General features: G+C 45.1%; 8 protein-coding genes across 10 annotated transcripts in view; 3 read left to right on the forward strand and 5 right to left on the reverse strand.

The window, feature by feature from the left end:
* The window catches only part of rplp0 (ribosomal protein, large, P0), a 4,342-nt gene extending 4,227 nt beyond the window's left edge, over nt 1-115 (forward strand). Inside the window, exon 8 of the mRNA XM_084445368.1 lies at nt 1-115. This exon is cut by the window's left edge and continues 122 nt beyond it. Within this exon, the coding sequence (XP_084301494.1) occupies nt 1-40 (40 nt within the window). The 3' untranslated portion in view covers nt 41-115.
* A 628-nt stretch (nt 116-743) lies between these two features.
* On the reverse strand, nt 744-6,428 carry cenpt (centromere protein T; the record flags this gene model as incomplete). The annotated part of the gene is made up of 13 exons (XM_084445736.1): nt 744-873; nt 1,395-1,499; nt 1,737-1,907; nt 2,064-2,148; nt 2,246-2,359; nt 3,215-3,406; nt 3,520-3,680; nt 3,868-3,931; nt 4,104-4,276; nt 4,427-4,436; nt 5,769-5,910; nt 6,028-6,157; nt 6,343-6,428. 13 exons carry the CDS (start codon nt 6,426-6,428, stop codon nt 744-746), a joined length of 1,563 nt encoding a protein of 520 aa, XP_084301862.1.
* A 764-nt stretch (nt 6,429-7,192) lies between these two features.
* LOC311314887 (golgin subfamily A member 7-like) lies at nt 7,193-10,917 on the forward strand. The gene is made up of 6 exons (XM_084445409.1): nt 7,193-7,297; nt 7,638-7,763; nt 8,575-8,727; nt 9,067-9,168; nt 9,486-9,545; nt 9,687-10,917. The coding sequence occupies exons 1-5, from the start codon at nt 7,289-7,291 to the stop codon at nt 9,531-9,533; spliced, it is 438 nt and encodes a 145-aa protein (XP_084301535.1). The 5' UTR covers nt 7,193-7,288; the 3' UTR covers nt 9,534-9,545; nt 9,687-10,917.
* Nucleotides 10,782-22,047, forward strand: LOC311315135 (R3H and coiled-coil domain-containing protein 1-like; the record flags this gene model as incomplete). The annotated part of the gene is made up of 11 exons (XM_084445737.1): nt 10,782-10,870; nt 14,018-14,146; nt 14,316-14,453; nt 14,621-14,694; nt 15,115-15,242; nt 15,275-15,796; nt 16,424-16,596; nt 17,433-17,503; nt 17,721-17,816; nt 18,596-18,729; nt 21,292-22,047. 10 exons carry the CDS (start codon nt 10,782-10,784, stop codon nt 18,706-18,708), a joined length of 1,533 nt encoding a protein of 510 aa, XP_084301863.1. The 3' UTR covers nt 18,709-18,729; nt 21,292-22,047.
* LOC311315136 (lysyl oxidase homolog 2A-like) lies at nt 19,524-49,151 on the reverse strand (the record flags this gene model as incomplete). Its single annotated transcript, XM_084445738.1, has 13 exons — nt 19,524-20,473; nt 22,309-22,420; nt 22,648-22,784; nt 23,549-23,664; nt 25,258-25,498; nt 26,366-26,531; nt 30,294-30,461; nt 31,223-31,374; nt 32,070-32,253; nt 33,188-33,404; nt 36,452-36,660; nt 45,950-46,125; nt 48,875-49,151. The coding sequence occupies 13 exons, from the start codon at nt 49,149-49,151 to the stop codon at nt 20,403-20,405; spliced, it is 2,226 nt and encodes a 741-aa protein (XP_084301864.1). The 3' UTR covers nt 19,524-20,402.
* An 8,004-nt stretch (nt 49,152-57,155) lies between these two features.
* tacc1 (transforming, acidic coiled-coil containing protein 1) lies at nt 57,156-67,771 on the reverse strand (the record flags this gene model as incomplete). Its single annotated transcript, XM_084445739.1, has 14 exons — nt 57,156-57,275; nt 57,566-57,686; nt 57,967-58,073; nt 58,448-58,632; nt 58,724-58,767; nt 59,174-59,250; nt 60,222-60,356; nt 60,532-60,584; nt 61,251-61,431; nt 62,835-62,895; nt 63,455-63,490; nt 63,907-65,353; nt 66,800-66,903; nt 67,692-67,771. The coding sequence occupies 14 exons, from the start codon at nt 67,769-67,771 to the stop codon at nt 57,207-57,209; spliced, it is 2,700 nt and encodes an 899-aa protein (XP_084301865.1). The 3' UTR covers nt 57,156-57,206.
* An 11,526-nt stretch (nt 67,772-79,297) lies between these two features.
* LOC311315138 (triacylglycerol hydrolase DDHD2-like) lies at nt 79,298-88,089 on the reverse strand (the record flags this gene model as incomplete). The annotated part of the gene is made up of 12 exons (XM_084445740.1): nt 79,298-79,469; nt 79,569-79,758; nt 80,490-80,648; nt 80,894-80,999; nt 81,780-81,935; nt 82,696-82,836; nt 83,276-83,371; nt 83,564-83,725; nt 84,185-84,246; nt 84,825-85,033; nt 85,835-85,964; nt 88,002-88,089. The coding sequence occupies 12 exons, from the start codon at nt 88,087-88,089 to the stop codon at nt 79,385-79,387; spliced, it is 1,584 nt and encodes a 527-aa protein (XP_084301866.1). The 3' UTR covers nt 79,298-79,384.
* A 1,628-nt stretch (nt 88,090-89,717) lies between these two features.
* LOC311315052 (triacylglycerol hydrolase DDHD2-like) lies at nt 89,718-104,835 on the reverse strand. 3 transcript variants are annotated; one of them, XM_084445649.1, is made up of 18 exons: nt 104,747-104,835; nt 104,508-104,580; nt 102,306-102,450; nt 101,944-102,155; nt 101,097-101,186; nt 100,506-100,629; nt 96,422-96,511; nt 96,101-96,230; nt 95,102-95,310; nt 94,461-94,522; nt 93,819-94,061; nt 93,539-93,634; nt 92,968-93,108; nt 92,072-92,227; nt 91,177-91,282; nt 90,781-90,933; nt 89,980-90,169; nt 89,718-89,880 (listed from the first exon to the last, which is right to left on the reverse strand). In XM_084445649.1, exons 3-18 carry the CDS (start codon nt 102,436-102,438, stop codon nt 89,796-89,798), a joined length of 2,220 nt encoding a protein of 739 aa, XP_084301775.1. In that variant the 5' UTR covers nt 102,439-102,450; nt 104,508-104,580; nt 104,747-104,835; the 3' UTR covers nt 89,718-89,795. The 3 variants fall into 3 exon arrangements, with proteins under 3 accessions (XP_084301775.1, XP_084301776.1, XP_084301774.1); XM_084445650.1 differs by lacking the exon at nt 104,747-104,835 and having other exon boundaries at nt 89,980-90,124; nt 104,508-104,620; XM_084445648.1 differs by lacking the exon at nt 104,747-104,835 and having other exon boundaries at nt 104,508-104,620.
* Nucleotides 104,836-112,634: the final 7,799 nt, after the last annotated feature.

A 112,634-nucleotide genomic window follows, 5' to 3' on the forward strand; every position in this document is an offset into this window, starting at 1 on the left:
GGAGTCTGACGACGACATGGGCTTCGGCCTGTTCGACTAAACTGCAGCGAAGAGCCGTGGCTGCTAATGAAATTCTAATAAGATCATTGAATTGAATAAAAACATCTAAAATCAACCATGTCTTGCTGGAAGTGTATTCTTTTGCTACTTAAGACTTTGGCTTTAGCACTAGATTATGCTCAAGTCACTCATTTTGAAAGGGTACACTGACTTCCTACGTTAAATGCAATTGTAAGGCTTTGGATGAGTGTCTGCTAAAGAACTAATGTAATGAATCGGTGAATGAGGACTGTTCTCTGCTCCTGACCCTTCACCTGAGAACTTTGATTCCAAACCAACAACCTGAGATGGGCCAGATGGCTCATAGTACCTTTTCAATATTACAACATGGGGGCCAGGCTTACAATTTGGTCAGAAGATGGTCTTCAAAGCAATTTGCAATGTTTAAGGTAGTGTTGGGCTTTCCAGCACTAGAACGAAGTGTGGATATAGGTCTGTTTTGCTTAACCATAATGCCTCTGGGATGAGCAGCGCTAGCCAGGCTAGGTCTGCATCCCAGGTACATGTATCTTATACATGGTTGTGAGAGACTCTAGTTTTAAAGCATTTTCTGGGTTTATCACCAACTTCATGAATACATGAACCATCCAAACAACTTAGATTTATTTTTTAAAATGCATAAACACTTAAAATTGAAGAAAAAAAACCCATCCAACTTAAGGAGATCAGTTAGGCCACAGCGTCTATCTCCTCTGCTTGGGGAAGACGTTGTTTCCCCCGGTGGCGCAGGGGATGAGGAGCCGGCGGTATTCCATGGGGAGATACTTCTCTATCAGCACGTTGACCGGCATGGCGTCCGTCACAAAGCCTTGCCTGGGGAGGAAACCCACACACAGGGATAAATGGTAGGAGTGATGAGGACACGCGCACACAGTCATTAAGATCCAAAGCCAAATACCAGCTCAGTGGCCTTGTGGTTAGACTGTCCGCCCTGAGATTAGGAGGCTGGATGTTCGATCCCTGGCCGAGTCATACCAACGACTAAAAATGGTACCCGATGCCTCCCTGCTTGGCACTCAGCATCAAGGGTTGGATTGGGGGTAAGACCCTGCAACATACTAGCATCATGTCCAGGGGGTGTACTTGTACATTAAGCTGCCTAAGGAATCAGGAGATAGGCTCCTGTCCCTATAGGCCACTAGGCTCCAGAACCATTGGTTCTCAAGGCTACTTACTTTATCCAAAGCCACTTACAAGAATTGCATTTAACGTAGGAGGTCAGTGTGATACTACTCGCCAGAACTCACAAGTGCACCTCCTTTCCAAACTAGTGACTAAGAGCATAATCTAGTGCTGAAGCCAAATGGCAAACACGCACACACACACGCACACACCTGCGCAGAAGCAGCTCCACGTCCGCCACCTCGATGGTCGTCCTCTTCGCGTGAGCAGCGTACGCCTCCAGGTCATCAGCCAGGCGGTCAAAGTAGCGATTCATTCTGAATCAATGTCACATGACAGTTTATTTAATTTCTCTCCCTCTACTCTATTTAATCAATAGATATGTTACAACTTATTGAATCAATTAACTGAAGAAACATCATCTTGATATCTCTAGTTGATACTCCAACACATCACTGAATGAGCGCTAGCAGTCACTTCATCGATGTACTATAGCTAAAATAAATAACTGCCTGGTAGCCCAATGTCCTCTAGAGGTGTAGTGAATTTCTTACATCTCTTTTAGGACAGGGTAAACATCTGCAGACACCCTGGTCTTGGCGAAGTGTTTGAACGCATTCATGATGTAGCTTTTAGGGAGTTCGGGTTTCTTCTTCTTGGCTGGACCGGCCCGCTTGGGGGGCTTCGCCTTCCCGGGCTTCACCACAGCTGCTCCTGTAGACACCCTGGAGCCCAAAACAGAATAAAACACAGATCAGTCCTGATGTCTTAACTCATAAAACCCCACTGGTCTTGACAATGTTGGTTATGATCAGAGGACAGTGATGAATGTGTATGATCAGTCCCCAGTGATGATAAATGTGACTCAAATGTTGACTTACCTCGCCACGGTGGGTGTGACCAGGGGGTCGATGGGCAGAGCTTGCCTTCTCTCTGTGACCCACGCAGGCATCGTCATGGAGGAGTCTGGAGAAAGGGCACTTAGGCGGTTACTCTACAAGCACACACATACTAACCTGCTTCCATACATGTCTACCAGAGAACAGTTAACTTAGGGTCTAACCTTCACACTCGCTTCCATCCTCCTCCTCCTCCTCCTCCCACTCCTCCAATTGCTGAGATCCAGCTCCCTCTTCTCCTCCTCCTGTCTGATAATCACCTCCCTCTTCTTCTCCTCCTGTCTGAGGTTCTTCTCCCATCTGAGATTCAGCTACCTCTTCTTCTCCTGTCTGAGATTCAGCTCCCTCCTCTTCTATCTGAGATTCAGCTCCCTCCTCTTCTATCTGAGATTCAGCTCCCTCCTCTTCTATCTGAGATTCAGCTCCCTCCTCTTCTATCTGAGATTCAGCTCCCTCCTCTTCTATCTGAGATTCAGCTCCCTCCTCTTCTATCTGAGATTCAGCTCCCTCTTCTTCTTCTCCCATCTGAGATTCAGCAACCTCTTCTTCTTCTCCTGTCTGAGAATCAGCTACCTCTTCTTCTTCTCCTGTCTGAGATTCAGCTCCCTCTTCTTCTTCTCCTGTCTGAGATTCAGCTACCTCTTCTTCTCCTGTCTGAGATTCAGCTACCTCCTCTTCTATCTGAGATTCAGCTCCCTCTTCTTCTCCTGTCTGAGATTCAGCTCCCTCCTCTTCTATCTGAGATTCAGCTCCCTCTTCTTCTCCTGTCTGAGATTCAGCTCCCTCCTCTTCTATCTGAGATTCAGCTCCCTCTTCTTCTTCTCCTGTCTGAGATTCAGTTCCCTCTTCTTCTTCTCCTGTCTGAGATTCAGCTCCCTCTTCTTCTCCTGTCTGAGATTCAGCTCCCTCTTCTTCTCCTGTCTGAGATTCAGCTACCTCTTCTTCTTCTGTCTGAGATTCAGCTCCCTCTTCTTCTCCTGTCTGAGATTCAGCTCCCTCTTCTTCTCCTGTCTGAGATTCAGCTACCTCTTCTTCTTCTGTCTGAGATTCAGCTCCCTCTTCTTCTTCTGTCTGAGATTCTAGAATGTTCTCTTCCTCCATCTGTTTTGATCTCACAGAGCTCTCTCCCTGACCAGCCACTCCTGACAACTCCCCCCCGTTCTCCTCCCCCTTCTTCTTTCCTCCCTCCATCATCGTTGCCGTGACACTGTCTTCGTCCTGTGCGTGGGAGATGGTAACGCTCTTGGCGAAAGACTTTGCGTAGAGGTCTTGGCTGCCGACGATGACGTCGCTGGTGATGTCGTGTTCAGTGATATCACTAGGCTCTGGGAGAGAGAGAGAGAGGTAAGCAAGCAATCACACCAACGTCAATGCCTGGACATGGGGTGGGGGGGGATATGAGGGGGGTGGGGGGGTTGGTTCTAAGGGAATCTCTTACCTGGATGTCCTTCTCCCAGTCTATTCTGCACTGCTGCATAAAAGTCCTCAACTTTTTTCTCAAAGTCCACAATTTCTCGACGATTTGGCACCTTCCTCCGAAGTCCCCTTCTCTCAGTTCGAACATCAACAACGGGTGTTTTCAGACTGAGGTTGACGGAGCTGGTCGAGACAGATGTAAACTGTTACAGCCTCGCCGTTCGCTGCTATATTTCAATATGGGAGCAAAGGGGTTTCTACACACACATCACAATAAGAGCAACGAAGACAGCGGTCATTCAAATAGCACACCTTCACAGGAAGAGCATAAAGGTGTATAAGGTGAAGCAGTGGAATTGAAGCTACTTACTCTAGAGAGTTGGTGGACAGAGACGAGAGGTCATCTAGAGAGTCTCCACCTCCCTTCTCTACATCTGAAAGAGTAAGTGCTCCCATATAATCTCACTATGCATAACAGCGTACAGGAACTCCCATCCTGTTCTAGCCTAGAATTGTCACCGGGTAAAAGAAAAACTGTACTGTACTTTACTGTCCACATTCTCTTGCTGTAACTTTGACAAGCCGAATGCACAACTTGGGCGTTACCGTTGGCCTGTTGAAGACGCCTCTCGACCCCTCTCTGGAAGTCTGTTACGTTGAGGCTCCGCCGCGGACGTTTTCTGCTCAGTCCCTTCACGGTATCGCCCAGGTTTATGGTGCTCATGTTGGGCAGGTCCAGGTCTGACAGGGTAGGCAGCTCCAGGTCTGACATCCCAGTACTACAACGCAACAAAAACACCACCACTTACCATCCCAGTACTACAACACAACAAAAACACCACCACTTACCATCCCAGTACTACAACACAACAAAAACACCACCACTTACCATCCCAGTACTACAACGCAACAAAAAAACCACCACTTACCATCCCAGTACTACAACGCAACAAAAACACCACCACTTACAAAAGTGTCCAAAACTGCTAGAGATACCAGTGTTGCTAATAAATGTGGCGGACCTTTTAAACAGCCAGGACCAGGATATGTATGTATATGTTTGTGTATACTGTGTGTGTGTGTGTGTATATGTATGTATGTATGTATGTATGTATGTCTGTGTGTGTATATATATATATTTTTTTTTTTTTCACACACATCATGTACTGTATATATGGTTTTGCAGGTGGTGGCCATTGACCGATTTTCTCTCCTTATCCTTCCTGACCAATTTTCTGTAGTTTTGTATTTTGCTAGCGCCCTCGTCACTCTACCATTTCCTTTTTGGAGGTTGTCTTGCTGTTGCCTCTCCTGTTCACCTGGTCATTCATTTCATGTCGCTTTCATTTCATTAAACTGATTCACAATTGTTTTCGCTTCCTAACTGGACAGGTCGATACCCCAGAAGTTAAAAGGTATCTGTGTGTGTGTGTGTGTGTGTGAGAATGCGCACACCTCGGGCGGTTCCTGTTGAGGCTGGAGTCTGCTGGGGGTAGCTCTGGCTCCATTCTGACTGTCCGAGCCTGAACCAGTGATGTCTCTGCCTCTGAATAATGCGAGGAAATGATTACTGTAGTTCAGAGGAAATATGCCACTTGGAACAACAGGAAGTGACATACTGTTTGATTTGGTCACGATTGGTCACTGACCGCAGATTTCCACTTGTTAGTAATACTTCACAAGTCCTGCTCTCTAGTGAGCTGTCAGTAGCATATCTGGCACATAAGGTGTGATTTACTTGGACTTTCTTCCACATTGACTCTCACTTCACTGAGGTTTTTATAACACAAACGGCAGTGTTTTACCTAAATGAGTTTTTCATTTAATCCTGACTACGTTCCCGGTGAAATAATGTCCAAATTATTGCAGCCGGATTTGAAAGTTAGGCTAATGCGTTGGCTCCGCCTCTCTGCACATGTTTTGTGGCATTTGACTCCAGACTACCCGTCTGCTAGCCTCGTGAGACTATCCTGATTTCGCGAGCACATTCCGTTTCTCTCACAGATCAGTCTGGATACTCTCCATAGAAATCCGTTTGTGCCAGATCAGAAAACGATCTCGCCAATCAGTGTTGGTTCTGGGGAATTTGAAATACAAACAGCTACGCTGTTAAGCGGGTTTAGGCGTGATGACAGCGAGGAGCGGTTGAAGTTAGCGCATGATAGATGGTGATAGACTGGTGGTTCATCTAATCAAATATTTTTGAAAGTGCCTGCTCCTTTCCCAACAGTTTCCAACGGAGCTGGAGCTCCATCTGGCGCATCAGGTTACCTGTCTGCAGGATGCCCTTAAGCAAGTGCCTTGGCGTGACGTCGTCGTTCAGAAGCGAGTCGGAGGCAGATGTGTCCATCCTCCTAAGTCTGACTAATACAGTCCGCCTCTTACTGGGCGACGGGAACATCCTGGAGGTACTCTGTAAAATAGGAGAGTAACTTGAGAAACAAACAGAAGCATGTCTGTATCATCACAATGAAACCAAAGGTGGGACTGTGTCATCATCAGTGCTGAAGTCATCTTCCTCTTCGCTCACCTCATGAAGCCTCTGCCTCATGCTGCGTCTGAGGGCATCTGTTGGGGTTGGAGCTCCAGCACTAGACCTCCTCAGCCTGCTGCTACGCCTCAAAGCAGAGGGCTGGGCAGAGGGCTGGGCACCGCTGGAACTAAGAGAAGGAGTCCGGACATAATTAACATTCCTCGCAGCACGGGGGAAATCATCTTGAGTTTTCAGTTGAGCATTTAATATTAAAATGTCGCCATGCACTGTGGACCTACATCTGTGTTTGTTTTCTAAGTTGATTGAGTACTGGTGTTGTTGTTGGTTATTAGGTGTGACCCATGAACTTACCTGCGGATGACCGGTGTCCTGGGCGGCTCAGTATGAAGGACATTTCTCAGGAGGATCCGAGCCGACACGTCTTCATCAGAATCCATTTCTCGTCACACTCTGTTAAGGCAATGGCAGTGAGTATCATGAACATCTTTACTGAAGACTAAAGACTTGAGGTTACTAGAAAGACGGGTTTACTAGCTAGCTAGTTACTGTAGCTAACTTTATAATCAAGTTAGCTAGTGCTGACAACTAACCGCCCTACTGCTATTACATTAACAACACGATATAATGTTGTTAGCTAGCTAATGTTTGCTAGCTATGCTACTGACTCATAATAGCTAGTATGCTAGCTCGTCAGTGCTAGCTTACTTACCCCAGTCCTGACCTATCAAGCCGTCAAAGCGATGGCTAGTCAACTATAATTTCTGGTATAGAAATGAAACCGCTATAAATAAATGTTATTAAGCCAGTGTATTGTTTTCTTGCAGCTGTCTTCTTCCTTTTCTGCGTCTGTTTTGACTATTTGACGCCCGTCCCATCAGTGCTCCCGCCTTTGAATTCAAGTGTATTCTCGCGAGAAGCGAGAGTAGAAAATTAGTTTGGAACATAGCTCTGGGAATTGTAGTTTTTGATCAAGTGGTTCATACGGTGGTGCGCAGCGTACATTAAAGTATCTACATCTCATTGTAGTCTCCCCAAACTATACGTGTGTGATTTTGATTTAAAAAATAAAATAAAATAGAATTTAAAAACGTTGACGTGACGTTTCTTACAGGAACTTCGCAGGACGCTGACGCTCTATTTACGGAAGACGTCTCGTTGCAGAATGTTTGGTGCGCATGCGCTAGATGTCTGATAACGTAGCAGTAATCAAGTGCAAACGAAGGTTTCTAATCAAATATCTGCTAAACGAGAAGCCAGTTGCCACAACGGACTGGTAAAGGCAAGGAAAACGCCTACTATGGCCGAGGTGAAGAAAAAGCTCTTATCCAACTCAACCGTTCTTTTTAGATAGCTAATCATTATTCAAAGAACTGTCACTAATTGGGACACTTGATATGGCTAGCTTAGCGAGGTCCCTAGATGTAGCCATTTGCTGAACGTTAGTTAGTTAGTTAGGCTAATCAGCTAACGTTAGCCTTCTGATTGAAACAGCCTGACACTGTTGTAGAAATTGTCGAAATGCTGTGCTAACATTAGCTAGTTATGTATGCTATGTTTGTTGTGCGTTTCGAGTCCCTCCGTTTACCCCATCCCCATCATGTCACCCTATTCCTTCCATCTGATTCATCAGCTCTTTCCTCCAACAGACCCACAGCCTCCAGGACCTCCAGCAGCAAGCTGCCATCTCCTCTAAAGTGTTTGTCCAGAGGGACTATACCTCGGGCATCATCTGCAGGTTCCAGACCAAGTTTCCATCAGAGCTGGAGACGAGGGTAATGATCATTTCATTCCAACTTGTATTTATACTCGTGAAACACTGAGGTTTCCCTCATTTAATAATAATAATAAATTACATTTATATAGAGCCTTCCTAAACACTGCTTTACAGGTGAGACAAAGGCAGACTAGAAGATGGGTAAATGGACTACACTTTTCCACCTTAGTGGCACTCAAAGGGCTTTACAATGGCCTCTGATTCACACATACATTCACACACCAATGGCAGCAGCTGCCATGCAAGGTGCTAGCCTGATCATTGGGAGCAATTTGGGGTTAGGTGTCTTGCTCAACGACACTTCGACATGTGGACAGTCGGAGCTGGAATTCGAACCACTGACCCTTCGATCATTGAACGACCCGCTCTACCAACTGAGCTACAGCTGCCCGTGTTAGCCTGCATTTAACTATTTATTAGCTACTGCTACTACAACCCAGGCCAGAAGATGGAGTCCTGGACATTAATTCACCCCAAATGCTGATTGGCATCAAGTATCCCGGTTTTGAAGGTGTCCACATTCTCCCCATCATTGTAAAATACATATTTCCTGCAGCCGAAAATGCTAATAGCCTTATATCCACAATGGCTATTTGATGATAATTTGACAACCTTTGGGCTGTGAACTGAAGCTGAAGCGCTCATCGTGTGTTGAAGTGGGGAAGTTTGTCATTGAGTGAGGTTTCGCACCTTTGTGCTATTTGTGCAACCCCCCCCCCCCCCCCCCCATGGGGATCCAGTACTACTTCCTTCCCTCTAGTGAACAGGCAGCACCAACACTGAAGGCGGACTCGCATTGTTTTTTTTAGATCGACAAGCAACAGTTTGAGGAGACGATCCAGACGCTGAACAACCTGTACGCGGAGGCAGAGAAGCTGGGGGGCAAGTCGTACCTGGAGGGCTGTCTGGCCTGTCTCACGGCCTACACCATCTTCATCTGCATGGAGACGCATTATGAGAAAGTATGTCCCTCAATATTAGCCATCATTCAATTCAAAGCCATTATGTATTTAATGTTGCGTTGCTGTTTCACTTAGCCAGTCACTGACAGTTACTTTTTGGTTTGATTTTTTAACTGTTTGGAGAGAGGAAGGATCCACACACTGATATCTCCCGGTTCACTTAATTGGAAAAAAGCTTTTTGTCCAATAAAGTGAACCGGGAGATATCAGTGTGCGGATCTCTCCTCTCTCCAAACGTATGTACTCTAAGATCCAGCACCTGGCCTACTAAGGTCGGATGTTTGCACAGCTCTTTTGCCTTTTGATTTATTAACTGACATGTCTTTGTGTCGTTTGAAGGTATTAAAAAAGATCTCCAAGTACATCAAGGAACAGAATGATAAGATCTACGCTCCCCTGGGACTGCTCCTGACCGACCCCATAGAGAGAGGCCTCCGCGTCGTATCCTCTACAGTCATGATCAGCCCTCTCTCTCACACCTCACACACCTTACCTTGCTCATCTGTTTCTGGTGTTCCATGAAAGATAATAATAATAATAATAATAATCGTTGTCGTCGTCATCATCATAATAATTCATTTTATTTATAAAGCACTTTTCATTGAGAGAAAATCTCAATGCTGAAAGATAAAGAAAGCTGTTTTCTAACTTTTATTTGTCCGTGTGAGTTTTGAAGGCCGATCTAAACAATCCCTATCTAAAGATGATGTGTCATCATTAAAAAAAGTCATGAGTTTCCTTAACCAGCTTCTTCCCAGGTTGAAATCACAGTTTTTGAGGATAGAAGCATTGGTTCAGGAAGATAAACCACACCAAGCGTACGTTGTGGCACACTGCTTACCTATTTTGTATTATTATTGTACTACGTTGAATGACATTATTGTGACATTACGAATATGTATACATCATGGTAAGGTTATTCTCTTACTTATTTGGGTTGTTTTTTTTTCTCCTTGCAGTCTTGCTCTTCTCACCTGACAAGCGTCAGGTGTCTGACAGCCACCTCTATCCAAAATGGACTCCCTCCGTCTGATTGTAGATGCCTTTTTATTCAGTTTATTTTATCCCTTAATTATTTATTCCCACTAAGCTCTCTTATCCCTTTCGTATCCCACAGAGACCAGTTCGCTTTATTCAGGCAGCTGCCATATTGGTGAAGTCTGACGTAATTGGTGGGACGAATAGTGTATTCGGACTGTTATTTTGACTATTTTGGTTCTTGAAGTGGTCTTTTTATGGTGAACTTTTAACATTGGAGTCAACGGGCACTTCCGCATTCGTCCCACCAATTACATCAGACTTGATCAATATGGCAGCTGCCTGAATAAAGCGAATAGCCCCGTCATTTACGTGTTTGTAAAGTTAATTTTGCATATGAATGTTTATAGTGTTATAGTGATGTAAATCATGACCTCCCAATAAGTATAAACGGTGCCATCATTTTTTAAATGTTTTAATTTTATTTCATTTTTGAAAATTATAATTATATTAACTCATTTACACCTCTCCATGTTTATTTTGGATGCAATAGTCAAGCTGCAAACTATTTAATTAGGTTTGTATGTGTTTGTAAATAGGCATATATGTCTTTCTGGGATAGTGTGTTCCACAGTGTAAGCACAAGAGCCCCTTTGCTGGACTTGGTTGGTGCAAACTTTCATATTTTTAGCTGCGACCAGCGGCACTATAGCTCGCTTGCTTGGTGCACAAAAGTGCAATACTGCTGTTGTCCACTGGACCATGTATGGGTGGGAGAAATTGTGCCACCACAGCTGTTACTAATGCACATAAATTCGACGAGGGGAGAAGATTAAGCCAGATTGAAAATGCGTGTAGCCTAATCTATAGTCTCATCTATAGTGTTTTCACGGCCCATCATTCCGAAGTGAACCGTGCGGCCAATCTGGTGCAGGTACATCTCGCTGTCTGGCTTACCTTCCCTGTCTACTGGCAGGTAGAAGTTAATCACCACAGAAACCTGCTCCACATTTTTAAAAGCTGGATTTTATTTTATTTCAAGAGTATATAAATAAAAGATGGCCTCGTTGTCCACCATGACGGAGCAGTCGGAGTGCTCCAGGGTGGTGTGGGTGGTCAGGACGGACAATGACAGCGATGTGCTCACGAGACCTCACTGTTCCGGGTTGGAGTGGAAACCTCGGTCTCTTGCGTATAAAACTCAAATATCCATAATCAGTCCAAAAGGCTCCACAGCTGTGTTTGTGGCTTAGTTTGTCTTTCTGATACAGTCATGGGGGGGGGTTAGGGGGTAAAAGGTGTGGGTGTGTGGCAGCTTCATGCCTCTCTGCAAGTTATTGCCTCTGATGGCGTAGACCAGTGGGGTAGAAGAGCCATCGGGGTAGAACCTTCCCATCTGCTTCAGGGCCAGCACCAACGTGAGCGACACGCACAGGCACTGGGGCCACTTGTTGTTGGCTGAGTGTGACCAGGATGAAGGCCGCGGTCTTCCCTGTGCCTGACTGGGACTGGGCAATCAGGTTCTGCGGTGCTTCCACTATCATGGGCTAAATGTTCTCTTGGATTTTGGAGGACTGGTTGAAGCCCAATGTTGAAGCCCAATGCCGCGAAGCAGCTGAGGTTTGAGTTGCAGCTCCTTGAAAGAGTTGACTTGAGTATAGTGGGGACTATGGGGGTTCCACAAGGATCTGTCCTGGGTCCGCTACTTTTTTCCTTCTACGCTACATTTCTGGGTTTTGTCATTCGCTCACATGGCTTCTCCCATCACTCCTATGCCGATGACATCCAGCTGTTCGTTTCCCCCTTCTGACACACAAGTGGAGGCATACATAGCTGCGTGCTTGACTGACATCTCGGAGTGGATGGTGACACATCACCTCAAGCTCAACCTGGACAAGACTGAGCTGCTGTTCCTTACGGGGAAGGGCTACCCACACCGGGACCTGGCCATCACCATTGAAGACACAGTGGTGACGCCGACTCAGAATGCGAGGAATCTGGGTGTGACCCTGGATGACCAGCTGTCGTTCTCTGCACATATCACATCCGTCACGCTCTTGCAGATTCCTGCTTTACAACATCAGGCGGATTCTCCCGTTCCTCACTGATGAAACGACATAGAGTAGGTGCTCATCCAAGCTCTTGTCATCTACCACCAGGACTACTGCAACTTGCTGGGGCCCCGGCGTCAGCCATTAAACCTCTGGAGCTTGTCCAGAGTTCTCCCACACAACCTCTCTTCTCCATTCTTTACACTGGCTTCCTGTAGCAGCTCACATCCAGTTTAAAACTCTGGTACTAGCCTACAGGGCAGTCAAAAGAACAGCTCTCTCCTACCTCCAGGCCATGGTCAAGCCCTACACCCCCTACCGACCACTACGCTAATCCTATTGTTTCAGAGTTGACTGTATAGTTATAAAGTCTGAAACTATTTTGTACAATGGTGTGACGAAATTAGTCTCCTAGTGCACCAGTATGACCTGTTAGCCTTCTGGGTCCAGTCGGTCATGTTGGAGGTAGATTCAGTAGCCTAATGCCTCCAACATGGCTGAACGTTGATGGGCCAGGAAAAAAAACTCTTGCTAATTTGCGCTTGTTTATCTCTGAATGTGAATAGACATGTATTATCATTGGAGATCACAATATATAAAAGTTGTAACCAGAAGTCTCCGCATGCCTGGATTCCATACTGTATTCACAGATGTATTCCCTAACCCTGTTGTCCTAAAGAAAAGGAGTGGATGGCCTATTTTCCATAAGAAATACTAAGACATGAGTCAAGTATTAAATAATCATTGCATAATAACGCTAATAGCTAACAGCATCACTGTTTTGTTGTAAATCTGTAATTCCAATTCACATCCACTGTTTTGTAAACAGTGCCTGCATTTACAGTGATTGTCTATGCTGGTGCATGAACTGTCTCCAACCCGGACAGTACTGTATACGGGGTCGGGCTTATTTATCTGATCCTTTTTACTTTTTCAAGACCTACCAACTATGAACCACCACAGAAACCTTAAGTGTTCTTTGAATCCCATTTTTAATCAAGATTTGAGATTGCAGTAATTTGTAGTTAAAAGCGATTGTTTTTTTTCTTATACGTGTACTATGTGTACTGTGTAAAACTATGGACATGAAAATAAAATTACGAATATGAAAACGGTCTAATTTCAATGGCTCAAGTGTCAGCTCTTTATCAACCACGGGATCCTGTACAGTTCTAAACTAAAACTCAAATTATGTAGCACTACTAAACTCAATTTATTTCAATTATTTACCATATAGTTTGTGAACAAAATGATAGCAAGGCATTTTCCAATTATTGGCCGAGTACAGTATGGATATTATAGCACAAGCAGACGTTGTTACTGTACTGATCCATTGTTGATGATGAACCCGCGCCAGTCCACTGGGTGGCGCTATTACACCGAGAGAGACGCAATTAGACTAGGCTGGGCTAGCTAGCTATTTTAGCCATTACTACTCTCCACCACAGAAGGTCTGACGGCGAGGACAGCATGTTTAGCTACTAGTAGACCACAAGCTACTAGTATACCACAAGTCAAGACACTTTATGCGGTTTATTTGAAACTCGGTAGCTAGACAACAGAACAGAGACCGGTCACGTCAGAGTAGTGCAGTTAACGGTCGTCTACTCAATAACATTCACGTTAGGCTAGCTGTGTCAGCTAGCTAGTTACACACGTCTCCACACTGGGACTGGTAGACTGTCCTCGTCCCCTAATAAGTCTGTCATTAAAAGTGAATTTAATATCCTATCTAACGTTAGCTAGCTGATAAACATGCCAGGGAAAGATGCGTAGCTAGCCACCTCAGATGTTTTCAAATCCAATTCATTCGTAGCCAAATGCCAAGTCTCTCATCTTCTTTCTTTCTTTCTAGTCAGTCTTGAGTTATCTAGCACGTAACGTTATAACTAACGTTATAACTATTCGTATTCATTCAACTGGACCATACCTGCAAGAACTAGACCACAGAAAACACACTCCCTCCACTGGGCTACACGTCCAATGAGATCAACACTCACTCAAGGTTTGTAGACTTACTCACTTGAAAGAATGGACTAGTCTTCAGTCAAGACTCTCCACATCTATATACCTTTCATTTAGATACAATTCAGACTTTTTTTTAATTATATACTTGCATTAATACCACTAATGTTAATCATCATCATCATCATCATCATGATGATGATGATGATTAACATTAGTGGTGATGATGATGATGTTAATCTTCCACAACAACAGTGTGATTGAAGCATATGAACTCGCTGCTTCCCTGTGAACAGCAGCACACCTGCAGTCACCCTGGCGGTTCCTTGTTTCGATGGTGTTTATCTTCCAAAGCAAGAGAATGCCTTTGTGCACACAGTTCTGGACGAACTGGAAACCTTCCTACAGAGCAATAACCAGAAAAGGTAAACTATGCTGACCTCTAGTTTCATACTGTGTGTATTCCTTTGTGGTAAAATTACAGTAAATGACTAATGTAATATGTAATGTAATATATGGTAATTCCACCGTAATGATGGTAGCTATAATCATGATGATGTTATCAGTCAGCATCTCTTTCGTGTCCCACTCTAGCGTGCTGCTCTTCCCTCCGCTGCCGAGCAGACTGCGCTACCTGATCCACAGAACCATCGAGAACCAGCCCAGCCTGGTCACCTTCTCTGTAGGCGAAGGCTGGTGTCGAAGGGTGGTGGTTTGCTACTCTCATCTGAGGTACTCACTGTTCCGGGACCATCATACCATTATAGTCTCATGAGTTACCTATAAAGCCTACTTTGTCATTGTTCGATAAAATGGTAGTAACACACCACCACTACATCAAGGAGTAATTTACGCCGAGAGGTGTGTAGCCATTGCTGGTTGTCTTTGTCTTTAAGTAGTGCTGAAGCGACTACATTGAATGGTGTTAGTGTTCGTAGAGGGTGGATTTCCTTCTCTGCTTCGAATAGTCAAGGTTAGAGAGTTTTTCCTTTTATACATTTATTTCAGATTTTATCCCATTTTGGTAGCCAATTAGACCCGACCTATTGTCCAGTTGTCCCCTGTCCCCTGTGGAGGGTCACGTCACACAACCCCGCGGTCGGCGGTCCGGAGGAGAGAGCCGGCTACCTGACCCTCTCAAGTCAGTGACCGTGACCCCCACACCAGACAGGCGCGCTTCAGAGCGGTGGGGCATAATTTAGTTAAATTCCCCCTCGCACAAAAAAAGTTATCTAACCACCCTTGGGAGTGGCGGCCCAATATGCCACTCCCCTGTTGGCGGCGACCATATTCGGATCCGGTGAGACTGTGGATAAGTGAACATTATGCCTGTGGAAACCTTGACCTATCCTGTCTGTTGTCTTGTTGTTGTTTGTTGTTTGCTGTGAGGCAGAGCTGAGCAGGACGAGTTCAGCGACACCGAAAGCGACGCCAGTTTGTCCGAGGAGCCCTCCGGTCCCGGACGTGCGATGGCGAGCGAGCGGTCGCCCGGGCCGCCCAGCCCCGCCCCCTCGTCGTCCCTGAGGAGCCGCGTGGCCCGGCGGCCCGACCAGCCCATCTACGTCCCCCGGGGGGCCCGGAGGAGCCAGCAGCTCTCCCCGGCGGTGACCGCGGCGCCGGATCCGTCCGCGCCGGCCCCCGGCCGTGCCGTCGCCGCCACCACCGCCGCCTCCTCCCCCCCCTGCCCCCGCTCCGATGCCCTGGAGCCGGCAACGCCGCCGCCCGTCCCCCACCGGAACGCCGCTGCCGCCGCCTCCTCCCCCCCCTGCCCCCACTCCAACGCCGCGGAGCCGGCAACGCCGCCGCCCGTCCCCCATCTGGACGCCGCCGCGCCCGCCGAATGCTTGCCGGTTGGTCCCGAGCTCCCGGACGAGCAGTGGGGCGAGCCGGTGCTGATCGGCGGCGCGGCGGACCCCCTGTGGCCCCCCGCCTGGGACCAGACGCTGTCCTACTTCATGACCCTGACGGTGGACGACCCAGTTCAGAAGGAGGACCTGGTGGAGGACAGTCTGCTTTTGAAGGCCTCCGAAACGCCGGCGAAAATCTCTGAGGAGGCAAGCGACTTCAGCCAAGAGGTGGGCCCACAGCAGGTCCTTCTGGTGTCTTATCACCCGGTACTTTTCCGGATAAGAGCGCTCGTCTCTCGTTACAGGTTTTCACGACCTAAATCACGCGCTCATTGTTTACCAACTGTAAAAGGCTCTATAAGGTTTTCATGGAGATCGGTTCATTGCCCATGGCCATGGATCAGAATTTCACTCCTCAAAGGTCAGAGTTGGCGATGCGCGCATGTGTGTGTGTGCGCTGTGTGTGTAGCCAGGGGGGGCTAATGAGACTGTCTAGTAGAGTGAGAGGCGGCGGGGGGGGGGGGGGGCGTTCTCTTTGGTTGGGCATGAGGGAAGAGTATGTCCACTCCACACACAGTGTCTGGTCAGCGAGGGTGTCTGGTCAGCGAGGGTGCGCTGTGCTTCTGCTTGGACATGCTGTGCAATGTAAACAACTAGAATGAATGAAGTTAACTCCCCAGGGGAGTAGAAGGGTTTACAGCTTATAGAACTGTAAATTATTATGTCCACAAGTATAGGATTTACTCTTACTAAATGTTCTCCCTCATCTTACACCAGGGCTAACTGTACTCCTCATTTACCACAGTGTAACTGATGGCCAGTGGTAACCGTAGGTTTTGTTGTTCATCTGGTCAGATCACGGCACACTTGAAAGAAGCCGACGTCTCGGTCGAGCACGCCCACAACGACTACTCTGGCTTCGAGAACGTGCTGATAAACCAGGACGAGTTCCCCCACGTGATCGAGATCTACGACTTCCCCGCCATGTTCAAAACCGACGACCTCCTGGACGCTTTCGCGGAATACAGGTGAGCGAGAGCCTGAGGCCCACAGCAAGCCTGCCGTTACACCGCTGTGGCTTTCACAGTCTTTGGGATCAGCTATGTAAATAGTCGTTAAAGTTAGCGACTACTACAACCTGCTAAATAGCGTTTTAGATACTCAGGTTAATAATAAAGAAGGGTCCGCACTCAAAACTATGTTTATGCTCTTTTAATTCATGATGGTGGACAGACCTGACAGACGCGTTTCGGCTCTGCCTTCTTCAGTGTTTAGCCTCAAGAAGGCAGAGCCGAAACGCGTCTGTCAGGTCTGTCCACCATTATGAATTAAAAGAGCATAAACATAGTTTTGAGTGCGGACCCTTCTTTATTATTGATCAAAGTTTTTGTATATTGGTCCTGCACCGGTTTGAGTGCTGTGGCACCGATTATTTTCAGATACTCAGGTTAATAGTCAAAAGGATCTTTCCCAAACAGAGGCTCTTGATGCAGTTGAAGGTTCCTTTAACAAGTCCTGCAGCTGCCAGTCATGGGAGGCGAAAAATACTGACATTGTTGCCATATTTAAAGATCATTCTCTTTTCATTATTTTCTGAAACAAATGAAAGTGAAAGTAAACACACAAGCCCATGCGAAAGACAGACCTACATCATTTCAGATTCATCACGGTGCTATTCCTACTACATCCACCACTCTCTTTCCTACGTTTCAGAGAACTGGGATTCAAACCCCAGCTGTTAGGGGCGTGTCCATGTCTTGTACAGCCTGCATCATTGGTCTGACACTCAGGGGGCGTGTACATACAGTATCATCTTGTACTGCATCATCGGTCTAACACATACTCCTTTCTTCTTTTTGTCCAGCGATGGTGGGATGAAGATCAAGTGGGTGGACAACACTCACGCCCTGGGTGTGTTCTCCAGCGAGTCTGCAGGTAGGACCTCGCACTGGACACTGACACACAGTTAATACAAGAGGACCATTGACTGACTGACTGGACACTGACACACAGTTAATACAAGAGGACCATTGACTGACTGGACACTGACACACAGTTAATACAAGAGGACCATTGACTGACTGGACACTGACGAGAGGAGCAGAATATACCGTGTTGCTTGTTGCTGACCTGTCTCTGTGTTTGTGTGCAGCGCTCCACGCTCTGTCCATCCGCCACCCCCTCCTGAAGACGCGCACACTTTCAGAAGGGAGCAAGAGGGCTAAAGGCAAAGCTGTGAGACGAGCAGGTACCTGTTTAAGGGTGAGGGGTAGAGCAGGTACCTGTTTAAGGGTGAGGGGTAGAGCAGGTACCTGTTTAAGGGTGAGGGGTAGAACACGTACCTGTTTAAGGGTGAGGGGTAGAGCACGTACCTGTTTAAGGGTGAGGGGTAGAGCACGTACCTGTTTAAGGGTGAGGAGTAGAGCAGGTACCTGTTTAAGGGTGAGGGGTAGAGCAGGTACCTGTTTAAGGGTGAGGGGTAGAGCAGGTACCTGTTTAAGGGTGAGGAGTAGAGCAGGTACCTGTTTAAGGGTGAGGGGTAGAGCAGGTACCTGTTTAAGGGTGAGGGGTAGAGCAGGTACCTGTTTAAGGGTGAGGGGTAGAGCACGTACCTATTTAAGGGTGAGGGGTAGAGCAGGTACCTGTTTAAGGGTGAGGGGTAGAGCAGGTACCTGTTTAAGGGTGAGGGGTAGAGCAGGTACCTGTTTAAGGGTGAGGAGTAGAGCACGTACCTGTTTAAGGGTGAGGGGTAGAGCAGGTACCTGTTTAAGGGTGAGGGGTAGAGCACGTACCTGTTTAAGGGTGAGGAGTAGAGCAGGTACCTGTTTAAGGGTGAGGGGTAGAGCAGGTACCTGTTCAAGGGTGAGGAGTAGAGCAGGTACCTGTTTAAGGGTGAGGGGTAGAGCAGGTACCTGTTTAAGGGTGAGGAGTAGAGCAGGTACCTGTTTAAGGGTGAGGAGTAGAGCAGGTACCTGTACAGGTAGCGATGTGACGCTGCCGTGCGTCGGACCTCCTGTTCTCCTCCAGAGTTCATCCAGCCGGTGAAGGAGAGGCCCAGGACCGACTCGGCCGTGGCGCGCAGGATGGTGACCCGAGCCCTGGGGCTGGGCCAAGGCGCGGCCCGGGTACAGCGCTTCTAGACGCCGCCCTCACCACCGCAGGTAACGCCCACCACACACCAAGACCCAAACACTCTGAGAAGACTTTGAGTCTGACACCCTCTCACATCTAAAGACAATGTGTCATGTTTTTAGTCGAGACTAAACGATTTTGCAGATTGGGATTATGCAGGTTCATTTGCATAAAACAAGATTAAAAACCTCAGATAATAACATGTTTGATTTAATCAGAACGTCAAGACGAGGAAAAGACCGACTCGGACTGCCAACCTACAGTACACCAAACGACTCTAAGCATAAACTGAGCAAAACTCGCATGATTTTATTCCCACATCAGAAATCTGTCTCCGACAGTGAAACCGGGTGATGAGTCGGTTGTTGTAAGGCCAGATAGACGGAGCAACATCATCTTGTTTACATCGGAGTCCGGAGAGGCTCTTTGAAGTTCACGATGCTCTGGTAATGACAGGGCCTGCCCGTGCCGTTGGTCCTCACAACCCCCTTCCAAGCGCCATAAGTGTGTTACATGCACACCAAGACGTCTGTTCCCATAGGTCATCCTGGGATCCACGGTTGATGCTTCCTTACTTTTTGGAATCGAAACTAGTTTGAATATTTGAATTAGAAAGAGAAAGGTCACTAGTTCACCACCTATAGGACTGCTGGTGTTTGATGTTGATTCACTTTTCATTGATATGAAGTAATATGAACGGAAGAAAACACGTTCTGCTTCTTTCATTCTTTTAATTACAGAAAATATTGCAAGCACCAAAATGTTTATTCTACATTCAGCCCGCTTTGCACAGAACGGGCCGATCAGCACCACGGGGGTCAAAGGTCAGCGCCGCTGTCCAACGGCGGCGCCATAGTCACTCTCTTTATCACAGACGATAGTACAAAAACAACGCAGAGAGCCACTCTCACAGCCGACTGGCTCTTACACCCAAGACATATTAGATAAGAGTCCCTGATGGTAATAATTTAACAAAATACACGTTGGAAGAGGATGAAGCTGGATGCTGGAATGTTCTGGTGGAGACGGAACGTATGTTTATCTCTGAATGGTGGGATGAGGGAGGAGATCTCACCACGATGGAACCCCAGCGCTATGACCAGCTGTTGATAGCTGTGTGTCAGTGTCTCTGCTAGCTGTGTGGCGGTGTCTATGGTGGCCTTGGACAGGTTTAGAGTTGCATGCAGTGGATTCAGCCCCCGGCTCCTGTGAAGACGTACATTGTGCCGACTGAATAGTGGAAATCAAAAAATACTTTGCATTCAGCTGAATTAGAAAGGTAATTGATTGATAAGTCAAATAAACGTCTTTGATGTACTTTGGCATTATCCATTTTATAGGCGCTTTCCCTGATCTGTTCAATATAATATTTTTCATATCAATAGCAACAGGGGTGAAAAGTCAAAGCTACTGTTCCTTTTTCTTCACGGTGAGTCAGGCAGGTATGGAAGCATTAGGGAGCTCAGCTGTGACGTCGATAGAAGAGTATTGCTTACAGTAACGCAGAGTATTCAAAATGGCTTCTCAAACAAGTTCGCAGGTGGGATGTTCTTGAAGCGACAGTCGAGGTGAGAAGCCGATTCGTCCAGTACTGATGTGGAAGGAACAGACAGCGCTGCTCCCTCTAGTGGTTGGCAGTCTTACTACAGTCTTCGTGTCTTTCTCAACCAAAACCATCCTCCAGTTGTTTTGATAGTCCGTCCTACCTATGTCCCAGCTGGTTGGTCAGGAGCCCTGGGAAGCTCCCTTCAGTCTCCGAGCTCAGTGATCCCCCTGTAGATGACAGACGAGCATGACGTCAGCTTACTGTTCAGCAATAGACAATCTTTAGAGCAAACAGTTTGACAATACATCATTTAAAGGTTTACAGACGCACATTTACCCGGAAATTATTTCATAAAGGATCAATAACTTAATATTTATGGCAAAGTAAGCCTTGTCCTAAATTTTGTCTGGGGGTGCTTGTGAGCTAAAACGTGCGTAGTTACAGGTGGGGTAAACCAGCGGTCTGATTGGTGCGTAGTTACAGGTGGGGTAAACCAACAGTCTGATTGGTGCGTAGTTACAGGTGGGGTAAACCAACAGTCTGATTGGTGCGTAGTTACAGGTGGGGTGAACCAACAGCCTAGTATCTCGATAGCAAGACAACAAAGACGGGGGAATGTGGGAGAGATTGCCACGGTACATAATATACCCTGTAAAATAAAATATGTCACTGACCTTGAATTGCAATTGAATTGATGTCATCCTGTGCTCACCCAACATCTATATTATCTAAACTATAATTAGAGAAACGGGCTGGGTGGGGCCCTAGGGTCGACTGGTACACATGCTCATCCATTGTCAATGGGGAGGGGGGCAACTGGACTTGGGCTCAGGAGCCAAAATGTCCGTTTTACATGGATAGATAGAACGCAGAACAGCCATTACGGCTCCACAGCAACTGTGCACTAGTTAGTTTAAATTGGAATCGTAGTCAATCTAGACTAGGTCATTCTACATAAACTACTAGACTACATAGACTATATACATTATACATCAACACAATTGTCTTAAACGTACAATTTATTGTATTTTTAATCTTCCGACAGGAAAGGCAACCTGAGCTTCAGAGTCGGCCTATTATCTGCAACATCTGAAGAGACACAACTGCTCTCAACAACGGAGGCGTGTCCAGCCGTCACGGTCGCCTGGCGTCCTGGAGACGAGTGTTCAGACTGTAAATAGTTGCTATTATTACAGGCCGTGGGGTCTGTTTCTGTAAAGGGAATGGGAAGGGGTCGTTTTCACTGTCTACAGTTCTTACCAGGCTTTCAAGTGTTTCTTATTGTTTCAAACTGCTTTATCAATTCAATTCACATTGCGAATATTAAATTGAGTAATTACATTTATAATTTGCCAACAGAATAGACTATTGGTCACACACCAGTCAAACACCAATAAGCAGTGTTTACAATAGTATATAACTGAAGCATTGTGCATTACCTTTGGAATACCACGACAGATTGGCATAACAGATACATATGAAATGTTTTTAAGAATGCAAAACACACATTTGCTGTGCACAAATATTACCTGGAATACCAACTTGAGTTAAACTGTTCTCATATTTTGGCTATTTCTGTTTACAAGACAGTATTTCAACTTATCTGAAATGCATTAATTCAGTTGATATAATTTAAGAGATCATTTGAAGTGTTCTGGTATTGTTCTAAGGGTGGGACAGTGTTGCATCTGTATATTGCTGTATATCTCTCCAGTACTATATTTAATTGCCAGCCATGCTCTCGGAGCCATATTTCCTATCCAGTTTTTTTATTTACTGTCTACAGTAGTTGATCATTACCTTCTTAGCCAGTCAACATGGCTTATTTTTATACCATTAACCGTTCTACAACAATCTCCAAAGCATAATTATTTGGAGAGAAATATATTGTGGATATGTTTAGTGGTTTGATAATCGTATTAAAATATTTGTTTGAATTCAGGCATTGCGTCTGCAGTCTCCTTAATCAGTCGATCTCTACTGCAATAGATAACATTGGATAGAACAGTTTGAAAGTGGGACCTTAACTATTAGACACTGTAACATGTACTGTATGTCTCACCTATATGACAGTTGTATGTCCATATACGCTGCCCGTCATATCGACACTTGCACTTCAATACGTTGTTGGTGTAATCTGATTCTGCAACCTCATAGTTGGGATTGATCACAACCTGGAAGAGAAAAACGGCTTGTAAAAAAAACACAAAAAAAACCCCACAAAACTGTCGTATGTAATGTGTCCAGATCATGGTTACCGTCGTATGTGATTGTGAAGCAGGATCAAACGTACATTTCTACTGCCTTGTCGTTCAAGAGAACACGTAACGGTGAAAGTAAGTCACTTCGCAAAGCTCTTTAAAACGGACGTCTAAACTCGTCAGGAAGAGGGGCTACTGACCTGAAAGATGTAGTCTCCTGGCTTCACGTCCGTAACATCGATCCACTGGCAGTCGATGTCGTGTCTGTAGGTATCCCAGCAGCCAACAGTGATGCCCTGTGGTCCAAAGTTGGCACACGCATATCTCTTCTCAATACCTGTCAATGCAGCCAGCAATGGAGAGTTAGAGCCCAGAATCCTGACCAAGAGACGCTCAAGTCAGGACATGACAGGATATGTCAGCATAAGTTATGATGAAATAAATGCACCATTTATATGGTAGACAATACATAACTGCAAGAAAATCTATTGACTATACAAATAAGAGCATTTTTCCCCACAAGCCAAATACAGGTCAGGCAGGCAGTCATGAACATTTACATTCTTCAGATGGCCTCTAGAGGGCGTCGTTGACTAAGAGTCTAGAGTACTCGCCTGTTACCAAACGACTTGATCATGTGGATCTCACAAATTGAGTTAAACTCTACGCTGTCAACTTGAGTCCAAGGGGAGGGTCATACAAATTTGAATCGCTCAGTTATATTGAGGTCGTCAACGACTCCCCCTCCACTGCCATTTCTCTTCTTGCTGGCAAAACTGTTCTCACTCAGATCATTAAAAATTAATCATGAAACCTGATTGGCTGTGCAGTCTGGCTAGAGGCAGTGATGCAAACTACACCAGGGGGATTCTGGGATGAGCTATTTGGATTTCTTGTTTCATCAGTAAAAACTAGACAATTAGTGGTCTTTAGCTAAAACCGAGCTGTCATGGGATGATCTGTAGAGCAGTTTGCCACTAATCAAGAGATCACATTTCGTTCAACTGGTTAAAATGCGTTGTGGGGCTTGTAGAGGATCTGTGCTTTTAGCTTAGGTACCAAAAACGCACTAAAACGAAGAGCTGTGAGGCAGGCGGGTACCTTCGTCACACTGGGTGTCCTCCAGACAGAAGCTGGCCTTGTGGCCCTCCGCCACCTTGGTGCCGTTGAGACTCATCAGGTCGTAGTGCGTGAACACCTCCATGCTGTGGAAGTGCCTGTTGGAACACGACAGGGAAAAACAGTCAATCACACCTATAATAATACTACTACTACTAATAATAATAATCATAATAATGAGCTTTTAGAGGTGGAGTTTCTTTATAGTTTCAATTCAGATGAAGCGTTGATGGGATCTTTACCCAGAATGCACACATTCCACTCCTTTATTGTTTATCCCTGTGCTGTAGATTATTACATTATTACATTCAGGTAATATAGCTCCTACAGTAGACCTAGAGACCTCACCTGTATTACATTCAGGTAATATAACTCCTAGTAGACCTAGAGAGCTCACCTGTATTACATTCAGGTAATATAACTCCTAGTAGACCTAGAGACCTCACCTGTATTACATTCAGGTAATATAGCTCCTAGTAGACCTAGAGACCTCACCTGTATTACATTCAGGTAATATAACTCCTAGTAGACCTAGAGACCTCACCTGTATTACATTCAGGTAATATAGCTCCTAGTAGACCTAGAGACCTCACCTGTATTACATTCAGGTAATATAGCTCCTAGTAGACCTAGAGACCTCACCTGTATTACATTCAGGTAATATAACTCCTAGTAGACCTAGAGACCTCACCTGTATTACATTCAGGTAATGTAGCTCCTACAGTAGACCTAGAGACCTCACCTGTATTACATTCAGGTAATATAACTCCTACAGTAGACCTAGAGAGCTCACCTGTATTACATTCAGGTAATATAACTCCTAGTATACCTAGAGACCTCACCTGTATTACATTCAGGTAATATAACTCCTACAGTAGACCTAGAGAGCTCACCTGTATTACATTCAGGTAATATAGCTCCTAGTAGACCTAGAGACCTCACCTGTATTACATTCAGGTAATATAACTCCTAGTAGACCTAAAGACCTCACCTGTATTACATTCAGGTAATATAGCTCCTACAGTAGACCTAGAGACCTCACCTGTATTACATTCAGGTAATATAGCTCCTACAGTAGACCTAGAGACCTCACCTGTATTACATTCAGGTAATATAACTCCTAGTAGACCTAGAGAGCTCACCTGTATTACATTCAGGTAATATAACTCCTAGTAGACCTAGAGACCTCACCTGTATTACATTCAGGTAATATAGCTCCTAGTAGACCTAGAGACCTCACCTGTATTACATTCAGGTAATATAGCTCCTAGTAGACCTAGAGACCTCACCTGTATTACATTCAGGTAATATAGTTCCTACCAGACCTAGAGAGCTCACCTGTATTACATTCAGGTAATATAACTCCTAGTAGACCTAGAGACCTCACCTGTATTACATTCAGGTAATGTAGCTCCTACAGTAGACCTAGAGACCTCACCTGTATTACATTCAGGTAATATAGCTCCTAGTAGACCTAGAGACCTCACCTGTATTACATTCAGGTAATGTAGCTCCTAGTAGACCTAGAGACCTCACCTGTATTACATTCAGGTAATATAACTCCTAGTAGACCTAGAGACCTCACCTGTATTACATTCAGGTAATATAACTCCTAGTAGACCTAGAGACCTCACCTGTATTACATTCAGGTAATATAGCTCCTAGTAGACCTCCTACAGTAGAGAGCTCACCTGTGGCACTCGTGCCAGACCCAGGACTGGTGTCCCGCCCGGGGCCGGAAGTCGGCGAGGCCGTTGTTGTGGATCTGGGAGGAGAAGCGCAGCAGGCGGCGGTAGGAGGTGGGGTCGATGGTGGCGGCGGTGCTGGACAGACAGTTCTCCTCGTGGGCACACTGCAGCGCGTACATGGGCCGGTCCTCCAGGTAGGTGGTCTGCTCCACCACCTCGGCGTTCAGAACCAGGTCCGGCGCAGCTGGTGGGGGGACACAAGGGGCGCTGTGTTATTAATGTGTTATTAAGGTATGTTCATGTTATTAATGTGTTATTAAGGTATGTTCATGTTATTAATGTGTTATTAAGGTATGTTCATGTTATTAATGTGTTATTTAGGTGTGTTCATGTTAATAATGTGTTATTAAGGTATGTTCATGTTGTTAAGGTATGTTAATGTTATTAATGTGTTATTAAGGTATGTTCATGTTATTAATGTGTTATTAAGGTATGTTCATGTTATTAATGTGTTATTAAGGTATGTTCATGTTATTAATGTGTTATTAAGGTATGTTCATGTTATTAATGTGTTATTAAAGGTGGGATAGGTAGTTTGCTTTTGGCTTTATTTGTTAAAATTGGCATAATATCCTATGTTAATGCACAATATGGCATGGCTTTAACAGAATGTGACACAAACTCAAAAAAGTTCTTGCACTTAAAGGTCTAATTATTAAGCAATGAATTGATCAATTATTTCAACTTTAAACCCTTGGGCTCTATGTCAACCAGTATATTTACAGGACTATCAGTCCATAAAAATGGATGAAAAATTATTGTTTGTCTTTGGGACATGACTTCCACATTGCTCCCAACCCCCAGTCATGTGAATTAATTTGACTTGAATGAATCAATTAGACATGAATCAATTAGACCTCTTAAGATTTGTCTGGTACAAGACAGAATGCATAACCACTCAGGTGCTGGGACATAATACTAGAAATAAGGAAGAATCTGTCTCTACATGATGTAAATCAATAATGCCTTGATGGTCAAGTTGTTGCAAAGACTAATTTTACTGTTGTACCAAATATCCATCAGTATGTATCTAAGGAGAGAACTGGCTCACCCTGAGTGCAGGACACCCCAGCTGCGAAGCGCCCGCCTCCTCGTAGGCACTGGACGTGTTTCCCGTGATGCAGGCACTGCTGAAGGGTCATCTCGGTCCCCGAGCACCGGAACCCGCTCATCACCACGTCCTCTGTGGTTCCGTCCCCCTGCCAGTACCAGGTTTCCTGAGGGAACACGGAACGTACGGAACAGTCCAGCTGCTGGTAAGTCTCAAGGCAAGGCAAGTTTATTTGTAGCACATTTCAGCAACAAGGCAATTCAAAGTGCTTTACATGAGACGTTAAAAGCATCAAGACAAAGTGCAACACATAAAAGGTCATATAAAACAAAATGCAGGGAAAATAAAATACAGGAATAAAAGTTACAGTGCAGTGTATGAGTGCAGTGTAAGTCTCAGACCAAAAACACACAGGTGCTGGTAGCCACATATCAGTCTGATCACAGGAAATTATGTTAATAATAATGTCTCCTTGGAGCACTAATGGTTTCATTCATTCATGCATTATTCATTCATTCATTCCCTCTCTCAAAGTAGGGTTAACGGGCGTCTACAGAGTTCCTGGGGAGGAAAAACGGAATTAAAAATGGCAAAAAAAATCATTTATTTGGTTTCAGTAGGCCGATGCGTATTACACATGACAACCGCAGCTGAAGATGAGTTAGGCCTGCGCTGGAGTTCGCTGTACAAAATATTCAGTGAAAGCGGTGGAATGTAATTCGATTCAGGCCTGCAGCTGCTGTGTCGTCCCTCAACAGGACGTGTCCCCAGGGCGTCTCCTCGACAGGCGTGGAGGACGCTGAGCAGGGACGCGTCGCTGGCCCCGAAGCCCCTCGGAAAAATCCAGGTGAAATCGGGGAATTCACAGTAAAAGAAAAAGATTACCCACTTCTTCCCTCGGTGTTGTTTTATAGATGCTTGATGAGGCTTTAAAAACAGTTAGCGAGTATTTCAAAGTGTGGCGTCTTTCCACTTTTAATGTCAACAGTGTGACAAACCAAGTCTAGTCTGGTCTAGCTGTAAGAACTTATGAGACAGGGGGAGTGTGTGTGTGTGTGTGTGTGTGTGTGTGTGTGTGTGTGTGTGTGTGTGTGTGTGTGTGTGTGAGCGTGTGTGTGTGTGAGCGTGTGTGTGCGTGCGTGCGTGTGTGTGTGCGTGCGTGCGTGTCGGTGTGTGTGTGGGTGGGTGCGTGCGGGTGCGCATGCGTGTGTGTGTGTGTGTGTGTGCTTATGCAGTTCTGAATGTCTGACTCAGCCCCTTTCTATGAACTCCACTAAAGAGGCCCGAATCGAGGGGATACTGCGGTAAGACTCACATTTTCCGGGATGTTCCATGTGAGGGGCGGGGGGGGGGGGGGGGGTGTATGACTACGCACGAGTGTGTGTTTGGGTTTGTTTGGGTCTAGCGGGGAGGGGGGAGAGATAAATGGAGTTAAACTTCGGTGTCATATTTTCCGTCTGGTCTGCTGAAAGCGGAAAGAGGCACCAGAGGGTGAGGGTTAAAGATCTACTGCTTGGCTCTGCTCCACCATCTGGGGATTCCCATGGAGACGAGGTGACTAATCCCTCAGATGGTCCACAGCGCTGACATAATGGAAATCAGGTGGGACACGGAGAGGCTGGGACACTTTGATCAAAGAACTCAGACTTTATGGTCGGCGAGATAAAAAAAAAAGGGTTAAGGTTGAGATAAGAGTGCGCATACTAAACTTTTTACTCGTGTTTTAAGTTTAAGAGGATTAACTGTACATGCAATGGATCTTCCTGGTAGCGAATGGTGCATTGTGGGATAGGGTACTCATCAGGACGCTACTGTTTGACCGCAGGGTCGCGCGTCGCCGCACGTTTTTACACGAGAGTGTAAAACATGGGCATTTTTAAGGAGCCTAAACATATACAATCATACTTAATCACACTTAAGTACCTCGATCAGCTCTGTGCTATTTCCACTCATAAACTCCTGAATGCAAAGTTCCTCCAGGATTATTAAGACATAGTTTCCAGAGCTGTATCACCACCTACGATGTGTTACTGCAAAACAACATCACATAACAACAGAACCGGGTAGGCCAAAGTCAGAAGATAGGCAGACCATCAACAACGCATGTTAACTGACCTCCAGAGAGCTGTGGTATTAGACTTTAAAAAGACAAATCAACAAAAAAACAATAACACTGTTTTAATAACTAATAACAAATTTTGTGTCCACAAAACTGCCTCTTGGGCGCTCAACTTATATAACAGGTTTGAAAAGAAACAACATTCTGTTTGCGTGCTCCGTGTCGTTCTCTTGGTTTTAAGACTGTGACGTCTTAATATCCCCCTCAGGAGACTTTTCCCAGGCCTGCAAGTGACATGTCAAGCTATTTAACGACGTGTTGGTGGTGGCAACCATGATGCTATAAACACAACAGATCTCTGTAAAACATAATCATAGTAATATGTGCTGTAAGAAATCTGGGTGTTCAGATAAAGCTTGTGCTATGTTCCACGTTTCTGCCGTATATGGAGAGATCAGGACAGTTTAGTTTACGTTGATTGAACCCTGATTTTAGCGTTTCTTTTACCTCCAAATAAATGACAGCTGTGTTGCCACGGAGACGTAGCCCAGGGTCAGAATTTGGTTTGGCAGTCCTTAGATTCCCGATCAGATTCAGAACATAATGTTATTTTTTTTAAACAATTTCTTTCTTGCTTGCTTCTGTGTTGTGCCAGAAAGGATGTGACCTCGAGTATCAACTCCGTACTGCAAATGTATGAACAAAACTCCACCTGCTGGAACTGTATTGGAATGTGGGAAGTAGCCTTTAATCATCACTGGTACTAACCAGAGACACTGGGGCTGTTTGTCCATTATGAATATGAATGAACTATACAGGTGCATCTCAGAAAATTAGAATATTGTGAAAAAGTCCATTATATTCCGTAATTTAATTCAAACAGTGAAACCTTCATGTATTATAGATCCATTACACAAAGTGAAATATTTCCTTTTGCACAAATTACTGCATCAAGGAATCAATGAAATATTTCACTACATGTGTCATGAATCTATAACATATGAAAGTTTCACCTTTTTAATTAAATTACAGAAAATAATGAACTTTCGACAATATTCAAATTCTCTGAGATGCACCTGTAATTCAAAGAGAGGAAGCCAGATACTGCTGACCTCTGCAAACTTCAAGTTTCAAGTTTAAGTTCAGGTTCAAGAGAGTTTATTTAAGTACAGCGGATTACTGTAGAACCTGTCATACCTGCCAGCTCATGGGGAAGCCCAACCAGGTTATACCCCCAACTCCTCTAATGCCGACTCCGGTGATGGGGGAGCCCTTTGAGAGAGTACTGTGGGACTGCGTGGGCCCCCTTCCAAAAACTGGTAATTTATCAGTTCCTTTTAACCATCATGTGTGCGGCTACTCGCTACCCAGATAGCAAGCGGATCTGGGCCATATATGGGCCGGAACTAAGCCACAAGTGCCAGATCTGGCCTGTATATGGCCCTGATCGGATTGCTGTCTGGGTACACCGAGGCCATCCCAGTCTGCAAGATCACGGCTAAGGTCGTTGTAGCAGCATTGACTAAGTTCTTTGCTACTTTTGGGTTACCCAAGGTGGTTCAAACAGATCATGGTTCTAACTTTGTACTGTACATTGGAATTCTGCACCCTTTTTGACACCCTTACTTGTCATGAAACGAGTAAAAACAGAGACGAACACGGAGGAGTACCCGATTCTATCTGAATGTGACTTGCCTCCACCACACTGTCCATCCAAGAGGCTTCAACAGTGGAACAGTCAGATGTGTACAAAACATTCAAGATCCAAGAACTCATCGTGCGAGCCGAGCGCGACGACGTGCAACTGCGTCCACCTCAAATGTGTGCGTCGGTATTTAAGACCGTTTACCAAGAATGAACTAGCCGTACCTGGAAGGCCTGGCTGGCGAACCCCATGCCCAGCTGTCTGCACACCACCATGGCCTCCATGATCCCCCAGCTGTCGCTGCACACGGCGCCCCACGCCAACGAGCCGTTCCTCTCCGTCAGCACCTCCACGCGCCCCTCGGACGGGTTGCGCCCGCCACTCAGGCGCAGCTGGAAGAGGAGCAAGGGAAAAGCTGAGCGGGCGGTCGAGCCACGCGTCTCGGTAACGGTTTCATTCCGTTTGTCGACAAGACCGTATATCAGAACAACAAGATCCAGAGTCGACATCGAGAACCGTCGTCGTTATTAGGGCTGGGTATCGATTCGAATTTCAAGAATCGATTCGATTCCGATTCACAAGGTTCAGAATCGATTATCACGATACAATTCGATTCGATTCAATATCGATTCGGTTAGGGTTACTAAAACCTGTTTTTTTAGCTGTAACCTTAATTACAAGTTATGCAACACATCAATACTAGGGCTGGGTATCGATACTGATTTCCAAAAATGAATGAATGAATGAATCATTGAATGAATGAATGAACTATTCATTCCTTCATTTATTCATTCATTCATTAAATAAAAGATCGATTATGGGATTCATGAATCGATTCTGAATCATTTGATTCAGAATCGATGAATCGTTTTTTTTTTTAAACCCAGCCCTAGTCGTTATTGGACGTTATTTAAAAAGGTGGCGCCGCTGTGGTTAGGGTTCGGTTTAGTGTAACCGAGTGAAATTCGGAGCATCTGGTGAAACTCACTCCTCAAAGGAGCGCTAACAGTCCCTCCAAGAGGGTCCATATTGGCGCAACCGCCGGCGCGTCCGCCTCCCGAGCGGGAGACCTAATCTAATCTAATCTAATCTAATCTAATCCCACCCTGGTCATGCCTAAACAGATGTGTTACTGTTAGTCTACTGTACTCACTCGGTTCTGGAAGCCCATGGCAGGAATGTGACACCTGACAGCTGCGTCCTCCTCATGGCTGCAGCCGAGCGCATCCCTGTTGAAGAAGCACTCGGTCAGCGACTTCTCGAACCCGGAGCATTCCACCTCGTTCATATGGACCGGGCCGATCCCTGCAGATAAGAAACACTTCAAAATTATCAAATAAAAGTTTCATTCATTCATTCATTCATTCATTCATTCATTCATTCATTCATTCATTATGTAAGGGTGGGACCTTTGCCCACCTCCCTTGTTCTCTGTAAAGCACATTGTGTTGCCTCTGGGTATGAAATGCGCTATACAAATAAAGCTTTGATTGATTGATTCATTCATTCATTCATTAGCAATGACATTAGATTATTCCCCCCGTTTGACAGAATTGTGTCATGCATTCAAAGAGACAAGTACAGCACAAAATAAATGCAGGACATGAATAAGATGGCTGATCGGGGTGCGTTTAGATTGAAGGCGTTTAGTTGGCTCAACAAGAGAACATTCCTGTTGCTCAGTCATGCAGAGACTACAGTATGCAGCTAGCACTCACTGTTTCAAGTAATACATTCAACTCTTCTTTTTGGCCAAAACAATTCCCATTATTCTGATCGGAATTGCTTCCAAGAAGTCTATGAATCAATTCCAATTTTTGTGTGGCTTTGATTTGGAGCCATTAAAGTGAGAAGAATACTGGATATTAAACAAAGACATAGCAGCATGATGAAGATTCCGAACGCAAAAGGACTATTCTCCTAAGTGTACATTAGTGATTGGACACGCTGGCGCGGTCTTCGTCGTGTGTGTGAGCAGGGAGAGAGCCAGGAGGCCCTACCTTGTCCCAGGCCTGCCCCTGACATGGCCTCCTTGGCGCTGCCGAAGCCCAGCTCTCGACACACCACCGTGGCCGCCTTGACGTTCCAGTTGTCGTCGCAGACGGTTCCCCATTCGCCGTTTTTCAGCACCTCGACTCGCCCCTCCCCTATGTTGGCTCCGCCTCTCAGACGCACCAGAGGTTGCTGCGGAAACAGACGGTGGAGAAACGCTTAGCGGATAGGTTTGTTTACAAACCGCTTGTGTAACCGAGTGAATGGCGAGTCCTCGTAAACCCTCGTGGAGTGAGTGTAGTCCTCCGGTGAAACTCACTCCCCGAATATAAAGGATGTGCTAACAACCGTGCCGATAGCGATAGTTCTTTTGGCATAGTTGTTAGCACATCGGACTTGCGAGCGCAAGGTTGAAGGTTCGCGTCCCACCCAAGACAATCCCTTAACATGGGTCAAAGGAACGAGAAGAGTACTACCTCTACACTCGCACTGTATTGAAAAGGTAAAGTTGGGTGTTTAAAAACGACAATGCGGTTTATCCATTCTGTGTAGATAGTGTACGATATGTAATTATGTGTACACTTGATTCAAACGGAATACAAATACATATTTATCCATCTTTATACCTTCTCTTTCCCTCCTGAACTCTCCACTTAGAAGTGACTAGTGGGGATTAGTATTCCTATTTTGGGTACTACACATTGGTGGATGGATTGAGTTCATCTTGTAACAGGTGGGCACACACATCAAATATCGGTGGAGAAAAAACCGCAACAGGCGGGATAGCGGCTCTCCAAAAAGAATAAAAGCACAAGGCGTCTGCTCCGCTGATAGCAAACTGCCAAAACGGTAATAAAAAAAAGTAAACTGAGCCGTATGTCTTGCACTTTTATTATTTTTGGAGTACTGCTCTAATTTTTTTTCCGTAAGTATTTTCCGAAAGCCGAGCCCTCACAGCCTAAGAAGACAACTACAGGACACGCACCTGTTCTACCTCTCAACATCAATCATCACAATTGGAACAGATTATAAACCAACTACCCTACAATCTAAGAATGTATACCTATTACCTATAAATAGATATCATGCACTGTCATCGTGATGGTCCTATCGTCAGACCTCGTACCTCCATCCTGTAGGCCTTGCTGAAGCCTGCGGAGATGCTAGGGGCGAAGGCTCGTCCCGGGACACAGCTGACCACCACGGGCGTCCCCTTCTCACAGGTGCTGTTCCCCTCCAGCTCCACCCGCTGACCGAGCTTACAGTCCGACAGGTCAGCCTCGCTGCCCGTGCAGTTGACCGAGAAGCCCCAGTAGTTCTTCTTCCGACGCTTCGACAGCAACCTGCGAGAAAGAGACGAGCAACGCCGGCATGTGAGACCGGATAAAGACCAGACGACCATATATATGCGTGCAGAGGGTCTAACTGGTCTTCAGAGAGATATAAGAAGAGACGTGGATCGATGATCTGAAGACGTCGTCATCTCGCGATGCTGGACTTTTAAGATCGCCGGCTCCTAAGGTCTGGAGACATCTCCGTCGAAAATCTTTTGCTAGAACAACGGCGAAAACCGACGCTACCAATCAGAACCACTCCCTACATCTCCAATAGGGTGAAGGACCCGCCTTACCAGAAATTATGTCTTCCAAACAAACTGGAGTGGAGAATCAAAACAAAACATTCACCGCCCCATTAGGAAGGACCGTCCTAGAGGTGTGGGATTGGCTCTGCAATGCAGGTTTTTTGTCTCAAATTGCTTCCATCCGCTTTTAATAACGAAATCTAGATGTACAGTATGTCTTCAATCTCTGGTTGAGAAAGAGACTGACTCATGAGTATAATATCTTCACGACAAATAAGAGCCTGAGCCAGATGTGCAACATTGTGGTAAGTCAATTGTGCACTGATCAGCTTCAAGACAACTGTCTTTGATTGGGGCGAACAATGTTTATTTATTCCACATTTTGCCATTCCTCATATGATTACATTGGCCATTTTCACCAGAATCTGTCTCTCTCTAGGTCATCCTCGGACGAGCCCTCCATCTGTGTTTCCAGTCATCCAAGTCTTCCATACGTCTGGCTAGCTCTCCGGTACTTTCCGCCCCTGCGTCTTTCTTAAGTACGTCCACGTACGTTAGCGTGGGACGCCCTCCTGATCGACGTCCGTGTGTCGGCTCCCAAAGCGCCAGTTTGCTGGCTGGCAGCTCCTGGCGTCTCTGGCAGTGACCAGCCAGCCTCAATCTCCTATTTTCTCACTCACCCTTGGCAATTTACATTTTTTTTCGGAAAACTACTACTCCTACTACTGCATCTCTGCCAGCTGGTGGCCCTCCGGAGCTCTGGAACACAACGGTGGTATTGTTGCCAAAGCGCATGGTGATTCCCATGATCCTCGGTTTCCGGCTGGAGTCACCGTTCGTTGGGAGGTTACTTAGGAGAGCTCAACCCAACTACATCGGGGAGGTTTCCTCTCGGCGTGAAGCAGACCGGTTAATGAAAACAGCGTGTTGTAAACATGTACGAGCTCTGGCTAAGCTAGGAGATCTCCCCCAGATGCACAGCCAACACGTGTGAGTGTGCACAAGCCGTTTCCTTCGAAGCGTGAAATTTCATATGCGTGAACAACAAATTTGAGGTTAGAATCCCCCCCCCCCCCAAAGCGTAAAATTTTATATGCGTGAACAACAAATTTGAGGTTAGAACCCCCCCCCCTCCTCTCTCTCTCTCCAAATAGGATTGATTTACTGTAGTGGCAGGCCCCCTCTCTGAACAGGGCTGATTTGGCGGCACGCCCCCTCTCTGAACAGGGCTGATTTAGTGGCACGCCCCCTCTCTTAACAGGGCTGATTTAGTGGCACGCCCCCTTTCTTAACAGGGCTGATTTAGTGGCACGCCCCCTCTCTGAACAGGGCTGATTTGGTGGCACGCCCCCTTTCTTAACAGGGCTGATTTAGTGGCACGCCCCCTTTCTTAACAGAGCTGATTTAGTGGCAGGCCCCCTCTCTTAACAGGGCTGATTTAGTGGCACGCCCCCTCTCTTAACAGGGCTGATTTGGCGGCACGCCCCCTCTCTTAACAGGGCTGATTTAGTGGCACGCCCCCTCTCTTAACAGGGCTGATTTAGTGGCACGCCCCCTCTCTTAACAGGGCTGATTTAGTGGCACGCCCCCTCTCTTAACAGGGCTGATTTAGTGGCACGCCCCCTCTCTTAACAGGGCTGATTTAGTGGCACGCCCCCTCTAGGGCTGATTTGGCGGCACGCCCCCTTTCTTAACAGGGCTGATTTAGTTGATAAACATTCCACATTCCTAGTGTCCGTGTTGCCCAATCGACATGAGTAGGTGAGTTCAGTCATACAGACAATATTGTTCATTTTCCTGCACCACATTTGGCCCATTGCTCTCTCTCTCTCTCTCTCTCTCACACACACACACACACACACACACACACACACACACACACACACACACAGGGTGCAGATTCAGATCTAGACTGAAATTAGGTCTTGTCTAGAGCTTTATGAAGAATGTTTATTGGGTTTCTTAATTTTTGGGGGTTTATTCATTTCTTCATGTTACGCCTAGCATTTGAGTAGATATTCTGCTTGCAATAGCCTAATCTGTCCAACACTGTTAGCCCTAGTTAGTCTATCCCTGGCCTACACTGTTATCTCAGGCTAAGTGTAACCCATAAGTTTCGGCGTGCCCAGAGTGGGATTCGAACCCCGGTCTCCTGTGGGACAGACACTGTTTAAACCAGCTACGCCCATGAAAAGCTAGCTCTTCTTAGCATGGGTGGACGGTATTTATATTGGAGGAGTGAGTTCCACCAACAATTCGCTGCCCACTCAGCACTCGAGAACTCCGTTTCCCTTGGTTACATTACTTGCTGCATACTTCAACTCCCAGCTGTTTAGCTCAGTCGAGTGAAACATTGCTCTCTGGAGTTGTCTGACAGGCACAGAGATGTGGTAATTCTGTTAAGGTTAGGGTTATAGATGTCATTCCCCCTCCCAGGTCATGACCCCTTGGCTAAAGCCTTTCTACTTTGCGTGTTGGAATACAAACATTGTGATATTGCACTTGATTAATACATGTTGCCATTAGGTTAACAGTTAAAATGCACCCAGATAGCAAGCGGATCTGGGCCATATACAGGCCAGATCTGGCCCTTGTGGCTTAGTTCCGGCCCATATATGGCCCAGAATTATTACACATCCGCTAGCTATCTGGGCATGGCTCTTTATGGCTCAGTTGGTTAGAGACTGCGCATCGATATGTATGTAGTGTAGTGTGAATCTTGAATTTGAATACTTTTAGGTGATATGTTGCATACTTTCACATCACTGATAGAAGGGTGTTCGTACGGATTCCATCCTGATTGATCACCTGTAGGCTCGTGCGTTGTAGCCTTTCTCTCCGGGGAAGCCATACATGCCGCAGATGACCCTGCTGTTCATCTCGGTCCAGTGCTCGTCGCAGATCTGCCTCCACTTGCCGCCGTCCCTGACCTCCAGGTAGCCCTCGGTGATGGGGATGCGTTTACGGTGGGAGTAGGTCGCCCGGAGCCTCACGTCTTCCACCTGGACGTTCATGCTCTGCGGAAAGGCCAAGACGAGGTCGTGAGCATCAATCAACTTTACAATGGCCGACGTCTGTCGAACGGTCGGTGTAAAAAGCGCTTCACGAATGGCACTGACTGACAGTTTTGACCATCAAAACAACTTTACATACGAATACTTCTGTTATATTCCATCAGGCAAGACTGACACATGGTTAAAATCCACAAAAAACTATTATTAAACATATTCAAGACCATCTTCCACCATTTACCTAGCAAAACACATTGTCTATTCAACTGGAAGGTTGGGGCAGGTCAATACATTTCTACAATTCTTTAGATTTTCCTGCATGCGGTTTGAGGTTAAAGGTCAAATGAGGAAAATGGGTCAAAATTCCAGAGAAGGAGTCGAGCCATAGTGTTAAAAGTTTTTTGGGGAAAAAAATACAATTGGAAAATAAAAGACATTTCTAACTTATCTTTTGATGTCACCTACAGACACCCAAGTGCCGCGAATGATCATTCAAGACAACAGCTGAGCCACTATAGGATGTTATGTGAGCCGGCTTACGGGTGGTCCATTCCTCACTATAGTGAGCTAGTAAACAAGCAGGTCAGCAGAGGTCATGGCCCACAGATAGCCTCCTCTGTCCTGAAGACCTTCTAAAGAGGAGAGAGCCTTCGACCTTTCACCCCGGCGGCCAGGAGAAAGCGGCTTCCTTCATTCATCTTCAGAGGATTATCTCTTATTCAAAGAGACTCTTTTAAGAGGATTGTCTGCAGGCTCGGGCTCTTGTATGGAATATAGTGTATTTCTTTAAGGTTTTTTGAGTCAGATCATCCAAGGAAAACTAATAGAGAAGAATAACTTTAACTACCTACTTTAACCAGATGTTCTATTATGCAAGCTTAGCTCAGTCGTATAGAACCAGAATCTGGATGGGAACGATGACTGGTGAGGGCCAACACCATTAAATATGGACACTGACATAAGTCACGTTCATCCCTTTAAATGAGAAAAAAGTGTGTATCCCAATATAGCTTTTTAATAAATAATAATGGCTGCTTTCCTGAAATGGCAACAGCCCAGAGGAATGTTTAGAACCCCTTAAAACGGAAATTCAGCAAGGGAGAAAACACGACCTCGTCGAGGCCGCTTCCTATTGTCTCCTGTCACCCCAGTGAACACGGAGGAGAGGAGGGGGGAGGGGGAGGAGACGGTCGTCATCTATCCAACCCTGCTGGTCACCGTATGACTGGGCGTTTTCCGCAAGCACGGCGCTCTCTGCCAAAGGTCCTAGATCCTAGACAGAGATTTTATTGAAATGTAAATACGTAGAGATCCGGGCACTGGGTTTGAAGTGGAATTCCTAAATCCGTCTCATGGCTGCGGCGTTTGTCTGAGAGGCGTGGGACGAGGAGGCCAGGGGGGTGAGTGTACAGGGTCAGGGCCCACCGCCACGCCCGCCTCGGGGCTGAGCCCACCCGCTTCCAGTCAGACAGACCACCAGACATAACATCAGCACTGAACGGTTTGCTCAAGGCCCACCTAATAAACACCTTTTATCTTTGAACAGCACTTATTTATTTAACAGCGTTAATCCGCTCACGCATATCACAAAAGGACACACCTTGTATATATATAAAAAAAACATTGCACACACACTCTGTACACATACTGTATAATATACACTTATCGCGCACCATTTTGTATATTGTAAATTGCATTTTGCACTTTTCGTTTGCACTGTCCTGTCTTTGCACTGTCCCGTCTTGTCCTTGTCTAATGTTGTCTCCATCAGTGTTATCCCAGATAGCGAGCAGATGTGTAATGATTCTGGGCCATATATGGGCCGGAACTAAGCCACAAAGGCCAGATCTGGGCCTTTGATCCGCTTGCTATCTGGGATGCACCAATTGACCAAAGCAAATTCCTAGTATGTGAAAACTGTGACTACCGTGGAGCTGATTCTGATCCTGAAACTCTTTCAAAACCCCTGTTACTCCAGAATAAAACCAGTTCATTATTCGCTTGTGTCCATTCAGAGATCTAATTGTATTGTATTGAGCTTCCAAGTATTCTATCTCTCTCGCAAAAATAATACTGCAGACCCTGTAGAAGTGACTATCATTCTAATACAGCCGACCCATTTCAACTCTGCTCTGAACAATTCTTTATCTTCCTCCAACCTTAAAGAATGGACCCAAATATTGTTGTTGCCAAACTTCCAAATGCTAGTTAGGGTTCGGGCATTTCCATGTAAGTTGTGACTTTCAGGGAGCATTTCCATGGAACCCATCTGGACCAAGCCAGGCTGTTCTCCCGGCCGGGGTTTCCCACCGATAGGTGGACGTGTGAGGGGGCGTGGCCTCCCCGGCGATGGACTCAGACTACTGTGCATTTCATTCCTCTGATTCACTGCTGTAACCCCCGGGTCACGTTTGGCTTCCACGTGCCTCCCTGCTCTTTCCAAACACGGGGAAAATGAATGTTAATCAAACCGCAGTTTAGAAGCGAAAGAGCAGGGGGCCAGAGAAAAGAAACGAGATGAGTTCCACATCTGCACCCCTTCTCCGTCGCTTCCACGGTCTCCCGGCAGTCGCTCTGACTGAGACGAAGACATGCTGGCTGCAGGCACACGTGTGTGTGTGTGTGTGTGTGTGTGTGTGTGTGTGTGTGTGTGTGTGTGTGTGTGTGTGTGTGTGTGTGTGTGTGTGTGTGTGTGTGTGTGTGGGCGTGTGTTCGGCATCTGGAATATCCATCCTTGTGTAACTATCCCACCGGGATGGAAAGTTAAAGAAAACAGTAGAGACCCTCCCAGTGGCTAGACCAGACCCTCCACCCCCTTCTCCACACGGACAAACCCAGCAGTGGTTAGACCAGACCCTCCACCCCCTTCTAGATCCCCCTTCTCCACATGGACAAACCCAGCAGGTGAGCCCCTTCAGGACGACACAGACTAAACCGCTGCCCTGTGTCTATGGAACAGCGTTACACTTCATTTCAGCCCAATTCCAGTCTAGTACCACTGGCAGCTGTGATTGGTCAGTGGCGCCGGAACGGGTCAGTTACTCCCTTGACCAGTAACATGGGAACTGATGGTAGCCTCTGCTTCAGAATCTAGGAAAGGTACATTTTCTCAAGTAAAAGTTGTGTGCCTGTTGAAAGCAGTCAACTTTAGTTAGCTTTAATTGTGCTTAATAGTTATAAGTGGCATTGAGAATTAATTAATTAATTAATTGATGAAAAAAAAAAGAAAAGAGTATTGTTGATAATATCTAGCCCTTAGTCTCGCGAGCCAGACGAGTCAACTTCTGGCCCAGACTGTCAACTACATCTGGTATTCAGACGCACACATTTTGATGAAGGAAGTTGGGGAAAAACGGGCGGATATCCTGTCAAAATTCCGTAGAGAGTAGTAGACAGTCTGGACCGGAAGTGATGAGTTTTTTTTTAAGAACTTCCTTTTACAAATTCTAAGCTGCTGAAGTCTAGACTCTCTCCTCCGTAGAGAGTCTGGCTCCGAGACTATCTAGCCCTATATCCTGATGACCACTTAGAAAAATGTCTCTAGTACTGTGACTGCTGGCATCACTTGTACTAATAGAAGGAGTTACTGATTATTTTTAATGGATGTTATGTGTTATTGTCTGTCCTTACATCAGGGACCATGTTGGAAACAAGTGTTTGCACTTTTGCATGTTTTCTCTTGGTGTCTGCAATATCCATAAAATCAATCAATCAATCAATCAATCAATCAATCAATTATGACTAGGACTTGTCAGAGGAGAGACTGACATGTAGAGTCAGTTCACTTACTCTAGACTAATGTACTTATTGTAAGCTAATTTGAATAAAAGAGCCTGCTAAATGACTAAAGCGTTAATGTAAATGATCGATGTCATCCACCAGAAATAGCCCACTGGCAGCCAGCATGTAAACCATCATGGATTCAATTAGGCATCAATGTGATCCCATATGTTTTGCATGCGTTCCTGCATGGAATGTGAGGAGCACTCCTCATAATGGCTGTCGTCAGACTATCCAGCCAGCTAACCACAACCCGAACCCTAGACTATTTACTTCCTCTTGTCCTGCTGCATGTTACTGAGATATCACACACTGAGCAGTTTTGTATTTTTTGTCTCTTACTTTACTAGACAAGAAGCCCTTTTAAACTTTTACATTACTTGACATCTGCCTGCTTTCCCTTGATTTGAAAAGTGTCTTTGGAGGCCTTATGTATGTTATTTGTAAGCAGGGCACATCTGTAAAAGAGACCTGGTCTCAGTGTGTTCTTCCCTGTCTGGATAAATCTATCTGTCTATCTATCTTATGATGTGTTCATGCAGTTTATTAATTGTATCTACAATTTTGACACATTTATTGCGTGACTTTATGAAGCCCAGAACACTTCGGAGGAAGTCTAAAGTTACATAATCATTTGCATCCTTATATACTCCAAGCATTCATCATATGCCCATAAAATGTTTGAAGCGGGGGAATGTGCACATTAGATCCACACGTTCTTTCCATCTGAGCATTACTGAACTCGTTCATCCCCATGGCGATTGTTACCACGTGTAGCATACCATTCCCCAGCGCACACAAACATTACACGAGTTTGTTGAATCATTGCATTCACTTAGGATAAACCAAACGCCCTGATACGATCTCAGAGTTTAGCTCAGAAGACATCTCTGTTTCCTGTTTTGTTCTTTGGAGTCTTAGAAGAACAAACTGATGATCATCAACATAAACTTTACAGACAAGACACATCGCACAAATATGTAGTGAGATTGTAAACGGCTCTATTTAACTGCACGCCTGTATTTGTTGTCTTGGCCTGTCCGTCAGGTTTGGCTCTGAACTCGGATCTGGACTCTCATTTAACATGTGGATAGTCGGAGCTGGGATTCGAACCACTGACCCTTCGATCATTGAACGACCCGCTCTACCAACTGAGCTACAGCTGCCCCTGTAGAAGAAGAGGGCCTTCGTGGCAAAGGACCAGGAGGAGGCCAGGTCAGTCCAGAAGGAGCTGAAAAGGCAGTTGAGGAAGGCGAAGAACAGCTATAGAGAGAAGCTAGAGGGCAAACTAGCGCAGAACAGCGTCAAGGAAGTGCGGCGCAGGATTTAAAAAAAAAACTGGAGAAAGTCGATCAGGTTTGACTCAGCTTTTCAACAGGTTTGACTCAGCCAACCCCTCCCATCTCCTACACCCGCCCATTCATCACAACCAGCCCGTTGAGGAGGAAGCTTTCCAGGCTCTGGATCAACGAAGCACGGCTCTGACAACATCAACGCCAGGGTGCTGGAGGAGAGCGCCAGACGGCTTGCTGGAATGTTCCTTTTCCTTTTCAATTCCTCCCTTCTTCTTCTTCTTCTCTGGAAGGCCAGAACTCCTAGCGGCGGTAACATCTCCGGCGAATTCACACCGGAGGAGTTCGCTGCTGCCCTCCAGCATGTAAAGCCAGGGAATTCTCCGGCGCCTGATTTCCATCTGCCCGGAGCTTATACTCCATGCCGCGCCTGCCTTGAAGTCCTGGTTAAGAGCGTTACTCTCTTCCTGCTTGCGCCAACTCGAGATCCCCAAAATCTGGAGAAGAGCCTTAGTTGTCGCGAAGAGCCCAAGAGTTACCGCCCCATCTCTCTGTTATGTATCCCCTTCAAGATCCTCGAGCGTCTCATCTACGCCCGGGTCGAACCAATCATCGACCCGCTGCTCCCACAGGAGCAGGCCGGGTTCCGACGTGGGAGATCGACCATAGATCAAGTCACTTTGATGACTCAAGACATCAAGGAGAGCTTCTCGGCTAAAAAGAAGGCCGGAGCCATCTTTATACTTTTATTATCGTTGTATTGTATGCACTATTTATTATGTATATATTTTTATTCTTGATCTTTTCCATCTCTGTTCTTCTTGCTGCTGTAACGCCCATATTTCCCCCCTGGGGATTATTAAAGTTGATCTTATCCATTCAACGTCTTTTCTACGTATTTTCAATGGTGTTGTGTTCATTGGGAAAGCTCTGGGAAAGCCTCGTTTTTTTTTCTGTCAGGGAACAGATTGAGAAACACAGTCCAACGACTGAGGGCTTCTGGACAACACATCTGGACACAGATGGGGTGATATATTGGGAAGTCAAGCAGGAATTTCAAGTGATAAGGAAGAAATTACCCAGAGCTTGTCCTGGCCCCGCAGTGAGGGAATGAACTGCCCACTGATGTCAGGACAGACGAGTCCATCTTTCACCGCAGGCTCAAAACTCACCTCTTCAAGAATTACTACCAGGATCCTTTTATAACCATAATATATCCTTACTTTTAACAGGGAAATGACGGAGGAAGCGAAAAGCTTCACTTATTGTATAATTAATATCACACTCATTGTGAATTATGCTGTTATGACTTACTTTTGAGAAGTACTGTATACACTTCCTCTCCACTCTACTCACAATCTACTGAATGGTATTTTATCGCTCACTCATGAGAAGAATGCTCTGAGATGTTCTCCAGGCTTGAGTTCCTTATATAAACAGGCACTGGGAACCATTCACTAGAATTTCAACAGAATTTCCTGATAACTCATTAGCCGAATCCCAATCTGAGTGCGCAAACCACCCTTGCGGCCCCTCGCACTTGCGGCCTGAGGCCTGAGCACTTAATTGACATCAGCTGGAAGGGCCAGAGAGTGCAGGGCCGTGAATTAAATGGGACAGCACTTCCAGCGGAGTGCCAACGATTCCCAAGCCAGTTTAGCTCAATGCCCCTCCCACTTCGTTTTCATTGGCTGCCGCGTCCCTCCACGCAGAGGCTGCTCTGATGCACTCCTCAGTTCCGCTCGGCTCTGCAAACTGACGTCTTTTTTAAATTAATAATAATATAAAATTTATGTTGGGTGGGATATGTTTGCAGCATGTGGATTTCAAGATATGTGTTATCGGCAAATGTCATCATTTATGTGTGATTCACTCGGATCATGACTCGGATGCACTCAAGCACTGTGTCACATGAGACGCTGTGGACTGTGGGTATTTTCTGCTCCCAAGTCTGCGAAATTGCGGACTTTCGGTAAGTGCGGTTAAAGTGTGCAAAATGGCGGCAGTGGCGCACTTGTAGACCTAGCAATTCCGTTTTGGGACTACCCTGAGCCGTTGTGGACTTGGTGGGAACGCGCATGTAAGGCCACAAGGCCGCGAGTGCTCTGCACTTTCGCCTAAGTGCGCGATTTGTGATTCAGCTATAATCTTGACTGTTTTTCTTATATTTCAAATGAAACCCCCAGAAACCCAGTCAGATTGTTCCTAGTCAGGTTGTTCCTAGTCAGGTTGGTCCTAGTCAGGCTGTTCCTAGTCAGGCTGCTTCTAGTCAGGTTGGTCCTAGTCAGGTGGTACTAGTCAGGTGGTCCTAGTCAGGTTGGTCCTAGTCAGGCTGTTCCTAGTCAGGCTGCTTCTAGTCAGGTTGTTCCTAGTCAGGCTGCTTCTAGTCAGGTTGGTCCTAGTCAGGCTGCTTCTAGTCAGGTTGGTCCTAGTCAGGTGGTCCTAGTCAGGCTGCTTCTAGTCAGGTTGTTCCTAGTCAGGCTGCTTCTAGTCAGTCTGTTCCTAGTCAGGCTGCTTCTAGTCAGGTTGGTCCTAGTCAGGCTGCTTCTAGTCAGGTTGTTCCTAGTCAGGTTGTTCCTAGTCAGGTGGTCCTAGTCAGGTTGTTCCTAGTCAGGTGGTTCTAGTCAGGTGGTCCTAGTCAGGTTGTTCCTAGTCAGGTTGTTCCTAGTCAGGTGGTCCTAGTCAGGCTGCTTCTAGTCAGGTTGTTCCTAGTCAGGTTGTTCCTAGTCAGGTTGTTCCTAGGCAGGTTGTTCCTAGTCAGGTGGTTCTAGTCAGGTGGTCCTAGTCAGGTTGTTCCTAGTGAAATTGTTCCTAGTCAGGCTGTTCCTAGTCAGGTTGTTCCTAGTCAGATGGTCCTAGTCAGGTTGTTCCTAGTCAGGTTGTTCAGGTGGTCATAGTCAGGTTATTCCTAGTCAGGTTGTTCCTAGTCAGGTGGTCCTAGTCAGGTGGTACTAGTCAGGTTGTTCCTAGTCAGATGGTCCTAGTCAGGTGGTCCTAGCCAGACTTCTCCTTGTTCTTTGTGGCACCCAGGCTCAGGAGGAATTTCCTCCACCTCATCCTCCCTCTCCTCATGTCTACATACCCAAACAGACATTCCATTCAGCAGCACGGACGTGATCTCATCAACGTTCCAGAATGGTACCCCCCTGCGTGTGTGTGTGTGTGTGTGTGTGTGTGTGAGAGAGAGAAAGAGAGAGAGAGTGTGGTTGGGAATATGCCCCTGTCAACATGTCATCATCTCCGACCCAGTCAGCAAGGTCTCGGACTGAATGAATGTGTGTGTGTGTGTGTGTGTGTGTGTGCGTGCGCGGGTGTGTGTGTGCGTGCACGTACAGGAATGCATGAGTGAGTGAGTCTGAGTCACATTGTCAGCATCCCAGACACCAGAAAGTGAGCTGTGGACAGACCCAGTGTGGTAATGTCATTAGTCTGAGTTTTGCTCGTCATAGCTGACCACTGTATTATATATGTTTCCATAGGCTAATATGAGCACTATATGGAAGTATTAAATCCTTCCTTGGTTAGGCCTATTCACTCCAATCCAGCATCTGTCTCACTGTGCTATAAATACTTGGTTTCTCATTTCTCTCGTCTAAAGAGAATTAGAACACAGTGTACAGACGGACGTTCTTGTACGGTCGGGGTTAGGGTTAGACTTTAGGTTAGGCTTAAGCCTGAAGAAGGGATATGAGGTCATGAAAGGCTCTGGTTGGTTTCATCATTACAGGAAGCTAGAGAGCAGAAACCCAGCGGGCTGAGGAAAGCCACGGTTACTCCCCCGAGTGTCTGGATGTAACGTGATATCGTTCCAGCGTGTCTCAGAATCCCCCTCCTTGCGTGCTGCACCCCTGGCCTCCAAAAGTTTGGGGAAAGTGTTTGTTGTTATGGTGATAACAGATGTCAACTTCCAGCTCAACATTTTCGCAGCCTTTTCTCCAAATCGGACAATAGTTGAGCTTAGGCATTCCAAAACCACAAGCAAAGGAACAAGATACCGTCTATGTGTGTGTGTGTGTGTGCACTTCTTGGGTGTTTATACTGTATACAGTGCAATGTATATAAATTGTGCGTGTGTGTGTATGTGAGAGAGAGAGAGTGTATTTACAGTAGATGTGGGTAGGTTGATGTGTGTGTGAGTGTGTTTAGATGTGTGTGGGATGGTACAGTATGTGTGTGTGCGTGTGTGTGTGTGTATGTACATGTATCTGAACCTCGGTGCGTACCTCCACGTTGTTGGTCAGGGCGCTGGTGAACCTGAACCCCGGAATGCGCTTCTGGCTGCAGACCACCCCGACGTCCTCCGTGTGTTTACAATCTGACACTCCGAAGCCGTTCGACTCGCACTGAGCCAGACTCTTCTCTGACCCACTACAATGGACATTGTCCAGCCAGATTCGACCTGGAATGTGAATAGACACAGACGACTCTTATGAGACCATAACTGGGAGATGAAGCTGACTGGTTGAATAAATGGATGGAAAATAACTAAAAAATTACCAAACAGATGAAGGTTTGGATGAATAAATGAGTGCTGCGCTTATTCATCCATCTAGCAAATCATTTTTGGAGATTACTTCCAGGTAACACTTTTATTCTCACACTGTAAATCACTGCTTTAACCATTGCGTACATCAATAAGCTAGCAAGAATACTGTGGTATTTCAAATGAAGTTAGTACAATGTGTACTGAATATCAGTTTTATCACCGTTTTATGCACAATTTAGTCTCTACACTAACACTTTTACCTACAGAGAATAACAGTTCATATAATGTATGTACTGTACTACATGCCTGTGGCCTCATTAGAACACATCCCTTTGCATTGTGGGTATTGCAAACATTACTGTATGTGGACACCAAGAAGCTGAGCCATATACCACATTCTAACAACACTGCAATTGAAATTAGAAAACTCATAAAACAACTTCTCAAGATCAAGTTTAACATTTCATAAAGCACATGACAGTGTTTTATCAGATTTGAATCTTGGAAAAGGAGAGGAAGGTCTGCATTGGGTTGATATTTGATCTGTACTGTATGATGTTTTACAAAGGACCGGATCATTAATCTGTAATCAGCGAGCTGGCTCATCTGCGCTCCAGCTGGGGGATCTGAAGAGAGCAGAGTGAGCCCCACCCGTCACTACAGGCCCGGATCAAAAGATATAAATACCATGTGACTTCAGGTCAGCACTTTATCACTCCCACAGCCGCAGTACGCAGTGACACCCAGCTGAAAGCAGCAAAGCTGATGTTCTTTCCAAGTTGGGAATATTGTGTCAGGCTTCTGAAGTTGGAATGTTGTAGGAATACTCTTAGTTGGTTATTACCAGTTACTATTGTAAACATTTTCTATATATTTGATTGATTGATATATTTTAATAAAGTGTCATGCTTCAAAAAGCCCAGCCCATATGGGCTTACAAGACACTATTCAAAAGACAAAATACATATAACGTATATAGACGAATATGCAAAGACGTATATATTGCATCCTGCATGCTGTACAGTATATATGTTATACATCTTGTTTACATATTGTGCCTTTTGTGAATTATCTTGCTTTCCTGTTGTGTGTAGTGTGTGTATTGCAGCAACAAAGGAATTTTCCCTCAGAGATTAATAAAGTTCATATCCATCCATCCATCCATCCATCTCTAGGAGCTTGGGATTTGGAGATTTTAGGAACATATCCTCTTCTCTACCAAGTAAATGTTGTGTAACATTTATGCGTTCATTTCTAAGGACATGCACAGCCAACCACAGCCAGTGCTCCAAAGGAACGCAGTAGACGCCTGGTAGCCATCTTTTGTAAGCGTACGCGTAGTTAAAAGCAAGTATACCGCGGACTTTACGTGGCCGCCGGTTAATGATAGCTTTCATCTAGTGTTACTGAGACCACACAGAGTTCCATACACTTTTTTTTACCAGCAAGCGTCAGATTTATTGGGTCGGAGAACACGTTTCACTGATGTTACTAATTATACGTGTATAATATGAATATAAAACTGCAAAATGGAAGGTTGTCTGTGTCTGGCTTTTACAGGCTCCAAGCTCGCTCCTCACGTGGGTTTGACTTGAGTGTATTGGTTCCACTTTAATGAGTAAAACACGATTGAAGGAGGACTTATAGAAGCAGACAGCGGAAATTTGCACATAAGTGCTGGGATTTCCATGGAACGTATGAAAGTGCGCAGCTGAGATAAACTACTGTGGCCCGTTTTGATGGTGTGTAGAATTAATTTCCCAGACGACTTTCTTTATGAACCTGATGGATAGTCAGTGTTGAAATGTAGTGTAGGTTTTATACTCTGCAGAGATGGAGGAAGGTAACTGATTATATTTACTCATGTACAGGTAACTGTAGTTGAGTAGGTATTTCATTTGACTTTTTTGAGTAATTTCTAATGACAGTACTTTTACTTTTTAATATTAATTTCACCTATAACCATTATTAGCCTTTTACTGTAGTTGGTTTTCAATGGTATTTCTTGGTCCTGTACATTACATGTGCCATGGGGGAAATGGGGGGAGGGTCTAATTTAAGTATTAAATAACAAATAATTTATTTTTCGTTCCAGTAACACAAGTATTTTACTTGAGCTACTTGGTTACTCTTGAGTTACTTCTCGGACCAGTTGTTCTGTTTCTATTCATGCGGTATCCCTCTTTAGTGGAGGCTATCCCTCTCTGATAGGCCTTAAAGTGTTTGTTTTTAGCAGAGTTCAACTACTGTAGGCGCTCAAGTGAGTGCAGTTTGCACCTAAGTATACAAAGGTATACTTATCTAGTTGCTCCATTGTCATGTTTGAGATTTGCATATTTGATTGATTGGTTGATTGGTTGATTGATTAATTGAGTGATTGAGTGATTGGTTGATTGATTAATTGATTGATTGATTGATTTGTTGATTGATTTGTTGATTGGTTGGTTGACTGATCCATAGCAACTTTATGCCCTGACGAAGACCAGCTGGTCGAAACATGTTGCCATTTTTTCCATATGTAGCCGTGCCACAAAGTTTTTTTTCATACTTTAAATCCTTCTCACGCCTGAGACCTCATCTTTTGTGCGGTTGCTTGTTTTTAGTTATTCTTTTGAAAAAGTGTCCTTCTACTAGTTACAACAGTCCAGTAGACCTGCCTCACCTTCTCCTCTGCCGTACTTGGAGGAGGGCGACCAGGCCTCTGCGTCCAGATAGCCCAGCTCCCTGCACGCCACCCGGGCTGCGTAGATGGAGAAGTCGTCGTCGCAGACCGTCCCCCACTCGCCGTTGTAGTACACCTCCACCCTGCCCTCGTAGTGCTTCCTCTTGTCTCCCGCCAGGCGGAGCTGGATGGCCGGGGCGGGCGCCTGGGCGTGGCACAGCGCCAACACGCCCAGCAGGGCGGCAAGGCCACAGAGGGCGGAGCTCGACGACGGCATGGCGCGGAACGGACCGGAAACTCACCACAACACAGCAGCTCGGTTACTGTAGAAGGGACACACAGGTGAGACCGGGCAGACTGGCAGTTACTGAAGCTGTACAGTGCAGTATAGTACTTCCCTAGTGTAGTATAGTATAGTATAGCTGTATAGTACTTCCCTAGTGTAGTATAGTATAGTATAGCTGTATAGTACTTCCCTAGTGTAGTATAGTATAGTATAGCTGTATAGTACTTCCCTAGTATAGTATAGCTGTATAGTACTTCCCTAGTATAGTATAGTATAGCTGTATAGTACTTCCCTAGTATAGTAAAGTATAGCTGTATAGTACTTCCCTAGTGTAGTATAGTATAGTATAGCTGTATAGTACTTCCCTAGTATAGTATAGTATATCTGTATAGTACTTCCCTAGTATAGTATAGTATAGCTGTATAGTACTTCCCTAGTGTAGTATAGTATAGTATAGCTGTAGAGTACTTCCCTAGTGTAGTATAGTATAGCTGTAGAGTACTTCCCTAGTATAGTATATAGTATAGCTGTAAAGTACTTCCCTAGGGTAGTATAGTATAGTATAGCTGTAGAGTACTTCCCTAGTATAGTATAGTATAGTATAGTATAGCTGTAAAGTACTTCCCTAGTGTAGTATAGTATAGTATAGCTGTAGAGTACTTCCCTAGTGTAGTATAGTATACATTAGTATAGCTGTAGAGTACTTCCCTAGTGTAGTATAGTATAGCAGTATAGTACTTCCCTAGTGTAGTATAGTATATAGTACTTCCCTAGTGTAGTATAGTATACAGTAGTATAGCAGTATAGTACTTCCCTAGTGTAGTATAGTATACAGTAGTATAGCTGTAGAGTACTTCCCTAGTGTAGTATAGTATAGCTGTAGAGTACTTCCCTAGTGTAGTATAGTATAGTATAGCAGTAGAGTACTTCCCTAGTGTAGTATAGTATACAGTAGTATAGCTGTAGAGTACTTCCCTAGTGTAGTATAGTATAGCAGTATAGTACTTCCCTAGTGTAGTATAGTATATAGTACTTCCCTAGTGTAGTATAGTATACAGTAGTATAGCTGTAGAGTACTTCCCTAGTGTAGTATAGTATAGTATAGCTGTAGAGTACTTCCCTAGTGTAGTATAGTATAGTATAGCTGTAGAGTACTTCCCTAGTGTAGTATAGTATAGCAGTATAGTACTTCCCTAGTGTAGTATAGTATATAGTACTTCCCTAGTGTAGTATAGTATACAGTAGTATAGCTGTAGAGTACTTCCCTAGTGTAGTGTACACACATACAGTACAATCCTCTCTATGACTACACATCATTGCTCTATACTTTCCTCTTCTCAGGGATAACATAACATCCTGTGGTTGGCTGGAGCCCCACTCTCAGGCTTAAAGCATAGTTGTATTTCTTCACCTCACAATTATGGTTTTGGGCATCATCCGTGACCGAGTCTTCATTACAGACTTGCTGTTGGACATAGTTAGGAACTTTCCAACCAAGAACCCTTGGCCAAGAGTCTTCCCTTGTATATACAGTACCATCCCACAGTCACAACGTAATGGTGATGTTACTGTAATATGCTTTAGTGGTAGGCCTATGCATTGGGATCTACCTGAAGAATTTCACAGACCAGGGTCTCCACTCTCTAATGTGACGCACGTGTTGAACAGAAGAAGTCTTTTCATCTGGCTTCTCTCTACTGGGTTCCGACTGGCCCTGCAGGCTGTGGCCCCAGATGAAGGCATGTTGACTTTACCTCCGTTTTGCACTCACGCCATGAAAGTGTCAAAAGAGGGCCCTTTGATGGAGGGAGCCCTCCGACTCGTAACCCTAACCCTTCAACTTGTAAGGAAAAGTGTGTGTGGTGGGGGGGACGGGGACGGAGGGGGGACGACTTTTGTTTGTGACATCATAGTGACTGCAAACAAGCTGCTGAGTTGTCACATTTTGGCCTCCATCTGACGCTGCCAAAGATGAGCAATACATGTGTTCTTATAACTCAGAAAAGGTGGGTTGGGCAATACCTACTAAAGTTCTGTCACTTTTCAATTCCTTCATGTGAAATGTAAGAATTTAAAGGGAGGCTAGGATTATTAGGCTGAATATTCATATATCAATACTGTGAAGTATAAGGGGTTATAAACCTGGCTACCTATATCACAGTGGAATTCAAACACAATCATTTTCCAGCATTTCTCAACATATTTGACTACCTCTGAGTTGTTGCCTGACCTAGCTGCAACCTATCTGTCTGTAAAATAAAGAAGCAGGAGCTATACTTGATATTATACATCAAGATAAGCGCCTCAAACACAGAAGAGATCTCCTCCAGCTACAGTACAAAGCCAACATGCTCAAGCGAACTTGTAAGAACCAAATTCCAGATCTAAAATTTATGGCCCTGTCTACTCTAAGTAAAGCAAGGCTCCACAGTCCACAAGGGAGATTCCTTCTCCAACATTTTCAGTTGTTGAAGGCCTAAGTAAATTTTTTTTTTTTTTTTAAAGAGCACAAATTGTACATCCAAGTCCCTCAAGGCAGTTCCAAATTCTGGATATGACTGGAGGAATATTTATGGGTGTGATAGACATCAAAGAAATGGGCCCCACTCTTTGGGTCTGGTCCATTTGGGGACTGTCCTCACTGATGTTTGACTTCTTTAGTTCTTCTGAGTAAATTACTTGGACAGACCCAATGTAAATTAGACCATTGATGTTGAAGATTGAAGCCTCAATAAGACACATAAGCATGTAGGCTACTGTTAGCTTCAAGAAAGATGTGTGAATTAGCAGGAGATTTACAAAATTACAGCATTTCATAAATATATCTGTAGCCTATATGATAGAATCAACAGCACAGCTTTTTCATTTACTCAAAGTTCATTAGTCCAGTAGCCAAACTTTCCTTGAACATAACGAAGTCTTCCCTCACGTTATTTGGCCTAATGACTAAAATAATTTTCTGAAAAATCTGAAAAACTTCAGAAATCAGAAATATTAGTCGAAGTATTTTGCTGTAGGAGTCGCCCTGTCAAATTAGAATGCACTTCATGCTGACGATATTCATTTCAAATACACACCGTGTCAACATCATTATGAGTCAATTGATAAAAGAGAAATCACGCTTACTTTCAGAGATGAGGACACCGTCACCAACTCGCCAGGGCTCGGATGAAGTGGACTAGATGCCGATCGAGTCCAAACACCGCGGTATCTGTTCTCCAAGTCGCTCCACTCATCTATTAGCGGTCTTAATGGCTTGAACATTCCTTTACCTCCCGCCTCTCGGATGGACGGGGCGGTGGGAGGCTACGTGACGTTCAGCACCACGCATGTTCTACAGTGGTGGGTTATGGAAACACTGAACATCCCAGCATATCCGATCATGGGCTCATATGGTGAAATTATGTTACAAGATTGTAAGCTAGGCTCCTAAAATGAAAAATAGGACCAAAAAGCAGTGGTGTAGATAGAAACTAATCAAATCACCACGGTATATATCCACTACTGGAAACTAGCCTAACCTAGCCTACTACACCACTGCCAAAACGACTACAAAAAGCAATCATTTAAGACACTCTGTCTCAGATGGTTCTGGTAAGGCTATCTATAATATGTGTCAGTGAACAGACTCCTTAATAGATCCTAATGTTCACTGACTGAAGTTGCTGAATCTCTACTCTTGCTCTAGTTGGGATTTGTTTGTTAAGCATTGGCTATTTGTTTCCAAGTAGCCTATAAAATATTTTACCCGTGTTGTTTTATGACAAAATGTTTTAAAAGTCTCTTGGCTGGGGTGATGGGTAGAGTTCTTCAATTAGAGTTTAAATTAAACTAACTAAAATTGGCCTAGGTTGAATGATCAATTTAGTGACAGTAAAAAATTCCTTGATATTGAATTTGAAGGGTATTGCAGGGTAAGCACTCCCATTTCAATTCAATACAACATACATTAACATCAATATCTATCCCTGGTTGAGTTTCTACAGCCTAGCACTGTGCTATTGCACCATCTAGTGGCAACCTAGGAGTACAGCAAGTATAAGCCATATCCAACTGTAAACTCGGTACTGTAGATAAGTTATTGATCCCCGGGGGGAAATTCCAGGGAACTTCTAATGTACAACTCTGAGAGCTAGGCTTGATTCATGTACACAATATGCCGGAGAATGGAGTCCTATAGCTAGATTTGTTGTCGGGGCAGGAAATGGCCACTGTGTCTTGTATGTATGAGTGAGAGAGATTGGCTATGGGAGTTCATCTCTAATGAACTCTAATCCCCTTTTGCAGTTGACATTTCTAATCATACAAGCTGGTTCCCACTGACCTTCCAGACCTCCAGACAGAGCTAGAGATGAGTCCCCAGCTCAGCTGAGAGGGAGGGAGATGTAGGACAACATGGAGGCCATGGTCCATGGTTACCACACACATGGCTCATACTGTACAGTATTAACACATTCTTACTTAATACTTTATTTTTTGTGGGTTTTTTTTTTTGGTGGGGGGGCGGGGGGGTCAATCATAGTAATAAACATAAACGTTAAAGATCAATGGAGGTTGCTGTAAAATATCCAGCATGTATTCAGATGCTTCATTCGGATGAAATCAGAATAAAACCTACAGCGAGACATTCTTATAAACAGTTCATGTGATACTGGCATTGGCTGTGTATTCAGAAGCACACTGTACAAAAATGGCAATGTAAAAAAAAAAACACGCTTCCCAGATAGCAAGCGGATCTGGGCCATATACAGGCCAGATCTGGCCCTTGTGGCTTAGTTCCAGCCCATATATGGCCCAGAATCATTACACATCCGCTTGCTATCTGGGTTGGAATGAGTTTAAGAGATGAAGTCATTCTACTGCACTCTCTGTGTATGTTAGTCTGTGTGTGAACAGTGTTTGTGTGTGTTAGTCTGTTCTACAGTGTTTAGGTGTGTCAGTTGGTTCTACAATTTTAATGTATGTTAGTCTGTTCTACACTGTTCTACAATACAATGTTAGTAGAATGACTTGAGGGAGGAAGAGAAAGAAGGAAATGTATGTTGGAAATGGAGAAGTTGGATTTTTGGTTCAAGGTGTATCTAGTGACACAGTAGGCCACTGACAGCTCATGTGGTCCCTTGCTCAGAAAGGATGTTTGAGGCACTGGTGAAAAGCCAGCGAGCGACTATACAGAAAGACATTATACATAAGTGAGTGGAGAGAGAGAAGGTTTCAGTATGTGATAAAGAAAAGTGTCCTTTTTCGCATTTCGTTTTATATGACCTTTTATGTGTTGCACACTGTCTTGATGCTTTTAATGTCTCACGTAAAGCACTTTGAATGGCCTTGTTGCTGAAATGTGCTATACAAATAAACTGGCCTTGCCTTGCCTCTACATTGTTTATGCATGTTAGAGTGCTCTACACTGGCTAGCAGCTCGCATCCTGTTTAAGACTCTGGTACAGCATTAGCCTACAAGGCAATGAAAGGAACAGCTCCCTCCTACTTCCAGGCCATGGTGAAGCCCTACACCCCCTCCTGACCACTACCCTCTGCTACCTGAGGGCGACCGGTTGCCCCGTCACTCCGAGGCCCCTGCGGTCGATCGACGCGGTCACGGCTCTTCTCTGTCCTGGCCCCGCAGTGGGGGAATGAACTGCCCACTGACGTCAGGACAGCAGAGTCACTGCCCATCTTTCACCACAGGCTCAAAACTCACCTCTTCAAGAAGTACTACCAGGAGCCTGCCTCTTAGACCACCTATTGTATTTATATTTTGCTACTCTTAGTCACTTGTTTAGAAAGGAGATGCATTTGTGAGTTCTGGTGAGTAGTAGTAAACTGACTACATAAATGTAATTATTGTAAGTCGCTTTGGACAAAAGCGTCTGCTAAATTACTGTAATGTAATGTAAATGCAATGCTCTGTTTATGTAGTCTGTTAGTCTGCTCTACACTGTTTATGTTAGTCTATTCTACAGCACTGAAATATGTAAACACTGTAACACTCATGAAAAACGGAAAATCTATTTTCATGATAATCATTTTATTCAGGGGAATGCCTTCTGCACAGTATATATCATTAAACGGTGTAGAATACGGGCATCTCTCTTTTCTCCACTTTACAAATATCAACATAAAAATAAAGAATATAATTTTCATAAGGTATAAAATATACACGTACTGCAGCAGTAGAAATACATTTCAAGACGTATTTAAACAGATTTGTAAGTCATACCTTCGCCTAAACCCCTTTTGATTTGATTTGGCACAGTCATAACATGTGGCAGGTGATTGTACTGTTTTGATGTTAAAGAAGAACGAGGAGATGAGTGTTCCCAAACTGTAACCAGTGGGCCTCAGGCCATTCAGTTCAGTATACTGTAGGTGTGTGTGTTGTTAGTTTGGAACTAGTCTCTCATAGCCAGACCTATCTCCACACTTCTGCATAGCCAGACCTATCTCCACACTTCGTTTACGCTGTGTCAGCGCCGGAGACAGGTCTGGCTGGACATATTACCATTCTGCAATAGGGGTGGAAAAAAATGCAGTATTTCTTTAAACCAATCACAGTCATCTTGGGCGGAGCCAGCCCCAGACGCAGCGACGGTGCTCTTGCAAAATAGTCTGGATCGAATCTGATTGGTGCCAAGAGAATCTCTCGGCCCGAATCAGATTAATTTGCGTCGCCAGTCTCGCCACTGATTGGGCAGTGTGACGACGAATGACAAGGTTTATTGCCAAAACCTACATCCATTGAGCCAGACTAGTTTGGAAGTGGTCCACTTTTTAAGCCAGGCAACCAACCAGGTCGAGAGATTAGTCAAGAGATAAAAAAGAAACGGGGAAATTGATCGTTTACTAAACTCCACCCTGGAACCGTGGCATTCTGCCCCATTTGTGACGTCTTCCAACATGTCAACCTAACGTGAGGCGTCCTGATGAATGACCTCTCAATTATCAACCTCCGACCATGATGAATGACCTGTCTAACAATTATCAACGCTACCCCCTGACTGATGAATGACCTGTCTAACAGTTCTCAACTCTATCTCCAACCCTGATGAATGACCTGTCTCATAGAACCTGGAACTCACCTTTAACACGGGTCCTTGTTCTTTTCTACGGAACGTTACACCAAGTTAGCAAAACCCAAACTATAACAATATGTATAGCATTATCTAACAGGGCCTCAACAACCAGCCTACCACTAAATACTTGGTTGTGGCAAAAGAAAGGCAGTAAAATGTCTAGAAATAATATAACATAATAATAAAACACAACAGCACAGGAGGCATTACAGATGGTTATGGTACTCCAACAATCTCTATCCTTTCAAACAAAGTATAGCAGCAGTGTGCTTGTGTAAGCAATTAAAAACAAGCTACAATGTAACCACAATCTGACTGTTGGATTTATTTGTGACGGGTGCCATACTTGCCAGAGATTATCAAATAACCCCCTTTTTGAGCATTGGGGTTCAATAACAAGCAGGGCTGGGAGTGCCAGCAGGTGTGATGTGAAGGCTGTAAGCCTACTGGACACAGGCAGCAGCCACGAGGCCACTGAGAGGAAGAGAAGATCTCTGGTTCTCACTACGTCTCTGCTCGGCGAACGTCTGACCTCACACTGTTGAGTTTACCTTTCCACAATTCTCTTGCCTTCCATTGTTTAAAAGCCTTTCATAAACAATATTGCGTTCCCTGTGAGAGTTTGATACAAGAACACTCCACACTTTGGTGTAGGACTTTCCTGTCTGAGGCTTTCAATGATTCTCCACCTTTCATCATCAGTGTGTATTTGCTCACTGCCCAGCCAGAGTAGAGGCCGTGAACAAGCACACTGGAAGAATCAACCGGCAGTATGGGTTCAAATCCCATTCAGCAGGCATGCAGAAGGTAGGATTTGACCCTATGATGATCGTACTAATACAATAAAGTGTAAAATAATTTACTAGTCAGCTGTTGTGATGATGTGCAAGGCTGCTTTTACAAAAGCTGAGGGAGGATGTTGGTGCAATAGTACGGAGTCGGACAAGTGCTCAGAAAGTTTGGTTCTAGAATTCTAGTCTGTTGTTCCAAGCTTCGCAATCAGCTCATCACAAATCTTGGTGAGCTCCTCGATTTCTTGATTCTACAAAGAATAGAGTAGAGATATTAATAAATACAGCATACACCATACAGTACTGTGCATACTGTAACATTACAGTCACTATACTAATATAAAATAATAAAGCTCTGTTGTTTTCTGTAACAGTTTTTTTTTTGCTTAATATTTAAAATGACCCTGCACAGCTGCCATACTGTAGATACATACTCACTTTCAGCTACCTGGAATTTTGTATCTGCATTCATGAAAGGTGTGAATGTTGGCTACCAGAGCTGTAGTTAATAATACTGTTCTACATTCATGCTCGACGCTACCTTCTGATGCAGCGCCCTCTCCAGGGAGTCCACCTTCATCTGCTCCTTCCTGAGGCTGGCGTTGAGGGCCGTGCCCTCGGCGTTGGCCTTGGAGCGCACCTGCGCTATGTCCTCATTCGCCCTGCGCGACACATTCACGGGAATGAACCTCAACGAAACGCAAAACCTCCAGAGAAAGTGTCGCCTCATCCACTCTGAACACACTATGCATTCTGGCGTTGACGATGATCAGGTTAGTCTCTGATATAAAATCTTTACAAGAGGGACCTGGGATTGAATGACGGATAGATAATTATCACACATCGTTATTGACACGCATTCCTGACTCCTGTAAGACTGCGAAATAACAAAATAAGTCAGACCGCATTCGGAATATGAAGACGAGATGAGGTCCGCCTTACTTGTCAAGTTTTTCCTCTGCGTGGATCTTGAGCGTGTGGTATCTCTGCTCCTCCTGTCTCACTCTGACCAGGTACTCCTGGGCACACTTCTTCAACACCTCTTCATTCTGGACAGACAGACAGACACAGAGACAGACAGACAGACACAGAGACAGACAGACAGAGAGACAGACAGACACACAGACAACCTAAGAACTGTGGAAGACCTGCATATAGTACCTACAGAGCCACATTACAGTTAACAATGTTGGGCCCTCGCAGACGAAAACACACTCACACTGGGAATAAAAAATTCAGAGGAAAATACAGTAGTTTACTGAATGTTGCTGAGAGGAAACGGTTAAATGGAGAAACATGACTGTAGAAAGAGATCACAGGAAATTAATTCAATAAAATGTACTTTCTATTATTTTATTTCTCTTTACAGTATTTTACTGACAAAGACTTGATGCGTAGCCAAAGAAGCAGCGAGTCCACTGACCTTCTTGAAACCCTCCAGGACAGTCTTCATGTTCTCGTATCTCCTGAAGAGGTCGGAGAGCGAGCGTTCCACGGAGTTGAGGTCGGCCAGGGCCTGGTCTCTCTCCAGAGTCAGCTGGTCTCTCTCCATGGTCAGCTGATGGACACTCTTGCCGGAGCCCATGATGTTTTTGTGCTGTTCGTCCTCTGGGGAGGGCCCAGATCAGATACCGTTACGAAAGGCTCCCACAGATCAGGACGGTATATGTTTAGAACCGTTCTACACACTAGAACTTACCGATCATCTGCGCGACCGTTTTCTCATACTCTGACACTATTTTCCTATGAAGAAATGAACACGTCAGTAACCTACATACCTGTAAAGTACAGTACCTACATACCTACCTACCTCTGGTGGAGGACTTCATCTACTGTATCTCTTTATGTTCTCATTTCATTTTTTCCACTTCAAACCTTTATTTATACTCATAAAGCACTGAGGTTTCCCTCATTTACAGTGTTGACGAGTTCACACAGATACAGAGATAACAACAGAACAAATACAATATATAATAATAATAATAATAATATTAATAATAATAATTTTTAAACTCATAATAAAGAATTTAAACTCTGCGACTTAAGTACCTCAAGCTTTAGAGTGTTCTAACTTAAAGTAAGTAAGTAGTCTTAAGTTCAGGTAGCATTTCTAACTACAGCAACCATGAAATACAGTATACTGTAATACCTCATCTCAATGACCTCCATCCGGCTCTCCTCATACTTCCTCTTCCACTCATTGGCTTCTATCTCTTTACAGATGATCTGATTGGAGGAGAACACATATCACGTCGGGGACGACCCTAGTACAGCTGTGCAGTTTGACAAGGGATTTTTATATGCTTGCTGATGTTTGTTATTACCCAAAAGGTTGCAGTTCAGTTTCCTGACACCCAGGGGTGTAGTGGTGACTAAAGAAGTGAGTCTACTGTGACTAAAGAAGTGGGCACTGTATCAGAAATGTTACAGTTTAATTAGTGGTGTTTAAAGTGGGTGTACTGTGGGTATACTGTAGATTGTATACTGTACACTGTGGTATACTGTAGATTTAAAGTGGGTAGCCTCTACTGTGGGTCCATGGATAAAGAAGTGGGTCTACTGTGGGTCCATGGATAAAGAAGTGGATCTACTGTGGGTCCATGGATAAAGAAGTGGGTATACTGTGGGTCCATGGATAAAGAAGTGGGTCTACTGTGGGTCCATGGATAAAGAAGTGGGTCTACTGTGGGTCCATGGATAAAGAAGTGGGTCTACTGTGGGTCCATGGATAAAGAAGTGGGTCTACTGTGGGTCCATGAATAAAGAAGTGGGTTTACTGTGGGTCCATGGATAAAGAAGTGGGTCTATTGTGGGTCCATGGATAAAGAAGTGGGTTTACTGTGGGTCCATGGATAAAGAAGTGGGTCTACTGTGGGTCCATGGATAAAGAAGTGGGTCTACTGTGGGTCCATGAATAAAGAAGTGGGTTTACTGTGGGTCCATGGATCAAGAAGTGGGTTTACTGTGGGTCCATGGATAAAGAAGTGGATCTACTGTGGGTCCATGGATAAAGAAGTGGATATACTGTGGGTCCATGGATAAAGAAGTGGGTCTACTGTGGGTCCATGGATAAAGAAGTGGATCTACTCTGGGTCCATGGATAAAGAAGTGGGTCTACTGTGGGTCCATGGATAAAGAAGTGGGTGTACTCTGTGTACTTCTGTATACCGTCCACTACACCACTGCTGACCCTTTACCTCTTCTCTGATCAGGGTGAGCACCGATGCTTTGTCCATCTCGCTCAGCGGCACGCTGTCCAGACAGGGACTTCCTGTGTCCAGGGCCTCGTTTCCTGCCCCCTCTGACACTTGGGTAATTGACAGTTCTTCATTCTACAGAGACAAGTGTAAATCATAAAAATATATAATATACAGTATGCCACCCCTGTCAAGAAGCACTTTGGGAGCTCTTATGACCGCTATCTTTAACTGACTCAGCAAACACATAAATATAAGTGTAGTTCAAGGTCATTACAGTGTGTTTTGTTGACCTTACGTTAGTACTTACTAGACTGCACGTGTCCTTCTCTTCTGGACAGTCCGTTATCTTAGTCTGAAGCGCTGTGTGAAATAAAATAACTGCATCAAGAACGTGCTGGAAACACCTTAACTTCTGACTAACCTGGACCAACCTCAACATATCTATCAATCTATCTATCTATCTATCTATCTATCTATCTATCTATCTATCTATCTATCTATCTATCTATCTATCTATCTATCTATCTATCTATCTATCTATCTATCTATCTATTAATTCAACTTGATCTATATATGATTTATCTATTCCACTGTACCTTTTCCACTGGTACTGTACCCTTTCCACTGCTGAAACTCCAAATTTCCCCCATGGGGATTATTAAAGTTTCTATCTATCAAATCAGAACATCAACGCTCAACATCCATAACATCAGAACATAGCCCTCAACATAATTGGACAAACAGCATACTTTTACTTCTTCATTGTTCAATTTTAAGAATTTCCCATAGAGTTGACTGAATATCGGTATCCATTTGGTCTCTAGATTATAATGGAACAATGTTTATCTCGGACCGGCCTTCAACTGACACAGATTAACAGATATTTGGTACTGATCTAAAGAATGTCTACAGACAAACATAACATAACATAACATAACATAACATAACATAACATAACATAACATAACATAACATAACATAACATAACATAACATAACATAACATAACATAACATAACAGACATACCTAACATACCGTCATCAGGCTGGGTCTGGGCTGACCCTCTGGAACATTCTAAAACGCGCTCCTCCTCCTCCGTCTCGGCCTGCTGGGCGACGGCGCCCGTGGACGCCAGCTTCTCCTCGTCGGTGGCGTGCCGCACGCGGTGGGTGATGTCTGGGGCGTGGGACGCCGCGGCGTCCTCTTCCTGTCAGCGCAGGAACAAGCTATGAGTTTGTGAAGACCGAAAGCAGCCGCTATAGCCTACTAGAGCAATATCTATAGCCTACTATACTGTAGCTACAGTATACAGTAGCTATCTGGGCCTATGTAAGATCTCTAAGAGGTATACTGTATGTTGATGAAAGGAGTGGTTGTCTTTTGTGTGGGGACCTCTAGGTTTGCACCCTCTCAGCTGTACTGTATGTATGTATGTATGGAAGTACGGTATGATCATTCCTGACATCATCATCCTCTCAATACTGGACTCCAATTCGCCTTATTCACCTCAGCTGCCATATTGGTCAGTCTGACGTAATTAGGGGTGCGGATGCGGAAGTGCCCGTTGCCTTCAAAGTTAAAAGTTCACTGTAAAAACACCACTTCAAGAACCAAAATAGTCAAAATAACAGACTGAATACACTATCGGGGTTACAAACTCATCATTACCAGACTCTGATTGTTTTTCACTGCCGTTGTTTTCGCGTTTGGAAATACATGGGAGTGAATGCAGCTGACTGCTAACTATGGCTCATTCACCTCCATGTATTTCCAAACGCGAAAACAACGGCAGTGAAAAACAATCAGAGTCTGGTAATGATGAGTATATGATGAGAATCTCTCTCATATAGTTCACACACGTTTCCCTGAAGTGTACATTACTACTGTATGTAACTACGTTCTAACAACTGTAGCAACAACAATGCAGTTGCATAGGCACCGCTATTGAGGTTTCACTGAAATGTAAAGTGCACACACAAATAAAAGCTATTATTATTATTATTACGGTTGAGTTTCTAATATAACATATAGCAGTACTAACTTATTTCGTATTTTAATCTGCTAAAACATTTGAAGAAGTTTGATCGTCTGTTCAAGTAATGGGAGGCCGTCATCTTACGACCGACACAGGGTGATGGAACGGTGCCAAAGTGATGAGTCACGTTGTGTCAACAAACTACATCAGCGCCGCAGTGCTGGAACACACTCGTCAGCGCGAGCAGAGCGGACGCGTGTGTGTGTGGAGGTTAGGGAGGGAGGCGGGGCTGCGGGTGGAGGGGGGCGGATTGGGAGGGGGGGGGCAGTTGGGTGGGGCCGGGGTAGAGGAGAGGCAGTGGGCATTGCAGTGTCAATGCAGTAAGATGTAGATCTTCTAGCTGACATTGCACACCTTTGACCACACATGCTGTACGCACTGTGCACTCACTCACTCAGGCACGCACGCACGCACGCACGCACACACACACACACACACACACACACACACACACACACACACACACACACACAGTCCCAGTTGTGAAATCACAGTGCAAGTAAGTTGCCACTTGAGAAAATGACCCAGAGGAACGATTTGAAGAGATTTGGTGAAGGGAGCCAGTTCATTTTTACCTGACTGCAAACATCCAGGACCAAGGATTGGTTCTCATACTTCTTCACTTTACAGGAATTCCTACAGAGGAGCACAGGAGGACAAAATGACGATCCTAAAGCGTTTCTCCCTGCTGTACATTAGACAGGAACCTACTGTAAAGAATCCTGGATACAGACTGGTGGGACCCGTGTGGGCTACTGGCTTCACTGGTTTCATCACCTGACTTCATCAGTATTAGGAAACATCATTCTCAATACTTTGCCATTTAACTTCAAGAAGTTCCTGCCCTTCTACCTTACCAGTAGGTTAGGCTCTTAGATGCTTGTCTAGAAATAAAAGCACTTATGAGCGAGAAGTAGCCGTGTACACTTGACTACCTACGTTGAATGCGCCTATTGTTAAGTCGCTTCGGATAAAAACCGTCTGCTAAACTATTGTAACATAATGCAACTATGTCCAGGAGGATCACATGACGACCCGGATTGAATTGCAAGATGTAGAACGCTTTTCCAGGTGAGGTTCATGCGGCGGCAAGCAGGACACGACGTCACTCTACTCAAAACAGCCCATGCAGCGAAAGAACAGTCAAGTATGGAGATGAAGTGAGACAGCGAGAGTGTGGAGAGAGAGTACTTACAACAGAAAACAGAGAAACTTCACTTGTTCAGTGGTCCTGAGGCAAATATAGATAGGTGAGGGAGGAAATATTTTGGAGATGAGGAGCACGACAGACAAGGTGTTGGAGAAGAGATCGTGACACAGCAGAAGTGGGTAGTTTGGGGATGATGGAGTAGGACGAGAAAGGGAGAATAACTCGAATTCGCAAGTATAGATGTTATGGTTATTGATCTAAGGGTAGGAGAAGCAATGGACTTGAAAGCTCTTTTTGAGGCTTTGGACATGTGAACACCCAGCATAATTGATGCTAGAATCAGTGATTAATGCCTGAAAGCAATTTGGAGTGTTAGGCGATTAGTATACATACAAAGCATTCATTTCCAATTTTACAGGATATACTACACTGAAAAATACTGGGATAGTATGTTTTGAGGTACTTTAGAATCTGATTCGTGAACATTGGTGACTCACGTGATAATCCTGTCCTTGCTTTTCTTTGGAGACTGGCGCGCTTTCATCTCCACCAGGGGGCGCTCTACCTTTTTCCCCCCAGCGGCCTCTGGTGGCCTCTCGGGTGGTGCGGTGGCTTTGGAGGAAACCTCGTTCCCCAAGGTTTTAGACGGCTTAAAAGGGTCTACAGAGTCGTCAAACGTGTCCGGATCAAAGCTGTAGGAGCCTTTGGGCAGCACTGGGGGGCTGTTCATCTTCCCACTGCCTCCGAACGGATTAAAGTCAGGGTCGTCCCACTGGCTGGGGTCAAAGTTATAGTTGGACTTCTGAATAGGTACGTCATCCAAACTCTGAGGTACTTTTGACTCCAAAACTAGCCCGGAACTGGTTTCCGTAACCTGCTCTGACATCGGTGGCGATACTTTTCCCGACTGGCCTTCTGGCGTTGACTTCAAGGCCGGCGCTGTCCCTTTGGGCCGCTGCTTCTTAGCCGGGAGCTTGCTGAGTGGTTTTTTACCCAGCCTCCTCGGCGGCGGTTTACTGACTCCGCCGTCATCCAGCCCGAATTCCATTATTACAGGCTTGGGCTGCTCCGGTGCCAACTCTTTGACCTCCGCCTCGGTTCCGGGAACACAACGCTCCTCGGGATGCGGAGGTGGGGAGCTCCGGAGCAGCTCGAGTTTGGGCAGGGCGCCCGCGGCGCAGGCCGGAGGCGAGTTCTGGATCTTGGAGCCGCCGCTGGTGAACGGGTTGAAGCTGTCGTCGAACTGGTCCGGGTCGAAGTTGTAGCTAACCTTCGGGGCTTCGGGGATCTCCCGGTCTTCCGCTTCCTGCGGAGCTAGCTCCGCCGTCTGCTCGGCAGCGTGCGAAGGTAGCTTTATCTTTAGCGAAGGCAGCTTGACTTTGGCGGGTTTGGTCTTCAGCGTTGGACTGGTCTCTCCGGGGCGTCCATTGCAAAGTGTCTCTGAATCTACGCAAGCTAGTGATCCTTTCTCAGGTAGATCTGCTGCCGTGCTTGGTGTTGCCCTAGAGGCTTGGGCTGGGTCCGCCGTGGGGGAATGACTCTCTAGTGTGGGGGACTGACTCTCTAGTGTGGGGGACTGACTCTCTAGTGTGGGGGACTGACTCTCTAGTGTGGGGGACTGACTCTCTAGTGTGGGGGACTGACTCTCTAGTGTGGGGGACTGACTCTCTAGTGTGGGGGACTCACTCTCTCGTGTGGGGGACTGACTCTCTAGTGGGGGGGACTCACTCTCTAGTGTGGGGGACTGACTCTCTCGTGTGGGGGACTGACTGTCTAGTGTGTCCGTCGCGGGGTCGTTCGTTTCGGTCCCATCTTCTCTGTCCACCGAACTCTCCTGGGGGGCCGCCGGCGGTTCGCTCTGAGCCATGGTCAGGTTCAGAGAGACCCCTCGAGCTCCATCAGCGCTCTCGATCACCAGCTGCTCCTCCTCCTCCCCCCGGTCATCTGCGCAAAAGGAGGGACAAAATGAACCGGACCTAACCCCCGAAGCGCAGAGCTGAAACCCCAGACGACGGGGTTCGTCTACGCTGAGTGAAGGTTTGCGCGCCTCGGTCGTCGGCGCGAAGGAGCACAGCCCCGTATTGTGAGATTGTGAGTGTGATAGCCGCCACTTCCCGCCCTAAAGTTCTGTCGCCATGGTTACGTCTTTTTGTATGTGTGATAATAACATGTATTTGACAAAATATTTTGAATAACGCCGATACACAACTATGTCAGACTGGTAGGCGAGCTGCTGTTGTTGATTTTGCAACACTTCCCTGCGCCGGAGAATAGAAATGTTTCATCATGGCTGTTATGCTACCACTATGTTGCTAGGAGACAAGGGCATGTCAGGTTTATTTATATACAGTGGAGAGGAGTGATTCATATTCAACACTGTGAGCTGTGTAATCTTTCCCATGAAGCGCAATCTTTCCGTTGCATACGCCATGTTTAAATGGCAGGTAGCCTAGTACTAGTGCGTAGGGACCATAATGCAGAGTGTTCTGCTACAGTATCTTTACGATCAAATTTGTAGAAGTCTATAAACTGTAGTAGGCCTATGTCTCTTCTCTTCTTTCACACATGTTCTTAAGGATCTCATCTCTTAATGATATCTTGTTATTATGATGGTGTCCTATACAGTATCAATACAAGGTGGACTGACTACTATAAAGTTAAAGTTCAAAATTATTATGAAATTATTCAAAATTATTAAGATTATATTATGTTTAGTAGATGCTGGAACCACTCTCGGCACATACCACTAACAAAGCTTAATGAAATGGAAATCCATTCCTAGGGCCTCCGACTTCTTCCAATGACAATGGACACGACAGAGGAGTGTGCTTTGACGCGACCTTCTGCATTCCAGGCCACGTCAATTCCCACACTGGCCTGTTGGCTCCTCCCACCGACTACAGATCCAGGAAATGCTGCTAGCACCTGGCATTTGATGAATGCTTGTTTTGATTTCTCACATTTCAAACACAACTCTGTTTATGAAAGCTCTTACATGGCTACTTATTGCTGTTGTTGTGGATGCGAGTTGAAAACACTGCTCTTTGTAGGTGTCATGTTATGTTGGTGTTATTTTGGATGGTTTGATGAAGACAGAACATAGTCTTTCAGTTCTTCATTTAAGCGGATACTGTAGGCTACGCTTGCTAAAACACACACACAAACACACGCACGCATGCGCACACACACACACACACACACACACACACACACACTTGTCCCTCTTGTACAAATACAGAGTCACTGGCTAATTCTCTTCCTTGTGTTGCCATGGAAACGTCAGCGAAGCCAGCTCATGCGTTCTCTCTCCACAGAACAGTGTATGGTTTGCGTGTCTGTGTGTTAGCGTGTGCGTTTGTGAACATGTTGACGTGTGTGTGTGTTCCTCACCTGGCCTGGGCAGCGCCGGGGTCTCGGGGTCTCCTGGCACCGTCAGCCCAGCGTGGACAGGGGTCTCAGACTCAGGGGTCTCAAAATGGCCCTCGGAGTCAGAGCTATAGGAGAGAGAGAGAGAGAGAGAGAGAGAGAGAGAGAGAGAGAGAGATGACAGTAGATCAGCTTGGCAAACATTGTATTTTCTGGGATATTTGTGAGTGACATATTTACAATCTGCAGACTTGGAAGACTCTCAGCACTAATGTTGACGAACTCCACGGCAAAATGTGCTTTCTTTAAAAAAAAAAAAACATTTCCCTAAAATGCTTTTTTTTATGTCAACTGAGGCAATCATGTAAACAAGGACAGGACTGAGGAGCACAGAGAGAGAGCGCACAGCGCAAGGCTTATGTGATTGCATCATTATTTATTATCTGATTTGTACCTGTCTGCAGTCACCACAGAATGAGGAAGTCGCTAAATACTCTCACAGCACAACACTGCTTCATGACGTAAACATTCGAAGAAAGCGGCAACTTCCAGAAACTAAGCCAACAGACAGACAGAGACACTGTCCTACTCATGACCTACTCATGGCTACTGACCTACTCATCTGTTTGCCCAGCCATATAACAACAATGGCTGGCCAGTCCCACAGGTGTCCTCACCCTTCTCACTCTCTCACCCCCTTTGCTTAAACACACACCAACTCTCTTTAGATACTGCGTATGCTGCCCTTATAGACTACACTCTCTTCACATCCTCCTCCTCCTCCTCCTCCCCTCCTCCAACCGCCGTGCGACGTCGATCTCAAGGCCACAACGTTGGCAACACTCGCCTGCAGCCTTGAGACCTGTCCTCCTCCTCCTCCTCCTCCTCCCTCGCTCTTCCTCCCTCCTCCCTCGGCTCCCCCTCCTCATCCTCGCCCGCTCCGCGCACGGCCGTCCACGTCCACTTGGCCCACGACACAGGTGACAACCAGGACATCGTCCCGCGGCTCCGACGGCGTCCCCCTTCAGAGCCGAAACGGCGATTTCCGTTCGAAGGGTACGTTCGGCGAGGTGTAGATTTCCTTCAGACTACTTTCTCTCTTCACATTTTCCAAAAGCGCCTCTCCCAGATCTTCTCTTCTCCTCGTTGGTCACCAGACGCCCGTAGAAGAAGCAGCACCTCCTTCACCGTTGATATTCTTAGACTTGTGACAGTGAAAGAATGTCAAAATCGCCTTCTCTCTCTCCCTCTCTCTCTTCTCTGTCACGTTTCTACTCTCTCTGCCTCTGTGGCAGAATACCTCAGCGGTGATCAGCTGGCTTCTAGAAGTGCTGGCGCTCACTGCCTCCCCCACTGCTTTCACTGAAGGGCTAGTCCATTGTGAAAGAACATAGGGGGGGTGGAGAGAGACAGGAAACTTGTGGCTTCAAAAGAATGCAGAATTGTCTGAGTCAGTTGGCTGCGCAGCCCCTGCGGTGAGCGAATGGTAGGTTCCTAGCGGTGAGGCACCACCGCTCTCACAGAGCAGGGAGGAGGAGGAGGAGGAGAGGGAAGAACAAACAGGCTTGGGAGGAGGGAAGGAGACCGTTGGAGCTCCATGTTTTACTTCGCAGAGAGAGGGTTTTGGAATGCAGGAGCAGAGCTTCACCCCCGCCTGCCCAAGGCACTTCGGTTTAACCGTTAACTGTTTCGGTCCTCTCTCAGTCCGGCAAAGGGAAGCCAAGAAAACACAAAGAGGAAAACCTGTTCTGTCACATGCGCCTCATACCAGAACTAGAACCCCGTGTCCATGAGAGGCATCATTCTGAACGCGAGTCAGCCGCCCTTTAGCCCAGACTACCTTTTAAGGGGGAGTCGTCTCTTATGCAATAAAGATTGATGTAGCTGTTAAGATGATCTACAGGTAGCTGCTCAACCAATCAACAGCTCTCTTGATACAATAAGTACCAACTGGTTTAGGGTTAGGGTTATGTAATTGCAAAATACTACTACTACTACTACTACTACTACCAACACTACTACTATTACTGCTACTGCTACTACTACTACTACTACTACTACTACTACTACCACTACTACTACTACCACTACTACTACTACTGCTACTACTACTACCACTTCTACTACCAACACTACTACTACTACTACTACTACTACTACTACCACTACTACGACTACCACATATACTACTACTACTACAATCACCTCTACTACTACTACTACTACTATTACTACTACTACAACCACCACCACTACTACTACTACTACTACTACAACCACCTCTACTACTACTACTACTACCACCTCTACTACTACTACTACAACCACCTCTACTACTACTACTACTACCACCTCTACTACTACTACTACAACCACCTCTACTACTACTACTACTACTACAACCACCACCACCACTACTACTACTACTACTACTACCACTACTACTACTACTACTACTACTACTACTACTACTACTACTACTACCACCACTACCACCAGTCCTACTACTGACTTGTCCAGTAATACAAAGAACAATCTGTTTTCATTCTCACAGTGAAGAGATGAGACTGGATTATGCATCTATTATTAGCTCATCTAACTTGGTGTGTATGTGTGTGTGTGTGTTGTGTGTGTGTGTTGTGTGTGTGTGAGAAAGAGAGTGAGTGCCATCAGCTGCAGTGCCTCAGAGTGGACTGGTGGAAGGATTGGGGCCCCATGGTGGAAGGATTGGGGCCCCGTGGTGGAAGGATTGGGGCCCCGTGGTGGAAGGATTGTGGCCCCGTGGTGGAAGGATTGGGGCCCCGTAGTAGAAGTATTGGGGCCCCGTGGTAGAAGTATTGGGGCCCCGTGGTAGAAGTATTGGGGCCCCGTGGTAGAAGGATTGGGGCCCCGTAGTGAAAGGATTGGGGCCCCATGGTGGAAGGATTGGGGTCCCGTGGTGGAAGGATTGGGGCCCCGTGGTGGAAGGATTGGGGCCCCGTGGTAGAAGTATTGGGGCCCCGTGGTAGAAGGATTGGGGCCCCGTGGTAGAAGGATTGGGGCCCCGTAGTAGAAGTATTGGGGCCCCGTGGTAGAAGGATTGGGGCCCCGTGGTAGAAGGATTGGGGTCCCGTGGTGGAAGGATTGGGGCCCTGTGGTGGAAGGATTGGGGCCCCGTGGTGGAAGGATTGGGGCCCCGTGGTGGAAGGATTGGGGCCCCGTGATGGAAGGATTGGGGCCCCGTGGTGGAAGGATTGGGGCCCCGTGGTAGAAGTATTGGGGCCCCGTGGTAGAAGGATTGGGGCCCCGTGGTAGAAGGATTGGGGCCCCGTAGTAGAAGTATTGGGGCCCCGTGGTAGAAGGATTGGGGCCCCGTGGTAGAAGGATTGGGGTCCCGTGGTGGAAGGATTGGGGCCCTGTGGTGGAAGGATTGGGGCCCCGTGGTGGAAGGATTGGGGCCCCGTGGTGGAAGGATTGGGGCCCCGTGGTGGAAGGATTGGGGCCCCGTGGTAGAGGTCTTCATGGGTCGGGTAAATCCGAGAGGACCCGAACCGGACCCGAGCCCCGTACGGATCCGGGTTCGCATTTCTACGCTTTTATTATGGTCAATTGGGTTCGGGTGGATCCGATTCTATTACCTCGGGTCCCGGGTCTGTTTATCATTATGCGTAATACCCAAGAGAAACGCATGACGTGAATTCAGTGAGACCGTGGGCGTGACGCGAGCGGAGACACGGCAGCCACAGTAGGCTACCTTGTGAAAAATAAGATGAAAGAAAATGAATATAAAGAGGTCAAACCTAGCGGCAGCTTTGTGTAGCCTTATTTATTTACGGCCGTTTCATTTCCATGCTGCCACATCACAGCCTGACAAAACAGCGATTGATCCTGTCGAGATTGAGGATAAATCGCAATTCCATCCAACTGTGATGCAACAGCATGCAAGCCAACAGCCGTGACAGCCTAAGCGATTAATGCTACTGCTACTTGCTACTACTGCCTGTCGGATCCGTAAAATACCTGATCCGACTCGGGTCTCGGGTCTCTGTCCTACTCCTGCTCTCGGACAAAATCGGGTCCGGTATACATATTTTTTAAAAATGATCGGATTTAGTCGGATCTCGGAACGAATTTCTCAGGTCCATCTCGGTTTCGGGTCCACATTTTAGACCCGAGAAGACCTCTACCCCGTGGTAGAAGGATTGGGGCCCCGGGAGTTGAGGAGGGGAGGGGGGGCGGCCCTCAGTTACACAAACACACTGCAGACAAGCACTAGTCCTTTAAACCGTCGCTCAATGCTATATTGTGTAACTTCAGGGTTGAGTCCGATTTACAGAATATAACTAGACACCTGAAAGTTGACACCTTTTTTATATTGTTTACGATGGATGCTACAGTATATACCCAGGGCAGCAAAGCAAAGGTGTAGTAGTAGCAAAGATGTACACCGAGGGTACAAATTAGCTTACAGCATTCATACCATAAAACTGTGGGACCTTGCTCCAAGTTAGAGACCACAGGATTTTTTTTCCCAGGATGAGTCTGACATGGAATCAAAGAAGAACTCGACAGAGGGTTCATATTTCAAACAGGCGGAGAGGCTCGGGGAGAAATAATTTGGGAAAGTACACTCTTCTGAAGCAAGTACCTTATAGAGGGTGCAGGTGGTCGGGCAGTAGGGGGCAGGGAGAGAGGGAGGTGAAGAGAGGGAGGGAGAGAGAGGGAGAGAAAGAGAGAAGGAGGGAGAGATGGGGAGGGAGAGAGAGGGAGAGAGAGGGAGAGAAAGAGATAGGGACGATGAGAGGGAGGGAGAGAGAGGTAGTGGGGTAGTGGGAGGGAGAGAGAGGAGGGAGAGAGGGAGAGGTAGAGGGGGAGAGGGAGGGTGAGAGAGGTAGAGGGGAGAGGGAGGGAGAGAGAGAGAGGAGGGAGAGGGGGAAAGGGAGAGAGAGAGAGGAGGGAGAGGGGGGAGAGAGAGAGAGGAGGGAGAGGGGGAGAGGGAGAGAGAGAGAGGAGGGAGAGGGGGAGAGGGAGAGAGAGAGAGGAGGGAGAGAGGGAGGGAGAGAGAGAGAGGAGGGAGAGGGGGAGAGGGAGAGAGAGAGAGGAGGGAGCGGGGGAGAGGGAGGGAGAGAGAGAGGAGGGAGAGGGGGAGAGGGAGAGAGAGAGAGGAGGGAGAGAGGGAGGGAGAGAGAGAGAGGAGGGAGAGGGGGAGAGGGAGAGGGAGGGAGAGAGAGGAGGGAGAGGGGGAGAGGAGGGAGCGGGGGAGAGGGAGGGAGAGAGAGAGAGGAGGGAGCGGGGGAGAGGGAGGGAGAGAGAGAGGAGGGAGAGGGGGAGAGGGAGAGAGAGAGAGAGGAGGGAGAGAGGGAGGGAGAGAGAGAGAGGAGGGAGAGGGGGAGAGGGAGGGAGAGAGAGGAGGGAGAAAGAGAAGAGAGGGAGAGAGAGGGAGGAAAGGGGAGGGTTCAGTTCGATTTCAGGGTTCAGTGTCTTGCTCAAGAACACTCCGGAAGCTGGGATCGAACCGGGGACCTTGAAGTCCGCAGCCAGCTGCTCTAACTCCTGAGAGAATCTAAATCAAATGTTACTAAGGCAAAGGAGGTGTTGGTCCAAATGTACAGTGAGAAAGTTGCAAAGATGAATCTTCTACAACATCTGGCAAGAGAATTGGCTGTGGTGTTTCTCTGACTGTCACGTGACTAACCAACCATGTTGTTTGGCCTCGCAATAAAATGTGTAAATACTGCCACCTAGTGGCTACAGGTGTGGAGTTCCTGGCCTGTTGGTTTCAAGGGAGTTATATGGAGCCTTGTCGGTCCATGAATTTCAAATTTAGTGATGCTGAAAATCAGTTGAGTAACACAACTCAACATCACATATGAGAACAAGCTTTCTCGGCTTGGAGAAAGAGGGGTTTGTACTAGCCTGCTGCAAAGTCTACCTTCAAAATCCAGGACATATGTGGAATGCATTAGGGTTTCCTGGCTGATGACTCATGTTTGCAATGCAAATATGCCCTATTCAAATAGATTTTGATGGCGGTGATCACTTGTTTCATGTCACAAAAGCATCACGTGCTGCATTTAAATTTTTTCCCACTTCCGAAAAATTAAATGGCAAAGCCAATCGTCTTCTGTTAAAGTCCATGGATGGCAGTTACAAATAAACCCCACGGCTGAATTTCAACCAGTAAATGGACTGCACTTATATAGCGCTTTTCCACCTTAGCGGCCCTCAAAGTGCTTTACAATGGCTTCTCATTTACCCATTCACACACCAATGGCGGTAGCTTCCATGCAAGGTGCTAACCTGCTCATTGGGAGCAATTTGGGGTTAGGTGTCTTGCTCATGGACACTTCGACATGTGAACAGTCGGAGCTGGGATTTGAACCACTGACCCTTCGATCATTGAACGACCCGCTCTACCAGCTGAGCTACAGTCACCCTCCAGTACTTCTCAGTCAGGATAAGGCTACGTCTTAGTCATTCTTGAGGAAGTCATTGATCATACTGTATGTGAGATCCAATCATGTCAGATCAGTGATTACCTCGAGGGCGCGAGAGTCTCTAAACATGCCGTTGATCTGGGAGGATCCTGTGTTAAAGTAGGCCTATAAACATGGCCTCCATCTGTGTGAACATGCATGACCTTTGGAAGTGAAGACGCTGACGCTACGAGAACTCCCCCGTGGCAGATATGGCTGTGATGGTTTATATTCCTATATCTTGGCTACAGCCCAAAGCCTTCTGAAGCAGACAAAACAAAAAGGCCCAACTTTGCTGAAGATTCAAATAAAAACAAAAGTTAACTGTATTGCTGTGGTTTGGAAATATAATTTGGATCTCCTAAAACATGAACGATTTCCCTGGAGAGGTGGCAAGGTTATGTAAACAATAATGGTATCACTGAACACCTTATTTGAGGTGCCGCTCCCATAGTATGTTTTCCCACAGTATGTTGACAGTATGTTTTTCTTTGCTCTGACCAGCTCAACACCTGCTGCATGTTGAGACTCAGAAGTGCTCAGAGCTCCACCAAAGCTTTCTAACCAGTTGGACCTGATCTTAGTTTCAGCCCGATGTGGGTAGACAGTAGTTAGTTAGTTAGTCATGATTAGCCTACAGTACATGATAAAACACACACAGACATGCAGACTGTTTTACAGTCCGTTTATAGACGAGCAGAGCAGCGCCTGCGTTGCAAAAGTGTGTGAATATTTGCATTAGTGTGCGAGAGAGGCCGTGCTTTTACACGAGAACATGCAACCATGGACAGAAACAGACACTGGTGCTTGGACACTGTTTGGTGTTGATACAGAATAATAATGAACACCACCTCAAGCTGTTTTCCTATAGCCAGCCCTTACAAATAACCCCCATGTTGAGGCCTACTAATACATCACTGTAAGTAGAATTATTCCTCAAAGACAATATCATCCCAAACAACACATTTTCAGTAGCGATCAATTAGTTTAAACCACTCTTTGCAACAAATCATGTCAAAAAGGTGTCACTCTGTACAGTATCTCACCAAGTGCACTGTATTAACAAAATAGATTTCTGCATTCTGCACAACCCCAACAAATACTGTATGAGATGACAAACCAAAGCGCCCCGGCAGGACGTCCAACAGGACGACTGGACACAACAGGACGACGCCTGTGAGCTCATATGAGGTGATCTGCTCTCCGAGAGAGAGAGAGAGAGAGAGAGTTCTAATCACATCCAACACGTTGACCATAACGGCTCACTCACATGCTGCTCGTCTTCTCTCTGGACGAACCGGCTTTCCTGCCGCTCTTCCTGAGGTGACTGGACGAGCCGCCCATGCCAAGGGACCCCCTGTTCCCCTCCGAGGGGACTGCGCCGTCACCTGTCCCGAGTCCAGCGCACACACGCCTCTGTGTGTGTTGTCTTATGACACCCGTCAGGTGCGCCGCCTCTAGGACCGGCTAGCCGGCGTATGGTTCCGTTTCTGTCCCCGTCCACTCGTCAATGACACTGCGGTATTTTGCTGTTTATCAGTGACGCTGCACTATCGGAATGCTACTGTAGACTCTCAGCTGGTTCAAACGTGATGTCCTCTTCTTTGCCCCTCCTCTCTCTCTGTCTCTCTCTCTCTCTCTGTCTCTGTCTCTCTCTCTCTGTCTCTCCCTCTCTCCCAACTTCTTGCCCCTCCTCTCATGTCGTCAAACACACACACCTTCCAGGGAACAGCCTCTGGTAAACATTCAGATGGCACTGCTGCACTGTAGCCTACTGTACTGTAAAGTAGCACAGCTAAGAGAGAGAGACAGATACTTTATTGATCATCCTAGGGGGACAATGGGGGTTCATGATGAAAGGTTAAGTTCCTCTGTAGTAAAATGATGTTGTGTGGATAGTTGGGTTATCAGCTACACAGTGTTTCAGATAAACCAGTATGATGTTCTCCTTCTACAGAGGAAAACTAAGAACATGGTGGTAATCAGAATCACAAGCAGGTATTGCCAGGTAGTTTTTACACATACTGTACTAGGAATTTGTTCTGGTCAGTTGGTGCATAGTCTCTCATAGCCAGACCTATCTCCTCACTTCGTTTACGCTGTGTCAGCGCCGGAGACAGGTCTGGCTGGACATATTACCATTCTGCAATAGGGGGGGGGGGGGAAACGCAGTATTTCTTTAAACCAATCACAGTCGTCTTGGGCGTAGCCAGCCCCGGACGCAGCGACGGTGATCTTGCAAAATAGTCTGGATCGAATCTGTTGGTGCCCGAGAGAATCTCTCGGTCCGAATCAGATTAATTTGCGTCGCCAGTCTCGCCACTGATTGGGCAGTGTGACGACGAATGACAAGGTTTATTGCCAAAACCTACATCTGTTGAGTCAGACTAGTTGGTGCATAACACTGACGGAGACAACATTAGACAGGCTGCAGGGACAGGGCGGGACAGTGCAAATGAGGTTGATGTATACTTCTTGCTGTTTAGATGCTCAGACAGACACAGAGAGAGAGAGAGACTGACAGACAGACAGACAGAGAGAGAGAGAGAGAGAGAGAGACAGAAACACAGAGAGAGACAGAGACACACAGTAGACAGAGAGAGAGAGAGAGAGAGAGAGAGAGAGAGAGAGAGAGATAGAGATAGAGATAGATAGATAAATCTGTCTGTCTGTCTGTCTGCTTGATAAGTTTGGGTACCCCCTCCCAAATAAGTCTGTATAGAAGAACGCCCTGTATTTCTGATTGGATCACAACACACACACATAGATTGAACCAGGTGTGGTCAGGCCTCTATGGGAGGAGCCACCATCAGCTCCGAGCTGCATTCCAACCTGCTCTCTCACCCCCAGCCAGCCTCAGCCTAAATAAAGATTTTAGAAATTGATGCATGTTCTTCACAGAGGAGCTTATTAAAGGAGTATTAAAGGGAAAATAAACTGAGGAGTGATGAACTGAAGGAGTCTGGTGAACTGAAGGAGTGATAAGCTGTAGTCAGATGAACTGGAGTCAGATGAACTGAATGAGTCAGATTAACTGAAGGAGTCAGATGAACTGAATGAGTCAGATTAACTGAAGGAGTCAGGGCTGAGTTTCCCAGAGGCATCGTAGCGCTACGTTCATCGTAAGCTAGGGCGTTCATCATAGCGCTACGATGCCTCTGGGAAACTCAGCCCAGATGAACTGAATTAGTGATGAACTGAAGGAGTCAAAAGAACTGAAGGAGTCAGATAAACTGGAGTGAGTGTTGCAGCCATCTCGTAAATGGACTGCACTTATATAGCACTTTTCCACCTTAGCGGCACTCAAAGCGCTTTACAATGGCCTCTCATTCACCCATTCCCATCAATGGCGGTAGCTGCCATGCAAGGTGCTAACCTGCTCATTGGGAGCAATTTGGGGTAAGGTGTCTTGCTCAAGGACACTTCGACATGTGGACAGTCGGAGCTGGGATTCGAACCACTGACCCTTTGATCATTGAACAACCCGCTCTACCAACTGAGCTACAGCCGCCAATCAGATTTTGTGTCACACATTCACCATGGGCACAATGTTATATAACACTGCAGCAATTAGCATAAAGAGCCAACTTTATCACCTCACAAATCACCAGTCCTTATTACCCTAGATGTAGGGAATGACTGACTTAATCAAGTCAAGCGTATTGCATAATTTGGTCCCGCGCTCCACCCAGAGAAACGCAAGTAAACATAAATATTCCAGCGGTCCCAAACTGAATGGTAACACTGTAGTTCACATTCCAAGGGGCTAAAGCTTTCAGCCACCAGAACCGCCCCTTCCAGCCCCTTTAACCTCTACTTCCTGTTCAGCTGAGCGCGGCCTCAGGGCGTGTCTGAACGTGACCTCATCCTCCTTCCAGACAAGTTCAGAAAGACCACAGGAATACCACAGCGCATGATGCAATCTGCATGCAAGCACCAGCGAAACAGATGATGAACAATAATGTTCATTCATTCAATCTTTTATATAATATTGAGCGTTAAAACCATGAATATTGACTTATTTTCGGTTTGTGCTGTGTACAGCTTTCGGATTATACAGGCTTGGCCTAGCGCAGGGCGTTAAAGCCTTCCGTTCAACGTTGTGTCAACTGTAGGTTTCGTGTTAAACTGTCGTTGAGAAAAATGTCTGAATGCTATGGTTGGTTCTAGCGCTGTCACCGTCATAAGCTCTGTGACCAGGAACTCACACCACTCTGACTGACTGTTACTCACTGGGGCTACTGACTGGTCCTGAACCCAGGTGCAACTCAACACAGTGTGTTGGGACGTGGACAACCAGCTGCACGTTCGCACATTGAAAATGGCCATGAGGATCTCTCCAGGATTAAATGAATGCAAATATTCATCTTGTTCTAGAAACTTTAAGTTGCTCTTACGGTAGGCCTATGTTCCAGTATGTTCCATACTGTGCCTGGTTTCACTAGTGTATCAACTATCCCACTACGCCATCTATCACACTGTCAGACCTGCAAACTCTTGAGTAGTGAAAAAGGTGACAACATACAAAACTAAAACCCTCTTGATTCACTTCAACTACCCTGTTTGACATAACAAAGGTGACTGTAGCCAAAAGGTGACAAGTTTGCAGGTGTGCACTAGTCCCATGTTATTACAATGCAGGTCCTATGTTACTACAATGTTGCATCTGTAAGTAGGCCTATTCCATAATCAACGGTACCGACCCATTACTTGTAACCCTGTTGAGTGTGCAAAACCTACTTGCAGCAAATACACATGAATCCTGCCAAGGGCAAAAACCAAAACAACAGAATTATCTACTTGGCAAACCATACAGCGGGAAGCAAAACACCTCTCATAATGAGTGTGCATTTGAGCATCACATGAGTTTTAGTGCCAGACAGTGTTCTGTGCTGCATGGGGTCGCTGTGTAGTTCACAGCGTCCCCTTCCTTCCTCAAATACCAAAAGGCATTTCCTGTGTTAATAAGCACAGGGATCTGAAAGCCTATATTTAATAAGACCGGAAAACAAAATACCACACAACCATGATAGAAAAACAAAACAGAGAAAAAGTCAAATAGGGAAAAAGACACGGACATTCATTAAGATTACAGCTGGAATGATTCTGTCTTACTGTACCACTCAAGTCATATGACATTTACTTTCCTAACCTAATCTACAGGCTTAAGTGAACCAATGAAGTCTGTCCATTTGCAATGTTCACAGTGATTTACCGGAATGTCATCATAGTAGCCAATAATCTACTACTGAATATAATCAACTGTAATATATGTATGGATTTTGCTGAAAGACAAAGATGTGATCTGTAGTGTATATCTTCCAAAACAAGATGTGATCTGTACTGTAGCTTTCAAAACATGTTTTTATGCGTGTAGTTTTTTTCCAAGTCAAAATGCCAGGAGTCTTTTCCTCTGGAATGTGTAATCTCCTTAAACGCATGAAACATTTTGATGGAAAGCTATACATTTTGTATTTTAAATTTGAAAAATCAGTTAATGTGAAGTACTTGCCAATAATGAGCCAGTTTGAACAAAATCTTTAAAGTTGCCTACCGGTCCCGTTAGTTGGTTTTGACTAACCGGCATTCACATCATAACAGTCCATCTGACTGCTATTACATAAAAGCACATGACTGGACCCGACAACAAATTACAAGCCAACAACCAATGGAGATGAAATATCATACCTCTGATGTGACTTCTCACAACACCGATGTGACGCGTGTAAAGGAATGTAACCCCCGAGGTCCGGGTTGCCAGTTTGTACAGAGGAGAGGATGGTTGCGCTGTTAGCCTACCAGCTACCCACGTGGGTAACAGGAAGGAGCTGCTTGGCACGGTGCCAAGAATGTCTTAAAGACACATAAGTTACTCTGTTGTATGAGCACAATAGTTTAGACCCTATCACTTTATTCGGCATGGTGCACTTACTCACAGTGTGTGAACTACTACGAATACATACAACCATACCACACTGACCGCTGGCACATTTTAATATTCTGAATTTCAAACTTCTTGCAATACTTTACATCACTCTTATAGACACACATCGTGTATATTGCAGGTGGTGCAAGAAACATATGCATTTCTGATGTTCAGCATACAGTACACAAACATTTAAGTCAATAAGTAAACTCTGTATGAGATCTCTATTCAAATCTTCTCCTGGATGTGTTTGGAAAGGATCTTCCCCTCGTAGATTTCCCTCAACACAAGCAAGGCTATGTCTGGAGAATCCCTGAAAAGAACAAAGGATATGTCATGTATTATATACTGTAGTATTACACTGTATATTCTAATGATGAAAGAAAGGCAACCCGCATTCACTGATTCCTACCAGTAGCATAGATGGCTTTGAAGGGCAAACAGATACTCATTGAAGCTCTCGATGGGCTTCTCCTGAAGCACGTAGTCAAATCGACGTCCACCGTTCAACATCCCAACATCCACGTTCCTCCTCTCCGTTGGTTCCGTGGGTGAGACTGGGGAACCAGTTTGTACACTTTCATCAGTTTGAACATTTTCATCTAGAACGGAAATGGTGACACTGGTGAACCTGCATCAGTTTGAACACTTTCAACTAGAATAGAAATTATATCATACTTCTGTAATGTGTATGTATGTAATTTGTATTAATATACAGTAACTGGGCTTCTGTGATTGGTAGTAAACAGCTAGGCATCTGTGATTGGTAGTGAATATTACCGGGCTTCTGTGATTGGTAGTGAATATAACCGGGCTTCTGTGATTGGTAGTGAATATAACCAGGCTTCTGTGATTGGTAGTGAATATAACCAGGCTTCTGTGATTGGTAGTGAATATAACCGGGCTTCTGTGATTGGTAGTGAATATAACCGGGCTTCTGTGATTGGTAGTGAATATAACCGGGCTTCTGTGATTGGTAGTGAATATAACCAGGCTTCTGTGATTGGTAGTGAATATAACCGGGCTTCTGTGATTGGTAGTGAATATAACCGGGCTTCTGTGATTGGTAGTAAACAGCTAGGCCTCTGTGATTAGTAGTGACAGCGACGTTGCTTTTATTTTAAGTAGGAATTCTTGGGACTAAAGTCTTGGAAAACAAATGAATTGTTTAGTGGTCTGAATTGCCAGCTGGTTCTACTTCTACACAGGCTCCAAACATACAAATTTTAATGAAGTGACAATTACCGGTAAGGCTGTATGAACATCATATCCGCAGGATAATGGGGCAAACTCTCGTCAGTGTCACCTACTAAATGACTTGCAGATCCCTCACCTTCAGATGTATGAGGCGGCCTAGAGGCTGTGTCTCCTTCCCTGCCCACCGGGGGCAGTGTGGTACTGGGCACCTGAGTGAAGGTTTGCCACACACTTCGAAGAGCTTCAAAGGACCCAAGCAGATCTGAGCCCACTCGTGTCAAGCTGTCTCTCAACTCTGTGGGCGCGGATATATTAGAGTCACTGACAATGATAACTGAGTGTGAACAAAATTAAATAAATTAGTAAAAAATATATGAGAAACGGCCTCAAACACTCAATAATATAATTCCAAACAAGACAATATAAACAGCAAAGTTTAGGTGTGGCCAAGAAATCTCAAAGAACAGGTTACTGGGATGAGAACTAGTTATTTTCCAGAAAGATGTTGTGGTGATTTAGCAGCACGGCCCCTGGTCTCACCGAGGTGCATCCTCTTCCTGCCCATGTGATGAGGAATCAGCATGGGAGGCAGCTCCGTCCCCGGGGCCGCGACCATGGGCTCCATCCTGTAGGCCACGGGGTCAAACTGCACAGAAACAACAAAACACGGCTCTTCATACAGACTGTGATTCACAAACTCTTGTCTGGATTCACCTCAGTTCCACCAGGAGCAGGACTGCGGTGGGGGTTAGTTTTCGGGTGGTCTCGCGTATTAGCCTGACCTATCTCCGCACTTTGTTTACGCTGCGCCAATGCTGGAGAAAGATCTGACTGGACTTATTATCATTCGGGGATAGGGTGGAAATTTCTTTAAACCAATCACAATCGTCTTGAGCGGAGCGGTCGCTAGGTAGTTGTTTCGCGTAGTCTGGATTGAATCTGACTGGGCCGGGAATCAGATCCGTCGCTACTGATTGGGCAGTAATAAACGAATGGCAAGGCTTATCCCCAAAACCTACATCCGTTGAGTCGAGTGACTAGGTTTAGGGGGTTAAAGCAGTAGTAAAGGGAAAATGCATGTTTAGCCCTGTTTTAAGGTAACTTATGATCATATACAATGGTTCAGATCAAAACGTTGACAAAACTAGCACTTTTGAGAAAGTTGATAATTGCTCTACCACCGTTTAGGTCATACAATGGATGTGGGTGGGCACCTTGAAAAATCTTTCAAAAACATGTAAAACATGTTAAACTCTTGATTTCTCGATCTGAACCATTGTATATGATCATAAGTAACCTTAAAACAGGGCTAAACATTTTCCCTTTACTACTCCTTTAATTGGGCTCACCACTCTGCCTCCTGTTATTAAACCTCTCCTTACACAGTAAGAAGACCTCACGTAACCCCGATATCAAACCGCCGTACCGGGTGGTAGAGGTTGTAGAAGCTCTTGCAGGTGGGGAGGCTGTAGTTGGGGTGGATTTTCCTCAGGCCTCGCACACTCAGGAACATCCCTATCGGCGAGCCCAGGGCGAAGAAGGCCTGCGGCCGGAAGGCCAGCTGGGGGTAGATGATGGACACCTGTGTGTCCAGGGAGGAGTCGGGATCATGGTTAGAATAATATAATAATACACTTTATTTATATAGCAGCTTTCTAAACAAATGTGACAAAAGTGCTTTACAAACAATCAGCAGTACACCAAAACACAGGATACAACACAAACAGTGGAAAATATAAGTAAAAAAGTAATTAAAAATATGAAACTCAGCACAGGGGAGGTTAGGTTAGGAGTTAATACAATCTCTATTTCAACATCTTTATTTCTTTATCTATTTAACTACTGTCATTTTATTTTAGCGTATGCTGTCACTACATTAACATATGAGTACAATAACGTCTCCATCTAGTGGACAAACAAGTCCATGCACCGGTATGGTCTAAAGTCCTATAATTAATGTTGAAATACAGATATATCTAGCTCTACTAAACACCTCAAGCTCTACTCTCTGTGGATGTAGAAAGTACCTGGTTTCCCGAGGAAACTTGTCTGAGACTATACTGAGATACCAAGCATAGTTCTTGATGTAAAAATCGAAATGTACTCGTCAATGGAAAAATGCATTGGAAGGGCGCCCCTTTTGTGGTGGGTTCTGGTACTACGGGGGGACTGATGGACAGACGCGGACTCACTCACTCACTCACTCACTCACTCACTCACTCACTCACTCACTCACTCACTCACTCACTCACATACATGACACCGGCAAACCTTAAGTCCCCCCCCCCCCTTCGGCTGTTGCCGGGTGGGGGACAATTATATAGCATCATAGTTTTTTTTACCTGTCCAATACCAACGTCAAAATATTTGTAATCCACGGCCCCGGTGGAGGGTCCTTCGGACGGGAGCGTTTGGGATTCGGCTCCCCCGTGACTGAAGGACCCGGAGACGGGGGCTGGGAGGGAACTTCCTGTCTTGTACTTCTGCAGGGTGACGGGGAAAATGAGCTTCAGTAACGACCCAAACAATACAACTGTATCAGGCTTTGTAAACAAGAATAACTCTTTACATTAACCTCCTTGTAATAAGCGTTAGTTAATAGGTAATAAGACCCTTGTAAGTCCTTATAAGATGCTTATTAACATTATAATGTGTTAATAAGACTATAAGTGTTAATAATAGCACCATAAACATGTTTATTGTTAGACTATAATACATTTATAAGCACTTATAAGGAACTTGTTAACAGTTTATACAATTGCTAGTTTCAACCCACGCATTGTGATTGGTCAAGAGGCATTCGGAGTGTGCCAATAACCACAATATACCAACGGGTAAATCCAGACCTGTTGCCAGGGCTCAGTCTTGTGTATGTGTGTGTGTGTGTGTGAGTGTGAGAGATGTGTGTGTGTACAAGCATACCTGTGTGATTCGCCATCCCTTAGTCAAGCACATGATCTTCTTGCGAGGACCCAAGGGTATTCCTAACTCCTTTAAGTCAGTCTCCGAACACAGTACCTAATCATAAAGTGCACACACACACACACACACACACACACACACACACACACACACACACACACACACACACACACACACACACACACACACACACACACACACACACACACACAGGGATAGGGTGGTTTTTAAAAAACGTGTAGGAGATTAGCAGGTGACATGTTCAATGTGTTTTCAACAGTGTCTCACCAGGGACTGCATGTCCATCTGCTCCTTCTGAAACAGGTGGACAAACTCCTCCAGTCCCTCATCCCTGAGACGGTCCTCCAGTCCCTCGTCCCTGAGACGGTCCTCCAGGCTCTCAGAGTGGCTCGGCCCGTCTCTATGGGCTCTGCTGACATGGCTGTGATTCTGAGGACATTTGCAACTTATGGGACATTGATATTGAGCTGTGCACAAGTGTCCCACCCTCCAATCCATTTAATATATACAGTATATATACAATACAGTATATACAGTACACATGACATCACATTACATTGTAATACATTACATTACAATGTAGTACATTACATTATACATGATACAGTATAATGTAATGTAATGTAATATACAGTATAACATTTTCTACCCTTCCCATATTGATCGTAGCTGACAGGTAACATTGTTTGATTATTTAGAGGAGTTGGAGCATTGGGATGTCCATTTGCTGACCATGGGGGAGTGGTATTTTAAAAATGTGATATTTGAAGGTTGTGCCCCAGAGGACACACTCGGGGAGTAAACCAGTGTATCGAGAAACACTTTGGGAACACACTGGTAATTACTACACCAATTTGGCGTGTACATTTGCAATCTCATAAGACTTACGGTCTCCTGGTCGGTGTGAGATTCGTTCTGATTGGTCAGCAGGTCAAACAGGATCAGAGAACCTAGAAGAATCAACACAAGGAGTTAAAGCGGAGGTCGTTCTACAGGAAGCTTTTGAGACTCAGGTCTCTCAATAAAAGAGCCCTGTCAATACAACCATGACACCAACAGAAAGGCCCTGAACCAAAACAGGCCCTAAAATCGACCCTTGAGGGACCCCTTTTTTAGTAATATCTAGAAACTGGGATTGTACACCATCTACTGTACGGTCAGGTCATTGTTCATCACTTACAGTACAGGCACTCTGGCTAAACCCACCTGAAATATCTGTTGTTATTTGCTACCTGAGCGTAGTTTCCTGTGGCAAGTCTCAATTCACTTGTGTCTATTCTACCTCGCTCTCACATGTACAGTTTGCATACATGTAGTCTGACTCACCAGATGTAGGTTTCGGGGATAAGCCTCGTCATTCGTTTATTACTGCCCAATCAATGGAGACTTGATGGGAAGACACGATTGGTTGGGAATCCACGATTGGGAAGCCACGAAGCCACGATTGGTTTACTACTGCCCAATCAATGACAGCCTGTTTAACAGTAATCTTTGGTCCAGTCAGTGGACCCGACCCCTGAATACCAACCCAGACTGTGTCCAACGAGTGACACGGCCCCAGTGAAGTGTGGGTGGCGCTGGAGGAAGAGGTGATGGAGCCGGTTGATCTCCGAGGCCACCGTGTCTGAGATGGTCTGGCAGTAGGTGGGGCTGTTGTAGAAGAAGAGGTCCAGGATCGTGCTGTTGCTGAACTGACGGAGACGACTTATGCTGGGCAGAGTGATCCTCTGGATATCCCTGAAGACAGTATGACAGAGACACACAATAATAACAACAACAACAACACTACTAATAATACTACTAACAACAACAACAACAACACCACTACTAATAATACTACTAACAACAACAACAACAACAACAACACTGCTAATAATACTACTAACAACAACAACAACAACAACTAATAATAATACCACTAACAACAACAACACCACTACTAATAATACTAATAATACTACTAACAACAACAACACTACTAATAATACTAATAATACTACTAACAACAACAACAACTACTAATAATACTACTACTAACAACAATAACAACAACAACACTAATAATAATAATAATAATAATATGATAGAGAGAGTGAGTTTACATGTATGCTAGTCTCGTATAGCCAGACCTATCTCCACACTCAGTTTATGCTGTGCCAGCGCTGGAGAAAGGTCTGGCTGGACTCATTTCCATATGGGGATAGAGATGAACGCTGTATTTCTTTAAACCAACCATAATCGTCTTTGGTTGCTAGGTTGTTGTTGTTTCTCGTAGTCTGGATTGAATCTGATTGGGCCGGGTTTCAGATCCGTCGCCATTGATTGGGCAGTAATAAACGAATGACGAGGCTCATCCCCAAAACCTACATCTGGTGAGTCAGACTACATGTATGCAAACTGTACATGTGAGAGCGAGGTAGAATAGACACAAGTGAATTGTGACTTGCCACAGGAAACTACGCTCAGGTAGCAAATAACAACAGGTAGAAAAACATGAAACATTCAGGCAGAAAACCCATGATGCACTCCAGGACTTACTTGTCTACTCCAGTTGCATCATGTAACACCCGATGCCAGTTCACAGGCAAGAACTCCACCCGGCCAATATCTTCAGCATCCTTGAAGTGAGTGCTCAGCAGATTAAGAGAGGCACTTCGGAAGTCATTCACTACAAGAAAGCGAGTGAGAGATTTAAAACATGGACAATAGGAAGAATCTTAACATGAGAAACAGTAGAGATTAGAGCTTGGGCTACATACTCATCTAGTACAGAAGATCTGGAAGTACAGGCAAGTTTGAAGTAAGTACTAGAATGCATAGGCCTACAGTAGGCCAGGAGAGAAGCAGTACTGTACATACCACACTGAACAATCCCACGCATCTGAATGTCACAGGCTGGCCCAATTCCATGCACCATTACCACCAGGTGATCTACTTTGTCAGGTTCACCTGGTTGACAGCAACACATCAATTGGACATGGGTCACTCCTCACTAATTGAACTGTATTAGGGGTCAACAATACCATACATAATACATTTGTAATGTTAGAGCACACATTCTTACTTTTGATGCTTTGCAATAATCAGATGATCAGGTCACGGCTTAGATTACTTAAAAGGAGCAATCAGCTGATGGCTGTGGTGACTGGGAAGCCACGATTGGACCACATGATCCTTATCGCTAGGGCGCAATCCTGCTATGCGCGGTGCCTACCTCTAGAGGGCGCAGTCCTCCTATGCGCGGCGCCTCCGTCTATAGGGCCCATAGCAGCATAGGAATCGCCTGTTCACGTGGTGAGGGTATCTTTGCGTAAATTGACAGTCACTCTGCCATAATGTGCTTGTGAAATAAACCAAAGTTATAATAAATAGATGTATGAACATTACTATATGCTGCTATTAAAATGCTTCACAAGCGCATTAGGGCAGAGTGACTTGTTTTTCAGAGGCAATTTTTTTCGCGAGTGATTTAATATCGCCAATAATGCTTATCTCTATCGAAAACGTGGACAATTAAGCGACTGTAGCGCTGAATGTCATCACTATGGAGACATCGGCTGTTATCCGACCTTTTAAGCGCTCCTATTTGATTCTGGATGTGGGCGTGTATTAAATAGGTAGCTCACTACTGTTGAGTGACAGTTTAATATTGGGGGATACCCTTCCAGCTGAGAGTGGCTGATGTGTCACATATAGGCTACCGTTCTCTTTACGTGTCCTCAATATTTGTGAAACGATCTTCGCGATGTTATCTATTTATTGTAATAGACTAAAAGAAAATAGCGTAAATCTATTACAATCTAGCCCAACATATACTTCAATTAGTTGGCCGCCTGGATCTCCGTCACGTCACTGTCCTATCCGGTCTGTGACATCACGGGTGTTCGTATGACGTACCGCAAGGTATATAAAGCTGTAACAAGTGGACAAGCGTCAGTACGGTTTTTGCGATGAGATTGGCATGTTGCTAAACATGTAGCTTCACCAATATGCTCGTGAGTTCCCATTTTAGAACCCTAATGGGGGTTCTAATTTCAAGCAGCCAAGGTCCTGCTGAGGCGACGCTCCAGAATGAGCCACCTCTGTTAGATTTTGATGTGACACTCCCCTGCTGGGGAGTTTTTATTTGTGTCTCCTTGGTCCTGATCTGCTGGGGAGTTTTGATTGGGCTCTCCTTGGCCCTGATAGTGTCCTGGCTAGGTCAATGGAGAAATAGCCAAGGAAACACTCAGGTTGGTAATCAAAGTTTCATTGTACTTGTAATAATTCAGAAATCAAATGATTACAGAAGTTGCTCTGTCTTTGTGAAGCCTAATGACCTCAATATCCATCTGGTATTTCCTTTATAAATTAGGATGAAATCCGTGAAGACATTGATTGGTAAGTTTATAATTATTTTTTCAGTATCCATAACAGTGTGTGTGAGTGAGAGACAGAGATGTGTGTGTTTATGTGTATAATGTGTGGCATGATGCATTTCGATAATACATATAAGTGTATTGAAGTCATCAAGTCATTTTAGTTTATTTTACTTTATTCTATCTCTTAAGTGCCCAGCTGGACAGCGTCTCCAGACAGAGTCTCCTTGACTGTCGAGGACCAGACGATCCAGATTCTGTCTCCTGGGATCCGGGGGACGATGAAGAAGACCTGGTGTCTAAGACGGGTCGAGGCTCCCCTGTGATGTCTGACAGCGTCCGCAAACCTTTCCCTACACACAAGGGCACAAGGGACCTCCTGGGGACGGCCACTTCCCCCTCAGACTCTCTGGTGAACAGGGCGTCAGTCACCATCTCATCTGACACGGCTCCAGCTACCAAACCACCATTGTTTATTACCAAGACTAGCCTGCCCTCTCTGGTGTCTGCCAGGTCTGGGGTGAGTGGAGCAGACAACCCCACTGCCGTCCTGTCTGGCGCAGTTGCCGAACCCTTCTCTGCACCCAAGGGAGAAGGTTCAAAGGGCAAATCCGAGCGGAACGTTCCGCCCTCAGCCCAGGTCGACTGGGTGCGGGATGCGATGCTGCGTCGCAGTCGGAGGGACTTTCAAAGGAAGTGGGAAGGAGTCTTCCTGGGTACCGCCACGTCCAGCTCAGACTGTTTGGTGAAGAGGGTGCCAGTCACAGCCCCGTCTACCAAACTGCCGTTCTCAACTGTGAGTAGAGGAAACGGCCCCGCCCCCATGGGGTCTACCCAACCATCCTCCCCCGTGGCGTCCAGTGGTGTCGGCGAGACTGTCTCGCCATACAAAGGCGAAAGGTCAAAGGAAGAGACAAAGCTGAACATTAAACCCTCAAAAAAGGGTTGTGCCTTGAGCCTTGAGCCTTGTGTTGCAGACCCGCTTATCAAAGGAAGTCGTGCCTCTAGTGAAGCCTTCAAAAGAAAGCGTGCCGTCTTTGAACATGGGCTGCCAGCGCTAGACCAGGAAAGGCCTCTTGTCCCACATGTTCTCTATGACCAAAAATATCCAACACAGATGAAAAGTTCCCATTCTGCTAACAGCCAGGCCAGCGGTTCTGCCTCCACCATGTCAACATCGTCCTTAGTCCGTCTGTTTAGTGAGCAGACGGCAGATCTTCCTCAGACAATTCTGAAAAAAAAGATTCAAGGAAAGGCCAACTCGTACTGTCTGGTGAAGAGGGCATCTGACAAATGTCCATCTACCAAACCACCCAGCCTGCCATCCCGGGTGTCTGCCAGGTCTGGCAGACAGTTGTGGCCAATAGTTGACCCCATTAAGGAGCCCTTCAGGACATAACAAGTAACCTCACAATGACCGACCGACCAACACCTCCCTTCGCAACTACAGTACCTATCTACCCACCTACCCATCAGTGTGTGCTTGTTTTGTGTTTTCCATTTCATGTGAGAATAAAGTCTCTGAACATTCTTGGCCTGCGAATCTCTATTGTATCCTGATACACGTTAATCAGCTACGTGAACTAAGAGACTTTGTGTTACAACAAAATGTTACAACAAATTTACACTTACTGTTTTAAAATGAATCAATGAACCTTATTTGCATGATGTGACTTCTCACAACACCGATGTGACGCGTGTAAAGGAATGTAACCCCCGAGGTCCGGGTTGCCAGTTTGTACAGAGGAGAGGATGGTTGGGCAGTCACTAGAGAAGGCTAGCCTACCAGCTACCCACGTGGGTAACAGGAAGGAGCTGCTTGGCACGGTGCCAAGAATGTCTTAAAGACACATAAGTTACTCTGTTGTATGAGCACAATAGTTTAGACCCTATCACTTTATTTGGCATGGTGCACTTACTCACAGTGTGTGAACTACTACGAATACATACAACCATACCACACTGACCGCTGGCACATTTTAATATTCTGAATTTCAAACTTCTTGCAATACTTTACATCACTCTTATAGACACACATCGTGTATATTGCAGGTGGTGCGAGAAACATATGCATTTCTGATGTTCAGCATACAGTACACAAACATTTAAGTCAATAAGTAAACTCTGTATGAGATCTCTATTCAAATCTTCTCCTGGATGTGTTTGGAAAGGATCTTCCCCTCGTAGATTTCCCTCAACACAAGCAAGGCTATGTCTGGAGAATCCCTGAAAAGAACAAAGGATATGTCATGTATTATATACTGTAGTATTACACTGTATATTCGAATGATAAAAGAAAGCCAACCCGCATTCACTGATTCCTACCAGTAGCATAGATGGCTTTGAAGGGCAAACAGATACTCATTGAAGCTCTCGATGGGCTTCTCCTGAAGAACGTAGTCAAATCGACGTCCACCGTTCAACATCCCAACATCCACGTTCCTCCTCTCCGTTGGTTCCGTGGGTGAGACTGGGGAACCAGTTTGTACACTTTCATCAGTTTGAACACTTTCATCTAGAACGGAAATGGTGACACTGGTGAACCTGCATCAGTTTGAACACTTTCAACTAGAACAGAAATTATATCATACTTCTGTAATTTGTATGTATGTAATTTGTATTAATATACAGTAACTGGGCATCTGTGATTGGTAGTAAACAGCTAGGCATCTGTGATTGGTCGTGAATATAACCGGGCTTCTGTGATTGGTAGTGAATATAACTGGGCTTCTGTGATTGGTAGTGAATATAACCAGGCTTCTGTGATTGGTAGTGAATATAACCAGGCTTCTGTGATTGGTAGTGAATATAACCGGGCTTCTGTGATTGGTAGTGAATATAACCGGGCTTCTGTGATTGGTAGTAAACAGCTAGGCCTCTGTGATTAGTAGTGACAGCGACGTTGCTTTTATTTTAAGTAGGAATTCTTGGGACTAAAGTCTTGGAAAACAAATTAATTGTTTAGTGGTCTGAATTGCCAGCAGGTTCTACTTCTACACAGGCTCCAAACATACGAATTTTAATGAAGTGAGAATTACCGGTAAGGCTGTATGAACATCATATCCGCAGGATAATGGGGCAAACTCTCGTCAGTGTCACCTACTAAATGACTTGCAGATCCCTCACCTTCAGATGTATGAGGCGGCCTGGTGTCTCCTTCCCTGCCCACCGGGGGCAGTGTGGTACTGGGCACCTGAGTGAAGGTTTGCCACACACTTCGAAGAGCTTCAAAGGACCCAAGCAGATCTGAGCCCACTCGTGTCAAGCTGTCTCTCAACTCTGTGGGCGCGGATACATTAGAGTCACTGACAATGATAACTGAGTGTGAACAAAATTAAATAAATTAGTAACAAATATATGAGAAAAAACCTCAAACACTCAATAATAATTCCAAACAAGACAATATAAACAACAAAATGTAGGTATGGCCAAGAAATCTCAAAGTACAGGTTACTGGGATGAGAACTAGTTATTTTCCAGAAAGATGTTGTGTTGGTTTAGCAGCACGGCCCCTGGTCTCACCGAGGTGCATCCTCTTCCTGCCCATGTGATGAGGAATCAGCATGGGAGGCAGCTCCGTCCCCGGGGCCGCGACCATGGGCTCCATCCTGTAGGCCACGGGGTCAAACTGCACCGAAACAACAAAACACGGCTCTTCATACAGACTGTGATTCACAAACTCTTGTCTGGATTCACCTCAGTTCCACCAGGAGCAGGACTGCGGTGGGGGTTAGTTTTAGGGTGGTCTCGCATATTAGCCAGACCTATCTCTACACTTTGTTTACGCTGCGCCAATGCTGGAGAAAGATCTGACTGGACTTATTATCATTCGGGGATAGGGTGGACATTTCTTTAAACCAATCACAATCGTCTTGAGCGGAGCGGTCGCTAGGTACTGTAGTTGTTTCGCGTAGTCTGGATTGAATCTGACTGGGCCGGGAATCAGATCCGTCGCTACTGATTGGGCAGTAATAAACGAATGGCAAGGCTTATCCCCAAAATCTACATCCGTTGAGTCGAGTGACTAGGTTTAGGGGGTTAAAGGAGTAGTAAAGGGAAAATGCATGTTTAGCCCTGTTTTACTTACTTTACTTATGACCATATACAATGGTTCAGATCAAAAAGTTGACAAAACTAACGCTTTTGAGAAAGTTGATAATTGCTCTACCACCGTTTAGGTCATACAATGGATGTGGGTGGGCACCTTGAAAAATCATTCAAAAACATGTAAAACATGTTAAACTCTCGATTTCTCGATCTGAACCATTGTATATGATCATAAGTAACCTTAAAATGAAACATGCATTTTCCCTCTTTACTACTCCTTTAAATGGGCTCACCACTCTGCCTCCTGTTATTAAACCTCTCCTTACACAGTAAGAAGACCTCACGTAACCCCGATATCAAACCGCCGTACCGGGTGGTAGAGGTTGTAGAAGCTCTTGCAGGTGGGGAGGCTGTAGTTGGGGTGGATTTTCCTCAGGCCTCGCACACTCAGGAACATCCCTATCGGCGAGCCCAGGGCAAAGAAGGCCTGCGGCCGGAAGGCCAGCTGGGGGTAGATGATGGACACCTGTGTGTCCAGGGAGGAGTCGGGATCATGGTTAGAATAATATAATAATACACTTTATTTATATAGCAGCTTTCTAAACAAATGTTACAAAAGTGCTTTACAAACAATCAGCAGTACACCAAAACACAGGATACAACACAAACAGTGGAAAATAAGTAAAAAAGTAATTAAAAATATGAAACTCAGCACAGGGGAGGTTAGGTTAGGAGTTAATACAATCTCTATTTCAACATCTTTATTTCTTTATCTATTTAACTACTGTCATTTTATTTTAGCGTATGCTGTCACTACATTAACATATGAGTACAATAATGTCTCCATCTAGTGGACAAACAAGTCCATGCACCTGTATGGTCTAAAGTCCTATAATGAATGTTGAAATACAGATATATCTAGCTCTACTAAACACCTCAAGCTCTACTCTCTGTGGATGTAGAAAGTACCTGGTTTCCCGAGTAAACTTGTCTGAGACTATACTGAGATACCAAGCATAGTTTTTGATGTAAAAATCAAAATGTACTCGTCAATGGAAAAATGCATTGGAAGGGCGCCCCTTTTGTGGTGGGTTCTGGTACTACGGGGGGACTGATGGACAGACGCGGACTCACTCACTCACTCACTCACTCACTCACTCACTCACTCACTCACTCACATGACACCGGCAAACCTTAAGTCCCCCCCCCCCCCTTCGGCTGTTGCCGGGTGGGGGACAATTATATAGCATCATAGTTTTTTTTTACCTGTCCAATACCAACGTCAAAATATTTGTAATCCACGGCCCCGGTGGAGGGTCCCTCGGACGGGAGCGTTTGGGATTCGGCTCCCCCGTGACTGAAGGACCCGGAGACGGGGGCTGGGAGGGAACTTCCTGTCTTGTACTTCTGCAGGGTGACGGGGAAAATGAGCTTCAGTAACGACCCAAACAATACAACTGTATCAGGCTTTGTAAACAAGAATAACTCTTGTAATAAGCGTTAGTTAATAGGTAATAAGACCCTTGTAGGTCCTTATAAGATGCTTATTAACATTATAATGTGTTAATAAGACTATACGTGTTAATAATAGCGCCATAAACATGTTTATTGTTAGACTATAATACATTTATAAGCACTTATAAGGAACTTGTTAACAGTTTATACAATTGCTAGTTTCAACCCACGCATTGTGATTGGTCAAGAGGCATTCGGAGTGTGCCAATAACCACAATATACCAACGGGTAAATCCAGACCTGTTGCCAGGGCTCAGTCTTGTGTATGTGTATGTGTGTGTGTGTGTGTGAGTGTGAGAGATGTGTGTGTGTACAAGCATACCTGTGTGATTCGCCATCCCTTAGTCAAGCACATGATCTTCTTGCGAGGACCCAAGGGTATTCCTAACTCCTTTAAGTCAGTCTCCGAACACAGTACCTAATCATAAAGCGCACGCACACACACACACACACACACACACACACACACACACACACACACACACACACACACACACACACACACACACACACACACACACACACAGGGATAGGGTGGTTTTTTAAAAACGTGTAGGAGATTAGCAGGTGACATGTTCAATGTGTTTTCAACAGTGTCTCACCAGGGACTGCATGTCCATCTGCTCCTTCTGAAACAGGTGGACAAACTCCTCCAGTCCCTCGTCCCTGAGACGGTCCTCCAGTCCCTCGTCCCTGAGACGGTCCTCCAGTCCCTCGACCCTGAGACGGTCCTCCAGTCCCTCGACCCTGAGACGGTCCTCCAGTCCCTCATCCCTGAGACGGTCCTCCAGGCTCTCAGAGTGGCTCGGCCCGTCTCTATGGGCTCTGCTGACATCGCTCTGATTCTGAGGACATTTGCAACTTATGGGACATTGGTATTGAGCTGTGCACAAGTGTCCCACCCTCCAATCCATTTAATATATACAGTATATATACAATACAGTATATACAGTATACATGACATCACATTGTAATACATTACATATACAGTATAACATTTTCTACCCTTCCCATATTGATCGTAGCTGACAGTTAACATTGTTTGATTATTTAGAGGAGTTGGAGCATTGGGATGTCCATTTGCTGACCATGGGGGAGTGGTATTTTAAAAATGTGATATTTAAAGGTTGTGCCCCAGAGGACACACTCGGGGAGTAAACCCGTGTATCGAGAAATACTTTGGGAACACACTGGTAATTACTACACCAATTTGGCGTGTGCATTTGCAATCTCATAAGACTTACGGTCTCCTGGTCGGTGTGAGATTCGTTCTGATTGGTCAGCAGGTCAAACAGGATCAGAGAACCTAGAAGAATCAACACAAGGAGTTAAAGCGGAGGTCGTTCTACAGGAAGCTTTTGAGACCCAGGTCTCTTAATAAAAGAGCCCTGTCAATACAACCATGACACCAACAGAAAGGCCCTGAACCAAAACAGGCCCTAAAATCGACCCTTGAGGGACCCCTTTTTTTAGTAATATCTAGAAACTGGGATTGTACACCATCTACTGTACAGTCAGGTCATTGTTCATCACTTACAGTACAGGCACTCTGGCTAAACCCACCTGAAATATCTGTTGTTATTTGCTACCTGAGCGTAGTTTCCTGTGGCAAGTCACAATTCACTTGTGTCTATTCTACCTCGCTCTCACATGTACAGTTTGCATACATGTAGTCTGACTCACCAGATGTAGGTTTCGGGGATAAGCCTCGTCATTCGTTTATTACTGCCCAATCAATGGCGACTTGATGGGAAGACACGATTGGTTGGGAATCCACGATTGGGAAGCCACGAAGCCACGATTGGTTTATTACTGCCCAATCAATGACAGCCTGTTTAACAGTAATCTTTGGTCCAGTCAGTGGACCTGACCCCTGAATACCAACCCAGACTGTGTCCAACGAGTGACACGGCCCCAGTGAAGTGTGGGTGGCGCTGGAGGAAGAGGTGATGGAGCCGGTTGATCTCCGAGGCCACCGTGTCTGAGATGGTCTGGCAGTAGGTGGGGCTGTTGTAGAAGAAGAGGTCCAGGATCGTGCTGTTGCTGAACTGACGGAGACGACTTATGCTGGGCAGAGTGATCCTCTGGATATCCCTGAAGACAGTATGACAGAGAGACACAATAATAACAACAACAACAACACTACTACTAATAATACTACTAACAACAACAACAACACCACTACTAATAATACTTATAATACTACTAACAACAACAACACTACTAATAATACTAATAATACTACTAACAACAACAACAACAACACTACTAATAATACTAATAATACTACTAACAACAACAACACTAATAATACTACTAATAATACTACTACTAACAACAACAACAACTACTAATAATACTACTACTAACAACAATAACAACAACACTAATAATAATAATAATAATAATAATAATATGATAGAGAGAGTGAGTTTACATGTATGCTAGTCTCGTATAGCCAGACCTATCTCCACACTCAGTTTATGCTGTGCCAGCGCTGGAGAAAGGTCTGGCTGGACACATTTCCATATGGGGATAGAGATGAACGCTGTATTTCTTTAAACCAACCATAATCATCTTTGGTTGCTAGGTTGTTGTTGTTTCTCGTAGTCTGGATTGAATCTGATTGGGCCGGGTTTCAGATCCGTCGCCATTGATTGGGCAGTAATAAACGAATGACGAGGCTTATCCCCAAAACCTACATCTGGTGAGTCAGACTACATGTATGCAAACTGTACATATGTGAGAGCGAGATAGAATAGACACAAGTGAATTGTGACTTGCCACAGGAAACTACGCTCAGGTAGCAAATAACAACAGATATTTCGGGTAGAAAAACATGAAACATTCAGGCAGAAAACCCATGATGCACTCCAGGCCTTACTTGTCTACTCCAGTTGCATCATGTAACACCCGATGCCAGTTCACAGGCAAGAACTCCACCCGGCCAATATCTTCAGCATCCTTGAAGTGAGTGCTCAGCAGATTAAGAGAGGCACTTCGGAAGTCATTCACTACAAGAAAGCGAGTGAGAGATTTAAAACATGGACAATAGGAAGAATCTTAACATGAGAAACAGTAGAGATTAGAGTGTGTGCTACATACTCATCTAGTACAGAAGATCTGAAAGTACAGGCAAGTTTGAAGTAAGTACTAGAATGCATAGGCCTACAGTAGGCCAGGAGTGAAGCAGTACTGTACATACCACACTGAACAATCCCGCGCATCTGAATGTCACAGGCTGGCCCAATTCCATGCACCATTACCACCAGGTGATCTACTTTGTCAGGTTCACCTGGTTGACAGCAACACATCAATTGGACATGGGTCACTCCTCACTAATTGAACTGTATTAGGGGTCAACAATACCATACATAATACATTTGTAATGTTAGAGCACACATTCTTACTTTTGATGCTTTGCAATAATCAGATGACCAGGTCACGGCTTAGATTACTTAAAAGGAGCAATCAGCTGATGGCTGTGGTGACTGGGAAGCCACGATTGGACCACATGATCCTTATCGCTAGGGCGCAATCCTGCTATGCGCGGTGCCTACCTCTAGAGGGCGCAGTCCTCCTATGCATAGCAGCATAGGAATCGCCTGTTCACGTGGTGAGGGTATCTTTGCGTAAATTGACAGTCACTCTGCCATAATGTGCTTGTGAAATAAACCAAAGTTATAATAAATAGATGTATGAACATTACTATATGCTGCTATTAAAATGCTTCACAAGCGCATTAGGGCAGAGTGACTTGTTTTTCAGAGGCAATTTTTTTCGCGAGTGATTTAATATCGCCAATAATGCTTATCTCTATCGAAAACGTGGACAATTAAGCGACTGTAGCGCTGAATGTCATCACTATGGAGACATCGGCTGTTATCCGACCAACCTTTTAAGCGCTCCTATTTGATTCTGGATGTGGGCGTGTATTAAATAGGTAGCTCATTACTGTTGAGTGACAGTTTAATATTGGGGGATACCCTTCCAGCTGAGAGTGGCTGATGTGTCACATATAGGCTACCGTTCTCTTTACGTGTCCTCAATATTTGTGAAACGATCTTCGCGATGTTATCTATTTATTGTAATAGAGTAAAAGAAAATAGCGTAAATCTATTACAATCTAGCCCAACATATGCTTCATTTAGTTGGCTGCCTGGATCTCCGTCACGTCACTGTCCTATCCGGTCTGTGACATCACGGGTGTTCGTATGACGTGACATTTACACGTAACGGCAAGGTATATCCAGCTGTAAGCGTCAGTGCGGTGTTTGCGATTCCTATCCGGTCTGTGACATCACGGGTGTTCGTATGACGTGACATTTACACGTAACCGCAAGGTATATAAAGCTGTAACAAGTGGACAAGCGTCAGTGCTTTGTTTGCGATGAGATTGGCATGTTGCTAAAGATTTAGCTTTACCAATATGCTCGAGAGTTCTCTTTTTAGAACCCTAATAAGGGTTCTAATTTCAAGCAGCCAAGGTCCTGCTGAGGCGACGCTCCAGAATGAGCCACCTCTGTTAGATTTTGATGTGACACTCCCCTGCTGGGGAGTTTTGATTTGTGGCTCCTTGGTCCTGATCTGCTGGGGAGTTTTGATTGGGCTCTCCTTGGCCCTGATAGTGTCCTGGCTAGGTCAATGGAGAAATAGCCAAGGAAACACTCAGGTTGGTAATCAAAGTTTCATTGTACTTGTAATAATTCAGAAATCAAACGATTACAGAAGTTGCTCTGTCTTTGTGAAGCCTAATGACCTCAATATCCATCTGGTATTTCCTTTATAAATTAGGATGAAATCCGTGAAGACATTGATTGGTAAGTTTATAATTATTTTTTCAGTATCCATAACAGTGTGTGTGAGTGAGAGACAGAGATGTGTGTGTTTATGTGTATAATGTGTGGCATGATGCATTTCGATAATACATATAAGTGTATTGAAGTCATCAAGTCATTTTAGTTTATTTTACTTTATTCTATCTCTTAAGTGCCCAGCTGGACAGCGTCTCCAGACAGAGTCTCCTTGACTGTCGAGGACCAGACGATCCAGATTCTGTCTCCTGGGATCCGGGGGACGATGAAGAAGACCTGGTGTCTAAGACGGGTCGAGGCTCCCCTGTGATGTCTGACAGCGTCCGCAAACCTTTCCCTACACACAAGGGCACAAGGGACCTCCTGGGGACGGCCACTTCCCCCTCAGACTCTCTGGTGAACAGGGCGTCAGTCACCATCTCATCTGACACGGCTCCAGCTACCAAACCACCATTGTTAATGACCAAGACTAGCCTGCCCTCTCTGGTGTCTGCCAGGTCTGGGGTGAGTGGAGCAGACAGCCCCACTGCCGTCCTGTCTGGCGCAGTTGCCGAACCCTTCTCTGCACCCAAGGGAGAAGGTTCAAAGGGCAAATCCGAGCGGAACGTTCCGCCCTCAGCCCAGGTCGACTGGGTGCGGGATGCGATGCTGCGTCGCAGTCGGAGGGACTTTCAAAGGAAGTGGGAAGGAGTCTTCCTGGGTACCGCCACGTCCAGCTCAGACTGTCTGGTGAAGAGGGTGCCAGTCACAGCCCCGTCTACCAAACTGCCGTTCTCAACTGTGAGTAGAGGAAACGGCCCCGCCCCCATGGGGTCTACCCAACCATCCTCCCCCGTGGCGTCCAGTGGTGTCGGCGAGACTGTCTCGCCATACAAAGGCGAAAGGTCAAAGGAAGAGACAAAGCTGAACATTAAACCCTCAAAAAAGGGTTGTGCCTTGAGCCTTGAGCCTTGTGTTGCAGACCCGCTTATCAAAGGAAGTCGTGCCTCTAGTGAAGCCTTCAAAAGAAAGCGTGCCGTCTTTGAACATGGGCTGCCAGCGCTAGACCAGGAAAGGCCTCTTGTCCCACATGTTCTCTATGACCAAAAATATCCAACACAGATGAAAAGTTCCCATTCAGCTAACAGCCAGGCCAGCGGTTCTGCCTCCACCATGTCAACATCATCCTTAGTCCGTCTGTTTAGTGAGCAGACGGCAGATCTTCCTCAGACAATTCTGAAAAAAAAGATTCAAGGAAAGGCCAACTCGTACTGTCTGGTGAAGAGGGCATCTGACAAATGTCCATCTACCAAACCACCCAGCCTGCCATCCCGGGTGTCTGCCAGGTCTGGCAGACAGTTGTGGCCAATAGTTGACCCCATTAAGGAGCCCTTCAGGACATAACAAGTAACCTCACAATGACCGACCGACCAACACCTCCCTTCGCAACTACAGTACCTATCTACCCACCTACCCATCAGTGTGTGCTTGTTTTGTGTTTTCCATTTCATGTGAGAATAAAGTCTCTGAACATTCTTGGCCTGCGAATCTCTATTGTATCCTGATACACGTTAATCAGCTACGTGAACTAAGAGACTTTGTGTTACAACAAAATGTTACAACAAATTTACACTTACTGTTTTAAAATGAATCAATGAACCTTATTTGCATGCATTCAGAACTCTCCCATTAACTGAGCTAACTCACTCATTCTTGAATTGCTATAAACAAATAATAATTTAAACAGATAGGCAAACTAAGTGTCATGGATACCATAACACATGTAAAAGTTGTATTTTTAGTGATGTAAAAAAAGTGTGGGGAAAAAAGCTTGAAACTGTTAAGATAATTAATGTTAAATACGAATACAATAGAAATGACTGTCATGGCTTTAGAAATAATATATATTGTTGTCACAAGCACATTGTAGTTGTGCAATAATGGAGATTACAATAGTAATCCCTGGCAGGAATAGCATTCCAATGCTTATTTCACAAGCACATTGTGGCATTGTGACTGTTCATTTAAGCAAAGCGGGCTCCACTCTCCATGCAAACGGGCGATTTCTTCGCGAGTGGAAGCGCATGACTGGTCGCCCTATAGAGGACATGTCCACTGATAACAATGTCTTACCTGCTGGTATGTCCACTGATAACAATGTCTTACCTGCTGGTATGTCCACTGATAACAATGTCTGAGCTGCTGGTATGTCCACTGATAACAATGTCTGAACTGCTGGTATGTCCACTGATAACAATGTCTGAGCTGCTGGTATGTCCACTGATAACAATGTCTTACCTGCTGGCATGCCCACTGATAACAATGTCTGACCTGCTGGCATGCCCACTGATAACAATGTCTGACCTGCTGGTATGTCCACTGATAACAATGTCTTACCTGCTGGCATGCCCACTGATAACAATGTCTGACCTGCTGGTATGTCCACTGATAACAATGTCTTACCTGCTGGCATGCCCACTGATAACAATGTCTTACCTGCTGGTATGTCCACTGATATGTCCTCCATCCCTCTCTTCACTACGCTGGTTCGGGTTTGATCGAAGGACGAGAGGGGGGGCTGGCCGATCTTTGACAAGCTTGGCGGATAATGTGTCATAAGCTAAGGGAGCAAAACCAGAACGTGGTGCAAAATATGTTTTACTTTATGATACAAACCAGTATTGACTGTTCATAATGTTGTACACTTGGACATACAGTATATAGCGCTTTTATCCAAAGCTCTTTACAATGGCCTCTCATTCACCCATTCACACACACATTCACACACCGATGTTGGCAGCTGCCATGCAAGGTGCTAGCCTGCTCATTGGGAGCAATTTGGGGTTCAGTGTCTTTGCCCAAGGACATATCGACATGTCGTCAAGGGGAGGCGGGATTCGAACCGCCGACCCCTGGATGACCTGCTCTACCTCCTGAGCTACAGCCGCCCCACATGAAAATTCAACATAATAAACATTTATTTGGCCACTTTACTGTATGTCTAGTGAAATATAAGGAAAATGTATGCAAAGGTATACGTTAAAAGGGGTTTACCAGTAAATGGTTGCTTTGGAAAGGGACAATTACCTTTGGGTTGTGCATTATCACTGTTTCTCCAGTGGGGAATTGTAATCGTCTCTGCCAGTCATTCAGTGTTACTGATATCATGTAAGCGTCCTGTGAACAGAGCCAGACACCACAATTCTGAAAGGTTAAGAATCTCACAATGCTTTATCCTTCATTTTACAGCGCTGCCATGCTATGCGGCGTGAATAGACATTCCTAAACGAAGCAGTGACTTTAAAGCTGCAGTATGTAACTTCAGCGCCACCGTATGAGCTTCCTACGAGCTAGCAGCGCCAGCGAGGGATGAGTGTCAGCCTCATCCTCACACTTTCCGTTATGCTCTTGTGTCAACCTGACAACAAATTATAATCATTATTATAGCTGCTGTAGCAGAGCCAAACAGCTGCCTACAAAGACAAATGACTTACCCCTCTCGATTTATCATACAGCAGCAATATTGTTTACAATTAAAAGTGTTTATAATCGGTATGAAAATCTTACATACTGCAGCTTTAAGTAGTGGAAAAACACCACACATGTTTCTTCTTTCAACTGTGTTGAAGCAGGGAGAATCTTCTAACAGCAGGCACACAAGTCTAAGGGCGTGTTCACGCTACACTTCACTGTTTCGAATCGAGTGTAGTTCTTGTACTTTACTGTATTTTTGAAGCTTTTTAATAGTCATGCGATGCAAAGAGATTTCCCAGATAGCAAGCGGATGTGTAATGATTCTGGGCCATATATGGGCCGGAACTAAGCCACAAGGGCCAGATCTGGCCTGTATATGGCCCAGATCCGCTTGCTATCTGGGTTATACCAGAACACATTGTATTCTCTCCACTACAATCACCACGCAGATCTAGAATACCTCCAGAATCACGCTGATGTCTTCTGGGTAAGGGACGTAGCTCCCCTCCTTGTCTCTCTTGTGGAACCAGGAACATCGTCGCACCTCGGTGGCCCGCTGGTCCCAGTACACCGCGTGGCGCCTCCTCTCTCTCAGACGGACGTCGAAGCGTCTTCCATCCGTGGCTACGATCACCTCCTCCTGCTCCCCCTTGTCCATCCTGTTACCCCCTCCTACATGAACATACAGCATCAAATATCTTTGTCGTTCAAGTAAAGCAGAGCTGGGTCCAGTACACAGAAAATGTCCAAAGGATTTGGTGTTAAAGAGATCTTCCATGGTGGTTCTCTACCAGGCCTGATCAATCACTAAATGTCACCTACCATGCATATGGGCTTCCTCCAGTCTCTGGGAGTCCACTAGGCTGAAAGGCACCCATGAGTCCTTAGAGTCTACCTGCTGGTGGTGGAACCAGTGGAACTGAACTGGCTCATACACGATCGGCACACCATCCATGATGGTAGAGAACTAGAAAAGAGTAGAGTTGGAATACGTTGACCGAGTTTAAATTTTGTGTAATTGAGTTGGACTCAATACAGACTCTTACTTAATTTAGTTGACAAGGCAACTCCACAGGAGCATTAACAATTTACAATGTGTGTGTGTGTGTGTGGGGGGGGGGGGGCGGGCAACACAGATAGTTGAATGTCCTTCCCCATCGAGTTGACCGGTTCAACTGGGTTAGGTCTTTTTGGACGGTGAGCTTCTCGAGAGGTCAAGCACCTTGGGGTTCCCAGATGCCCGTGGTGCTCTAGTTGCAGTTCAAGAACGGCCTTCAGGAAAGAGCTGCTACCTTCAGCACACGGGTCTCACTCTCAAGCTGCGCTCCTAGCAGATCGGTTTGTGTTGACACGAAAATACCTACACCAGCAAACCACCAACTAGTATTTTAGCCTGGCATCGCCACCCGGATCACATAAGTTCACGTTCTATTTCTCTCCATGGATCGCAAAGTAGATTTTTTTGCGAGAAAGACTTGCTTCCAGGCTAACATAGCCTAGCATATCCCACACCAAAAACCATCCATCATCTCCCATATATGAGGTTGCAGGTAAAACATGAATCGTTTGATATACATTTCTTTTCCATATGGCCAGTCTCATCAACAGAGGGATGATTTACCATTTGGGCCTCATTCATCAATTTCTTCTTATGAAACCTGCCTATGTAAAAAGACATGGAACATGGAATTCAAGAGGTGTGCACAAAGACGTATTACTGAACGGGCTTACCAGGCTCATGGGGCCCCAAGAGCTCAGGGGGCCCTTTCTTGTTGCATAGTCAAAGGGCTTATCAATCAATCAAGTTGGATTTATATAGCACCCTTCATGATAACCAGAGCGCTTTACAGAGTTCAGTATTCATTCAGACACAGTCATACCGGTGGTGGTAAGCTACATCTGTAGCCACAGCTGCCCTGGGGCAGACTGACAGAAGCATGGCTGCCAATCAGCGCCTACGGCCCCTCCGACCACCACCAACATTCATTCACATTCATACGTTGCATGTCTTTATGATGGTGGAGGAAGCCGGAGTACCCGGAGGGAACCCACGCAGTGACGGGGAGAACATGCAAACTCCACACAGAAAGGACCTGGAACCGGCTTAGTCTTTCATGTCAATAACAAGTCACAAGAAAGAAACTATCATGTTACTTTTTAAATGAGTGTTTATCTGTAGTAGGCCTACTTTAGAGGGGCTGAGTACTCCATGCAATATGGACCCTTCAACTGTTTTGGGCCCATAGTTGAGAAATCCAAAAAGCAAGTCCCCCCCACTAAGTCCCTCAAGTCAAAACCGAGCTGGGTAAAGCTGCTTTTATTGTGAGATTTCTCTAATTATCTTCAATTTGGATTTGGATGCCGTCTCATTGGGCCATTTCAAAAAGGCGATATATGAAATGGGTGAAGGGGCCCTTTACGTATCTGTGCCCAGGGGCCCATCATGTCATAATCCGTCTATGGGTGTGCACACACAGCAGAATTAGCTGCTTGTGGTTTGTGTTCATCCAATACAAATCGTCAGATCAAATTAATACAGCATAGTATCTCCTCACAGACTGCTGCTGAGCTTGTAGAGGTGGTCCCACCTCCAAGAAGAGAGACTGGCTGCAATCTGAGAAATATGTGATACATGTAGGAGATACTGTATTTACACGCAGTCATGTTTAACATGTATACAGTAGCGCCGAACTTCGGTTTGTCTTATCAAAGAACACAAGCTAAACGTAGCGTAATGTCCCAATGTTCATGGAATTTTTTGTCACATGTGTGGACTATAACATATTCCTACATGGAAATCTAGAAACCTCCCTATTTTCTTGAACTTCATTAATTCAATTTTATCAACTAGACCACTTAGAACAGAGTTCTCACTGCTAAGTATCTTAGATTGGTTGTCATTTTGTTGTTTTTGCCTGACAAAAAAAAATTCTCATTATTACTAGGGCATAGTCCACAAGGTGATCATTACATTATGACGAATTACACATGTTGAATGCAAATATATTTAGCAAAGTTGATTACCTTAAAACAGCTCCTTGGTGGTTACTACGATGCAGATGTCTGTCACAGTATCAGCTAAGTTGAAAATAGCTAGCTAAGAATAAATCCAGAAAACAGTCCGTTATATATGCCAGGCAAAAAGGAAAGGGGCTTTCTGAATTGAGATCACAGGGTACTTCCCCATGTACTGTGCTAAGAGCTCGTAACAACCCGAGCCATGTCCCAGGCTTTATGGTTTCACAATGACATCACTTACTTACTCAAAGGTCGATTTTCGTAACCGCAAAGTTGTGGAAGGGGATTTGTCCTGGTTGCTACTGGTAGAATGCACTAGACTAGAGGAGGTCCTGTAGAACTACTGGTAGAATGCATTAGACTAGAGGAGGGTGGTCCTGTATGTTAATCAAAAAGTCTTTGTCCAAACCTGATCCTCAATGCAATTCAATTGATCAATTCAAATCTTTATTGTCCTGCTAGGGAACTTTAGTTTGCAGGGTTTAAAAACACAGAACTACCACACAGATCATTCCCCATACAAGAAAAATGTAAATTGTAAAGACCAGTGGAGTCAATCATAAGTAAATAAGCACATCACAAGTCAATATGCAGCAAACTTGCTGTCAAAGATGGCATCGGCATTCCTGACCATGTCTATTAATTAAATATTTCTGTTTCTGGCTCAACCCTGTAACCTTACTGGCCCTTTTAGCCTACACAAACTCAAATGATTAAATGGCCGAAAGGTCTCTTCAACGCAGCTAACATATAACATAACCACACCAAAATGAGCAATTGGGGATCATCTAAAAGTAACACCTGCCTATGGTTTCATGAAGGCTCCAGAAGATAAGTATTTTTTCGATGTAAGGTTAAGATGGTGAACGGTTAATGACTCTGACCTAAAGCACAGAATGTTCCAAATCTTCAGAGCACCTTCAAAACACATACCGCTGATACCATGCAGAGATAGCATGGGCGAAGTTCCCTGCTCAACAAACACAGCTGCAGTGTATGTGAAGAGGTGAATAACACTTGACCATGTAAAGAAAATACAATTAAATACAGAGTCATTATATGGAGAGACATAAATAAAGTGACATTTTATTGGTCTATGAACTACTGTCTTGCTTTAGATCCTGATAAATTGGGATTGATTATTTTGGGAAAAACAGAGCCTGAATATATCTGGTTATACTCCTACTTCTCCTACTCTACTACTAGGCAAATAATAATAATAATAATAATAATAATAATAATAATCGTATGCATTTTATTTATAAAGCACATTTTTGCCAAAATGTTTGGGTAAAATTCGATCCCTTCAGTTGAACATGGATCAGAACAAGTATCAGAAATTTACATTACATTACAGTCATTTAACAGACGCTTTAGAAATGCATGTAAAGCGTCAAACAATAATTGCATTTAACGTAGGAAAAGCCAACTACTAGAACTCACAAGTGCATCTTATTTCTAAAACAAGTGACTAAGAGGATAATCTAGTGCTGAAGGCAAAGTGCAAGAATAGCAATCTAAAATACAATAGGTGCTTAAGAAATCTAAAAGTTGCCATAATAAGACCATTTGAAGGTGAGATATCCCTAAATAAGCTCTGAAGGTAGTCAAACAGGACGACAGAGCTATTGAGCAAGCAATGCGCTGATAGTCAACTACGCAGTCGTGATCCTCACGAACGAGCGCTGGGGTGAGTTCAGCCCCAACAAAACATTGCAAAATGTTTATTGATGGAGAAACGGTGGTGCGTTGAACACTCGGTGGGGTGCTCTATCAGTCTGCTGATTGGATAACACCTTTGACAGACCCAGAAAACCTAGTCTCAATGCCAGACCCATGAAAGTTCCTTCACTGATACACTATATAAGCTACGCTAACTACATTACTGCAGATCTCTCTATGCGTCTGGGACACTTGATGCAAAAAATTGGTGTTCAAATCCTGGCAATTCATTGGTAGCGCCGGAATCCGGATTCCGGCGACACCAATCAGTAATGACTTTCCCGATCAGGCGCTCCCACCCAACCTGGCCCCTCCCATCTAACCTGAGCTAGAATCTCTCATTTACTGCTACAGCCTATCACTTTTTCAAATTTGACTCATCAATAAGCCCTCAGAAAACCAGTTTGGGCAGCAAAGTAGCACAGACTATTATGTCGTATGTGGAATGCAGCGATTCAACGTAATATTTGAGTCTGGATAGAGACTAGAGAAAACCTACCTCAATGCCTGTTACATACCGTTTCTAAGAACAATTTTGTTCAACCCGCAAACCGTAGCAAAACGGTGCACACCGTTTTCAGATTGAACTCACCCCACTAACAATTCCCCTAGCAACGCCAGAGACGCCTGTCCGCTAGTCCTGCTAGCCTGATGCTAGCACAGACAGAGCTAGCTGACTAGCCAACGGGCTAGCTAAAGTTAGCTAGCTAATAATGAGAGAGGCATTGTTATGCGTTTTGCTACTGAATGGGTTTCAATCGTTAAATGTGAGCGCTACAGCTAACAGCGGCGTCTATGACTACCAGTCAGCTAACGTTACCGAATTGTTTGGTGGTGATCATCCTCTCAGATCGATCGAGAGCTCTTCCTCTCCGGACTCTGAGACGGATTCAACTATTTCACCGGTTGCATTCAGCCATGTAACTCCGACTAACGTTAGCACTCCAACTGAAGTTAGCACTCCCACCAACGTGATCGATAGCACTCCGACTACTATAGTTAGCACTCCAACCGGGGTTCCTGAAGACAACACAACAGACTGGACGTTTACCTCGACCCCACCGACCTTATCCGCTCCTCTGCCACCTGTAGGTGCCCTTTCGGTCTCTCCCACAGACGGTAAGAACATTTAGCTAACTAATTTAGTAGATTAATTTACACTGAACTGTCTATGAACTAGCTAGCTCCCATTAACGAGGACGTCACGATGGTGAGATTACCTACTAATTGGCTAGCTAACACTAGCTAGCAATTAATGCTTCCAATGTCATTTTAAAAGTCAAGCCACGACATTCACGCCCACAAAGATACAAGATGTAGCTATGCTATAATCAAATAATTTGAAAATATGTCATAATTTGCCGGTGGCTGATGGATTGGCGCTGGGGTAACACTGGTCCAGGGAAACGTATGGGTTTAACCCGGTATACCGCCTTGGACCAGGTCTAGGGGAAGATGAGCTAACTAGCATGTGGTCAGATTTGAGGAGGGATATTGCAAATGTTTTGTGAGTGAGTGGCCTGCTGGAGGGAGGCCACGGTGGCTACACCGTGTGGGTAGTTGCCAAGCCCCCAGGAATCGAAATCTAAAGTGAAGGCCTATTGAACCGCGCCATCTTGGCTAGATTTGTAGTCACTTGGCTATTTCCGGTTACGTTTGACTTGCGCAGTTGAGCTTCTCTGGCCGACGCGCGTCCACGAAAAAGTTCACATTTCTCTGAAATGTAGACGCGCGTTCCCGGCTCTCTCGGCTCTCCCCGCTTTGATTTAGCAATGAAAACCGGCTTGCATATTAACCTGTTTTTGTCAAATATATCAATTGGAGAAATTATTTTTTGATCCTGGCATCTTAGTTTTAACAAGTTAAATATAATTGAACATGTTTTGTTTGCTAGTAGATGGTATTCATTCCGTTCGCGATAACGTTATTGCAGCCAGGCTAAATTCCTCCAGGGAGCCAGTGACAGGCGAGTTGAAGAGCTTCACTCCCCGCCAGCAGGAGCTCTGGCCGCGGCTACCGCATCTCGGAAAACCCGCTGAGTTCGTGGCTGCTATTTCACACTCGCCCTTGATCAATCCCAATACCGATCCATGGTAATAATGAATCAATCGTTCAGATCAGATCGGCAGTGCTGCATGCATGTTACAACATCATTGTTAGCTTTATTAACATAACCATAGCCTACATTTATCTCTCTAACGTTAGGCTATCCATCTTACACCAGTCGGCCATTCGATATCTGGAAGCGGTCAACGCCAACGTTGACTGAAAACACCCAAACTCAGTGTATCGTTTCATCTTCATGCTACACATCAACTCCTTTACATTGTATGTGAATAAATTCCTGTTATTCTAAAAATATCCCATTTCTGTCCATTCCTGGAAAAGGCTAATAATTACTGTCAAATGATCACTCCAGTTTATCACAGTATCCCACTACCATTTCAACTATGCACAGGAGGTTGTCTTGTGGTCATTTTCATTAAAAAATGATTAGCCTGATCAGTTTGTTGTATGTATTAAGCCCTTTTTGAGCGGTATGCTTGTATTAATAGCTTATAGCTTGCCATACTCACCAACCTTGGGACCTCAGAAATAGGGAGCATTTCCAAACCAAATTGCGGGGGGGGGGGGCATTAAAAGCATTACAAATTAGACATTAAAAGCATTAAAACGAAATGTGAAACATTATATATATATATATATGTGTGTATGGAGCAATTGTTTTTAATGTCCGACTTTTGTCTGTGCTGTTCAGTAAATGTGCATCTGTCCTAATTTATTGTAGCCTATCTACTACACAACCTAGTTCAAATTTATGAATCTCCCGCGGAAGTCAGGAGGGTTGGCAAGTAGGCTATGGTCACTGCTCCCCAGTAAAATTGAATAATTGAGGGGTTACTTACAGTACAAAAAAGTACAGCATTTGTAGAACTCGGATGATACTACATAAATTGCCATGCAAAGCCAGAGACTGTTGCTTGTAGACGACAAGACTGCTGTAACCATTCAAATGTGGAGGCTACACTGCATTGAAGGTGGGTTGGCTTACTTGACACAGAACACAGAAAACGGACACCACAAAAAAGGGCTTAAAGCAGGTCCTAAACAGCAGCAGGTCTGGTTGAGGTGTGAACTGGTCTCCTAAAAATGGCTTGAGCTGTGAGGATAAGAGGAGGCACACTGTTTCTGTTATTACATTTCAATAATAGAATATGACACACAAAACACAAACCACATACATACACACATACACATACAAAGGCCCGTCTTGGTTTAAAGCCCACTCACCAACGTCAAGGTGCAAGCCTATCGAGTGGGAACACGAGACCAATCACGAACAGGACAAACTCAGACGGGACAACACAGCATACAAATAATCGAGGAATATACACAACATCTAAATATAAGACCAAATTTTCTTAAACTATTGGAGACTTGGAAATAACAACTAGGCCTACATGAAGACTTTCACAGTTTCAGACTGCTGTAACCATTAAAGTTTGGAGTAGGCTGCATAAGCTTACACTTAACAATGCACACACACAAAACGCTCAAAAAGGGCTTAATACATACAACAAACTGATCAGGCTAATCATTTTTTAATGAAAATGACCACAAGACAACCTCCTGTGCATAGTTGAAATGGTAGTGGGATACGGTGATAAACTGGAGTGATCTTTTGACAGCAATTATTAGCCTTTTCCAAGAATGGACAGAAATGGGATATTTTTAGAATAACAGGAATTTATTCACATACAATGTAAAGGAGTTGATGTGTAGCATGAAGATGAAACGATACACTGAGTTTGGGTGTTTTCAGTCAACGTTGGCGTTCACCGCTTCCAGCTATCGAATGGCCGACTGGTGTGATGGATAGCCTAACGTTAGAGAGATAAATGTAGGCTATGGTTATGTTAATAAAGCTAACAATGATGTTGTAACATGCATGCAGCACTGCCGATCTGATCTGAACGATTGATTCATTATTACCATGGATCGGTATTGGGATTGATCAAGGGCGAATGTGAAATAGCAGCCACGAACTCAGCGGGTTTTCCGAGATGCGGTAGCCGCGGCCAGAGCTCCTGCTGGCGGGGAGTGAAGCTCTTCAACTCGCCGGTCACTGACTCCCTGGAGGAATTTAGCCTGGCTGCAATAACGTTATCGCGAACGGAATGAATACCATCTACTAGCAAACAAAACATGTTAAATTATATTTAACCTGTTAAAACTAAGATGCCAGGATCAAAAAATAATTTCTCCAATTGATATATTTGACAAAAACAGGTTAATATGCAAGCCGGTTTTCATTGCTAAATCAAAGCGGGGAGAGCCGGGAACGCGCGTCTACATTTTAGAGAAATGTGAACTTTTTCGTGGACGCGCGTCGGCCAGAGAAGCTCAACTGCGCAAGTCAAAAGTCACCGGAAGGCCAGAAAAGCACAACTGCGCAAGTCAAAAGTAACCGGAAATAGTCAAATGACTACAAATTTTGCCAAGATGGCGCGGTTCAATAGGGCTTCATTGTTGATAGCGGCCAGTGAATGGAGTGGCTGTATCCAGTTTATATAATACATCCATGGTAGTTGCCCATAATGATGGACCCTCTCTTTGGACCCTCTCTTAGGGTGAGTGACTGCCCGGTGGTGAGGCAGGCCAGGGTGTAACACTGGTGCAGCCTATACCTCCAGGGCCGGTCTGATGTAGCCTTTATAGTTGTGTGACCAACCTAGGAATGATTGCTTTTACTGTCAGTGCTCCAAACTCCTGGAATGCCCTCCAAAGCACTTTTAAAATGGCTACCCTCCCTTCGTTTGGTCATTTTAGAACTATGGTTTTGAATTTTGCACATCTTACTGTAATTGTTTTTAGCTGTATTTCTTGTTCTGTTCTTATTTATTTTAACTTATTTTACTCTATTTTCATGTTGTGCTTTTAGTGTTATTATTGCCTTACCTCTGTTTTATTCATGTTTATCTTTGTACTATTTTATCTCTTTTACTCGTCGTCACTGTAAATGAGGGCAACCTCAGTGTCCTTCGAGTTTAAATAAAGGTTATTGAATTGAATTGAATTGACCAGGTCCTCTAGGATGAGAGCGCCTCAGGCGGTGTACTAGGAGAAGAACTGTTCGCAAGCTAACCGTTTAGTTAACCTGGAGGGTTGGGTGGTGTCTTGTGAAATAACTAACTGTTACAAACACTTAAGTGTCAAATAGTGTGGCTCTCCTTACTTGGACCACTCCCCAGAGGCAGTCTGGTCTCTGAATGTTAGGGTAGTTTACCTGTCTGGCCTCCATTGTTGAGGTTTAAAGTCCTCCACAAACGTCCAGGGACTGCTGCCTACACCTGCGGCACTGGAGGGGACGAGTCATGGATGTATTATATAAACTGGATACAGCCACTCCATTCACTGGCCGCTATCAACAATGAAGCCCTATTGAACCGCGCCATCTTGGCAAAATTTGTAGTCATTTGACTATTTCCGGTGACTTTTGACTTGCGCAGTTGTGCTTTTCTGGCCTTCCGGTGACTTTTGACTTGCGCAGTTGAGCTTCTCTGGCCGACGCGCGTCCACGAAAAAGTTCACATTTATCTGAAATGTAGACGCACGTTCCCGGCTCTCTCCGCTTTGATTTAGCAATGAAAACCGGCTTGCATATTAACCTGTTTTTGTCAAATATATCAATTGGAGAAATTATTTTTTCATCCAGGCATCTTAGTTTTAACAGGTTAAATATAATTGAACATGTTTTGTTTGCTAGTAGATGGTATTCATTCCGTTCGCGATAACGTTATTGCAGCCAGGCTAAATTCCTCCAGGGAGCCAGTGACCGGCGAGTTGAAGAGCTTCACTCCCCGCCAGCAGGAGCTCTGGCCGCGGCTACCGCATCTCGGATAACCCGCTGAGTTCCTGGCTGCTATTTCACACTCGCCCTTGATCAATCCCAATACCGATCCATGGTAATAATGAATCAATCGTTCAGATCAGATCGGCAGTGCTGCATGCATGTTACAACATCATTGTTAGCTTTATTAACATAACCATAGCCTACATTTATCTCTCTAACGTTAGGCTATCCATCTTACACCAGTCGGCCATTCGATAGCTGGAAGCGGTCAACGCCAACGTTGACTGAAAACACCCAAACTCAGTGTATCGTTTCATCTTCATGCTACACATCAACTCCTTTACATTGTATGTGAATAAATTCCTGTTATTCTAAAAATATCCCATTTCTGTCCATTCCTGGAAAAGGCTAATAATTGCTGTCAAATGATCACTCCAGTTTATCAACGTATCCCACTACCATTTCAACTATGCACAGGAGATTGTCTTATATATATATGTGTGTGTATGGAGCAATTGTTTTTAATGTCCGACTTTTGTCTGTGCTGTTCAGTAAAT

The sequence above is a fragment of the Borostomias antarcticus genome (genome assembly GCF_949987555.1).
Source record: "Borostomias antarcticus genome assembly, chromosome: 11".
Lineage (NCBI taxonomy): Eukaryota > Metazoa > Chordata > Actinopteri > Stomiiformes > Stomiidae > Borostomias > Borostomias antarcticus.

Bases quoted from the DNA above. Each gene is read 5' to 3' on its own strand.
- LOC311314887 (XM_084445409.1), top strand. The intron at 8,728-9,066 runs GTATGTCCCTCA...TGTCGTTTGAAG, and splicing joins TGGAGACGCATTATGAGAAA to GTATTAAAAAAGATCTCCAA. The intron at 9,169-9,485 runs GTATCCTCTACA...GCTTCTTCCCAG, and splicing joins TAGAGAGAGGCCTCCGCGTC to GTTGAAATCACAGTTTTTGA.
- LOC311315052 (XM_084445649.1), bottom strand. From the start codon at position 102,438: ATGGATGGTGTGCCGATCGTGTATGAGCCAGTTCAGTTCCACTGGTTC. The intron at 94,523-95,101 runs GTTGGTATTCAG...TGATTCTTCTAG, and splicing joins ACTCGTTGGACACAGTCTGG to GTTCTCTGATCCTGTTTGAC. The intron at 90,170-90,780 runs GTGAGGGATCTG...TTTCCGTTCTAG, and splicing joins GCCGCCTCATACATCTGAAG to ATGAAAGTGTTCAAACTGAT.